The sequence below is a fragment of the Aptenodytes patagonicus genome, chromosome Z (genome assembly GCF_965638725.1).
Source record: "Aptenodytes patagonicus chromosome Z, bAptPat1.pri.cur, whole genome shotgun sequence".
In the NCBI taxonomy this organism is placed as follows: Eukaryota; Metazoa; Chordata; class Aves; order Sphenisciformes; family Spheniscidae; genus Aptenodytes; species Aptenodytes patagonicus.
The window spans coordinates 42,947,833-43,071,732 of record NC_134982.1 but is presented as its reverse complement, the minus strand read 5'-3'; the positions used below and the strand labels follow the sequence as shown (position 1 = coordinate 43,071,732).

The 123,900-nt window shown below is 36.5% G+C and overlaps 1 protein-coding gene and 1 long non-coding RNA gene across 3 annotated transcripts; one reads left to right on the top strand and one right to left on the bottom strand.

Annotated features, from left to right (window-relative positions):
* Positions 1 to 3,407: 3,407 nt before the first annotated feature.
* Positions 3,408 to 118,523, bottom strand: VPS13A (vacuolar protein sorting 13 homolog A). Of its 2 annotated transcripts, XM_076363272.1 has the most exons (72): positions 118,391 to 118,523; positions 110,517 to 110,560; positions 109,937 to 109,979; positions 108,844 to 108,939; positions 108,466 to 108,567; positions 107,672 to 107,781; positions 107,282 to 107,341; positions 106,051 to 106,110; positions 105,735 to 105,815; positions 105,239 to 105,296; positions 103,109 to 103,236; positions 102,790 to 102,896; positions 101,923 to 102,094; positions 101,443 to 101,505; positions 97,011 to 97,146; positions 96,226 to 96,320; positions 95,275 to 95,417; positions 93,775 to 93,976; positions 93,572 to 93,686; positions 90,665 to 90,801; positions 87,420 to 87,552; positions 86,494 to 86,611; positions 81,472 to 81,610; positions 77,374 to 77,458; positions 75,475 to 75,647; positions 73,193 to 73,349; positions 72,742 to 72,821; positions 72,428 to 72,487; positions 72,194 to 72,350; positions 65,863 to 65,979; positions 65,675 to 65,778; positions 65,058 to 65,225; positions 64,110 to 64,417; positions 63,227 to 63,374; positions 62,260 to 62,410; positions 61,248 to 61,372; positions 60,200 to 60,369; positions 59,366 to 59,586; positions 57,906 to 58,138; positions 55,343 to 55,435; positions 54,475 to 54,831; positions 53,614 to 53,715; positions 52,123 to 52,281; positions 51,743 to 52,004; positions 50,664 to 50,824; positions 49,421 to 49,524; positions 47,808 to 48,105; positions 46,479 to 46,874; positions 45,523 to 45,627; positions 45,279 to 45,425; positions 40,942 to 41,070; positions 40,103 to 40,236; positions 38,099 to 38,228; positions 37,503 to 37,738; positions 35,234 to 35,387; positions 34,843 to 34,989; positions 34,196 to 34,277; positions 32,787 to 32,856; positions 32,215 to 32,320; positions 28,963 to 29,076; positions 26,985 to 27,130; positions 26,796 to 26,877; positions 25,680 to 25,793; positions 25,131 to 25,206; positions 24,866 to 25,029; positions 24,474 to 24,519; positions 24,078 to 24,201; positions 22,481 to 22,595; positions 10,481 to 10,566; positions 9,658 to 9,781; positions 8,031 to 8,105; positions 3,408 to 6,371 (listed from the first exon to the last, which is right to left on the bottom strand). In XM_076363272.1, exons 1-72 carry the CDS (start codon positions 118,488 to 118,490, stop codon positions 6,321 to 6,323), a joined length of 9,588 nt encoding a protein of 3,195 aa, XP_076219387.1. In that variant the 5' UTR covers positions 118,491 to 118,523; the 3' UTR covers positions 3,408 to 6,320. The 2 variants fall into 2 exon arrangements, with proteins under 2 accessions (XP_076219387.1, XP_076219388.1); XM_076363273.1 differs by lacking the exons at positions 3,408 to 6,371; positions 8,031 to 8,105; positions 9,658 to 9,781; positions 10,481 to 10,566 and adding an exon at positions 19,709 to 20,291.
* On the top strand, positions 112,334 to 117,942 carry LOC143173161 (uncharacterized). Its single transcript, XR_012997480.1, has 2 exons — positions 112,334 to 112,569; positions 116,715 to 117,942. It is a non-coding gene; the product is annotated as an uncharacterized LOC143173161 (long non-coding RNA).
* Positions 118,524 to 123,900: the final 5,377 nt, after the last annotated feature.

The window sequence follows — 123,900 nt, the reverse complement described above, 5'->3', positions numbered from 1 at the left end:
GTTCTCAATCTGCTTGATGCAACAAGGATGAAAACCCACAAAGATAAAAAACTGGGAGACATCCAGCAAAGAGAGAGTTCAGTTTTTCTCCCTTTTTGCCTATTAGTGTCCTACCACATTACGCCTGTTCTGGCACATTTGTTTCAGCCTTTGATATATTGATCTGGAGATGATGAGTTAATAAAAATTAATGGCATGGACATTCTTTTACTCCTTGTAGGAGGAGACTTGAAAGCCAATTTACTCCTCCCTTGAAATATTACAAGAATATTTAGAATTCTTGTTCCAGATTTGCCCAAAACCAATCAAAACCTCTTTATAAAACCCCTGTGTCTGCTGTGAGTGGAATTTTAGATCCCTAGATCCCACTTGCAGTCACAAAAGCAAAAATTGTGACCAAGATCACGGTTGCATTTCTTAGGTCAAATAACAAAGCTCAAGCTCCTAGGTAATGCATATATGTACTTGCATATACTGGCCAGAAAATTCCAAATTAATCCACTGGTAAGAATAACAACAGGCAAATCTTGACTAATAGACTTACAAGCAGGAAAAAAGATGTCAGCTATCTGCTGATTATATCAGTTTTAGACAGAGAAGCATAAGACATTCACGAATTGCATAACCAAACTATGACAATTTGCATTTCAAGAGAAGATTATGATAAACACGGATGTTTTCTCTATGAAAATGTGAAATGCTTTGTAAAATTTTGATCTGCATAATGAAATAAGTATTGTGATACACACGAAAAACAGATCTGTCAGAAATGCTTTGCACCGTATCTGAGACAATTACATAGAATCATAGACTCATTAAGGTTGGAAAAGACCTCTAAGATCATTGAGTCCAACCGTTGACCCAACACCACCATGTCCACTAAACCATGTCCCTAAGCGCCTCATCTACACGTCTTTTAAATACCTCCAGGGATGGGGACTCCACCACTTCCCTGGGCAGCCTGTGCCAATGTTTCACCACTCTTTCAGTAAAGAAATTTTTCCTCACGTCCAACCTAAACCTCCCCTGGCGCAACTTGAGGCCATTTCCTCTTGTCCTATCACTAGTTACTTGGGAGAAGAGACCGGCCCCCACCTCGCTACAACCTCCTTTCAGGTAGTTGTAGAGAGCGATGAGGTCTCCCCTCAGCCTCCTTTTCTCCAGGCTAAACAGTCCCAGTTCCCTCAGCCGCTCCTCATAAAACTTGTTCTCCAGACCCCTCACCAGCCTCGTTGCCCTCTTCTCTGGACACGCTCCAGCACCTCGACGTCCTTCTTGTAGTGAGGGGCCCAAAACTGAACACCGTATTCGAGGTGGGGCCTCACCAGTGCCGAGTACAGGGGCACGATCACTTCCCTGCTCCTGCTGGCCACACTACTTCTGATACAGGCCAGGATGCCATTGGCCACCTTGGCCGCCTGGGCACACTGCCGGCTCATGTTCAGCCGGCTGTCGACCAGCACCCCCAGGTCCTTTTCCGACAGGCAGCTTTCCAGCCACTCTTCCCCAAGCCTGTAGCGCTGCATGGGGTTGTTGTGACCCAAGTGCAGGACCCGGCACTTGGCCTTGTTGAACCTCATACAGTTGGCCTGGGCCCATCGATCCAGCCTGTCCAGGTCCCTCTGCAGAGCCTTCCTACCCTCGAGCAGATCAACACTCCCGCCCAGCTTGGTGTCGTCTGCAAACTGCATGAGGGAGCACTCAATCCCCTCATCCAGATCATCAATAAAGATATTAAACAAGACCGGCCCCAGTACTGAGCCCTGGGGAACACCGCTCGTGACCGGCCGCCAACTGGATGTAACTCCATTCACCACAACTCTCTGGGCCTGGCCGTCCAGCCAGTTTTTGACCCAGCGCAGAGTACACGTGTCTAAGCCGTGAGCCGCCAGCTTCTCTAGGAGAATGCTGTGGGAGATGGTGTCAAAGGCTTTACTGAAGTCCAGGTAGACCACATCCACAGCCTTTCCCTCATCCACTAGGCGGGTCACCTGGTCATAGAAGGAGATCAGGTTGGTCAAGCAGGACCTGCCTCTCATGAATCCGTGCTGGCTGGGCCTGATCCAAATACAGATACACAATGCATATTAGCAGTATTTTTCACAAACAGCTCCCACATTTAATAACCCTGTTCTTTTGAAATACACTGTCTCAATTACTTAAAAAAAATTGGAAAACAAAACCCAAAGCCTTCCACAGTATTGAATCAATTTCCATAATAATCTGTACATAGTAGTGGGGACAGACAGCTCCTTCACCCAGTCTGGTTTTAGTAACACATTTAAGCATAGAACCTGAGCTGCCTCCTTGTCCGAAGTTACAGATAAATTGATCAACATCATAGGAAAGAAAAACCCAACTCAGTAATTAACTGTTAGGAACTTTAGCCACCTATATCCTTAGTTCCTGGGAGGTAAATGTTTCATTGGTATTGGTTGCTGCTTTAGTTTTTGCTGCATCTTCATTGAAGATTAGTCACTGCAGATGGAAAGGGATCAACTGGGAGAGTTTCATGCTGGAAGAGGGTACTGCGGCATTGTACGATTTGCTGAAGAAACTGCGCACTCTTGCCTTGTACAATACTTAGATGATTACAAGCAACGCAGCCTTTAGGTAGTTCTTTTCTGGAATTCAAACATGAAAGGCTCAAGAAGAGAAAAAAAAAAATCTTCTGAATAGTTTTGTGGAATATTGTCATTCTTTAAGCTAATACAGTATCAGGAAATATATACAAATCAAATATATACAAATCTATTTAAATGTCATATGGATATGGAGTTATTTACAAACAAGCCACAAGGCTTAGCAATCCTATTAAGATATGTGATATATTTATTGAAACTGTTTTACATCAGCAGAATAATTAGGAAACTTAGGGTTTGTAGTTCAAATTCAAGAATATGCTGTAAGTATTAAATTTTAATATTACTATGTAATGGTAGTTAATCTTTTATTGAGTAGTGTGTGGTATTTGTTATTTGCAGACAGATGGCTAAAAATAACTCAGAAGGAACAAAAGACCTTAGTGATTTTTTTGATATGCGAGTGTATTTTGTGAAGTGCTAAAGATAATAAATAGCTAATAGCATACGTACAGAATTTTTTTGGGGAAAAAAAAAAGAGGATTTCATAAGAATCTTGTTATCTGGCAACATCATCTATGTTTTTTCAATGCAGCAACAGAAAAAAAACAACTTTAAAGGGAGCTTATACATGTAAATCCAGTTATTAAAAACTTGTCTTATAATGAACCGAAGGTAAAGACTTAAGTCTGTATTCTGCTTTCACTGAGATGGCTGCAACAGAAGCTTGACCTTGCATTCTCAGAGACAGGATTTGATAATGGTATTACCTGTTAATTAAAGCCGCATATAAAGAAAACAAATAATAATGACATTCCAGTCAAATAAAATTCAGTTTCACTTTATTCAAGGTGAAGAAGAGGCCAGGGGCAGGGGGAGGAGTATGGAAACCAAGAAAGCCGTGCCATGCAAAGCCATGCAGCTGAACAAAAAGAGGTGCAAACAGTTAGACTTACAAATGTTTTAGCAACGTGTCTGGCATGTTTGATTCTGTGTTTGGTTTGTCATTGATTTCTTACAGGTAATTCTGACCCTTGACAAACTACTACTGAGAACCCAAACAACATTTCTCAAAGGTATTAAGTTTAGGTAACAGTCATCTAGAGGAGAAGCTGTTCTTCAGTACTTCAGTAAAGGCCATGGTATGCTTTTAAACACCACAGTGGCCAGACCTAAACGCCTACATTTTAATTTTTATTGAGATCCCCTTGTCTAATTGCATATACGTCTTTAATAAAAATTAATATATCTGTTCTGCCTTCTTGTTGGAAAAAATATGTATATTGCAATAAGGAATGAGGCACAGCAAAGTGGACACGTTGAACAACTTGCAGTAATCCAGAAAACTACACAACGGCATAAGTCTGAAAACCTTTCTCCTTGCCCCAGGCTGATTTATAGTTAAAACAGAGAGAACCGGTGTCTGCCAAGAAATGGCAAAATTCATTCATGACTGTATGGAGAAAGTGTAAGGAAGAACAAAGGAAAAAGATACAATTTACTGACTAGAAAAAGGTAACTACAGAAAATCAGTGTTGTCATTACAAGTGGAGACAAGGAGGGAGGTGGGGGAAGGTCCCATGTCGACTTTTGAACACTTCCAGTGTTTTAGTTGTTGTATTAAGGCTTTTAGTTAGCACAGAAGATCAAAATATTTTATACTTCATAGGAAAAATGCAATTTTGGGGGAATTGTTAAGTTTTCCAAAACAATTAGCTTAATCACGGAGACGCATATTTAAAATAAATCCTTCAACATTAATGGTCAAATTGCTCAAATATTACCAAAGAGCCAGCTGAGATTTGGGAATTGGGAGTTTGTTGGCAAAATAAATGTAAGAAAGTTAAGAACTGGAGATAATATTAATTGAAATAGAGGCTCTGTGAAGAGAAATTATTTAGAATGGGCTAAATTGAAAAGCTACACAAATGGGAATGTACAAAGTACTTGCAAGAGGTACTAGAAGTGAAAGTTGAAGCAGATACTCAGTAAATACTGGGGATGGAAAGAGAGAGGAGACAATTAACACAGTGATCAAGAATCAAGATCATGATGAGGCTAATAATTGAACTATCATGCCTAAGATGAAAAGTGATAGATGAAAAACAAATTACAGATATAGAATGGTACCCAGTGCACCTAATAACGCTACTTATCTAAGGCAAAGTATTCCATTAGTTTGGCATTATTATAACCTGAGTTAATACTCTTGGTACGTGCTTGGTGTACAAACAAGTGGAGTAACACAGTCATTGTCATAGTTTGTAATTCTCTCATAATCTTTTGATTCAATTTACAGTTTATGGGAAAAATTGCAATATTACATGTATTTTGTAACCCGCTAAATGGTTACTCAACACCAAAGACAAGACTTACAGTAAATTAAAGAACTGCAATTGTAGGTTAGCATGCTAGTCATTTTAGAATTTACAATAATGCGACAATTCGGATTATCTCAAGCACCACCAGCAATGTCAGAAGTAATTCCTGTAGCTATAAATGTTCCAAACAATTGTTTGGAAATAATATTTTGGCAGCAGGTACTTACTATATGTACCAGATATTTTGAAGACTTTGATATGGGAATTTATGGAAACCTTCATGTAACACTGTACTGTTTCCTGTACTTTTTATATCAACTGCAGTAAACAGCCATTCAACAATACTATGACTACTGCAACTAAGAAACAAGCAGAATTACACACATTCAAGCTCTCCCTATTAAAGTTCTGCTGTCTGGATATGAAACAAAAAAGTTTCATTGGGTAAGAAAAGTTGATAAAAGCAACTGTGGAATATTATATTTATTATTTAATATAAATTTGACTTTATTAGTCACTTGCTTAGCACACAACACTGTGTAATCCAAGGCATTTATTTTTGGTATGCAACAGTGCACTTATAACCCCATAAACTCCTTGAGTTGCAAGACTGTTAGTAACTTTTATTTAAAATAATAGGCTTTAATTAATATTTCTAGTGCAGAGGTGTATTAATTCTCCCCATTATACATTTTTGTAAACTTGTATTTTCTGTGAATATTGATAGAGGTGCTGCAACGTTTCCTTGAGTAGAATATAAAAAAAGTTAACACTAAAAGTGATACTATATTGTAAATTCATCATGACCTGGTCCATTCACTTACAAAAAGAAAATAATATTGTTAATTAAGCAGCCACTCCTGTGATCATCTAAATTAGACTTCCCTGGTCAGTAGCCTCCTTCTTAGAATTTGAGTTGTAAGACTAGTGATTATTAAGTAAACATTTCCTTTGACAAAGAAATTTGAATTTCAACACAGCCTCAAGTCATATGAAAACTAAGACAGAAACTAAGTCTTGATTTTCAGAATCAAATAAAAACTGAACGATTTGCTCTGAATAGTATCATAAGAATTATTCCAGTGTTCATTTTCAATATCAAATGTAATGGTAAAACAATTTCATTTTACACTGTATTTATAAAAAATGAAATCTGGAATTCTTACGCTAAAAAAAACAAACAAAACAAGCCTAAACTTGGCAGAATTTTTTTCATCACTAGATTTTTTTTTAAACTTAACGTCATCTATTTTTGTGATACAGCCATAGACTGTTGTGACCATAATAAACAATTTCATAAATCTTCCTTCCCTCCTGTTTTTCCTTTTGTTGCTGATAATCAAATAGTTCTGCTTGTTAAAGAGGAATTGTAAGGTAGCTGTTCAGTGTTCTTCGTATCTTGGTGCTTCTCCATTCATTACAATTTTGGCTGATTCTCTCTCACTTCTTCCAGTTTAGAAAGGATCCACTGTGTGAAGGAAAAGGAAAAAATAAAAATGTTTCCATGGTAAAAACCACACAAAATAGCTGAAAATTAGATTGGGTTGGCCAAGACACTTCACTACTTGCTCTCTTCCTAACCGAGTTTTAACGCAGTGCTCAAAATTCTACTGTGGAGTACAAACCCCTGATTTTCTCACATGAAAATGGAGGCACGTAAGTTCCAGTATCTGACATTCAATACAACATGTTCACAAAGCAGTGTCACTGAAATGACCTCACACCCTTTTTACTATAAAGGGTGCAAGTTTCATCTTCACTGTTCCTAAAACACTTCCCTCAGTGTCGTCTCTCTATATACACAAGTGTCACATTTGCAAAAGTGAGCCACCGGCTGAAAAGCCCAGAAGCGACTCTGGAAGACTGACGTTCTGTGGGATAGCCCCTAAGGCCCTGATGGCAATTTTTGAATGAATCTGTTCGGTGTTCCTTCTCCACGATAAAACCACATTCCTTACCAAGCCCGTGTGACAGTGACCCTTCCCCCCATATTCGCATTCCTGTTGGTTTTGTGTGGTTCACAGGCCTTTCTAGGAAAATACGCAAACACACATTTTTGTGAGAAGTGCACACCGCTTTTTCAGCTTTCTTTTCCTTGCTTAAGACTTACGGCACACATAATATGATGCACGAATTTGATTTTTGTTCCTGATTTAGCTGGGGCATAGATGGGATTCCCTTCCCACACAGACTACAGGACCTCAACACCGCCCCTGCCCCACCACAGCTTGGGGGGGGAAGAGGAGCTCGGTACCTCCAAAGAGTACAGACAAGTCAAATTCAGCATGGGGCCCTCAAATACCTTGACAGTATTTGTAATGCTTTTTGAGGTAAGAGTCAAAAGGTATCACTCAGCTGTGGTTAGAAACTACCCTCAAAAAGACATAAGCAACTTAAAATGATGAGAAGATGCAAAAGCAACTTAAACTGATGAGAGGATGCAACTTTCACAGACTGTTTCAAAGAGTAATCCCAGGGTACCATATTCCACTGATGTGAATATATACAAGACTAATTTATTGTTTGTGAAAATAATGAGCTATGCTAATAAAAACAAGGCAGAACTTTCACAATCCAGCCACCTGATAGTTCTGGTAGGAGACCTCTGTGCTGTAGTGAAAACTAGTGATGTCAAAACGAAGAGATCACATAGAATATGTGTATAATAGAGTAACAACATATATCAAATAAACTATTTGTGTTTCTATTAGGGATTTTCTTCATTCTTCAAGCAAAAATATATCTTATGGAACAGAGGAATGACATCCCCCCACCCCCCCCACCCCTGGAATAAAACTAGGAGTAATTTACGAATATTGTTTGTTCTATTAAATGTACTATTTTAATTCACGTTCTTGATTGTTTAGTTTTTGTTAGCAGTACTGTTAAATCAGCCATTTGACAGAGAGTTATAATTCCAAAGATTTGTGTAAGGAAAAGTTTGGTGTTGAATTGAGTATTTTTGAAATTCACTACTGAATAGATCATTGCTGTTTCCATCTGTGTAATGGCTGTGTAGAAATACTGACTTTTAAATATACATAGTAGTTTCAGGTTAAGAATATTTCTGTTTCACTTTTTAACCCAAATTTAGCACAGGATAATTGTAATAGTATTTTGACTTTACCTTAGCATCCTCTGGACTTTTAAAATTAATAATTTTTCCAAATTCTTTGGCATGGAACACAGACTTAACTCGTTCCTGAAAAAAAAAAATAGTAATTCAAAATCGAAGTTAGTTTCTTCAAACTTTATGACTAAGAAGTTATCTACCGTTAAGGCAGCTATATGGTTCAGACAGCAACATGTACCCACTGCACTAACCTGAGTAATTTCACATCGCATGCACACACCCTGAGAAACTTCATTTTCTGCACAAAAGCACAGTGGAGTGGAACACTCCAGCAGTAACAGACTTCCCTTTTTACCATGGAGTCCCTGGAGACTGGACCATAAAAGTGTGTAGGAATGGAAGGCAGATAATGGAGTATGTGGGGTAACAAAATCCAGTACTCCTTAAGGTTGTAATTTTTCATTCTCCTTCAAGTCATTACCTGGGTGGACATTCCACCAATACTGACTTGCAAGTAGTGGTCTTAGGTAGTGAAAATAGCAGCTTAGGCTTCAGAAATAAAACATAAGCAGTGCTTTGCAAAATACAGTTTTCAACCATAGATCTCAATAAAGAGCATACTGCAGACATGTGAATGGACTCTGAAATGACTGCTGTATAGGCGTAAAGATGGATATGCTATTCAACATTGTCTGAAATGGCAGAAACTCTAAGAATTATTTCATCCTGTAAAAGTGCACTTGCAGTCAGAAATCCAGTTTGGAGGATTCCAAACCAATATGGCTCTGCCTTTCATGCTCTCTGCAATAGAAACAAATAATCTGAGTGAAAAACTGAATGACTTTGTACACTGCCAAGACTGTCCTGACAACCAAGATGTGTAATTACACACATGAAGCTTATTAAAAACAGAAACTAAAACAAAACACTGACAGGTAAATTTATTGATTGAAATTAAATTCAGTTACCATCTCAACAAGAACTTTTTTTTTTTTTTTAAAGGAACTTTGCCTCTGTAAGTATACTCAGTCATCAGCGGTCATCTTTCTCCTTATGCCCGTTGCCAATTTACCAGAGAAAGAAAGTTTTGGGTTTTTTTTTAAAGGAAAAGCTGCAACTGAGAGCAACATTCTTCAACTTGCATTGAAAGGAATAAGCATATATCATTACAGTTTTTATGAGGATATTAATACCTTATTATACTTTTGAAGAATTCGATTACTAGCAAATGGAAAAACAATCCTTGAAGCATAGCATATGCAAATGTATTGCTCTGATACATTTGAATCTTTGGGATTGCAACAAGGTAGATTTCCACATATTGGCATATCTCCACAGCGCCAGAGTGCGTAATAAAAACATTCTGCAACCTTCTGAGAGAGTTTTGTTGTATCACCATTTTCCAGACTATGAATACACCATGAACTGGTGCATACTAGCAAAGAATTCCCAGGGCTCAAGGAATAATTTCATCTGCAAACGCCAAGTCACCATTCTGCTTAGAACAGTCAGAAGTTAGTTATCTGAGGAGTTTGCCCATGCCAAATTTCAACTCCCTTCTCTGAGTGCATCTCAACTAGAAGAGAGATCAAGAATTCACAGGAGAGAGATCAGGAATTCAAAGTTCAATTTTATAAACAGTAACACAAACAGAAAACAAAACATGATGAGGTTAACATACCTTGGCTTCAATGCGTAATCTTCTGCCATCAACGATGAATGGTTCTTTGGTAAATTCATCGTAAGTGTATTGCCATTCACATGTCAGCTGTCCAAATGTCCCTTTTGTCACAAATAACACACCGCTAGACACCAGAAAATAAAATTAATAATTTAAAAAATAATGTAAAAATACTTAAAAGTTATCAAGTTACTCTAGCGCTAGTGAAGTCATTCATTGATCCAAAGTAGTTCTCATCTAATGATATAACAACCATACAGCATACTTTCTAAGAGAGTGAATTTTGAACCTTCCTCTAACTTATTTAAAACTGTGTTTCATAGCAGAACCATAATGCTACTTCTAGATGTATTTCTACAAAAAGTTGTACAGACTTTTTGTTTGAGAAAGATGCCTGACGCTCCACTGTTAGACATTATTGACTCTGTTCCTGTATTAGTATTATCCTTTTTTCCTTCCTTATGCTAATTTATAAGCAAATCCCACAGTTCTGTTGACTTCAACCTAACCAGATTTATTAAAAAAAAAAAAAAAAAAAAAAAAAAAAAAAAATCTTTCTCAGCTAAAGAAATCTTAAAACCAACATTCCTTTTCTCTCCTTAAATAGAGAAATTACTATGGCACTCAAAATAACATACTCTTGTGCTGAACAATGCTGCTGTTGAACAACATTAACAGCACACCAAGCATGCCTTCCCCATTATTTGATCTACATACATAATGACAGACGTGTCAAAGCACAGTTACTGATCAATAATTATCAAGGCATGCACATTTTGATGATAGTTTTAAGTACTTATTATTCAGAGCCAAAACTGTTTACCTTTTTGTTACCATTAACAGGTCTGTACTGTTGACCATAGCATGTGCAATATATCTGAGTTTTGCAAATCTTCCGTTTTCAATTTTCTAAAAGAGATAAAAGTTTTATAGCTTTGAATATGCTAGTTTAAATTCATGTACTGATTTTGTGCTTAAAAAGGTATTTATCCCCCAAAAGTATAAATTATAACAAAGCACATAGCACATACTTTTAAATAAAAGGCTCCTTTCATAAAGTCAGAACATGACTAACAGATCTGTGACAGCTAATGTTCATAATTGTGTAGAATTATTCGGTTGCTGTTAATGCAGCTATGCAAATAGAAATCAATCCTAACCAAAACTGGCAAGGAACTATATAATTTCTCAAAACATTTCAAGACTCAGTTTTCTACATATTTTTAGTACACGCCGAACTTCTGCTGACTAATGCAATTCTGAGACAACAAAAAGAATAAAGATTCATTTCCTAATTTATGTCAAGTCACCTCCCAAACATTGGAGTAATTAACTCTGGGAATAAATCTATACTTAACTGTATACAAGAACCCACTATCATGTAGACAGTGGGACTTAATAATGCACTTGAAGTAATGCTTAGCATCTCTCCATATTCTTTTGTTTTCCTCTGAACTTACTTAACCTTTTCCTACAATTGCCGTGAATATTGTAGCAGAATATTCTTTAACAGGCAATAAATTTCAAATATTGATGACAGCAGATGAATCATTTTTAAAAACAGAGGCTCTGTAACTTTAACACGACTTGGCAACCATTGGATTTCTGAGTTTCTGAGCAATGAGTGATTAAATTAGTGATCCAATTAGGATTGCTGCATCTTAGTTGGGAATAGCAACATGACTGCTTGCATACTTCCCATCTGTTACGAATTGGAAGCAAAAATAGATTAGTATAAACCAGTATGATTCAATAAACCCTTAACTACAAACGTATTGCTTCAGATATGTATGCCAATATTTAAAAACACGTAGGTTAGTTCTCAATGCAGTTAAAACAGCAAAACCATTTAATGAGCATTCATCACCACTGTAAAATGATAAAGACATTTAATTAGGCATACCCTACAACTTCAAATTTGGCCGCATGGATAACTCCACTTGCCCAACCAGATTTTTTTAAATGATGCCTTCCCTCAAAGATGCTGATTCTTTAGCGACTAAAATGTAAGAACATTTGAGTAACAGGTTCCCAAAAGAGAGCTTTCCAGAAAGCTCTCAGATTACTTCTCCCTCCCCAACTCTGCTGGGCTACAAAATCACAGCTATTGATCATGCGCCTACCTACGTAAGTCACTGCTTGAATTTATTTCTGCAAGAGCTAGTGTCAGGGGCAGGATGAATACAGCAAGAAGAATGGCATAAGAAATGAGGAATTTGGGGCTTGGAAAACAGATTTTTTTATTATTATTATTATTTCTGGAAGCTCCTTATTCAGGCTTTGTCTAGGGGTTGCCATGCCTCTGATTTGAGTCTCTCCCTGCCTCTCATATGAAGTAGGAGCTTGGACCTGAGCAACTAAATAACAAAAAAATTCTCTGTCAAGGCAGCCTCTACAACGTTCCAGCACACGTTGGATGGTTAGAAGACAGGAGGCTGTATGGGCAGCCAGTATGGACAGCACACCTGACCCAGATACCAGCTGCTGGTCTAGTTCTATGACCTGATGGATTTTCAGTGTTAGTGGCCTAGCGAGAAAGATAAGGAAAGGGAGGAGAAGGATGACAAGAACTTACAGAAATAACGTGTGTGGAAAGAGCAAGGGTGGTTCTGTAGAGGTAACAAATACACATCGTTGCATTTAATCTGCAAGACTCTGTGACAATGCCAGCAATTTATCTTCCTGACCAAACACATTGTAAATACCGCAATGTATGACCACTATCTCTCTTCTATTAGAAGTAGTTACGGGGGAGAAGCATTTAGCAATTTAGCCTTATTAGGATGGAGAGGATCTCTAGTCTTTCTCCTGCATCAAAGAAGACAAATTTCTTATCCTTTGCATAGGACTGAGGTAAGGCTAGAGTGGGACTTTAGAGAGCAGCGTTACCTCTTTCTGTCTTTTCATTAGCTTGCTAGTTGATTTTCAACAAGTCATGTCACCCCACTGTAACTTACTCAGTTTACGGATAATGAATTGAGAATTATGAAAATTATTATGGAAGTACAATACTTAACTATCACACAGGTTGAAATCCTAAACAAAACCTATTTAAATGTCCACCAAATTCCACAAAAAGTATTTCATTCTACTAAGATTCACAAACAAGTGATTTGCTCAGTACAAAAATATTGTTAGCATGTGGTAAGTGCTGAGCTAACTACTCCTCATTGTTAGCTATGAGTCAAAGATCATAAACTCAAGTTACCTGCGTTCTACAGTTTTGCAGACAACAGATGTTAGTTGGGAAATAAAGCACAGGAAAATGCTGCACAGTCCATTTGCAAAGGTAACACTTGTATCTATGCCAACGCGGAGCGGTAACTGCTTCCAGATTTTCTGCCTTTAGATTTTTCTACCCCTCATTTACAATCTTTAACCCTTTTAGCATTATGCTTGCACCTATTCATTAGGAAATACATCATAGAGGGATACACCAATTTACTGCTGGTAACTCTTATAGCAAGATCCTTACTGCACTCTGCTACCAAAGTGGCTTATACAACTCAAACATAAAAGGAAATATAATTGATCCCTCAATATAGATGCATAAATATGTTTTTTAAACTTTACAGTATTTAGCTATTAATTGTTTGGAGAAAGAAAGCAACTTGGACCACTGTTTGGTGCTGCAAAACTATGAAAGTTAACATTATAGAAACATAGAATCATAGAATCATTAAGGTTGGAAAAGACCTCTAAGATCATCAAGTCCAACCGTTGACCCAACACCACCATGCCCACTAAACCATGTCCCTAAGTGCCGCATCTACACGTCTTTTAAATACTTCCAGGGATGGGGACTCAACCACTTCCCTGGGCAGCCTGTTCCAATGTTTCACCACTCTTTCGGTAAAGAAATTTTTCCTCACGTCCAATCTAAACCTCCCCTGGCGCAACTTGAGGCCATTTCCTCTTGTCCTATCGCTGGTTACTTGGGAGAAGAGACCGACACCCACCTCGCTACAACCTCCTTTCAGGTAGTTGTAGAGCACAATAAGGTCTCCCCTCAGCCTCCTCTTCTCCAGGCTGAACAACCCCAGTTCCCTCAGCCAATCCTCATAAGACTTGTTCTCCAGACCCTTCACCAGCCTCGTTGCCCTTCTCTGGACACGCTCTAACACCTCAACGTCCTTCTTGTAGTGAGGGGGCCAAAACTGAACACAGTATTCGAGGTGCGGCCTCACCAGTGCCGAGTACAGGGGCACGATCACTTCCCTACTCCTGCTGGCCACGCTATTTCTGATACAGGCCAGGATGCCATTGGCCTTCTTGGCCGCCTGGGCACACTGCCGGCTCATGTTCAGCCAGCTGTCGACCAGCACCCCCAGGTCCTTTTCCGACAGGCAGCTTTCCAGCCACTCTTCCCCAAGCCTGTAGCGCTGCATGGGGTTGTTGTAGCTGAAGTGCAGGACCCGGCACTTGGCCTTGTTGAACCTCATACAGTTGGCCTCGGCCCTTCGATCCAGCCTGTCCAGGTCCCTCTGCAGAGCCTTCCTACCCTCGAGCAGATCAACACTCCCGCCCAACTTGGTGTCGTCTGCAAACTGACTGAGGGAGCACTTGATCCCCTCATCCAGATCATTGATAAAGACATTGAACAAGACCAGCCCCAAAACTGAGCCCTGGGGAACACCGCTCGTGACCGGCCGCCAACTGGATTGAACTCCATTCACCACAACTCTCGGGGCCCGGCCGTCCAGCCAGTGTTTTACCCAGCGCAGAGTACACCTGTCTAAGCCGTGAGCCGCCAGCTTCTCTAGGAGAATGCTGTGGGAGACAGTGATCAACAGCATTGATCAGTCATTGTTTGTTCAATATTAGTTTCACCACTGTAAGAAAACAAATACTATTTTTTAAAACACAACTTCTGTATTTCAAATTAATAAAGGTTTAATAACCTCATTACTTTAGCATATGTTATGGTTCATTGACTAGACATGGAAATTGAACGAATCTATTGAAAAAAGACATTCCAGCAGCTGTAAAATATGAAGTAATCCAAGCAAAAATTCCCTCCTTTGCAAATTATTCTTAGCTGTAGTACAAATGCTTAGATGTCACTGCAATAATCTAACAGTAGATATGATCATTTGTGCAGAGATGGATCTGCAAATATGCTCAGTGCCTTAAAAGGGGCATCTCTGCATTTGGAAAGATTCCTAATCACACCACATGCTCCTAAATTTATTGAGGAGCAAGCACAAAGGCCTTTCACAAAGTTAGAAATGAAACACAGCAAAGCGTAGATAGCGGAGACAAGATTTAAAATCTATGATCCTTCTGGTTATAGTTCTAAAAAATACTAGTAGTAGATGTGATACAAAAGTCAGAGTGTTTAATATCCTTCTTGAACTCATCTCAACTGAAACACCATGTAAAAAAAAATACTGTGAAGACTGTTACTACCTAAAAAGTGGTTATAAATCTGTTACTCTTCTCTCTTGATGTTCAGATTAACTTGAAGTTTTCAGCTGGATTTTAGATTGCCAGTGTATTTCCATATGAACTGATTACTGTCCAGATACGTAACTTCTGAAGGCAATTCACTGTTGTTGCTAGAAACTCCAATATTGAATGTATCTTTCAGCTCAAATTATAAGGTGATTCCTTCAAAAGCTGTAGAATTGCTACTTTCAGCAGGCTAACCTGGTATAATTACACATCCAACCTTCCTCACAGAAACATTTAATAATTCTAAGCAGTACCCGGGTCACTTGTCAGATCTAGCTTGAATGTGTGTGAAAAAAGGGGAAAAATTGTTAAATAAAGAAAAAAATAACATGTAAAACATTCCTTTTTCTGCCATGCAAAATCCTCTCCTCATCCTTTATTAAAAAGAACTAATGTTAATCCTTTATTGCCTACTCCCTCATTCCAGTTATCCTAATGTGCAATGTCATTCTATACAAAGCAAAGCTTTTGTCCATGATGTGTTAGTGCCTGATTTCAAGATTCTGTTCACCCATGCTGAACAGCAGCTCTGAAATCAACGTGGTTTTGTTCAAATCAGCAAAAACTTGTGGTCAAGGCTAACATTTCAATCCAAGGCCACAGTATGCAGGACAGTAAAAATAAGGACAGCAGCTTTCTTTCAGAACACAAAGTTTCTACTTCACAACAGAAATATAATTTGCCTATGCTGACTGGCAGAATTATCTTGGTCAATTTTTGATCTGAATGCCAAGAGAATTCATTTGATGAGCTGGAGGGAGAAACCATACTGATCTACGCTTCCATTATGATGACCACATCTAGATGTTCTTTGTGTTTCCTGCCAATACAACCAAAGTTCTTTGATTTGTAGCATCTGAAGCGATTACTGTATCAGCGGGGAAATGGGAAAATATTTCAATTTTCTTTTCTGTATTCTCTGTCAGCAAACAAGCTGGTGTATGCTTTGCCTAGGACACTTCTAGTTTTTACTTGCTTTTGCACCATACACAAGCATTTATGCTTCAATCACAAACAAGCTAAAATGGAACTGAGTCACACAAGCTTCCATTTTCTTCTGAAACAATTGGTGTTAGCTAGTCTCAGCCAGCTTCCTGTAAATATATACAAGTCTTCTATTTGGGGATGGGCAATGGCTATGTAATAATATCCAAATGTTGCACACTTAAGTTGTAAGGATCCTGCTCTTTCCTTTAACCTAGGCACAACAGGTTTTCCAAAGGAGGATGGATAATGACAGCTGTGGACTCAGTTAAGGGCACAGCAAACTAGATGGCATGCATGAATGGATGCCTGGTAAGAGTCAGGACAACGTCGAACAAAAATGAAGTTACTTTGAACTTTGGAAAGAATTTCTCCCTATAATTTTGTGAAGCCAAACCTCAGTTTTAGAGTACTTCACGATATGGATGTTTATGTTTTGATCTGAATCCAAGCCCAAGGTGGGGGAGGGAAGGAGAGAAAGGAGGAGTATGACACACTTTTCCCACTCCTCCAATGTTCTTCCTGGCAGACTGGAGTTTGAATGCTAAGAAACAAGGGTCTGTTCAACCCATTCCAGCATTCTGCCACCTGATCCAAAGCTTACCTCATGACCAAAAAAGGATCACTGAACTGAAAGCTGAACACCTCCAATACACTTGGATACAGTATTGAAGCACGGCTTTGAAGGATTGTCTTCTCTACAAGCTTACCTACGCTGCAGCAAAGTTGGGCAGCAACCTTACACATCACTGTAAAAGAGCCCTCACAAACTCATACACTGTAAAGACAAATTAAAAATAAAAAAAGGGTTTGAATTTATTTTGTTTTTGTATAGGCACTGAGCTGTGACACAGAGAACTCCACTGACTTCATGACGCAAGTGTTAATGACTGATTTCCATATGCATGAGACTAGCCTATCTTTCAGCTTTATTCCCTGGCAGGGCAAAGACCAGTGATTTCTGGCAGGTCTATAGCTTCTGTAAACAACTAACAACTGCAATAAGGAGTCTATTAAATGATCCCAGAAACTCTCTATAGATCGCTCCACACTGACTTAAGTCTACAGAGCCTCTTGAGAAAACAAAAAGACAAAAGAACCCTGATCAAAAGGTGTATACTGGATAACATCAAAGACAAAGAGCACAGCCAGTTCTTCACCTCAGCAAGGAGGAAGCATATAAATTCAAGTTACCATTGTACAAGTCACTAAAAGAGTAAAACTAAACAGTTGGGATAAAGCTGAATCATCAACTTGTTCTGTAGCTGACAGCAGAAAACTTGGCAACCTGAGCTGAAAGGATGGCACTTAGTCCTGGAGTTTTCAGCAACAGTACTGGACTTCAAATTCAATTCACCAGTGAAAAAGTGGGGGAAAAAATTGCGTAGCCAAAAGTTAAACTATTAAAATACATTAAACTGAAGGGGGAGAAAAAAAAGCACATTTGAAAAGATGGTCTGTATTTTTTGATATGTTACTTTAAATCCCTAAAGAAAATAATCTCTAAATTGTTTTTTTTTTTCCATTTTTGGTGCCTTAAAGAGCATCAGTTTCGGCTAGTTAGCTATTATAGTTTTCACAGGTTTTGGTTCCATGACTTAGAGAGAAATTAAATCCTAATATCCCAGGTGATACATTTTTTTGTTATCCTAAATCCAAATTATTTCTTTTCCCAATGTATATTCAGAGGAAGCTAGACTCAAGACAGAAACAAATAAAATACTTGTACAAAATTACTACATTTTTTATTAATATAAGAACTTCAAAAATAGAACTATACTCCATGAAAGAGACAAAAATAATCAAAGGTATATAATCGTATTTGCCAACTACACTGGCAATTTTTTTTTTTTTTTTTTTTTTTTTTTTTTTTAGTTAGATTCTACAACCTTGCAATCTACTGAGTAAAGAAAGAACTCTTTTTAGTTAAATTGCAGTGGAACTTGAATTAGTGATACCTGACCCAGAAGTACTACCATTCCTGCTAAACTTCACTTCCACATCCTGTAATGATTTGTAGAATTATAAGTTAAAAACCCTAAAGTTAGGTCAATTTGATAGAAAAAATGTATTATTTCTAAAAATCAAATTCTTATTTTTGCAGTGATGCGTTTTCAGTCAAAAAATGATTGCACTTCTTTCTAAAGCTGTTTTAGAATGAGGAAAAAATATGTTTTGTTATAAAATTGACATGCATTGTCTTGTAAGACAGGTCATTACAGAAGAAAAACAGAATTTTATAGGATAAAAAAGAAATTGCACTAAAAAGCCGAAAAGGAAAAAGAAAATGTCAGGTAACGTACTCAAAGTTCCCAAAACCCAGGAAAGTTAATAAAATGCAGTAGTAACCTTTCCATAAAGTTGTACCTAACAATTTCCTCAACTTTTAGGCATGACGTGTCTTTTTTCAGGACTGAAGAACAAAACAATTTCCTACATTCTTCAAAGAAATACCTGAGATCCATTTGTATCTGAAATACTCGAAATCCTTCCCACATCGTTTCAGTCAATAACCCATTGCAATACAGTCTTTCCACTACTTCTGCAAGACATCCTTCTGAGATGACAGTATTACAAAATAAGTAGCAATACACGATCTGTAGCAATCTAAAGCATCAGTAGTTTCAGCTAAAACATGCTCTCGAGTTGAGTTTGTCCCCTCTTTTATCTGGGAGGTTAGAGGCATATATTCCTTGGCTCATTGCCCAAGACATCAGAGCGTACAGCAGCCTGTGAAGGCATAGAGCCAGACTAAGCAGTCTTACGGATTTTAAAAGGTTCTTCCCTCAGAATTTTGATAACTGGAAGACAGCAGACAATGAAGGACATGACATCACCTTTGGTAAACATGCAAACATTTCAGAAGCTCTTATTGCTTTAGAGGAATTCTAATTCTTCAGATGTTGGCAGAAGAGTTAATTCTTACTACCGTACCTACTGATACATAAGTATCTATTGCAAGGCATCTTTAAAATGCAACACAAAAATCTAAATTTAGCAACAAACCACAAAAAAGAATGAGAAAACTGTGCAAGCATTCCAGTGAATACAGAATAAAACAATTTTTAAAGAAACGAGTAACTTGTAAAGCTATATTGTAGAACTTACAATACAGAATTATAGTGGTTCACTGTTGTTTTGGTTCCCCCCCACCCCATGTCTACGTAAATAAAAACCTAAATACTTTTGCATGTTACATATGTTTTACTACACAGAGCCTTGTAAAAGTACTGGTATTTTCTCCACCTGCCCATGATTTTACATAGGGTTTAGTTCTGGGGTGGATTTTTTACCTTTTTTTGTTGCTATGAAAACAATAAAAATATTGATTTAAGAACCAAATGATTTATGGTCACAATAAAAAAAAAAACTTAAATAAACCATTATTTCACACATCTAAGGATTCCAAAGGATACACAAAATAAGTATTTAAAAATTATGGTAAAACAAATTATAAATGAAAAATTAAAGGTTTATGTTAAGTGTTCCTTTCAAAATACATGTATTTTATCTTTTAAATACTTTTATAGGCCATTTAGTGTTTTTACATAATCTATTTTGAGGAAACATGAGAAACAATGTTGGAACAGAACAGATGAATCCATTTTAGATATACTTTAGACGTGTTTATTGTTAAAAAGAAAAGCAGACAAAATACTTTTGAAATACGAAATTAAAAAAACAGTCAAACAGCATTTTAACACCAATAATGACTGTACAACTCAGTAAAGTTTTACTAAACATTCAAAAGCATTCAATCTAGCAAATTATAAATAAAACCTGTCAAACACTTATGTAAATGCAAAAACATTAAATACATTTGATAGAAACATATCTGGAAATAAACTCTACGTTATGGTATTACTATTTCTTCATATTATTCAATACTATTTTCACCTAATATCCAGTTTTATCTATAAGACTATTTTTATTACATTCTTTGCTCCTTTGCCTAGCACTCATCATCATACAGTTTATTTCTCCACATTTTTTTTTTTGCACAGTTTTAAAAATGAGAATTTAATATCAGACAACCCCAATTTCTCAGTGGGAATTATAGCAGCAACATTTAATACTTAAAGGTCAAAAGAACGTGACAAAGGCCATTTATATCTGTTACAGTCCGTATTATCCTAACTGTCATCATCATCACTACTATCGTGAGTCTTAGTCCATTCCCTGTAGGCCTGTCTTTTCTGAAAGCATGGTAAGGGAAGAAGAAAGCAGAAGTATTAGTTTAGAAGTATTAGTTTGTCTGGCAAATTTGTTAATTAAAGCAAAATAAAACCCCAGAAAACAAAGAAATTCTGAAGTGACATCCTAAGTTTAGGGCACAGTATGAGCACTCAAAATCACCTCTGTCCTATTTCCTTTAATCAGCATATACAATCTCTAAATCACTAAAAGAAGTTTTATTCCAATCTAATCCAGTAATCTGTTGAAAATGTTACCACACAGTGACTGCAGTGGGGCCAGTCACCAGACCTGTATGCACAGAAATAATACAAAAGGGAAGAATAATCTTCTTTTCCCCGTAAGAAAATACTATGCTATTCAAACTGCTTCAGATAGGGGACTTGCAATACATCGAGTCTCATGCAAAACAAAGAAATATCTCTAGAACCAGAAACATTAAGAACCAAAACCATTAGTAAACTTGAGCATAAAACAAGATTAAGACATCAAACATGCTATATCAGAAATTAATGTCTGAAAAAAAAAAATTTACACAGTTCATTATTTTCTGATTTGACTGTCTACAGGGAGAATTACAACCCTGCTTGGAGCTTTCAAAACATTTCTTCAGGAGTAGTTCTGCCTTAGAATGGCCAGTAGTGAAAACTAATATGAAACATACTATTTTTCAACTCAGCTACTTTCAAGTGGTGGCTGCCATCACAAACTATGACAGGCTTTACACAAGGCAATGCCTTCATGCTATTGTAAGTTGGATAATGGAAGGTGGTGGTACTGTACTCAGCCACACAGAGACAAATTAGAATTACATATTACATTGCAGAATTTTTTAAAGGTTTCTCAGAAAAAAAACTCAAAATGCAAACACATACAAATTTAAGAAGCAAAAGCGATGCAAAGTCATTAGAGAAGTCTGCACGTTAGAGCTGAGTCTGTTGGCTTGCTAGCATTTGTCTTAGTGGTACACTTTAGAACAGAAAAGGGATGTTTTGGAATACATTTTCTTACCAAAAAAAGGAGAAAGGTTAGAAAGTAAGTTTATGTTGTTCAGTAGTAGCTTCTAACTATGCTCTAGTTAAGGTAAAACTGCTTTGTAACACTAGCTTTAAATTGGAGAGCACAGGTTAAAGCTACCTCATTAGAAGAAAGGCAGATGCATACTATTTATTATCAAAGAACTTTCACAGTCTGCTAAACTAGATCACCAGTGAATGGTACAGTGAACATAGCTGAGATGCCCCAAATAGGACAATCCTCTTCTACCAGAAAACAAAAGACACACTAATGAAATGCAGAAGAAACAATCAGATTGGAACTCGATATGAAACAAACAGCTGTGGCAATTCTCAAAATAGTCTAAAAACTCTCTCCAAAGGCTACTTCATTCTTATCTACTTCTCCAAAAAGGTTATTTCTGTACGACTCCTCCAACATTTCCCTGGCACACTGTGAATCCTTCAATGTGTATTTCAAAAATTCTGTTTACATTCATGCAATCACTAATTACTACTTCATTTCTTATGTCTGAATATTTCTAAAATGCAGTTTTACTTCTAACAGAGAAAAAAATAGAAACTCTGTAAGCTGCCTAACAGTTGAAATTATTTCCACTTAGATATCTGAGTCAAATTTGCTTAAATAGCAGCTGAATTATTAAAGAATAACTGCTGCTCAGCATGTTCTTCATGCAAACAGTATTCCACTTCAGAACTGTTTACGTCCTTTCAATGGCTGTAGTATGACATAAATACAGCTATTTTAAGTGTGTTCAAAATGCTGGTTTACATAAAATTGAGATTAAAATGTCACTGTTTAAAATATGTATTATAAAATTACTGAAAAAAGTATCTTTGTGTTTATCATCACTTTTTATCAAAAATAAAAATTAAAGACATAAACCTTTTTAATTACACATATAAATCATCTTCTTCTTTCAAAATGTTCTGTGTCTTGCACAAACCTCTACAGATATCCTGGTATAAATTATGGTGTCTTTCTCAAAAGTTGTATCACAGAAACTGAATCACTGAAGTGGTCATAAGCCTAAGAAATTAAATGGAACTTCCTGACTACTGAGTTACTAGGGAAGGGGTGGTAGGGAGTTTAAGAAACGGGAAATTCTGTAAAATATTTATTTCAACGTATGATGAGTTAGAATTTACGTCAAATTATCTTTCATTTTCTTCACCTGTAACATTTGACTTCCAGTTCCATCTCTTAATCTGTAAGGTCTAATAACGCCATCTTCACCAAAGAAGCGAGGTGGGCGCAGGCTTATCACATCTTCTGATGAATCTGCAACTCTGACAATAAAGCAGCAAATTTAAGGTATGTGTCAATATCTCTACTCAGTTATAGTATTTAGCAAAGGCTCTAAATTATTTTAAATATAAATTAAATTCAAGTACTAGTAAAGCAACTGTTGTCTATATATGTATTTTTGCATATGAATAGAATCATAGAATCATTAAGGTTGGAAAAGACCTCTAAGATCATCAAGTCCAACCGTCAACCCAACACCACCATGCCCACTAAACCATGTCCCTAAGCGCCGCATCTACACGTCTTTTAAATACTGCCAGGGATGGGGACTCAACCACCTCCCTGGGCAGCCTGTGCCAATGTTTAATCACTCCTTCAGTAAAGAAATTTTTCCTCATGTCCAATCTAAACCTCCCCTGGCGCAACTTGAGGCCATTTCCTCTCGTCCTATCGCTAGTTACTTGGGAGAAGAGACCGACACCCACCTCGCCACAACCTCCTGTCAGGTAGTTGTAGAGAGCGATGAGGTCTCCCCTCAGCCTCCTTTTCTCCAGGCTAAACAACCCCAGTTCCCTCAGCTGCTCCTCATAAGACTTGTTCTCCAGACCCCTCACCAGCCTCGTTGCCCTTCTCTGGACACACTCCAGCACCTCAATGTCCTTCTTGTAGTGAGGGGCCCAAAACTGAACACAGTATTTGAGGTGCAGCCTCACCACTCAGTGTCAATAGACACTGAGTAGATATTTTATGAAACAGTAATAGATTTTACTCAGAAATCTATTTCAGAGAATGATTATTAGAAAATTAGATTGCATAGGGCAGTACACGCCTGCAATACTTAATTAGTGTCTAAGTATTGTACTTCAAAACTTCAAAATTAAAGACATCTGTGCCATACAGAACTTCTGCTCTGATATTTTTATGCATTTCTCTGCTGAAGAACTTAAAGTGGAAAAACAAAAGAGAGTGGCAATCTTATGGCAGCAAAAGTGGTCCAGCTCGCTAAGAAGAACAGGACCATTAAACAGCTGGGTTCAGACAAAGCCACTAAATGCCCCCTCAAAACACTTTCTGTGTTTGTCTGAACAACCAGGACAGATCCTGGCATGATGTGGTAGTCTTGGAACTCATCTCATAGAGTAGTAACAATATAAAAAGTAATTTTTGATGCAGCTGAGAAGTCTTTTGTTCCTGTATACTTAGGATAAAAGGAAAAAAATCAGCAATTGAAGGAAGTCTGATCACTGAGGTTTTTAAACTAGTTTCTTTGGTAATGCTAGAAATACCTGAGATTTGATGTTCTGTTTTTTAAATGCTATCAACTGTGTATTTTTTAAAGAGCCACCTATTTATTATATAAGTAACAATATGGATAAGATTTTTTTCTAGCTCATCTGAAGTAATGATGAAGTTGAGAGATCCAGAAACATTGATGCAGAAGTGATACAAAGACACAATGTACTACTGCTACTACTATTGTCTGTTTCATGCCATATGTCATTCTTCAAACTTATTTTACTTACTTTTTAATACCCTGAAATGTGCTGCTTGCCATGTCTATGATTCCTCCAGTAGGCCTAGCTACTGCTCCCACTAAGCCTTTTCCAACACCTTTGAAAAAACCAGCTGCTCCTTCTTTCTGAGCTCCTAAAAGGATTAAGTGCAGCAAATCATTATAAAACACTTTAAGTTTTTCTTACAGTCTTAGCAAACTTAATTACCATTTAATCACAAATCTTTTTTGATACGCAATTATGTAGTCTCCACACAAAGTTCATGTAAACAACATTTAACCTAAAATTCAGTAGGAATATAAAATCTTTATAAAAAGTTTTATAACTCAGATTTATAATATCTTATCAAATATCAAGAATTTACCATCATATGAACAGTTAATGTGTCAGAAGACCTAAACTTACCTCTTATTGGTTTTGTAACTATTCCTGTTATGCCACTGACAAAACCCTACGAAGAGAAACAAGAGACATTACAAATACACTTTCAGACTGTATTTTTCATTTTTTACATTTTTCTTACTACTTCATTAGTGAATAGCCTCAAAGTACGTGTTGCGTATTCGAAAATTCACTACAAGTTAACAGAACGAGAGGCACCTGCTTCACAGTTCCTACCTTCTCTTCTACCCTCATATATTTTTCTTTAAAATTATCACTCAATTGTGGCCATATATTTGCAAAACCAGAATTAAAATAAAGAGTAACAACTCTCTGGTGACTACGGCAGCCTCTATATTTGTTATTCTTGCCTGCATAAAATCCATTAATCTTTTTATAATTTTTTTTCTCCTTACAGAAACTAATCCTTTTCCGCCACGAGTGATACCCTCTCTCAGACCAGTGGGCTGTTTATTCATGGCTTCTCTCCTTTTCTGCTGGTAATCCTCATCCATAGTTATCGCAGCTACTCCTTTTGCCATAGCACCAGTGATTCTCGATGCAGCACCAGCTAATCCACCTATTGGAAAATAAAACAAAATAAAATGCCAATACAACTTACAAATACTCGCCTATGTTGCTTACTATTAAGTATACTACCATGATAACACTGAAACTTACCAACAGCTCCCCCTACTAGTGCTTTAAGTCCTAGTGCCATTCCTTCTATAAATTCTTCAGGACCCTGGATGGCTCCCTAAGAAAAGAAAGGATGTGTTTATGTTAAGCTTCAAATAGTATGCATTACATATTTTTACATCTTACATTTTTATTGGCATTTATCTATAACAAAGAGAACAAGAGCGTGAGACCAAGTGAGAAAGTGTGAAAGTGCCGACAAGAGCACCTGTGAGAGAAAGACAGACTATTTTAGAATACTAATTCATTCCCTGAAGTCTGCTTATTTTAAGGCAAATGGGAAAAAAGCAGATTTATTTTAAAATAAGAACCATAAGGAACAGTCTTTTGTGAATTAAGTTAAATGGACTACTCTCTCCTTTTTATCTCACTTGAGTTTTCCAGTAACTTTTCCTGGCACTTTCACTTTAAATTTTCAATTCTAAATCTAAATTTAAAACCAAAAAAGGAATTTATATATCCACATTTTCGATATCATTCATACCTATCTACTTGTGCTACATTTCAAAAGAAGGCAGCAGAGATTTTTACCTGGTAAGGTTCATAGAAGAATGCTTCTACTCCTTCAGACAAGCCTCTTATGAATCCAAATGGATTACCCAAGACATCAAGGCCAAGAATAAGAACATACATCTGTTTAATAGCCTAAAATAAAAATACTTATTAGTAAAAATATTCAGAAATTACACTAAAACAAAAGGCAAACAGTGTAGTAGACCCAGATTAAAAAAAAAGTGAAAGCAACATGAGTTTAATATAAAAAACCTCAAAATTATTTGGAAAAGTAGTAGTAGAAGTAGTTGTATTAAAAAGAATCTTATAGTGAGTAAGTCATATTAAGTCAGCCAAATAAACATTACTTATTACGAGCATTTCACAAATAACTGACATTAATGTTCTTGAGATTTTACAAAGCAAGCACATTACCTAGATTTCTCTCATACTACAGGACAAAATTTGGTCTGTGCATATGCTGAGAAAATTTTGTTGATTGTCACTGCAAAACATTGTAACTACATCTATATGAAGTGTAACTCAATTTTAAAAAAAGATTGAGCATCTGCTAGGAGATTTCAAATTTTCCCTCTGGGAAAAGGAAGGAGAACAACAGATAACTCGTTCCCCAATTAAAACCCTGTATAGGTTTTCTCTCCTTTAAAGATGGACAGAGCACTAAGTTAACATGTCCAAAGAATCCCTTATTATTAGTGATGGATTGACAGAAGAGGACTAATACTTTTATGCAAAAGCGTGTCTGCTGGGATTCTCTCCACTGGATGACAGGACTTGAACAGTACACAAAGGCCAAAAAGGGATCATAATTCATATACTACTAATGTCCAAGAAAAAGCATTAATATTTATATGCCAATTCTGCTCTATCAGAATTCTATCAGAATTCTATCAGAATTCTGCCGCACTGTGTTTGCTTCCACTGTCCATTCCAGCAAGTTGTTTTGTTATCCATGCCACTTTTCCTCTAGTCATAATTTGGAAACAGCACTTTGCCCCCGAAATAAAGGCAAAATAACCTTTGTACAAACCTACAAGGCTGACAGTAATCTTATTTATTTTCATAGAACCAAAGCACACAGTAGCGCTTTCAAAGTATAAATTTACTGAAATACTGAAATTTACTTATTCTAACCTGTTTTGAATAATGCCTTACAACTGCTGATTGGAGCTGTTGTGTAGTACAGAAGTGATAGCTGAGTTCAAAGAATGCCAACCTAAAAAAAAAAAGAAAAGAGAAAAAGTAAGAGCAAAATAAAATCTAACATATGTAATATCGGTTTAATCTTTGGAAGTAATCTTTACAATCATATTTTTAACCTACTTAAAGACAACATCTTGTACATCTGTGAGGGTGGCCCCTATACTCTTCAGCAGGAGATTCAGGGACTGAAGTGGTATCAGTTCATTCTTTCTTTCTTCTTTGTTACTATCTTCTCCACCCGTACTGAGTGAAAAGCTTAAGTGTAACTAAAGGATAAAAATGAGATTGGGAAATAACATGGTTGGTTATTAGAAGTATTATATTTCTATCATTATAATCTTTTACATGATTTAAAAATTGAGATAAGACATTTCTAATCTTGACTGAAATCAGACTGACTTCATAATGGAGAACATAAATACACCACATAGGGCAATAAAAAACCACTAACATTTAAAGTCAAACTGAATAACTGGAACTACCTTTAAGAAAACAAGAACTTGAAATTATTTACTCATGTTTTCAGATAAGGTCTCCAGAATCTTTTAGCTATAATTTAGGTTATTAGCTTGTTTCCAAAACATTTTGTTTCTATAACTAATGCCCAAAATCAAAGCAAACTGAAAATGATAACACAGCATGGTGTCCAAGCAAGAATGAGAAATGAAAGCCTGAAAACAAGTAATTATTAACACAAGTTTTACAGGTGCTAAATAAACACTGGAATATGTATACAAGAAAAACCCCACCTGTGCAGACCTGAATTAATCAAAGTATTTGTTTCCCAGAAATTAAGGTGACAGTCTCAAAACAGAAAAACATTCAGGAAAATTGCTCAAAGGGCTCTATAGTGCACAAGTGTATTCAGCAGTTTTCAAAATCAGATGAAAAGAAGTTACGCCTGTTTCTGATTCTCTGAAGACAACACCATGTGCCATTCATTAATTTACGGTGTAACAGAGCTTAACTATAGCTCATTTCAAAGATACATAGCTCGTCTTGCACAATCATTGTCACAATTCACAGCTCTAAATCAACTTTGTAACTGTTGAAGACTAATGTTTTATTAGAACCTGAAGCCCATTTATTCCATCCTATTTCCTCCATGTAATTTTTCTTGTCAAATATGACAGAATACATTAAAAAAAAAAAAAAAAAGCTTTTGTTTACTTTGTTACAAAGTGTTCACTTTGTTATCTTAACATGTAAAGGACATTTTACTTTTGTCAAGTCCTGAGCAGTTTTTGTAATAAAACAACTGGAGACATACCTATGAACATCTAAATGAAGACACACTGAAAGAGCTACTAAATATACTTGGAATGAGTTAGGCTAAGCTGTTTACATAAAGCTAGCCAAGCATTTCCTAGAATTACCTGTTCTAATAGCAAACCATTTCTAACATCTCATCAGATACTGTAAAGAGATGAAACTCAAACCGTTCTTTGATCTATTTCCCATGGGATGGAGGGGAGATTCTCTTATTAAGAGCTGTCATAGAGCCTACAAAGTACCATCATAGCTTTAACAACATCTGCTATGCAATAATCAAAAAACGAAGACCAGTAAGCTAAAAACGCACATGAGTTATATTTGGGCTGTTGTTTCCATATAAGTATGCACATACTATTCAACAGTTGTGCCTGAATGTTTATGGGAATGGGGAGACAGCCAAAAGTAGACTTTACTGGAGTCAAAAACCAGAACTGCTTTTCCAGTGAGTAACGATAAAGCAGAAAATGTCATTGCACAGTAATGCTGGCTGTATATGTTTTTTAGAAATGATCTCATTCCCCAATCCACAACACACTGTCAGCACACAAACTATAGCATTTTGCAAGGATCTTTTAAATAGTAGAAAGAAAAAGAATTACTGTATATGAAGAAAGTAATGGATAGGAGTGAAATAATGAACTTTTTATGTAAATATTTAATAAACGTTAATGTTAGTGGTAAGAATGAAAGCACTTTTCCAGGACATTTTTATTTTATTTTTGATCACCTCTATGTTTCTTCATTTCCAGTGCCTACTATCCTGCAGGAGACAAAATTCTTCAGTTACAGAGCAAACACAGGCTGTACTGTGAAAAAGGTATACCTTAATTGGAGAGATATGAAAGTATTCATACAAGCTGATTTGTGACGTATCCATTGATGACACACTCATCAGTTCTTCTTGAAGAGATTCAACATCCTTTTTGAAAAGTTCTAGCTGTGAATACATTTTCAAAAAAATATTACTTTAAAATTTAGAGTATATAAAACTACCATGCATTTGTCACTGAGATGCAATACATTGACTAATACTACTTATACTCTCCTGATCTTATTTTTTGACTTAAAAAGTTGACATTTTCAAGGACTTTTAACTAGAGTTGTTTGCTGACTTTTTTTTGTAGGAAGAGGAGGAAACATATGTATAAAAAGACAATCCAACATACATCTATTTAATAGTAAAAAAAAAAAAAAGAAAAAAGAAAAAAGAAAAAGAAAAATATCTATTTTTATGAAAGTTCAAATACCAAATATTTTCAAGTAAGGTTTGGACAGTTTTTACCTGAGTCAAACAACGGGCATACATATATACCCTTCTGAACACACAATACAGCGCATAGGTTTTTAAAAACAAAAAACTAGACTAAAGACTATTTTCTGTTATATAGAAACTAGACTTTTACATACTCTGAGGAGACCTCCATCTAGCTAGCCCTTTTTGCTTTTCTCCTTCAAAAGATGGAGTTCCTTTACAACAGTTTTTGAAGAATTGGCCAAGTACAAAAAACATTTTAAGATTTTTAAATAATAACAATTCTAAAGTTATAGTCAGAAAAGACTTAATCAGTCAAAGAAAATGAAGTTGTAACTGAAAATAAGGCGAGAGATCCTTTCAGAACTGTAAACCCAGATACCACCTTGCTACTTAAACAAGCAAAACAGTCAAGGCACTAAATATTAAGTAGGGATCATATCCTAAAATTATGCCTTGCAATTCCACTAAAAATGAAAGTGCAGAAGAGGGCCTCCTCTAATCTTTGGATTCAGTGATTCAGCTCACAATGCTGATCTCAAATCATTCCTCTTTCCACTGGGAGGGGAAAGAGAATAAAATACAACAATGTATTTTTTCCACTACACAACCATGCATTGAAAATTAACATAATTCTTCAAACTACCACAGTAATCTACAATTCACAGGTACACCTGGTATCAACAGATGAACAGACTGTATGCCCTAGCACACTGCTGGGAACCACCAGTTCAGACTACATATTCCCACATACGAAAATACAGGAACATTTCTGAAACAACCCTAAAGTGACGTTATTAATGTTCATTAAATGTCTGCTTTGTTTAAGGAACGCTTCAAATTTCCTCATATTTCATAAGTAACAATCAGACTGCTCATTCTTACTATTTATATTTTTAAAGATGTTTAAGCAAGCTTATGATGTTTAACAAAACTGGACTCATCCAGCCTTTAAAAAAATTACATTACTCAGTTTTGCTTCAAGAGTTTATAATATAATAAGAAAAGACTATATAGAAATACATGTTTAGGTCTTGATTTAGAGAAAGGTGCCTCTCACCAGAGAGGATCCCATTCTTTAAGTTAAAACTTTACTTAAAATTTACATTACCACCAATAGACAAGAGTTCCTAAGTCAATAAGCAACTAATATATTTTGTGAGTATTTCCAAAATTGTGGTACCACTACAGCTCTGCAAAGAACCCACAGACTCCGAGTTACAGCAACTGGAAAGACAGACAGAACTAGGAAGACTCAACTATATCTTCATGCCTGATAACCCCAAACTCAAGGTAACCACATAAGCATTCTGTGAACTGGACAGTACATTTAGTTTTCCTTTATCACAGGCCAGAAAACAAGCTACAAACAACGCACCAAGGTCAGAATCTTCTTTTTAAAATACAAAACAAAGAACTCCATATGCTTAAGAAACAAAAGGTAGGAAACTGAGGGTATATTTAATACATTATACCATGCAAGAGTAGCAAATTTATTTAGATGAAAATATCTACTGAACTACAACCCATAACAGACAATTCTTACATTAATTTATTCTGCTGTAAACTGACAAAATTCTAACATGACTCCTATCTTGCTTGAAATGTTATTCCAGAAATTAATTCTCTCGTTGTTCCACACTTCCTTCTAATTTTCAATTTGTATTTACATTGGAGCAACTTTTTAATCTTTTCACCTTATTTTAGTTTAATCCCTGAGCAGTAATACTTTTTTAATCTCTGATGTGTAGATATGGGGAAATAAAAGCAAAGTAAGTTGCTTTTCCAGCATACCTTTCACTTACCACAGTAAGACAATACCTTTTAAGGCCCCATCAAAAAGGACCTTTTTGCTCTACTCACCCAGGCAGATTTTTTATGCAAATATTTCTGGTGCGGTTTTCACTAGCAGCATTTTTGAGCTACAGACAAAAATAATACCCTTTCTGCTAAATAATTTATTATCAGTTCATCGTGTATTGACATTCAAATTTCAATACTCTTAACAAGACAGCATGCCCAATATACATCAGAACTGCATTGTATCTATACAGCTTATCACCTTTTTTGGTTTTCTTTGGCAAATCCAAGAAACTCTGGCTCCTCTGCTGCTTCATGGTTGTATCTGAGGTTTTCAATATTATTTCCCAAGCAGACTGCCTTGCACTTCATATTATTATTTTTTATTTTACTTCTACTGTTCCTATGTACAAACTCCTCTCACTCTCCCTGTACAGTAATTAAATTCCCTCCCACTGCCCTCTCCTCTCCGCTTAGAATCAACATGTCAACTACATCATCTTCCAATTTTATAATTTTGCATAAAATTACTGAAGACACTTTCACTTTCTAATCAACCTCTCTCTCCATTCCTTTTACATTCTTTTGCTCTCATGGGCAGATAAGTTTTAGTGATTTCCTGGCCAAGATTCTCCTAGAACTTTTTTTTTTTTTTTAATTTTTTAAAATAAGCTACATTAAGGAAAAGAGTATTATTTTCACTTCCTGTCTTGGGTTCTTAATTAACTGGTCTCTCAGGCATTAGTAAGACCAGAGTCTACAACAGCATTAGTTTCATTCTTTTCAGAAGGTTTTGAAGCCTTCTTTGCATAGCATGCAAGATGAAGATAAAGGAAAGAGTTTACTGTTTGCCTCAGGCAACGGTAACTCTTAAAAACCTCACAGCTTCATATTCGTCCCAGACACAGCAATTAAACAGCATTATGGACACAGAAGACCAAGTTGTTTTTTCTTTTTTAAAATAGAAGTTGAATAATTACAAACTTAAAATCTATTCATCTTTAAACAACAAAAGGTTTCTACCTCTTGGTCACTCAGCACATCAGCCTGTGTAAAGAATTCAACCAGTGCATACAGGAAGCCAAGATCTAATCTGAGATCCATCTCTTGAATCAGGACCTTAAAATACCTACACATGAAACAAAAAACAATTATTAAGGGTATTTAGGCCACTTATGTATTAACTTCAGATTTTTTTGTTTGTTTGTTTGTTTCAGGGATTCGCCATTACTGGTGAAAACAAGGCTTCCCATAGTGGTGTAAGATAAACACATTTCCTGTAATGAGAACTATTTTAATCAAGTAACAACATGTAACACTGTATATAGCACTGTTAAACATAGAGTTTTTTCTAAATTAAAAAGAAGACTAAAAATCTGCATTAAAAAGACACTTAAAAATTCTTGCTTTACTCTGCAATTATGTGGATAATAAAGGTGGCTGAGCTTTCATCTCTCTAAGCGCTCTGATCTTTCCGAGAATGAGTTGGTGTAAAATTGTATCTTGCATTATGTTTGCCCCATAATAATTTTGATTTTAAAGATTGATTAAGCATAATCAATAGCATAAGACATGGAACATGTCAAAATACTTACTTAATATGAGATATTTGTGAATGTCCTGCAGTCCTCATGACAATACTGACATCAGTAAATGGTTTTGGTGCTATGAAGTTATAAAATAAAAAGAGATGAGCACGGATTTTTATATGATATACATACCTTTATATTTTTAATATAAAAATGTCATATGTTCAGGATTTTCTCAGTCCTGTAAAGTAAGATTACATAATGGATATGACTGGCAAACAACTAATTCAGGGAAAAGAGCAGGAACAGAAAGGAGTAGGAAGACAAGGATGAAATGGAACATCAAAATTCTATTTCACTGATCTCTGAAAATGTACCATTTTCATTTAAAAGCAAATTAATATTGATATATAGACATATAATTTCCCTAGTCATGGAATAAGATTTTCCAATGGCCAATACAGTAATATAAACTAAACAAAAAAAGGAATTCCACAGATTTATGCACTCTAGGTTGAAATTGATCGAATTTAGAACGAACACCTGACATCTTATTCACTTCTGTACAAAATTACAAGCAGTATTCTTTGTCTCAATCTAGAATCCCTCCTGAGATTACTCTGGTCTTCCAAGTGACTTTGCCCTGAATGAGTTAATGGAAGACTGCAGTTCATCACATAGTACACTGACATTGAGCTCTATGCTCCAAGCAATGGAGAAGTCAGAAGGCTACATACAAAACAGGCAAAATATAATTTGCCACCTACAGAGCATATAAATGGTGCCTCACACAGCAGTTTTGAGTTTAGACTAGCAATGGCACACATTTCTTTTCTTATTAGTTAAGATTATTTCAGATAGGTCACTAGGTCATCTATTGCATGCAAGCAAAGAAAAAAAATAAACAACATGATTAAGATAAACTATTTATTTGGGGCAGTAGGGAAAAATCAGATGACTAAAGATGAAAAGTGAATCCTCATTGCCCCAGAACTCCAAATGCAAGTAATACAGAAACGGTGCAACAGATTCACTACCATCAAGATAAGCAACAATTCAATCTCTTCTTATTTTCAGCAGGCAGCTCTTCTCCTATATTAGTCAGCATTAAGTTTTAGTTGTGGTCTGAATGCAACTGCCAAAAGCCCATTTTAAGCTTGATCCAAATGTAACTTTCACATTACGCTCTCCAAGAGCACTGAATTAGCGTGTCAAAAAGATGTGCTTAAAAGGTATGATATCCGTTGATGGATGAAAGAAATTTTTTCTTCTGACTGTTAACTGTTTAAATAGTTTTTTGTATATTTTCTTTGTAGAGAAAACTGCTTCCCTATCTGTAACATTAGTATTGTATTATCTGTAGTCAGTAAGCTTATAAAGACTTCATCCGATAAAAGTGACATGGTTAACTTCAATAGAAACATGTTATCTTGTCATTTTAGAAGTAAGGATTATGTTAAACTAGAACAACAAACCTGAATCCAAGGTGATGGACTTTGGAGGTTTAATAGGATAGAACACAAAGGGAAATATGGCTCCAGGAATCTGGTTTTGTATCTAATAGGGGTAAGGACAGGACAAGGCACAGCACGTTAGCTTTTCAACAGTGAAATATTTTAAAATCAGGACAAACACAAGAATGATGAACGTTACCTGTAGCATTCCACCAATCCAAAAGCAGAAAAAAAAGCTGCTATTGGCGTTCAAAATATCTCTATTTTCAAAATGAAAACATCCAATCTAAATAGTCTAGAAAAGCTTCTCGAAGTTGGTGGCAATAAATGGTCCACAGAATTTTTGCAAAAGATTTGTTTTTAAGAACTTGAACATATGCAAGACAACAAATTGTACCTATTTTTCTGTTGGTTGTAAAGAAAAGCCACATGAAAAAGCATAGAAGATGAACAGTAAATGTTTTTCCTGAACAGTCATAGTTGTCTGGGGTTTTTTTCAGAAGCATTTAAGTAGTATTTCCAAAGATTGAGAAGCACTGATGTAAAAGCCAATGAGTACAATTAAATTCAAAACATGACAAATCCAAACAATTCTAAAAATAAATCCAAGTTTCCACAAAAGTTTCTTTTTCTTAATAAATAACTCACCATTTTTTGACAATACTCACCTGTATCCTGTAAATTTGAATTCTGAAAGACTTCTGATGTGCAGATGAACTGTATTCTACTTTTAAAGCTGGCAGATAATTCCTTCTGATAGGAATTTCATTTGGCTGTTGAATTTTCATGTTCATTCCGTTAGGAGTTAAACATACCTATTGTATTATTAAAGAAAATTCAGTATGCTATGTGTTTCAAAACACTGCTTTTTATAATATACTTTAAAATTTACACTGTTCATTAACATGGTAAAGATAGCTTTTAAAGTTTTAAAATGAATTAGGTAAATCAATCATCTCAATTTTCACTGGAAGTTTCTTCAAAGATAGCAAAAGTGATACATTATCTTCTTCCTGTGTGTACATGTAAACAATAGAATTAGAGAACTATCAGTATTACCAAAACATTAGATTCCAATGGAATAATCTTGTTCTCTGAAGGAGTTAGCTCACTGTAATCTTTGAATTCTTGTTCTAATTTATCAGTCTGCTTAACACTCATTGGTCTCCATCTTGACTTCTTCTTGGGTTTTGTCTCCCAAACCACATCAGAACTTTGAAAAGAAAACAAAGGACCAAGAGAGAAAGATTAGCTATTTCAAAACAAGTTTTACCTACTGTAGTATGGTTTTTAATAGGTTATAACTACGGAATGAGAAACCACATCATAAAGTACTACTGTATTAAATAAAAGTGACCCAAATCACCCACTGCCTTCTTGGTACTAAGGGGAAGCCAGTCTCTCCAATATAATGCAAAAAAGCAAACAGCAAGTCTGTATAACTCCCCACTTTGATGAAGATGGGTAAGTAAGGATACTTAATCAGGAAGCTCAGTTTCAACAGTACTGCCATCCATTATTCTACAAGCTCGATGTAGTTTTCTGCATATACTCCTGCATGTATTTTGGCATAGCTGAATTTACTAGAAATTGAAAACAACTTCAAGTCAAGACGAAATGCCTCCTGAACTGCCTCTTATTTTTGATAGCTAGTTTCTTCACTCTTTCTGTCTAAATCAATAGATGGTGATCTTGCTTTACGTTTCCTCTACCAATTTTATGGTGGGGGTTTTTGGTTTTGTTTTGGGTTTTTGGTGGTTTGTTTTTTTTTTAAATGGTATCCCAAAATCAGTTCTTTTATTTTGTCTCTTACTTTTATTATTAATAAACCAACAAAATAATTAATCATCCTTAAAGGGCACTGGATTCTTTTCTGCTTAATTCCACTGTTTCTGTGAGAAGCTCTTGTGTCTGATTTCACCTTACAGTCAAACCGAAGGCACAAACCAACACTATCAGACAGGTGGAGGGTGTTTCTTCTTTTCACAAGTTACTGTATAGCCCACAAACACATAGCTTTCCAGACACAGCCCCCTAATCCAATCCCTTTTAGCTACATCTGTGTCTGTGTTGAGATACGTCAATGGCAGAACCACCAAAAAAAAAAAAAAGGTGAGCTAAAGGGCAAAACAACAGCTACAAAATAAGAGTACTACCTTGAAATTGCTGGGAGCTTTCCCTTCCCCCCCTGCCTCCATGTGCTGTGATCCCAGAACTGGCATGGTGAAACTTGTTTCTGCATCAAGTTAGATACAAACTGCCTTTTTCGTTCTTTTTATAACAAGACATTCACAAAAGGGAACATTCTGAATAATAAGGTTTTCTTCACTGTACCCAAGGAATAATCTCTCATCCTCAGAAAGAGCTTCCAGGAGTGTGACGTTCACCCAGGGTTTAACAAAAAAACAATACCAACTGTAAGTACTTCTAGACTACTGACTATGGATGACTGCTTCCAGAAAAACACTGATTCGGTGAAATCTCAACACTACTTTGAATTTAGGCAATTAGCTGCCACTTTTAATGGAGTGTTTCCACTGTCTGGAGCTCAGTTTCTCAGGTGAGGGCAAGGATTGGGATTTTCTTTGTGAATGATAGATGTGAATACGTGGAGTATACATGTATGTGAAGTTTTTCCTTGTTTGTTTTGCAGTGCGGTACAAAGAATCAATCACGAGAAAAAACCCTCACTCTAGCAACCTCATGATACGAATATACAGAAGTGTGTGGATTATGGCAATGACATACAAGTGTCCCTTCAGCATTCTAAAAAGCCTCTGTTTGAATATATGATAGCACACATTTCTTAAGCATTACATAGCTTCTTTTCTACTTCCCTCTGAGATGTTATAGTAGAAAACCTAAACTATTAGAGCCTTGGAGTCACCATGATTTCTCATTCAAAACTAAAAAGAACTACAAGCTGCTACTGCATCAAAATTTTCAACACAATTCAGCAACTTGTTTCTGTAATGAAGATAGAAAAATCCACCGACAAATGACCCACAGACCTTACTCCTTAAAACTCTATTGTCACTCCCCAAACTACACAGACAGGAAATACTTCTGTTCAATGTATTGGGAAGTTTGCCACACAGACTTACAATTATGTTTTGCAAAAACACGTACATCCAAATACAGAAAGCATATGCATTAATACAAAACACAGTGCAAACATTTCTCTTTACAACAGAAAAACATAATGATTTAGTTCTAAATACACTTATCCGGACCTCTTTTTCCTCTTCCATCGCACCCCAAAATGAAATTCAGTGAGTGAAAATACCTGTAGTTAAATATTTCAGATTGTTGCACACAAATAAGTTACCTTGTAATTCCAATGTAGGACACCTCTTGCTTTGTATAATTATTAACCAACGAAATACCAACATCTTGCAAAGACAGAACAATTTCTTGTTCTGCTAGTTCTGCTTTTACACTTTCGTATGTCAATTTAAATACATTCTCATCTTCAGTGATCAGGACAATACGCTGCAAACCTTCAAAAAATGACACTAAATAGACTACTTTTCTACAATCCAGGCTGAGTATTTCCATTTTGTCCTACGAAAAAGAGAGGAAAAGCTTTTACAACTCTATTCATCATCCTACTCCAAAAGCAAATGCAGAAGTCTTAGCAACAGGAACAACAATAGAAGACATTTTTTAAAAGTACAGGAAAATAATAAAAAATTTAATTATAAATTTTACAGCACTCTCTCTCTCACACACACACACGCTTCTGAACTGAAGACAATGCTTATTGGCACAAGGTCCAGCAAACAGTGTTGTTACTGCTCTGTGTTTGAACCTCATATATGAGATTGCTGATCATACTCATTACATAGGGAATTTTATACATACACTGATGAACAGGATAATAAATTAGACAGCACTAAAAGGAGATTTAGATAATAAATGTACCTCTTTTGGGGTAATTTCCTCAGTTCTATTTCCACATTTCCATTTCAATTTTCTAGATCCTGCTGGGTCCGCCCAAGTATACAGTACTGCGTTATTTGGCTGAAGACAGTCTTCCAATTCACTGAGGGAGCTAGAACAAAGTAATATTAAATTAAAATGTCAATGAACGTTTTGTGTCAATGACTTTTGCATTCTAGCATTTCAACAAGAACACTTTAATTATTTTTTCAAATAATGAAATTGAAAACTTAAAATAACATTGTGCATGAAAAAACATGCACAAAATCATTCTCAGCAGAATAATAAAAATAGTATTCATACTTCAAAATACATATGTATACTTTAGAAATAAAGTATATACAGTAGATTTTAAATACTCATTTTCTTCCCCACTTGTGATTAACAGGGAAACATTAATTAGAGGAAAAAAAAACAGGCAGTGGAGCTTACGAGCTGAAAGGAAAATTCAGGATTTGTGCTGCCTAACACTGATATTCCAAGAGAAGAAAAGTACGTTCAAAATCTGTTGTTTAGGTAAGGTTTGCCCTATATGATTTGCTGAAGGGAAAAAAAGTGCAGTGTTTAGTATCCGGATATGGTGGATATTTTCAGACAAACAGATTTTAAACTGCATTCCCCCTCACATACAGTTAAAAACTGGCAGACTTGTCTTCTACAGCTCTCTCTGAAAGGAGCCTACCCCAGGAGGTGAAGTGGAGAGGGAGGTGCTGATCTCTTCTCCCAGGGATCCAGCAATAGGACATGTGGGAATGGTCCAAAGCTGCGCCAGGGGAGGTTTAGACTGGACATTAGGAAGCATTTCTTTACCCAGAGGGTGGTCAAACACTGGAACAGGCTTCCTAAAGAGGTGGTTGATGCCCCATGACTGTCAGTGTTTAAGAGACGTTTGGACAATGCCCTTAATAACATCCTTTAACTTTTGGTCAGCCCTGAATTGGTCAGGCAGTTGGACTAGATAATCGTTGTAGGTCCCTTCCAACTGAAATATTGTGTTCTGTTCTATCCTCCATAGTTCATTACAAGAGTTCCATATATACTTATTAAACTTACACTAGGGATGCCCAAAAGCCAGCTAAAAAGATAAAAATTACTAATCTTTACAGATAAAAAACAAACCAAAGAATTGACTGTATTCTTCAGACAAACAGGAACATACAGCTGCAAGCTTAATTTGACCAGCAGCTCTTCCACTTTCCAAGTAAAAATCTTTAAACAACACTGCCTTGATTGACTGAAAGTAAAAAATGGTAGAGGCTGTTCAGCTTTTAAAAAGAAACAGGTCAAGAATGCTGTAGCTATGCTTACACTTAGCACTGCACAGTATCTGCATACAGTAGCAAAGCATTACAAAGACATTCCAGCTGGAGAACAGAACCAGTATAGCTGCATGCAGGTGCAGAACCAAATTTTCACTGATTGCAGATAATTCATATTTGTTAAAATAATCTTAGTTTTGGTTTGGCTTGACAAAGTTTATGTAACTACCTACCCATTATTCAGTCCATTCCCTCATCTCTCCGTAACTTTTTAACCCATTCTTTCAGCTAAATCTCAACTAAATATGACAGAACAGTGAAAGTCTCAAATCTAATTACATTTACAGCTCATTTGTTACTTATTGTGCACAGTCAGCACCTGCACAGTTCCATAAAAGCCAAACACATCCTTTGCCCCCACCAGGAATGTAAAGGAATGTAGAGGGCAAAGCCACAAAATTCATATAAAAAGAAACCAGAGAGCTTCTTTAGCTCACAAAACAAGCTTCTTTACTTGTAGGAACAGGCAGCTACCACTACATAACACTGCTCTGTTAACAATTCATTCTCTTCTATTTATAAAATGAGATTTTTGGGTGCTCTGACAAAATTAGACAGCCACTCCTTGAAAAATAGGCTTCTTAAGAAATAGGCATGCTTACAATACATGAAATAACAGTTCACATGTCTCCATGCAGACATCCACACTAAAACTCTTCTTACATACCTTTGTCCATACTCAATAATTTCCTCTTTAGTATGGTTTATCAACAGAAATGGAGCTGCGCCATCATGGTAATTAGAAAAGGTAATCACTGTAGAATGTTCAGTCAGGTTAACATCCACTGTAATTCCTCCAAGCTACCAGATGTAAAAATTACAAAGTAAATAACAGTGGAATGAATTTCTAGTAAAGCAAATTAATTTAAATATTTTGGAAAACTTTTACTCTCATAAGATAAAACCACCAAATAGTCAAACAAACAACCTGTTTTAACATATCTTTAAAATATTTCCCTGATCTAACTACTAGGTAACAGGCATTGCACTTAGTAATCAAAACTATGGAGGAGTTCTGTACTGTCAAAATTTAGGCTGGTAGTAGAGGAATCTTCCTTGAACCATTCATATGCATTAATGCCCTCCAAAACATTCTACTATTAAAAACACTCATATATTTAAAAAACTACTGCTAGATGACACTATATGCAACACAGAAGTACATTTAGTGGAATCGAAGTTACTTTTCAAAGTAACTTAGTGTAACTTTAGAACTAATGTAAATACTTCTCAGCCTCAGCTAGAGAACACTAGCAAAACAATCTCTATTTCAGCTTCTGTAGATCTGCTTTGCAGAGAAGCGCTTAAAACGAAACACCTACTTATACCTGTGTGTGCACATACAGGAAAGAAAAAGCATGAGAATAATACACTTGCATATACATAATCTTTTCCCCAGCTAAGGTTTTGCAATACTTGATTGTATGGGAAGGCAGAAAGTTTTGAGAATGCAAATGAAACAGCTATTTATGTTGTTTTACCTAGTTTCCAAAGGCAACCATTTACCTTGTTGTCCAAATGCAGTAGCAGACAGTTTTCTTGCTTATCAAAATTTATCTTCTTTGGGGGGAGATCAGAATTTTCAACTCTAACAAGCAGTTTGTTGGCATCATTTTCAGGCCAAAAGGGAATGCACTAGGAAAAAAAAAAAAATCAGCTATTTTAAAGCAAGTGAGAAAACAAACTAGATGTTAAATGGCATTCGCTTTAGCCCAAAATTCATCTACTAAAACTCTACCCAAATGTGTAGTGAGTTGGATCACAAACTCTATTAAAAAACCTAAAAGTAATTACTTACCTGAACACAATAAACTGAAAGGAAGTCAGAAATAATTCAGACTACAGTGAAGAAATCAAGGAGTTAGGGAGCTAAAAGTGAAAACAGTAAGACTTCATATTCACATGAAGAAGTATGTTTAAAATGGATAATGTATACAAAATCCAGAATATAAAGCTGAGCATGGCTACAACACCGAAATGGCCAAGCATGTTACAAAACAAACAAACAAAAATAAACAAAGAAACCAAAACCAAAAACCAAACAAACAAAAATAAACAAAGAAACCAAAACCAAAAACCAAACAATTGACAAAACTGTTCTTCCATTAACACACCTCTTGCCAAATAAGTATAAATTACAAATCAATCTTATAGTGACAATCAATAACAAAAAGGGATATTAGCATAAATACACCCCATAGTAACTTGAGGATGCAGGACATCAGCATACTAGCTGTTCTTTCGAAATACTTTTTTTTTTTTTTAATATATATATGTAAAAAAAAAATATATATACACATACATACACACACACATATATATGTAGGCATAAGACATATATAAATAAAGTATGAGGCATTAGGCAGCTAAATCAGACAGCATGTTCTGCTATTCACATCCACAATTGAAAACACAGCCATCCTGGTTTAAAAATCCCACAATCTCTCTTCAATAGTTTACACACCAAATGGATAAGAGGAGGAGGCAGGGAAGACACAAGTTTTAATTGTAACTAATGAAAAGTTTCCAACTAATTAAAGAGTCCTGCCACGGGAACCAGCTATGATTACAATAACTCTCAACCAAGTCTGTTGAAAGGGCCAAAGTCTGTCTACATAGACCAGTTTTCCTGTATTTCAAACTGTTCACCTGCAACATCCAAAACTTCAGGAGCATCTTTCTCCAATACAGGTTAAGAAATGAGATGTTTATATTTAATTGCGTCTGAATCCTAGAATTAAATCTTCAATGGTGAAAGACTAGTTCACCAACTTACCATGCCACTAAGTTCCCTTTCCCATTGTTTCTCACACCACAGGAAGCAGGAAGACAAAGGAAAAAATATAGTTAAACAGCAAGATTGAAGGTGTTATTTACATCAACATGTATCCTACAGACAAAGGAAATTTAAATTGTGTTGTAAACTACCATAAACATAGCAAGTATGTCTCAACACAGAAATTAAGAGAGCTCAAAGGAAATTCAAGGGGAATCAGTCAACAGTAAATGAAAGTTTAAAATCAAAACCAAAATAAGTAAAAAGAATTGGCTAAAAAAGAAGTTACAGAATCAACCACAGAGAACTGAAAAATAAATTTTTGCAATAGTCTTTAGCCACAGAATGTGTCACAAAATTATGCTGTTTCGAAATGTTTTGCCACACACTTGCTAAGTGCTTCACTAGATATTATATTTATACAACAATCTCCATTCCATAATAGGATCTTTATATTTAGCAGTGGTCTCATGTACAGTCTTTGGCAATGTTTTCTTTTTTTCTTTCTCTAAGGATGTATGTTGGTCAACTGTCCCGCGCTATACCTAATTCGAAGGACTGTCCTTGGCAAGCCATTTCATACTAATCACTGTCCAACAACTTCTATTACAACCTTTGAAGAACAATGGATTTTTCTAAAAATAGTAATTAAAGTTTCTGAGAGATTGACTGCTTTCCAGACAGGGAACATGTCCAAGAGGAGATGGGTTCTACACAAGGATTGCTTTTTTCCCTGAGAAGACAGGCTATCTGTCACTAAGAAAGAAGAGTGGATAAAAAAGAAAAGCAGCAGAGAGGAGTCTGCTTAACCTAAAATGACAAAAATAGAATGGGGGGAGAAGGGAGCAAGCTGAGATATGAATTAACATTTCACCAAGCTTGTTGTTTTTTTGAAGATCAACCTAATGTAAAAAAGTGAGAAGTACTCAAAAAAATCACAGGCGTTAATTAAAAAAAAAAAATCTAGGTTAGCTGGATAGCAGAGTTCTGTATCTCAAGAACAGGATCAGATGGGAACTTGTTCCTGGAAATCTGTCCTGGATACCCAAAGACAGACCAATAATGGCTGGACTCTACCTAGATTTAGAAGAGATAAGAAACATATTGGATTGAGCAACTGGGTTACAAATGAACAACCCTGGCAGACTTAACTGTCACAACACAGATTTTTAGAGAATGCTTATCAAAAGGGAAAATATTGACACAATGTGGAAAAGCAAGCAATTTTGGGAGTGAAGTTTGGAATAATTTAGAAGGTGATACAGATTCCTCTGTTGACCTCTACTACTCCATTTGATAAACTGCCATACCTAATTTTTCAAAAGATATTAGGAGTGATCCTAAAACCTACAGAGTCCTCCTTTGATACTTGATAACTGAAAGGAGACTAAGATCAATTAATACAATTATGAAACACCTGAGAAACAATGATGCTTGCAGGACAAGCTAGAAAATTCTGTAAGCATATCAATAAAACAGCCAACACAGGAAAACCACAGATTATACGTGTAGCAATGTATTTGAACTTTCAAAACTATTACCTTTGAATAGTTTTTGCAGAAAATTTCAAAAGTTCCTGTAAAATAATTCAATTTATTCTAATAACAACTCTATATCAAATACAAACCACAAAGCACCAAGTAATAAAATCTGACTGTATGTTCTCAGAGCAAGAAGTTAGATATGAAGTGGCCCATGCCACTACACATGAACCTTTGTCATTTCAGAGCTTTATCAACAAACTAGATGAGGAATCATGCATGTAAAGAACCCAAAAACTATGTAGAGTCAAACAAAAGTTTGGTTCAGAGGAACATAAGAATATTAGGAAATAGAACAAATATGTAGGCTTATGCCAAACAGCCTATTCTTGAGTAAAAGCAAAGAAAATTTTTTGAAAGTATTGATAAACATCATGGGAAGCTGAACTGACAAACAGTTAAAGATCTAAACATCATTGTGTACACTTAACAAAAATCACAACAGAAAAATGACAACAAAAAGCAAGCAAAGTAGTACTGATTTAATAAATTGAAATAATGATATTTAAATGGTATTTCTCTTCCATAATCATTAAAGATAAAACGCATGCTTAAGGAGTATGTATTTAAGGTACCAAGAACGTAACAAAAAGATCTGGTTACGAATGTGATTTAAAATATTCTTTTAACTTTGGTATTTTAGTTTGCAAGCATTTTTGTTAACCCTTTGGAGTATCTACAATGTTAAAGGAAAGCGAGAGGTCCTCCAACCGCACTATTTGTTAGGCTAATCTCTGTCTCTGTTTTGGTTACGCTCTCTTCAAGACTTATTGGAAGGGAAGGAGGGACATTTCACTCTTTCCCGACGGCAGTATGGATCACTTTCAGCGTTCATAGACCTCCAACACTACCCCAAAGAGGCACTGCTTTTTCTACAGGTCCTGAAGGAAGGAATGATGGCCTCAAAACACAGGCAAAACGTAATTGTGGGATACTGCAGTGCAAACAGCCAAGCTGCACGCCCAGTCTGCAACAGTCTAGACCTCTGCAGCATAGACAAAAGCATTTCCACACCATTTGGCCTGGTGACCAGTGATCCCTCTCTAGAAATGATGCATTAAGCACTGAAAAACAGTAGTGAGACTAGTCCCAGAAGAAGAGTTAGGAGCTATCTCAACTGATCCACGTGAGGGATTTTCTTCCTATGTGAAAGTGGCATGACATGTACCAGGTCAGCCAAACTACTCTATCAGAGTGCAAAAACTGATGTTTCAGTGCCACTGCAGAGAGATATAATATAGTAAGAGTACAGGTCTTTTTCTCATACTATTTATAGAATCATAGAATAGTTTGGTGCAGGTAACAGAGAAAACATTCCAATTACAATGTAAACCAGCTTTACAGTATGTCCTAAAGCAACACTTAGAAAAGGTAACAGGACACAGATAATTTATTGAAAAAGCATGACATATTCAGACATTGTCACTGAACACTATGCATGGCTCATATTTTCCATCAGTGAGTGTTCAAACCAATTTTTTTTTCCTTAGAGAAACAATTCAGAATAGCTTCCTTTATAAGTTTACCTGTTGCAAAACAATAGGAATCCACTTTTCCTTGCCTTCTTCAGCTACTTCCAAAGTGTATTTGCTTCTATTTGAGATCATAAAAAATGGAGTGAAAGTTACAATTCTAGTAATATTAAAACTGCTGTTGTTTATGGTGACACCGACCTGTGAATAGAAAGACATTGTTAGAAGTACGCTGTTCTTTTCTTACCTCAATTATATCTCCTGAAAGTAAGGAATTTGAAAGATAAATTTAACTCACTTGATACTCCTTTTTATGACTCTTGCATTTCACAGAACCATGACTTCCAACAGTGTCCAGTGAAAACTGATCAGACAGTTCACTGTCAGTTACCATAAGTTGCACCTATGAAGAAGGACCCTGAATTAATTCTCAATTTACAGACACTGACATTTAAAATCATATATAAAGTATGATATATATATATATAAAGTAAAGCCTATATATATAAACATAAACATAAGTGCATACTGGACATACTGGTGTTTCTATTAAAAAGTCAAGACATAACAATTGCCAGCATCATCTCACAAAGGTATCTTCTACCACCCTTAGTTATAAGCTATGTGGAATAAGCATTGTAAGTGTAAGATACTCCAGAGGAAGTAACCACATAAGGATCCTTTCCAAAAGTTATCACAATTAAAATCTCAAAGGCAAATCACCACAGTCTTGTAATCTCTCTCGTATCATTCATCCATCAGTAATATTCAGCATTAAACAACTCACATAGCAGACTCAAATGGTAAACAGCATCTTAACCTTAGCTTAACTACCAACTCAGACCCAATCTACCAACCACCACTGCAAGCATTCATTTTTCAAGTAGCATTCATTTTCCAAGTCCCACAGCTTTACATTTCTTGCACAACTTCTACGTCTTATTTAGAATAAGGATCTTTATTGATGCAGTTTAGATGGAATAAAGGGAATTCTTTTATTTAGGAAACACTTCTTGGGGAATTTTATTCCTCTCAAAGATGAGATCTCTTTCTTAACAATACCTTTGATAATGTAGATTTCCCATCTCAAGCATATCTGACAACACACATATTCTGTCTTTAGACATGAGATATCGTAGATTTCATGCCCTTTACAGAGCACAGCATAGTGTAGATAACTTTCAAAGTGTAAAAATGCTTTCATACAACAACACAGGGGAGTACAGAGCTGTCAGGTTTTACAAAATATAATACCTTGTTATTTTGGAGGAAGTTTTTGGGCTGGAAAGAAAAAAGGAGCGGCTTTTTGTAATCCGGAGGATGCTTGCGGTGAATACCATCAGCTTTGTATTGCAACATTCGACCAGTTTTATTTACCATCCAGTACGGACTGTGAATTGCTATAACCATCTGCCCAGTTGTGTAGGTCACGTGGACAGCAATATCCAGTTCAGTCTTATCCAGCTCTGTGATGCAGCAAAACGTCGTGAAGCTGATATCCGGTAGATTGCTTTTTATATGGTACTCACTTTTCCAATTTTGATCAAGATAGTTAAGCAACTGCAAATCTAGTTTTGTTTGATCCAAGACTGCATTATGAATCTGGGCTGAACATCCTTCTTGTAAAGTGTCGTATTTGTTCCCATTTCCCTTTAAAAAAAACCCAAACAGTGTACATTTACATGAGTCATAGTCAAAATTCATATCAACTTTTATTTTCTAGCTAGCTTTGAAAATTAAGATACAAGTTATTTAGGCAAAATTTTAAAATTCTTATTATGCTATTTAACTATGTTGTGTTCTTAAACGTCTACCTTAATACAACATTTTACAGAAAAAACCTATGCATGGTCATCAATATTTAACACACACACACACAAAAAAATCTGTCACCAAATTCAAATACATAAACATGCCTAAATGACAGATTCCTCAACTCAGTATTTCTTTCACTAAATTTGTAAGAGACATACAGAAAAGATCCTGTTACTTCCATACATTTGGTAGAGGCCACGGTCTTTAGCTCTAGTAATTGTGCATTTGTGACAAAATTTTATGATTAAATATGTGAAAATAACATAAAGTCTGGCACTAGGCTGCAATTCAAGCCAAAACCTGGCAAAAAGGCAGGCCTGTAAGAATTTGTTAAAAGCATGCTACTGCTAAAAGTCAGTGACAGTGACAGCACATAAAATGCTACTGTGGGCTGACCCACTTATGTTGCTTGAGGCAGTCATAATTCACAGGAAAAACTACACTGTTTAATTAGGCTCAAGCTGCACTTGAGCAACAGAAAGTGACTCTCTCACAGGGCTGAAATTGTACAGTGTAAGTTTTACTTTGCATATGTATCTAAAGTATGACTTATTACTAATGATTAATACCACCACTTTTCACATTCTGGTACTGTTTCATTTCTGTAGATACAGACTTGCCCTTACAAGATCTGTAAACTTGCTCCACAAATACTCTAACAGAAGCCCTTTCTTTTAATATCCATTTATAAACATATTTCAACCAGCTGGTCAGCTTTCATATCATAGGTGGGAAACATCACAAAAAATTTAAACATTAAAGAATTACCTCTACAGAATAAGTTATCTGGTAAGGAAGAAGATTGCGGAGAAGAACAGAAGGCCATAAATGAACAACATATGGAAAATCCCATTGATCTTCTGCACATAATGAAGATGTCAATGTGTCTTTTACAGGAACGATATTGATGATAAGTGAGTGGTTAGTTGACCTCACAGACTGGCATTTCCTTTGTAATAAACTGTCAACATTTTTCATAATTTCATCAAATGTAATTCCTTCACACATATCATAATCTCCATCCACTCCATTTTCATTGGCTAGTGGTTGCAAACTCAGTATGGATCTGCAAATGAAAACATTTTTTAAACACTCCATATGAGATTGAATTTTTCAATTATGAAAAAGTACTATGCAACACTAACATTCTAGTATTATTTGGATTTTAGAAAATTTCTGACAGTAATTCATTGCCTGTCTTTACCTTGCTTAAAGGAGGAAGCAAAAGGTAGTTTGGATCCCAAAAGTTCATGGAATTGTACCACTTGGGGGTTTTTGTTCCATACCTACAAATAGTTCCCTTGCAAAGAAGGGAGTGTTGGACACTCTTATGAAGAGGCTACTGAATTCCCTTACAAGTGCTGTTATATTCCTGTTCCAAGCAAAAGGTCTTGATAAACAATTCACTCCTATGACAGATCTGCAGAAAGTGCCCTTCTTCCCAGTCACATAAAGCATCAAGTTTATGGATTATTTACACATATGGCTTTTGTAAGGCAACTGCTTTAATCCAATCAGATGCTCCTTGACTGAAAATTTTTCTTAGTAAACATTTCCTGACTCCCTAGTGGAACTCACCCATATATCTGTGCAATGAATCAGAATGTCACTAAACCTTATTTAATAAAATACAGATAGTTAGAAATATTAATGAACTTACATGATCTACAGTAAAGTGTAAGTTATTTAACAAAAAAGATACACGGCCATCATTTAAAAAAAAAAATGGGGAGAGTGTTTAGGGGAAAACAGAAGGAAAAAGTCTCCGTAATAATAAAACACAATCAAAGCAAACTTATCTGCCTAAAAGTTGGTGACAGTTCAGCTAAATCGTACATACAAACTCACTGCAGTTTTAAGTGGGTATTAGCTTAAGGTGCTAATAGCGTAGCTATGCTGGAAGCCAAGTCTCTCTAAGGTTGACAAGTCTTTTTCTACATCTGTGATAGAGTTTAAGTGTATTAGTTTCTGTTTTTTACTTCAGAATCACAAAAATCAAAAGAAGCCTTTAAAAAAAAAAAAAAAAAAAAGCTGTAATACATCACTAGATATCACTCCAGTAAGAAAAAAAAGTCTGTACTGTGTTGATAACAATCACTGTGTTCCAGAAGCACCTGGGCTCGGATTCTTAAAGTAACTTAGCAAATTTAAGTTGTTCAGTAAAATGGATTTGAAAAGACTTACAAATCAAGAATTAAATAGTATTCTGTTTAACTCAGACTAGATGCTCTGAGAAGATCCTACCCAACAATGATAGTACAGTATTAATTACCGTACTAGGTAGCAAAGGGAAAAAAATTTTTTTTAGTGTAATTGTATGGATACAATAATCAACAATATATAAACATTTTCTATAATAAAAGAACAATGCAGTAAAGTACCTGTAAGAGGACAATGGTATGCTGAATTCATTTTCTGGTGAAGCCGTCCCTAAACATCTTCCTTCCTCAAAAATATTTAACGGGATTGAAAAATGATTCCTTATCTATGTGAAATAAAAATCCAGCAACATACATTAGGAAAAACTGGAAAGATAAAGTGTTTTGAGCCTAATAGAGCACAGAATGAGAACTCTCTCATTGTTCATCTTACCTATTTACCATTCAAGGTCAGGTATTTCAAAAGAACTGTCTCTAATACCAGCAAATCTCCTTAAATGATCTGGTTGTGCAGTTTAATGCTATATTTTAATTATGAAATTAACACATTAGCTGTAAAATTCTTTTCAAGGAGAAACATAAAGCCCTGTAAAACCAAAGACCAGTAAATCTGAACTATGTAATAACTTTCCAAAGAACTTTCTCCTAACAATATAACAGATACAAGGGTGTGGGGGTCAAAATCCACATGGCAGAAAACACAAGGGAAGTGAAATATTTATTTAAGGTTAAAACCATCAACACCCATTATAATTTGCGGGGGTATATAGTTCTCTTGTTCTTTGCAAACATTATTTTTTATTAGCACTGGAAAAAAAACCCTAAAATTTAATTTAGGGAAGAATAAAACAGTAAATCTGGTTATTAACCAAGTCATAAACCACTCTGGGCAAAAGCAGCAAATGAAATGTAACAGGGACACGGTCACTACAGAACACTAACATAAGGACCATCGCTGTACTTCTAAACTATATAATGTCTATCAAAAATACTATTCAGTCAAAAAAGATATATGCTCAAAGGGCTCACCCTTCATCTGACTTGGTACTAAATTTGCAATTCATGTATCAATGGTACAGGATGAAGAAAAAGAATCCGATAGAAGGATAACCTTGCGGAACCAATGTAAGGTTAAGAGAGGTTTGATCACTTCACACAAAGCAAATACTACAACAAGACTGAAATTAGAGCTAGTAATAGAAATCATCACTGATGAATTATCCTGATCTAAAATCTGATCCATTTCCACCCCCACCCCCTGTGTTTGTCACTTTGAAAAAGCTTTTTATTCTTGAAAATATCTTCTAAACTACCTTATAATACACAACAGCAAAGTTAGATGAATTGTTCAGATAAGTTTTTAAAGTATATTTTTTAAAATGTTTATGTAAAGACTACAGGATCATTTTAATTCATTAAAAAATTAAAATAATAATGAAATTATAATGCATGGAAATACAATAACCTGAATAGGAGAACGTATAGTTATCATCTTGCTTCCTTCAACAGTATCAATTTGGCAGACAATAGACCTTTCAACACCTGATTCCTCGTGTCTCACTCGGTAAATACATCGACCCACTTTTGTCAATGGAATCTTTTCCACAGTGGAATGATTATGTGGACCTAGAATTTACAAGATGAGAAATGAAAGACTCAAAAGGAGCATAAGGATACATTTGAAAGACAGAAATACAGATTCAATAGAATTTTCGGTATCATTCAATCTTTTAAAAAAAATTTATAGCAGATAAAAAGTACAATCACTACTTTTAATATGCCAATCTTGCAGTGTTACTAAAGAAACAGCAAAGATTCTTTTTTCGCCACAGGAGAAAGAGTAAATGAGTCTATTACTCAAATATTTAAGTGGGTTTTGCTGCTACAAATAAAATTAGTGCCTGAAAAGAAATGTTTACAAGATGTAATGGCTTATCAACAAGGTACAGCTCTTCTATATTGTGAAAACAATTCAACTAATAAATCATATGGTCAAGACCAGTTTGAAAAATCAGTTTTGGAAAACTGTCAGTTACTACAATAATCAACTTAAATTGTTAACACATACACCATTAAAAATAGCTAAATTTTACTTCTAGCTTTAACTATGTTTTACATTAAATTATTTAAAACAATCTTTTCTTAAAAACATCCCCCTTAAGAATAACTTCTTCTATGAAGACACATATACAAGGCCTCAGAATTCTACCCAAAAAAATTTATTTTGGGTGGCTCAATTTTGCATTAATGTGTGAATACAAACAAAAATATCTGATTGCAGTAAAATTATGAAATAAAGATTAGTTATCTAAATAATTCATCATAGTAGAAAATTTATGCTACAAAAATTAACAAGCATGATACATGTAACTTTTAGCTGCGAAGACTAAAGCAGAATTTCAAATACGGCCACGCATCTAGAATCCAAAGAAACACTCCTTTCATGTTATTTAGTCCCCAATACTTATTGACTTGTACAAGATGCAGTATTATGCATCGTGCAGTATTTACAAAAACAGAAGATGTATGAACTTTGGAACTTACAGATCTGAATGTAAAACCTCTTGCTACTCAGAGTTGTCATTGCTGTGAACTGGTCACTCTCATTTTTAGTTCTGACAAATTCCATATTTAAATTCTCTCCATCTCTTAAATGAAATATTTTTGCTCCAAATTCAACATTAAGAACACTAAAGGAATCGCTAGGCGAGACAGTGATGGGAAGTCCTAAAGAATTTATTATTACAAATGGTGCTCGGTCTTTTTTGAAGATGTCTGAAGTTTGACTAGCTGCTTCAGCAAATGCCTAGAAAGCAAAGTATAGATACAAAACACAGTTATGCTGAGTAAGACTTCATCAAGACGATTTGTGCAAACATTCATTTAACAATTCTGACACTGCATAGTTAAGTAATCTTTCTTACCGTGCCCAAGTTACTCAACATTTGTAGACCACATTTGGACAGTGTAATGTTCAGCTGGTCTTTTGAGGAAACATTTATTACTGTTTTATATTCCGGAACTTTGTAGTTTTCCTCCTCTGCATCTGATTCAACCAACGCTTTTTTAGCCTTCTTCTTCATCTGCAAGGAGATTTTTAAAGATTCTTATCTGACCACTCCTGTAGAAGCAAGTTTCACCTCAAGACTTTTTCTATCCCTTTCCTGCTTCTATGTGCTGCCATAGTTTTCCATATTTTGTTCATGTTTTTATTCCCAAATAAAAACAAAAGAGGGAGAGAATAAAGAAGGCAAGAAGCAAAAGATGTATTTCAGAAGTCAATGAAATTCCAGTAACAGTAGCTAACTTTATGATTATTCAAAAATGAAGTACACTTACATAAATGCTATATAAATGTAAATGCTATATGAAAGCATTCATCTTAACATACCTAATACCACTGTGTAAAAAATATTATACATAATTATTTCCTGTTCTTAAAACAGTAACCCCAAATTTAGTCTTTATATGTTTCCATACCAAATACTTATTTTGTATGTTTTCATTTGTTTGAAGGAAAAAAAATAAAAGTCACATGGAATACATTTTCCTGGCCTTCAACATTTCTGGAAATTATCTATTTCCAAATGCTATATTTCAAATATGGGCAAGAAGATACGATGTTTGACTCACTATCTTCTACCTTCTCCTGCACTAGGTCTCACATCTTTCTGGAAGATTCTTAGGAATATTTTTAATAGCGATTTCTTAATTGCAGTAACTCAGTCCATAATCTTTACCCTCCTGAGGCCATTACTGTAGAAAGTTGTTTTGATAATGACAGTCCTAGGAAAAGGGCGTTTTTTCCATTCTGAGCAACCTTCCAGGCTAAAAATACTTGAAAAGTTTTGAAAAAATCAGAAACCAATGCAATAAAACAGTTAAGACAGAAGGAGACGGGGAAAAAAAAAAAGTAACTTCCTTCCTTAGATAAATTCTTATCTACTTTGAGACTAGAATCTGGACTATTTCCTTATGAAAGAGAGAACTGAAGTGATACAAGCACTATTCCCACAGTGCACTTTGTGCTAGTCAGTAACAGGTATCAGTTTTTCCAACACGTTTCTACTACAGATACTACTGTGGAATGAGATGAGGAGTCTTCTATCTTTCCAAAGTCACTGAATGCATAATGACCTAACTTTAGAGAAACTGATATAAAGCCATTATGATTATCTAGTGCAAATGGAATCAAATCTTCTTGCCACCTGAAAGTCAATATTATTTAAGAGACCTGTGAGTCGGGATCTTCACTTGTGCAAGAGCTGGTTTCATTCACTAATTGGGAAAAAAGTCTCAGTAACCAACAAGAAGAACAAAATTATTAGCTTAGTCTCAGCAATGAAAGGTGCAGACCATTCGTTTTTTCTAAGGTACTGAAATGCAAGATGTGAGTTCAGTTTTGGAAAATATACCTTGATTTCAAGAATCCATGGTTTGAATAAATCAGTCTTCTCAACTTCTAGTGGTTCAAGCAAAGGTTCCCACACCCCAAACATCTCGTTAAAATAGTGTACCTATCAAAATGCAGAAGTCAATTAGGAAATCACGTAAAACTGTTAAATCAATGAAAGCTCTACAGATTTTAAGAGACTTAAAATTCTGATTTACAAGTATATTAATTTATTTGGTAATATAAAAGATTTATAATCAGATTGCACTTTCAGCTCCCACCATAAGATGAAGCAAATGCATTAGAGAAATAAATGAAGCAGCTAAGTCTCTACTGCAAAGACCCACTTCCAAATAAGTGGTATAAGGTGTGTCACTTAAAATATAATTTTGGCTTAAACTGCAGGCACTGGAAGTCTAAAGCACTATAAATAAGGAAGAATCTACCTACAACCACCACTAAATTTTATGTCACTAATGTCCAAATACGAGGCAGTTTGGATGTTTTATGTACAATACTGGTACCACATAATATTTTATAGAAATGACACATGAATATATTCTACTGTAATCTTAAATTAAGATTGTCAAAGAGCTTTAGCTAGTTGCTACTCCAAAATTTAATACTGATGCAACAGGCCTTTAGGAACTTGTATAGAGTGTAAATGTGAGATTGTGTAACACCAATTACTGCCATTAATACATTACATCTAATGCATTAGATTTTCATTTCAACTATCTTAACACCTCATTCCTGTCCTGCTCCCACAACATGTATCTGCAGGAGTTTAGTCATCAAATATATGGATTATTTTTCTTTTATTGTGTAAATAACATAACAGGTTTAATATCGTAAGAAAACTTTCTCATGTAGGATTCCTCACCTCTAGCTCAAGACGAGAACGTAGGTTGATTAGAGTACTCCAGTTTTTGACTTCTCCAAGAAATGAGGCATTGGCTAAAAGCATTGGTACAGTTCGGTGCCCAACCCCAGCTTCAAGTGTTAGAAAAACAGATTCTATATTCATTTTCAAGGACTCTCCTGTGGGAACCAGTTCAGCAGTTGGATTTGTATCTTCATTTTCATTCGACTCTTCAAGAAACCACATTTTTAGATTTTTTATATCTTTCTTATTCCACAAGTCTGGAGGAATTTCACTAATCTCTTCTTCTGTTGTTTCTGCAGTTTGATAAAGGGCTGATGTAATAGTAATTACTGTGTTTATGATTATTGGTGAAACCTACAAATAAGAAGTTGGAATAATTGGAAATGAGAAGCTAGTACATGAAACAGTCAGCTACTTTCAGACACAAAATTATAAAGAATATGTTACACTAACAAAACACTTCTGTTCTCTACAGGCTCTTACATTTGAAAACTCATTCCTTTCCACAAGCTATAGTTCAACCTGTTCAGATTTTCAACCCCTGCCTTTCTTCCAGATGGGAGCTTTCTAAACTACATCATCCACTGCTCTATCTGAACACTTCAAAACTTATCTCTGCACATCAGGCCATTTTGTAAAACACAGATTCCAAAACCAAAGCGTTGTGACACGATTGTTTATTTTTAATTCTTTTTATTTTCACATGCTAAACAGGTAGGTGACCTGATGAAGAACAGAAACAATTCCCCACTTCAGTCATTCCTCATTTTTTTTTTTTTTTAAGAAACATATCCCACAAGCAACTTCAAAGCCTTCTGAGCAGGAAATAGTAGAGAACTAAAAGACACAATAAAAGTCTACCTACTTTTATTGTTAGAGATTTAATCGTTAGATCAGCAGTCTGTGGATTAGTACCTGACTGTTTCATTTCAAAGAAGAAGTCACAAGGCTGTAATACCTATACAAAAGAGTGAAAACACACGTTAAATAGAGAAAAAAAAACACTTTTAAAAATCATATACTTTTAAATACTACAATCAAAAGTATCAAAAAGTTACCATTATTCAGTTCTTCAAAATTAAGAGTAATCTGAGCACTAATAACATGCTCAAACGTAAAGAAAAAAGTATCAGAAACATCACCTCAGCCATTCTCAATCATTAAAGATTCAAATGTCAGCTAGAGAAAATGCATTACACTTCAGTAACTCCATTCTTTAGGTAAAGTCTGCATTTTAGGTAAATGTCTTCAAATACACCTCATCATCATGCCTGTGACTTTTGAGAACCAGACTTTTCGTTAAGGGCAACACAGCAACAATAGTTACAGTTTTCCTGAATAAAAATATCACTGTTTGAATCACAATCACTCAGTTCCAGCTTTATTTTACAATCAGTCCTTGCATACTCCCACTTGTCATGGTTTACCGAAACCAAATCTAAGGTACACTATAAACAAAATGATAGTGCCATGTGATTAATAAAGCACTCAGATGTAGTTAGACTCTACTGATACTATTTTCCTGTATTGACAGGAAAATTTGCTCTCCAGTCCCTACCTGAGAAGGTAAGTCTTTCAAAAATGGTAATTTCAAACCATGTTGATTTTACAATCTTTCCTGACATCTCTGTCCATATCTGAATCAGATGCTGGGTGCATAGAAACACCCTGAATCAGGTTTACAACACTTTTTCCAAATGAGTTTGATCTAACAGAATTTTTTGTCCATATCATTGTTTTATCCTCTGCTACTCAAATTATATTTTTTTTTTCCTCTTCTGTGTTACAGCCAGGAATGAAAAATAACATATTCTTCTTTAGACCAAGGTACATGTCTTTAGACCAAGGTACATGTCAGAAACGTACAGAAAGAATCTCATCACTTGTGCTACTCTAAATCCAGAGGCTAGTTTCCTGGGTAGCTGGGGAAACCTATTCATCAGGAGGATGAATTCATCCATCACTAGTGTCACCAAAGTAGAGGCAATATAAAATCTTCACATCAATATCAGCTTTCAGAAATCTTGTAATCTTCATATAACCTCATATCATACATTTTCTTTCTTGACTAAAGGCGGCCATGGAATGTCATCTGAATCTCTATTCCTCTGATTATTTTCCCAGACTGAAATAATATTTACAGAAAAACTGGGTTCAGAGGCTTCCTTACGTGCATGTTTTCAAAAGGGGCAGTTATGCTGCTACCTGCAGAGAACATCATCTTTTTTGATGTCTACTACTCTCTCAAGAGCTTTCTGAATCTTTCAAAGATACTGTTTCAAGCATCAAAACTAAGGTCCTCTTTATAGCACAAGCATCCCATCAGATACAGGTCTTTTTCTCTGTTTCTACAGTGTGAGATAAGAGATTCTGGCAGAAGATATTCCTGTAAGAGGAAAAGCTTGGTGTGAAGCCTTCTAATTGCTTTCTACAAAGCTATCCACATTTGTGCCACATTCGCCAGCTACGGAAATGGAAGTCAAGCAACTCTGCATTGTGTTGTGGCTACCAGTGCAAGTGCATCACTTTCTCAATGGCTAGATTGTTAACGGATTAAGGCAATCAAAGACTGTGTCTACCCAAGAAGTAAACTGAGCTGCTATGAAAGTATCTGATAAGGAGATGAAGTGGAAGTCCCAGTCCTTTGTGCTTATAGCTTTGGTCTTTCCTACGTAGCTCCATAAAGTAAGCAGGCATTAACGCAGAGCTGAAAAGACTCGTTCTTCAAAATTCATCTGTGGCCTGAGGACACAGATAACAGTTGGATATACTGTCAAATTGAACTTTTTCTCTGATACAACAATATCATTACAGAGTTAACTGAGGTATAGTCTGCTGTAGAGACAGAAAAGCTGTAAGAAATTCCAGGAGGCAATGCATTCCCACCTGGCCAGTAACTAACAAGTCTGATTCTGTTGCCAAAATATACATAGGCAGTTTTAATATAATGGATCTATGGACCTTAACACAAAGGAATTTATGAACGGCATAACGTAAGTAATCTACTTCATAATACATACTCCCCATTCTGTCTGTGACCCTTTGTTATTCACTTACATAGCTGTTTAATGCAAAGTTTCAGACTGAAAGTATTCCAAATTTACTACATTGCATTTGAAATAGTGTACACTCATAAAATTCTATTTATTTGGCTTACATGGGATATAAGAGTTTATTAACATTTTACTCCTCTGGGCTCTTAATTTTAGCTTGTCATACAAAGCAGATCTCAAAGCCACAGATCAAGATGACGCTTTTGGCATATCAGACAAAACAGAACAAAATCAACAAAATAAGTTAGCCACAAAATTTTACTCGTATGTCTGTAATACACATTCTAATGACGAAAGCTTCAGAAATAACTTGCATTCTAGTAGTGTAAGTTACACAGCACCTTTTAAATACAAACTGGATGTTTGCAAACTCACCGTAGTAATGTTTCCTTTCCTTTTTTCTGGAAGAAATGGGCATGCTTTCATTTGTATCTCTTTAACAGCAGCTGTCATGCTATACCTTTCAGGGCTATTTTTAATGAAGACCTCACACTGTGTTGTAACCACCAATGCAGGAGCATCACTTCTTGTTAAATCGGCCACAAACACAATCTCTGGATTTTTAACAACAATGTTCATTTCCATTGTAGATACAGGCTGCACAGGTGCTTCAAAAATATAAATTAAATTAGATGAATTGTTCAAAGATTAAATTGTCATTATTTATATCTCTCATAATTTATAGAGAAGTTTTAAAGATTTAGTCATAGAGAAGTTTTAAAGATTTAGTGATACAATCTAGCACAACTGGTGTCAGAAAACCTGTAGATCCCTGCAACTGACTTACTTCTAGGCTCTTCACTGGAGATACAAAACCATAAAAGCTCTAATTACCTTCAGATACAACAAAAGATTCCACAAAGCTTCTTTGTCAAAACAGAAAGGATAACAGTATCACCACTATTATTACCTCTGACATCAGCTTCACTAAATATCTACATCAGCCAGCTATGATAGGGTCTTGTGAAAATGCTGGACACATTTTCTGCTCTCTGAAGCAGCAAAACACACATTTTTCCATAGGACAATAATGCAGCATTTACTAGTGCTTGATGTAACCATCTGCAGTACCAATATACTTCTATGTAAGACTTCCTAACTCGTTTAGATTATGTTCATCTACTAAATAATCACAGCAGGCCTAGCTAAGGTGGACACAACTGAGATATTTAAGGTACAGGAAAACAAAAAACAGGGACTTGCTTTGCAGACCTGATGTGAACTACCTGTGGCCTGGAAGCATAAATAGCCCATTTCCTGCTCTGATGCTCTAATGGACCAATTTCTGATGTCAGACATAGAGTCCTGCACTAGAAAGACCAACCTGGGCGCTCAGGCTAAAAGCCTCTTTCCTGATGTAGGGAGAAACACACATCAGTGGACAAGTGAAATGACAACATTTCTAGGCAGCAATATCTGGCAGGCTGAATTCATATTTAAGCATAATATAATATGCTGCATCATTCTCAGGAAGGATGAAAATTATGATGGTGGTAATCATCATTATAAACTTTGTTGAAACTGCAAAGACAGCCAAAGAAGCCTAGAGAGTGCCAGCTGTAATTGTCCTCTCCCATTTTATTTTATTTTAGACATACATTTTTAGGTATTTCCTTTGTCTGGTAAGACAAAGCTTTATTTGGAAATAAAGACCAAGGGACATGAACCAATTTCATGATGCAAAGAAAGAAACATCAATGGTTAAAAGAAGCTGTTCTATACACACAAACACAGAAAATAGCATAAAAGGAGTATTATAATTTTTAAAATAGTATTATAATACCAAAATTAAATGCATATTCAAATACAATGTTTTAAATATTTCCAGTATATACCTTGCTCCTTTAAAGGTAATGACTGTTTGAGATTTCTCTGTGCAGCAGCACTTTCTGCATTAGCCTTTAGGAATATATCTGCAACAGTAAGTAGAAACTCCATGCTTGCACAAAGGTATATCTCTTGAACAATCACATCAAGAACAGTGCCATCTCTCCCCTGCTTATAGCTTATATCCACCATAACTTTCTTTTCAAATCCATGTTTCATTTCCACCATCCTGAAAGACCATTAAGGCGGCATTTAACGAAACAATAAAAAACCAGCCACAAATACTGAAAGACACACAAGATTCTCACTCCAGCTACAATACATTAACAAGAGTGAATTTAAAAAGTAACATCAAAAATTTTAAAACATGACCAATAAAAACATTAACGTAACTTCTATAAAACTTCAAAACTAACTGGACTCCCATACAGTGGCAACTAAAGCTGTTCATAATGTTAACACATCAAACCATCACAATTCCTTGTTTACATATCAAAAGTATTATACTTTACTGAAGTTTGTTACTCTTCGTGAAAAAATCTGTCTTACTTAGCCAGCAGTTTATTAAAGCTGAAAGTGAAATTTGTTTCTATATGCATTTATTAATTTCATATTTAAAGTTTGTTTTATTTTGTATTTAAAGTTTGTTTCTAGCATTTATATTGGTCTCTCATAAACAACATGTGGAACAAAAGGCAAGTAAAACACATATGTCTACAGTAACATGTACTTTAAGAACTACCTACACCAAAACAACTGCAGTTTTAACAGACTACTAAAATGGAAACATTTGGAACTCTCTGTCAAACTCCAATAAACAGTAATTTATGTCAAATACAGACCTTGGCGTAGCCTTCTGGATTGACTGTCTTTTATCATCTAATGTACAGTTTGCCAGCTTGACTGAAGCATTCATTGAACCATCTGATAACATTTTGACAGCAGCTGACATCAAAACTAACTTAAACTCTGCAAGCTTCAAAAGGTCATCTCTCTGATCCAAATTTGTAACCTGTTTAAATCAAACGAGAATGTGTTTGTAGATTTGCTTACAGGTAATGGAAGTAATACACAGGTGTGATATACAGCTTTATTCTAACTGGTAAGATTTCTAATAATAATTTATTAAATAAACCCTCTGGTAATTCAAAAGACAACAAAAATCAATAACATACAGAGAAAACTGAAAAAAGCAAAGCTTTACCCTTCTACCAGCTTGCTAAAGCAAGCTTGCATTAGTGAGAGGGAGACAAAGTTTAAAAGAAAGTAGAATTGTCATATGCAATTTTGGTTTGTTTGCTGTTTAAAAATAGATAGTATATGCAAAGATGCCAAATAAGAAATTAAATTTTGCCTCTTATGACTATGTAGTGTTTAGCCAGATACTGGAAAATTGTTCAAAATGTAAAATAACAGACTACAAGTTTACAATGAAATATTACCAAACTTTTAGTCAGAAATTCATTGACAAGTTTTGTAAATTTAAACCAAGAAGAATAAAAATGCATTCATACTGTAATCCAAATTTAAAATCTCTCTCCACAATTTTATTTATGTAAGTCCGTGTGTGTGTAACTGAAGAACAGGTTGCATGCCTCTGCATTTTTTTCTTCCCAAACTGTATTTTAAACTAAGGTAAGTTTTCAGCAAATTTTTAGTCAGATCACAGAAGATGCCACGTATTATGTGCTACCACTGGTTATTCTCTTTCCTGTAATATCTGCCACGTGATTTAGTTAAAATAGCTGTTTATCATTTCCATCATGTTTGTTACTATTGCTAGAAATCACTTTCTCTGCTCATAAATTAAACTACTCCTGTTCAGAATTTCCAGGACTCTAGGCAACCTTAAATCTGTTTCTTGCTCTTTGTAACCAAAATTATATTTACCTGTTTTGAATTTGGACTATACAACACTAAAGTCAGAGAGTCAAATCTGAAGTCCAGTTTTAGTGTTGTTCTTATTTTCACAGGTGAATGCAATTCCACCACAGCTGATGTCACAACAGTTACACCTTTCAGAAATTAGAAAAAACACTTAATATTAAAGAAAATTATCTGACTGCAAATGGGGGGGGGGGGACACACCACACACAAACCCAACATCCTTACTAATGACTATAAAGACAACAAATTCCCTTTTCCTCCACATGTAAATCCATCCACACTTAGGTTAAGTTTATCATGCTCTCTGTAATTACTTTTGGCAAAATCACACAATGTTTGAGAAAACAAAATACTCCGCTTATATATTCTACATGCAATTTTTACCTTAAGACATAAATGTACAACTTCCCTTAATGTTATATGGTACTGTGTGCAAGAATGTTACAAAGAATACAAGTTTACTTTCACCCTCATTTGTTCATCTTGCCACGTTTTTGCTGTTTTTCACATTTAATAGAAGAGTTAAACAAAAGATTCTTTTCTTAACCTTACTCGCTTTTTTTTAGTGTGTGCTGACAGTTTATGGGCAATGATGCCTACTGAATAGGAACAACTTTTAGAATTGCCATCATTATGACAAAACAGATCTAAAACTGAACAGCAACAGAACCAGCATACACAGGAAAAAGAGTAACATAGCAACTTTCCAAAGTTGGGATGTTACCAAATCCAGCTGAAAGACTTTTAGGTGCTCACTGCATTACTGCCAGTAGAACAAGACAGTCCTTACATTAAAACACATCATGCTACAAAACTCACTACACTGGCCCAGTTGCTCCTATTCATTATCGTTATTGTTGGATATAGCTCAAACCACAATGTCAAGATAACAGAGGCATACTGTTAAAAACAACTGAATCTGGCATCCTTTTATAAAGGCAATTCCAACAGAAATAATAAATTGACAGTAATACCTAAAAATGCTAGACCACACGTAATTTTAGAAAAACATTACCTGCAGAGTGCTGTGAAGTACTATGCATATCACTACAATGGCTAGTCGTATCTTTCGGTTCTGGCAAAGATGCTGATGCACCAGAGCTTCCACCTATATTTTCATTTAGTGTCCTCAATATTGTGGTAATATCTTCCTGACTGAGAATTAGCTTAAAAAAAGATTATTAAACTCAGAACAGTTTCTGAAACTTTTGGTAACTAAAAATCTATGTTTACAAATAAACAGATAAACCAAATTAATCTCATCTGAGTCTCTGTTTAGGAGACTGAAGAACCAAGTAAAATGTTTTTCTCAAATCCACACAACCCCTTACAGTAACTTCTAGAAATCAGAAGTTGTTCACACATTATTTTGTTTTTGTCCACAAACTTTCTTTGCAAAGCTAGAATTTAGAAATGGAATGTTAGAGGTCATACACATATAGCTTGACTTACAGTCACCCAAAATTGTTAATCACATTTAGTCACAAGGTACTTTACAGTAATGGTTACTAGTTCCATTTCAAAATTTGGCAAATTGGTTTTCCTCATACAACTGACAAGCTTTATATTTTTTGATTTTAAATTTAAATGAGCATGTGCACTAACTCATACTCAGGCTTGTCATGGGTATGAATTCAGCAGGTGATCGCGCTGCTAATGAACAGACCAATAAACCCCAACTTTTTCCAATCCTTCTTTGAAAGATACTGACAGGTAAAAGAAGGCTATAACAGCATACCCATTTCTAACTAGCAACAGTAATATACAGTACAAAGTCTGCCTGCAGTATCACAGATGAAATACAGAGCTTAGATTAGAACAGAAAGCTATTCACTTCTTTTTTTCCTATGGAACAACAAAACCCACTCTACCTATACGTCTTGAAATCAACCCTAACTAAGGAACTTGAATTTTTATGGACAGAAAAATGAATCCATTTTCCATGGATATTTTAACAGCTGCTTTCAGAAATGAGTGCTTACATTCATAGGCTTGAGTCGGCCAGATATTTCAATATCAGGAACTTCGTTATACCATGCGGCAGCTAAATTTCGTTCAACAGCTACTTCCAGGTTGAGGGGCTGCAGCAACTGTACTTCAGTTTGCAATGAACCCTGCTCATAGCATGATCTGTGAACAGAAACAAAATACTCCCAGCTTGACATGCTTACATATTCTAACAAAGACAAACACATTTCTGTCTTTTCCTCATCTTTTTGAACAGTACTGTAAAACAGTCTTCATACTATTCCTAGTTTCTCTAGTTAAAGCCTTACTCCACCAACTAGACATCTTTTCTTGGCAGGGAGGAGACACATCAGGCACATACCAGCCATGCAACATACTAACTTCTTGCCAGTTAGGACCTCTTACCTGCTCTCCACTGGAAAGCAATTCCTTCTTTCTTCAGTACTCTTCAACTGTGTTTGAAAATCCCCTTCCCTTCCCTCTCCCACTCCCAATCCCCTGCACCAAGGCCCATTTTCAAACACTTCTTTACAGCTGTCTGACTTGATATCTTTCCTTCTATGTATAGCTTGAAAAACCCATCAAAATAGCCATTTACAAATGGGTATAACCTGTCCCAAAGTAGTGAATGATACATAAGTCTATTATTCTACACAATATTCCCTAAACAAACATTTGCTTCTATTAAAAGATGTACAGATTGCTATTTCTCCTAAAATACATTTTAATTGCTTTTACAAAATTTTTATTAATTTGCTGTTATATTTCAAGATAATAGTGTATCCGTCAACCACCAACCATTAACTAATTATTTTGATAACAATTTCTCAAAGCTCTCCAACTGAAGTATCCCAAAAGGATTACATGAATTTAAAAAAAATCTTGACACTACATTACCTGTATAACTTTAGTTCACTCAATTTCACTGTCATAGAGTCAACAACAGGCGGGAGATTATACCGTGTTTTTGTTTTAGCAATAAAGAATTGGTTCTTCACAGTGATTAGACCAAGATCGGCCACCAGGACATTCGCAGACATTGCTGACTGTGGAACTATCACAACAGGTGCTTTAATATTGATATCTAGTGCCAAACGGGAACTACGCTCCGCTAGCTCTTTTACACCTGTAGCTGCTTTCTCTGCTGCTTGAACAGTTGCCTCAGTAAGAGCTTCCTTGGCGGCTTGAAAGTTATTTATAAAAGCCTAGGAAAAGAATACAGATCTTGGGAATTTTATTAAGAATTACACTACTTCAAAAACACTAAGAATCATAGTTTTTTTAAATAGCAAACCATCTTAAGGTACTATTTTTGCTACACACTTTTTCTGAATTCTTTAATAGGATAATCTTCCCTCAAAATATGATAAAATATGCAAATATATAAAAATAAATTTCCATACTATATATTTGGCAAATCAGACAGTAACAGCAATGACCTTGTAACATGACTTGTATGAATTACATTTTATTTACTCATATGGAGAGTAAAAGATAGATTTACTTAGCAGAATTTATGGAAAAGGCATTAATTTTCATGGTTTACTACTATATTTCAGTGTTATAAACAATGAACAGTGTGTATATCTAAAAGCTGCCACAAGACATTTAAAGAAAAAAATTACTAACAATAATAGCAAATATTGTCGCTTAGCCACCCACTCCACAATAACAAACACATGGAGAAGAAAAGTAAGTAGCCCAACCACCAATCCCAGCGAAGTTTTCAGTATGTAAGAGTTCTTACACAAATGGGCACCACCCCCTATGGGATGCTTTAGCCTTTCCTAGATCTGACAATGTTATCTGGATGCTAAGGAGCAGTACCTGGAAAATTTAACTTACCAAAATAGATGAAACAAATTTGTTGACAAAAACTACTTGAATACACCCAACGGTTAGGTAAATACGATTGTCAACAACATCCATATTTGTATATGCAATACCATCTGTAGCATTCACATATGATACCATTCTGAAGTTGAAGACTTCTTTTCCTGTGATGTAAAGAGCCTTAGGAAGAAAAAAAACAAAAAGTATCTCTACTGTAAAAACTTATGCTGGAGAAACTGAACTCCAAAATAAAACGTAGTACCTCACACTTCTAAGACATTTTTACTTCAAATATCTCAACAATAAAAGAAAAAAAAATAATCCTTGGAATAGCTGAAAATATTCAGTTGGAATATCAGCTTGAATAATTCTGTCCATTAAAGTCAACAAAACAAGGAGTGTAATGAGCAGCTGGGCATCACAGTTGCACAAAATGAATGTCAGCCTCACAATCATCGGTTGTGGGGGTGAAATCAGTCTGGCTATAGAGAATAATGCTCCCAGCAAATACATAAAACATTATTAAAAAAAAAAAAAAAAAATCACAGTTAAAGAGTAGAGTCCACAAAGTAAATTAAATTCAGCATCTATATTCCATTCAGAAATCAATGATACATGCAAATGCATACCTTTTTATACAATGCCGTCTCATCAGAATCCACAATAATGATGTTCTTTAATTTTGCAGTCACTTCTGTTGCTGCTTTCTTCATGATCACTTGGCTATCCAGACCTTAAAAAAAAAAAAAAGACAGACATACAAAATCTGGAGACTATTCTGGCTATGAAGCCTTTGTGATTAAAGTTTTGTTCCTACCTTCAATGTGAATTTCAGCGATTCTATGTTTTTTCTCTCTGATAAAGATACGTAAACAGGATAAATCTGCACAGATATTGAGGTCAATAACATCTTCATACTTCGATTTTTTTGATGCTGTGGGAAATACAAAATAATAAAGATTACAGTTCTTCAAGGAGGAGATGTAATATTTTAGTATCCCTTCCCCAAAGCCTAGTTTGTATAAAGCCTGCAGCACTGGCAAAACGCACTGCATTCATGCTAGCAAGTACAACACAAAGGAATTGTATATACAGGATTGTATATACAGGAGTCCTCATGTGCTTCATGAACTGTGCTAATCAACATCAGTATTTCATTAACTGCAAGAAATACATTTAATATACATCTATCTACACAGCACAAAATTAGAGAGAGATTATTCAGGACTAAACAGTTTACCTCAAAAAGTGGTAACACACTAGCTACGTTAATACACTACTCTATCTGGTCATCTGCAATCAATGGTCTTGTTTACATACAGCAGGTGACTTTTTATTAAATCTCCACAACCTATATTTTCTAAACTTAAGTTTTAAACATGAAAATACCATTAATATAACTAGACACTGAAGAGGAGGGACAGTGGGCATCCTTCAAAATGAGGATGGGCAACCTTAAGTCCTACAAAAGATACAAGCACAAATATAGTGCCTTTCAGAAGAGACGTGTCCAAATATTTAGCCCATTTTTGGTTTTCCCAAAACTGAGTAAGAGTAAAAATACTCTATTTCATGTTAACAGAAATAATCTCTGTTCATTTTGAGCAGACATGACTGATACCACACAACAGTATCTGCAGGTATAGAGCTAAATAGAAGTCAACAGATAAGGGACTCAACCAACTTAGTCAATTTTTTCTGAAAGTCAAATCTGACATAATGTTGTATGCTACTTCAAATGACAAAGGGAAATATCGTATCTTGTATTCGGGGACTTTTGAGTCCTAAGTGGTAAATTCTTATAGGTAATCTATATACAAAGCTAAAAGCAGCAAAATTAAAAGTAATAAACACTCACCTCATTTTTCCACAGCCTAGCTTTTCAGACGAGATATTACCTCTAAGTATTGTATGTGAGTATGTTAAGGCCTTCTCAACCCCCACAATCAAGCTATGGTTTCATAAATACATCAACTTCAGTCACATGATTTTATTGTGCGTTGCTAACAGAAGACAAGCCATGGTAAATTAACCAATAACTACCCTCAGTCAAAGTTTAGTTTGCACAGTTGTACAGGAATGGGGGAGAAGGAGGGAGGAGAATCATGGAATGGTTTGGGTTGGAAGGCACCTTAAAGATCATCTAGTTCCAACCCCCCTGCCACAGGCAGGGACACCTTCCACTAGACCAGGTTGCTCAAAGCCCCATCCAACCCGGCCTTGAACACTTCCAAGGATGGGGCATCCACAACTTCTCTGGACAACCTGTTCCAGTGTCTCACCATCCTCATAGTGAAGAAATGTCTTCCTTCTATCTAATCTAGATCTACCCTCTTTCAGTTTAAAGCCATTACTCCTTGTCCTATCACTACATGCCCTTGTAAAAAGTCCCTCTCCAGCTTTCTTGGAGGCCCCCTTCAGGTACTGGAAGGCTGCTGTAAGGTGTCCCTGGAGCTTTCTCTTCTCCACACTGAACAACCCCAACTCTCTCAGCCTGCCTTCGTAGGAGAGGTGCTCCAGCCCTCTGATCATCTTCATGGCCCTCCTCTGGACCTGCTCCAACAGGTCCATGTCCTTATGTTGGGGGCCCCAGAGCTGAACGCCGTACTGCAGGTGGGGTCTCACAAGAGCAGAGTAGAGGGGCAGAATCACCTCCCTCGACCTGCTGGCCACGCTTCTTTGGATGCAGCCCAGGATACGATTGGCCGCCTGGGCTGCGAGCGCACGTTGCTGGCTCATGGCCAGCTTTTCATCCACCAGTACCCACAAGTCCTTCTCGGCAGGGCTGCTCTCAATCCCTTCATCCCCCAGCCAGTATTTGTGCTTGGGATTGCCCTGACCCATGTGCAGGACCTTGCACTTGGCCTTGCTGAACTTCATGAGGTTTGCACAGGCCCACTTCTCAAGCTTGTCCAGGTCCCTCTGGATGGCATCCCATCCCTCAGGTGTGTTGACCGCACCACTCAGCTTGGTGTCATCTGCAAACTTGCTGAGGGTGCACTCCATCCCACTGTCTATGTCACTGATGAAGACATTAAAAAGTACCGGTCCCAATACGGACCCCTGCGGGACGCCACTCATCACCAATCTCCATCTGGACATTGAGCCGTTGACCACTACCCTCTGGATGCGACCATCTAACCAATTCCTCACCCACCGGACAGTCCACCCATCAAATCCATACCTCTCCAGTTTAGAGAGAAGGATGTTGTGGGGGACCGTGTCAAAGGCCTGACAGAGGTCCAGACAGACGACATCTGTAGCCCTTCCCATGACCGCTCCACCATAGAAGGCCACTAGGTTAGTCAGGCAGGACTTGTCCTTGGTGAAGCTATGCTGGCTGTCTCAAATCACCTCCCTGTCCTCCATGTGCCTTAGCATAGCTTCCAGGAGGATCTGTTCCATGATCTTCCCAGGCATAGAGGTGAGACTGACTGGCCTGTAGTTCCCTGGGCCTTCCTTTTTCCCCTTTTTAAAAATGGGGCTTATGTTTCCCCTTTTCCAGTCAGTGGGAACTTCACCGGACTGCCATGACTTCTCAAATACGATGGACAGTGGCTTAGCAACTTCATCCGCCAGTTCCTTCAGGACCCACGGATGGATCTCATTGGGTCCCATGGACTTGTGCACCTTCAGCTGCCTTAGATGGTCTCGAACCTGATCTTCTCCCACAGTGGGCAGCTCCTCATTCTCCCAGTCCCCACCTTTGCCTTCTGTGGCTTGGGCGGTAAGGCTCGAGCACTTGCCAGTGAAGACCGAGGTAAAAAAGTCATCGAGTACCTCCGCCTTCTCTGTGTAACCAGGTCTCCCATTTTATTCCGCAGAGGGTCCACATTTTCCCTTGTCTTCCTTTTATCCCCAATATACCTCTAGGATCTTTTCTTGTTGCCCTTGATGTCCCTGGCCAGATGCAATTCTATCAGGGCTTTAGCTTTCCTAACCTGATGCCTGCCTGCTTGGACAATTTCTCTGTAGTCAGTTGCTCTTCCCTTATCCACCAACGCTGTAACCCCATCATAGAAGGCCACCAAATTTGTCAGGCACGATTTGCCTTTAGTGAAGTCATGTTGGCTGTCACCAATCACCTCCTTATTTTCCATGTGCCTTAGCATAGTTTCCAGGAGGATCTGCTCCACGATCACCTACAAAAGCTTTTCAGCTGTGTAGAGTCTAAATTGTCATATATAAATACATAAGAAACTAATTTAATCCTTTGCCTCCAAGAATTGTACCAAACACTACAGTGTTTGCCTGCATAGCAAAATGGTTCAAAGCTACAAAAGTGCTGAATCTTCTGTCCACAGCTCTCAGTAAGCCACAGAACAGAACCCTTTAAGTTCCCAGACTATCATAGGTACACAAATGGTATTTCATCTAGTGTCCAAGCATGTCCCTGTATAACTGAAATCAAACAACCACAAATGAGAACACACAAGAAAAAAAAATTAAAAATACAGTTAAATGGAAGAATTTTTTTTTACAGAGCAATTATTCCACTTTTTACTTCTCAGTTCTATTATGCATTGACGACCTACAAAACACCTTCAAAGAACAAGCTGAGAAACTAAACTTTTTAACCATCTGATGGAATAATAAAAAGTCATCAGGTGAAAGACCACAGCTGTGCGACATATTAATACTCTTCCCACATCTCATCCCAACTGATCTCTCATCATTCCTAAGGCAAATATTCTCTTTCATCTTCCTCCATCTCCCCCCCAAAAACAGAGGCTACAAACCTTATTTTCTCTCATTTTGTTAATAACCTGTTTGGCTCCAGACATGATAATTACCTTTCCTTTCACAATACTTAAAAAATTAACATAACGGATTTCATGTAAGTAGATATGGGAAACAAATACTCAAATCCCAAGAAGAGCTGTGCACCCAAGAGCTTGAGGGTTTTTCTTCCTAATACAGGTACCGTTTCTGTCTGAAGTTGTTATTCAAAAAACACAATCAGGCTACTAGTTCACCAACCTCCCATAATAAAACCATCAACCCTCAGCAACACTGTGAATTAATCACTGAATATGAGCATACACTAGACTTACAAACATATTTCTGTTTTGCCAAACAGAAATAAGTTTGTAAAGGCAGCACAAATCAACATTCTCAAAAAAATCTCATGAAATGTTGCAAATGTGATACATGGGGTTTAAAGATACCAAACTAGTACTGAAGTTTAACTTGAAATGTTTTTAAGAACTAACATCACTGAATGCAGGCAGCCTCAGAAAAATTTCATCAGTGTACCAGTGGGTTGGCTAGGTCAGTTATATGAGGGAACTACTGAAATCAGTAATGCAGAACAAGTATTACAATCCTTCAACTAGAATCATCTTGAGAATTATCCTCTACCATAGTTTTTGTGTGTGTGTTTTCTTTTTTGTTTTAATAACTAGTTGGACCCTCAGTGTTTTACAATTAACAGCAAGCAATAATTGCAAAGATCTCAGAGAAGTCCTTCTCAGAGCAGAAATGAACATCATTGGCATGATGTTGAGCATTTAATAGAAGCATTCATTTCAAAGTAGCTCCCAGACACAAGATCAAAAAATGGAGGTGATCTGTTTATTTGCTCTTGCACAACATAATCAGCACATCAGACCTGCTGAATTCTTGGTCAGAGAATGATAAAATGGCATAGCAAGCAAGTTATTCACAAGAGATTGAGGTTCCTCACATAAAAGGTAATAAAATAACTGTAAGGCAATCAAAAGTCTCAATTCATCCCGGGGGGGGGGGGGGGGGGGGAGAAACAAAAAAAGACAGTTTGTGGGGGGTTTTTTGCATACACTTGAATACACAACAAAGGTATGTGATGACCAATATGTCAGAAAACCGCACATGGAAAGAGATGAGACTAACCTTATTAGAGCAGAATAACTCCTTCAGACTAATATTGTTGGATAACTGACTGGCCTGCACCCCTTTCAGGACACAAGAGTGCTAATGCTTCTGCAGGCCAAGAAAAGCTAGGAACCCTAAATTTATACATAGAAACCAGATACCTACAAAGTACCAGGTACCTTTGATAAACATGAGGAGGTTCACCAGATTTCTCTCAAATTGCAGGAATTCATATTCTATTTATGTGTCCCTAAAACCACAGTAACTGATATTAATGAATGCTATTACCAGCTTCTTGTAACAAAAGATTGAAAATGCTCAAGCCATCTTCCACCAAGCAAGGACTTCCTATTTATTACACTTCAAGGTAAATCCAAATCCATGTGCCAGTTCATAAACCCAAAACAGCAATTCCAACAAATTATTCCTACAAAATTGGTGCCAAACAGAATTTAGCCATTCAGCAAATCAGTAGATCACTAGTAACCAAAGCTGTCCTGGAGCTTATGAAACGCAGTAGTGTATATTTTGTACTGATGTCTGCAGCCAATGCCTACACATCAATAAACTGCTAAATGAGTACCTATCTGCAGGTTGCAAACCTAAACCAACAAAAATATTTTGATAATGGGAAGAAAGATAGTGTACAAAGTCATTTCACTGAGGAGTTAGAGAAAAATGGTAATTATGCTATTATTTGGAAAGCACAAAAGTGTCTAGAATATATTTAATACACATCACAGAAAGTTTTAACCTTCATGCTAAATTTTCTAACCCATAAAGTTATTTTATTTCCTTACTTTTTATAAACACCTTCTCCACATAAATGCTGTAATGCAAAAATACTTTTCTCATTATATGGGAGAAAACCATTAGGAACATAATCACTGCCAGTAAGCTACCATTCAACGCAGATTATCATAACTAAGTGAATTTGAACACATATCTTCAAAAAAAATGCTTAGTATTTCTACCTCAGGAAAAGTCAACAGCTGCAGCATCTACCTTGCCTCATTAATTACACAGTTATTCCTCACCTACACACTTCCAGCCAGGGAATAAGAGTATACCCTTGCTACTCCATAGTACTCTGATGGCTAACATTCTTATTACCACTGAAATTAAAAAAGGCTGTGAAGTGGATAAGTAAATATACCCTAAACAAAATTTCTCATTTCAAAAGTCATTGGCAGGCTTACAAAAATAGAAAATATGTCTGTTTTCTTCCTTGCTTAAGGAATTGAAGAGAGATGAATGAAAAGAGGAAAAAAAAAAGAAAGAATAAAGAAACTTACTTAATTTCTTAAGAACATCCTTCTTCTCCTCTATTTTTTCATGGACCAGTTCTTCTGCAACTTTAGTTTCTTGTTTGGGTAGAAGATTATTCAAATAGTTCATAGCATTCAGCAGAGCTTCAGTATGCAAATGAACATCTAGAGATGAAAAGTTCACCTAAAAGAACAAATTATGTTTATCCAATATCCCTCTCTTCCCACAATGACAAAATTATGTTAAAAAAGATATCATACCTTTATCTTCTGGAGAACATTCTGATAGGCAGTTTTCAGTTCTGGTCCATGAATATCAGCCTATTCCACCAGAAGTGCGTGTAAAACAAACAAACCAGGAGAAGTTCGCAGATTTCATTAGAGAGAATTTATTTCAAAAAACACTACAACTTAAGACATACAAGTTAATCTGTTTAGGGAGCAGAGACTTCGCATGTGACATTCAATATGTTAAGGAATGAGTAAATAACGAAAAACCTTCAACAGTTGCTCAATAATACTGTACTGTTTATGATTGGCTTACAATTCAAAAGCAAAGTCTGCTCTTTTCTCACCTTTATGTACTCCAGAGTGAGAAGATCATCTTCTACATTATCCAAAGTAGTAATTATGTAAACTGGCTTGTCATTATCATCTTAAAAAAACCCAAAAGAATAAAAAAGATTACTTTTTTATTCAAGAAAAAAATTGACAAGTTTTCTACAACTCTTTTAATCATCTATAGACTACAAACTAGGCTACTATCTGTCATTACTATTTAATCACAAAACCTCTTCTGCAGACCTAAAATAGTTAGATGTCTCTACTAAAATCATCAGCACTAGAACATATTTACCAAAGCATTACTAAGAGAATGAGCTCCTTAATTACTTTTCCCTTCCACCCCCTGCATTAAATTTAGGAAGCAAATCTTCCTCAGCTGACAAAAGAAAGCCCTACAAGCTTTTTGAAGACAATCACAGTGTTATTTGTGAATAATTTTTTGATCAGACTATAAATACTTACCCATATACTCTGGGCACATCAGACAAACTTCACGAAGGAAAGCATTTGCAGTCATGTCAAATGTTCTTAATTTAAGCTCAGTGCCTAACCCTACAATATCAAGCTGCAGCACAGGTGTCTCCATATTACCAGTAAGATGGCATAATTTAATTAAGACCTAAAAAAATCCCAAACAAACAAACAAAAAAACAGAGGAAAAAAAAAAAGGTAGGGGATTATCCTCTTAGTTTTTATATAGGATTATATATTTACATACATTTTATGGGTTAATGTGTATTGATCATTTAACTTTATACAGCAAATGCCCTGAAAAAAATAAACAGTTCAACAAGCAAAATTGCTAGGATACTGTTTGCTGCTATTTTAACAAAAACTTCAAACATCACACATGTAATACCAAAGTTACACTTACATGAATTAATTTATTTTTAAAAACAAGTCTGTAAAGCATTTAGTAATGTTCAACCTAGTCAAAACTAGTGTGCTGGTTTTGGCTGGGGTGGAGCTAATTTTCTTCATGGAAGCTAGTATGGGGCTATGTTTTGGATTTGTGCTGGAAACAGTGTGGATAATACAGGGATGTTTTCATTACTGCTGAGCAGTGCTGACACAGCGTCAAGGCCTTTTCTGCTTTTCACCCCACCCCTCCAGCGAGGAGGCTGGAGGTGCACAAGAAGCTGGGAGGGGGCACAGCCGGGACAGCTGACCCCAACTGACCACAGGGATGTTCCACACCATATGACGTCATGCTCAGCACGTAAAGCTGGGGGAAGAAGAAGGAAGGGGGGACGTTTGGAGTGATGGCGTTTGACTTCCCAAGCAATCATTACACATAATGGAGCCCTGCTTTCCTGGAGATGGCTGAACACCTGCCTGCCCATGGGAAGGAGTGAATGAATTCCTTGTTTTGCTTTGCTTGCGCACGTGGCTTTTGCTTTACCTATTAAACTGTCTTTATCTCAACCCACGAGTTTTCTCACTTTTAGCCTTCCGATTCTCTCTGCCATCCAACTGGGGGGTGCAGTGAGTGAGCGGCTGTGTGGGGCTTAGTTGCCAGCTGGGGTTAAACCATGACAACTAGATTGTCAGTCAGAATAAAGAGTTTACTGCATTCACTGGAATTTCTTCAAACTCTCCTGGTAAGAGTTAGATTCCCAAGCTGAATATCAGGTGAGAGAACTTCCTACTTTTTCACCCATGCATGACAAAGATGTTCTTAAATAAATACCTAGCTGAGCTGTTGTTATCTGTCTTTCACAACCAAAGCAAAACAAAGATATGTACTCTTCCTTTCCACATAATGCTCTCTACAAATAGGGAAAATCAAAACCAAGCCAAGTAAGTCATTTTAAACTATAAAGCCAACAAACAGAGAGAAAGTGATTCTTAATAGATTCTCAATTGTATTTTTTTCTTATAGATTGTAAGATAGTTTCCATTAGAGAATAATGTAAAATACAGCATCTATCTTTAGACTAGTTGTTCTTAAACAAGGTCTTGTCATAACACAAAAACCAGTACATTTAAATTTTATTTGTTTATGTATTTTCTGTAAGGTGTAATATATAATAAGATGTCTTGCAAGCTAGTTATGATGTGTTGAAGCCATTCTGTAAGCCTAAAACAGAAATGTAAAGTTAACTGAATTTGTACAGTTTATTTGTAAAGTTATACAATGAGTAGCAGCAATAACACTGTCATAGCCATGATGGTCTAATGATAAAGGTAACAATAGTGGTAAGAGGCCATCTCTTTTACTAGACCAACTGATGCAGTTAGAAACAGTGTCTTGCATTTGGGTAAAATACTCTTTTTTTCCTCCCAAGTCTGAAACAGCAAAAATAACACATAAAACACCTCATAGTGAGCATGTTACAGATTTAGGTGCGAGGCTAACAGAGTCTGGGAAAAACTGGAGCAGAAAAATAAGGTGCTTGTTACAAGATGAAACATTAATGAAGTTTTCCCAGTGACCACAGCAGTATCTTAATCCAAAACAAATACGTAATGTGATTTTTGAGTGATAGTTAGGTAAAGGACATTCAGTGATAAAATGAATTGGGAAATAAAGTGGATAAATCAGAGCATTTCAGTGACGACAAGGATGCAGAAGCACAACTGTGACTTGGAAAAAAACTCTACAGAATAGTTTCAGCAAGAATAGTTTCAGCAAGAAACGGGTAATCAATACTTCTGCAGACATGGATTCATGAACACAACAAACAGGGAACAATTACAGTTCAGATGTGCTCCAGAGAAATAAAAAAAAAAGTAAACTTTACCTCAGCTACTTCAAACCTTAGCTGGAATTCTGTCATATTTTTCAAAGATTCTTGTTTACGTAGTTTTTTTCGCCTTGTACTGCTAGCTCGCTTGAGGGAACCAGATGGGGCTTCAAAAAATGGCATGTCTTCCACAGGGCTGCTTAGAGCATCATAAAATTCTTCTTCTGATTCTAAGGATTAATTCACAACAACATTACATATACATTTTCAACACCCAATATTTTGCAGTACTATGACCTAGAATTTTTATGTCTACATCTATAAAAACTTAAATGTACAAGTATGGGAAGATTACCTAGCTGATAATTAGCAACCAAAGTCTGTTTCTGTAATTATCTCCGCTCCTGCCTCCACAATTTTTCACCACACCTACAGCTCCCTCTGTCACGTCATAATAAATCAGTTCTCATCAACTAACTCCTTCGTCAGCATTCTCTCACTATTGGCTGTGCAAAAGACAGCACAAACCATGGCTCATCTTGCCTTCATTGTGTACTAATAGCTAAATAACTCTTCTGCTGGTCTGACTGCTGCTGACCATACAGACTCTTTTGCCTCACTATCAGTGGGACTACTTTGGATCTCTCCCTGTTAAGGGTCTCCTATTTCAGGACAGACTCCTAAGGACTATCAAGCTTTTAATCCAGCTGACATTATTACAGAAGTATAACGAAGACAAATAGATTGCACCATCTTATAAGGCTCTTTTCCTTCACCTAAAAACCATAAACACTGAAGTTAAAGGTAACTGTGGAAGAAGCATCCTTCTGACAAAACTGAAGAAATGACATTAAGAGGTATTTTGTAAGGCTTAAAAGCACCGTTGAGTCTGGGGGTGAAGATAGAGAAATAACATGAATCACTTAAAATGATTGCACAGCTGTATGTACAGTATAAATTAAAACAGAGACTTGATTCAATCTAAATCTAGTTATTACCTTCTCATATTAACTGTGGCCAGCATTTGCTCTCATCTCACCCTAATTTTTAAGAATTGAAAGACACATTCTCCCTACCTTTGGGCACTTAAAGGAACGCATACAAAAAACAGATGAAGACACACAGATACATATTTCTATACATACTGTACACACACTGACTTTAAAGTGATAAAGTAGACATAAAAATTAGCTTTGCTGATAATTTTGCTGGTGTTTGCAAACCACATATATCATTAACTTGAGAAAGAAGAAAAAGTATTATTCTCTGTTTCTCCAGTTGAGTGTTTTGGCATGACAAAGGTGATTGACGCTGAAATAACATGGATATGTTTGATTATTTTTCAAATGTAACTACTAGATGGAACATTACAATCTAGCTAAGCTGTTTCAACAGCAAGGCAGTATTAAACACGACGAGGTTCTCCACAGCCAATCTTCTGTTTGATGCTGTAGAAGTTGAAATGATACTTATTTATAACAACACAGTAGTTTCCAACAGTCATCGTTCCAGTATTTTGTAATTTACATAAATCCAGCTAAGTAGGAGAGAAATCCTTCACCAGAAGAAAAAAATTAAAATCAGAGGACTAAGTACATACTGAAGCAAAAAAATGACATACATACTACTTCAGATGTTCCGAATAGAGATCTGTAGTAACGTATGCAAAGACAAAAATAAATAAACACATCCTACCAAACATTTTACTGCTTTGCCTTCAGAAAGGGAACGGCAAGAACAAACATACAGAATTTTACTGCTATGAGAAGACACACAAATATTTTGTACAGAGTGAATTATAATAAGCTGCACAGAATATAACACTACTCAACCTTCAAGAACTTGAAACAAAGCCACAAATGATTGCTTACTCCAAGAGAAACAAATTAATTCAATGAACTCAAAAACTTGACTTGACCTGTTTATTAAACCAGACTTTAAAATAGATCGTATTACCTGACTCAGCAAATGAATGAAGATCCAAAACAGGAAACACACCTTGTGACAAATGTGGTGCTGAGAGCACAGGGGATATTGCAGCCTGAAACAGGAGATACCATAAAATTTTTTGCTTGAATTCATTGGTCATGCTATTGCATGCATATATGTTGCATCGAAGTTTTACAACTTAAGGAAATTGGTCTTATTTTAAGTGCAAATCATTACAGTTAAACACTTACATTACTAAAATTAGAAGCATGGGGAGAAATGAGGCCTAAATCAGGTAGAAGTAGCAGGTACTGCACATTCATCTAGCTACAGAGAATAAATACATTAGGAAACATGGCAAAGAGGTTCAAACATTCAACTTCACAGACCAAAAGATGGACAGAAGCAGCACATCATATGAAAACTCGGGAAAGACAAAACCTAGTCCCTCACAGGACTACAGTATGGCAACTTCAGAGAACAATAAAAGATCACTGTGCTTTATAAAAATCACATGATACTAGTGGCAGGTGGGGAAAAAAGAAAGAAGAGCTAGAGAAAACATTAGAGCAGACAGAATTGTTTCTAAATTTCATAGAATCATAGAATCATTTAGGTTGGAAAAGACCTTTAAAAGATCATCAAGTCCAACTGTTAATCTAACACTGCCAAGTCCACCACTAAACCATGTCCCTAAGTGCCACATCTACACATCTTTTAAATACCCCCAGGGATGGTAACTCAACCACTTCCCTGGGCAGCCTGTGCCAATGCTTGACAACCCTTTTGGTGAAGAAAATTTTCTTAATATCCAACCTAAACCTCCCCTGGCACAACTTGAGGCCATCTCCTCTCATTCTGTCACTTGTTACTTGGGAGAAGAGACCAACACCCACCTCACTACAACCTCCTGTCAGGTAGTTGTAGAGAGCAATGAGGTCTCCCCTCAGCCTCCTCTTCTCCAGGCTAAACAACCCCAGTTCCCTCAGCCACTCCTCATAAGACTTGTGCTCTAGACCCTTCACCAGCTTCATTGCTCTTCTTTGGACACGCTCCAGCACCTCAATGTCTTGTAGTGAGGGGCCAGTGCCAAGTAGAGGGGCACGATCACTTCCCTACTCCTGCTGGCCACATGGTTTCTGATACAGCCAGGATGCTATTGACCTTCTTGGCCACCTGGGCACACTGTCGGCTTATATTCAGCCGGCTGTTGACCAACACCCCCAGATCCTTTCCCACTGGGCAGCTTTCCAGCCACTCTTCCCCAAGCCTGTAGCGTTGCATGGGGTTTTTATGACCCAAGTGCAGGACCCAGTATTTAGCCTTGTTGAATCTCATTTCTCCATGTATCTGTAAAAACAGATGCTAGTAAAGTCATAATTGTGAGATGCAGTTATGCACAACCCAGAGAAGTAACTGAAAACGTGTGAAATGTTACTGTTTTGCCACTAGAGTGGACAAAAGGACAAGAATCCTCACTCCATGTAGAATTATATATGACAGAATTAAATTCTCCTAGTGAAGGTAACCTAATGGTTTATTCACCAAAGCCAGATTTCCCATCAAGCCTCATAAAGTAGTCTTGGTGGTTTGAGTTTGTAAAGAATTCTCATCTGCATGTTCCACATGTATATTTAGTACACATGTGCCTTGTACAGAGTACTAAATTAAGGAGAAACCTGCACGTTGTTTGTGTGCCCATTCTTGAATGCCTTTGGCTCTGGACTGCGCAGACTGCAGTAGTTCTTTTTCTTTTTTTTCTTTTCCCCTGTTACTGCTACTTTCAAAGCCCAGTCTCAGACAATTATTCAATAACTCACAGTATTTTACAGAAATCTAAGTATTATGGCAACAAAGAAACATTCATCTTTGAACGTTGTTTCCAAGGCTCCATTTTTCATCTCACTCTTCACATTTTAACAGTCTCTCTTCTCAGTCTCCATCCTACATAACTTGACCTTACTGAATATATCCATGTCCATGAGTGATAGATACACCAAATCTCTAAGACTCTTGTAACTGTGAAAGTGTCTCATCTGTAACACTTTCATGTTCTAAGAAAACAAGGAGAAGAAACTGTGAGACTTGACTTCCCAGTACCATCATAAGAAATAAAGCCTTCCACACTGAAGTGGACAGCCGCCTTGTACTAAAGTACAAGAAAGGGCAGGGTGCAAAAACCTTGAAGGATCTGTTCTGAAGAGTCTTCTGCTTTTGCAGCCCAAGAACAACTCCTCCACTAACTCAAAATGTAAAGAACAAAGTTCACATGCGGAGCTCTGGAAAAGGATTTCATATCCTTTTTGGTTCAGAAGTGATGTGATGGCAACAAAGCTCAGAAGGATTTCAGCCTCAAGGATGAAAGCATGGGAGTGTATCTACCACCACCAGAGCAGCAAATCCACTCAAATTAACTGAATTTAATACCAGCAATTAGAGTCTGTCAAGCTCTGCAGTAGATGGAGGATTGAGCAGACAGGTTTAACCACAGGTTTTAATATGGATGCTGCATATAATGCACATACATTCACATTGGCTCAACAGTCTTTACTCACCTCATCTTGTATGTCACAAGTAATGTACAGGTAATACTAAGCACATCAAAGTCACTTAAAATATTTTAAATGTAATAGTTGAATTCTATAATTACATTCAAGTATTGGCAATGTTATAAAGTACAGGATAATCATCTTATATGTGCACATTTTATTTATGTAAAACCAAAACCCCATCACTTATCCTTGAAGAAAGTTTGTCTGTGACTAGTTGCACAAAACAACAGAGACTAGGGCAGCTTTTGGCTGGTGATACCATCAGTATATAAAGAGTGAAAGAGCAGGTCAGAACCAGCTAGAATTTTAACGGCGCCACTAAAGAGTTGGCAGGAACTACATGTTGAAGGGAAACAATCTTCACTCTATATATACTTTCAATAGGTATGCTTGTCTAGTCATGCGCATTTAGTTAGTGAATATTATACTAACATAACCCACAGAAAACAACACCAAAACTGCAGCAACAGCCATCAGGTAATTTGTATAAAGATGGAAAGATAATTATTAAGTAACCTTAAAAAAAAAAAGAAACCACAAAATGACCATTATTCTTTTAGAATCAAGTACTCAAAAGATTAAATAACAGATAATTAGAAGTATTTACAAATGACAGAAAAATGGATAGCGCAATTTTGTCTTTGACCTTGAGATTTCACATATGTTCAAATGATAGGACTGCTTTAAAGCTATATAAAACATAGCCAGACCACACAGACTAGAGTGATGTTAAAAATTAGCAATTTGGCATTCATTTCCTAGCTTTGTTAAAAACGGCTCATATCAAAAGGTAAAACATACTTTTCAGTAATAATAACAAGAAAGTGGCAATCCTCTGTCCCGAAGAAAGCATAGAACAGTGACCCAAACCATTTTCACTAAGGAAAGGGGGTGGGGAAGTAGGGAGGGAACTCACTCCACGCTCTTAAACCTTAGAAATGCAAGGCAGAACTGCCACCTACTCGGGTATGTTTTATAACTGAATAAAGAAAGGCTGGGAAGAGCAGTGAAATCAGCTGAAATGCAGCTGCCACTTTTGTCAGGCAGGCACTGTTTAGCCAACATTAGCCACAGATAGTGGCTATTTTTTGTTTGTTTTTGAAAGTTAAACTCCTGTCTGACCAAGATTCACATAACACTTCAACTTTAAAAATTCCAAGGTTTCAACCTTTTCTTTGCTAAACAAATTAGCTTGAACCCAAACTCTGCAGCACTCTACATGTGTGTAAATTTGAAGGTACAATTAAACTAATCCTCAACAAAAGGGAGTAAGTTTGTTAATGAAGATTAGTATGAACTACAAAGCAATTCCCAGAGTAGTAAAAGTTTGGAGGGTTTGTATTTTAAATTCAACCACTGGACAACTATTTCATAACTATTGGCTAAAGATCACAATAAACTACCTAAATAACAAGCAAAATTTCTATACCTTTAGAGAATGAGCTAAGTTTTTCAAGAGGTACTAAGTAAGTGCTCTTCTCCACTTCCTTGTGCTCCTGTCAAAACTGCAATGCTAATAGCAAGAAGGTATTTTTCTGATAATTATTAATGAAACATTTTTTAAAAACCTTACCTCAGTTATTTTTGGAGGAGAACTGGTAGCAGGAGCACTTTCTGGCTTAGGAATGCTATCAATTAGCTCCAAGATACTTGTCAGCTTCTGGTCTGATATTTGGATAGAAAGTAAAGGCAGCTGTCCAGACAGTTTGAACCTGTTTAGTAAACAATCAAAGTTATCTTAAAACTATTTCATTCAAAATTTACACTAATTTTCTTCTGAAAAACACAGAAGTCTTCCTGGTCAGAAAATCACTCATCTAACCATTGTGTGTAATATATATATACACACACACACATATATACATTTAACTTCTGTTGCACACAGAAGAGTTACTTAACAAGCAAATATCCAGTTATTAATGTAATTTATATTTCCATTTGATACAATGTCTTGTGCATCAGCACTGCAATTAATACTAATAACCACTTCTGATTTGGCTACATAAAGCATATTTTCCTCACAATCAGGAATTGTTCCCTCGTTTGTATATTTAATTTAATTACTTAAAATAAAGCACATCACTGAGCCTTTACACAGTATTTTACAGAAGATTTTTTTTTTTTTTGCATAAGATGTTTACAGCCCAAAACCTCAAGCAAGTATACAAATATTTCCTAGAAGTTATGTATATTTAAGCTGAGTCTAGCAGTAGTCTCATATGTCCTTTATAGGACATAAAAGAATAAAAAAAGTATTTAAAAATTAAAACAGTAAAACATATTTTAAGCCTGTTTGAATAGGCTTTGGCCAAAAAGAAGTAGAATCACTTCAAATGTAGACACTGACTTTTTAAAGACCTCAAACCCATCCCAGTTTCTCACAGAAGTAAGCAGAACAGAACTAATCAGAAAACTGGCTCCAAGAACATTATTATGCTTTTATTACGACATCCAGTTAGAACAGGTAAAGAGGTCTGTTCAATAAGACAACTGCCTCCAACAATAGGCACCAGCAGATGCTTAACACCTGGGGTGTAAGGAACAGGACCTGCTATTTCCTCCCAGTTTTCCTGTGCTTAACTCACAGCTCAAGCTTCAAAGGAACGTACAATATAATACACTGGAGAAGATGTAAGGACAAAAACCCCAAAGTTTTCAGTCACCCTCAACTAACTTTGAGACTACAAGAGTAACTGGGAAAACAGCTCTTCATACCTGTGCAAGCCAAGCACAAAGTTGTATGTGTTAAACTGTAACAGTAAGTACCTAGTTTTCTACAGTTTATTAATTTCTACACATCCTTAAATTCTTAAGGAATTAATTCTCAACTACTTTTGCCTTTTATTCTTAATTCCAGTTCTGTCAGAGAGAAATTTAGACCTTTTTTTTTTTCTTTTTTCTTCTTTTATTTTCATGGAGAGGGGCAAGGTAGCAGTGTATCTGCCAGGTCTGAAAGGACCTGTCCATCTACTGCTTGAATGCTCCAATAACCTAGGACACTTAGCAATTCTCACTTCTGTTGCACTTAAACCTCCCTACAAAAATTCATCTATACTATTAAGACATTTTTCATTAATGTTTGTACAATGGACAGCCCATGCAGTTACATGGAAGGCACTTAGCAGATACAAGGCAGATAACTGCAAATAATCCCAGACTCACTACACTGCTCTTTTAACAAAAGCTTTTAAGGTTCAGAAAACCTCTGGAAGTGGAATACAATTATTCCCCATTTGTAGAGACTGAGGGATGGAGGAGCTAAGTACTTCAATTGATGAGGAAATCTGTGCAGAAACTTCTTCCAAGTTCAGACTGTTATATTTAGAGATAAGGAAATGTTAAGGATGCCATTTTCAAAGCTGCAAATAAGTACATTCCTTCAAATTGTTTTGTTGTTTTTTTTTTTTTAAATGAATGCTATTATGTGGAAGGATGCTCTTAATACTGGTATTCTAATACTGGCTTCATACACCTTCAAAAACCAGATGACAGACTCACAGACACCTCCTTCAGAAAATGGGGCAACCATATCACAGGATAAAACAAACAATTAAAAAAACTTACACAGGCTAGAAAAATACAGAATCGTATTAGTGCTTCCAAGTGTGAAGTGACAGCAACTATAACGAGCAGTACATCCTATTCTCAGAAATGAAAGGAAGGCAGATATTCAGATCCAACCACAGAGTGAAAGCCCATTTTAAGGGTTAGGAAACATGAGCAGATGAAAATACAGGTTAACAGTGAAAGGCCCTTGATACAGTGGTCTTCAACAAATGAAAATTACATAAATTAGCATTCTCTTCAAGGCAGCCATATAGAACTGTGCCTTCCTAAACAAAGCCAGCACCAAGTCCTGGTGAATTCATTATTGCTTTTCAACAACAAAATCACAAGGAATTCAACTGGATTCGATGGTCAACCAAGGAAGTACAAACATCAAAGAATGAAAAAGATACAGACATCCAATTACCTGCTTTTAGATACCTTAAAGTAAAACAGGTGCCCTCCAAACTAAGGGACTCATTCATAAAATTCTACTACGGTAAGCAAAGCAATTTTGGTACTAGTTTTTGCTGTAGAACAAACATTTTTCCACTCACCTTTCTCAACAGAACTATGCTGTTCTACAGCACCATTCCAAACATTAATTAAAAAAAGCTCAGGAAAAATATAATGCTGTCTTTATATGCAAGCATACTTATAAAGAGTGGAATATAAAGGAATAGCTCATGTATACTAAAAATACATTCATATGTGTAACGTGAGCAATACTGATGCATAATACCCTATTCAACTATAATTACTAACATTTACAGTTTAGAGGACTTTTGCTGACACAAAAGTTATCAGTTAATTCTCATCATTTGTGCACGATGTCATTTAGAGATCACATGGGCCTAAATATTTGTACATAAACACTCATTAACTGACCATTCTTAAAAACAAAAAGAGATTATGCAGTGATAATGAGACATTTGGCATTTGAAGCTACATTGATACTGATAGTATTGATGAGTTTGAGCAGTCAAAGCTAGAGACCAACAGAAAATAGAACATTCGTAGTTTTAATTGGTTTGGGAGGTATATAACCAAATGTAAAAATTTATCATACGATCCTAACCAGATATATATTATACAGAAGTTCATGATTTTCAGACTTCAGAATTTTAAAGAGCTCAAAGCAAGAAGGAAGAGCAGCAAGCCCTTAAAGAAAAGGTCGCATCTCCACCATCAGGTAAAAAGCTGCTGTACCAGTCATTTCAAGACTGGTAGATGACTCTGGAGTACTATAATACCATCTGCAGAATACATCCTGGAAGCATTTGGAGACTGAACCAGGTACAAAATGAACAAGTTCAGCTGTTCTTGAGTCATAGTGTCAACATGCTAGATTTGAAATGGATACTTGCTCTTGTTGCAGGTTATAGTATTAGTTATGATTAGTAACTCACTGTGGTATATGCTTATCTAGTACCAAACTGCTGTCTGTGGCATTCCTAACAGTTGTAGACAGCGCAGGCACTCAGAAAGAAGCAGCAGCTGATCTTCAAGAAATGTTACTATCTCCATGGAAAAAAAATTTGCCAATTTATAGACACAGGTAGAAACTATTTACTGTCAAGTAAGTGATTGTATGAAAATTCAGAATACGGAAATAATATCCATTAGGGAAAAATTTCCCAGAATCAGTCTAGACACATAAACTGCCAAAAGGAAAAGCACACCTGGTGGCTAAGACAGGTAGACAGGTAGTACTACAATACTGCAACAGGTATTCTCATTAAGAGCTGACACTCCTTAATCCAGGTTATACTAGCATAACTTGGAGAGATGTCAGTTACAAACCTACATTAAAATGACATTGTTATATGATCACAGAAATGAAATCTCACTTTCCCTCCCTGGACTTCCTGACATAAAAAGACAGATTCCTGTGAGTTCTATTTCCCTTATCTCACCTTCTCCACCAAACAGAGAAAAAGTAAGGAGGGAAAGAATAAGATGTTTTGTAAAGTCAAGCATCAAAATTCAGAATCTGGCCTCCCAGTGTTCCAGAAGGTGGCACCATTATACCATGCAATCAATTGATCTGCGTTCACAATACACAGCACTGGTGAGGTACATTATTTTTAGGGGTTTTTTTCCCCGACTAAGCAAACCCTAGATTCTTCATAATTCTTTTATTTCATAAACTGCCTCTTGATTTTGCTGATTGTACTGAACAATTTTCTGCAATAGCCTAGGTCTATTTGTATGCCATTAATTTTCTGAAAAAATTAAAATCTGAATTTCCAACAGTGCTGAGAATGAAATAACCATATGCTAGCTTGTTGTAGCATAGGAATATGATTCTTATTAATGACTTAATAAACCAAATTACCTCATAATGCATTAATATGCAAGTACTTCAAAACTGATTGGATTTTTTTAGATAATAGTGTCCTTATCAGACATTAGTGAAGATGCGCTTTCCAAAATACATGCAAAGTTAATCTTTGCCACTTTGACTCAGTGACTTTAACATCAAAGTTTCATCATTAATAGTAACATACATTTTCTTCTGACTGAGTACAATTTCCATAACCAGTAGGTTTTTTGCTAAATAAGCCTAAGTGCAAACTCAATGCATTAAGAGCTGTTTCCCTGAGAAATGATCTCTAGTAGGTAAACAAGATGAATAACCTAAGTGAAAGAGAGGGAGTATGACAGCATGTTACTTTTCAGAATATTTTTGTGATGTTTATAAAAGAGACTTTGTAAGTTCAGATTTTTTGCTCCTCAGTATTTCCAATGAGAACTAAAATATAGCTATTAGAAAGACCTAATTAGAACAGGTATTAATATCTTTAACAAAAATCTTTAAATATATTATGCATACTTATTTTATTACAATGTAACCTTCTATCACCTCTTTAATATCTGGCAACTTCTTGGGTTTATTCTCTATTTTTCTCGATGAAGGTATTTTACTTCCAAGATTCACACATGGCTGATGTAAAATAGCACAAGTATAATTAGGTCCTTGATTTTTTCTTTTTTTCCCCTAAAAAGTCATTTACCATAAAATTTCAAAATAGGAGAAAACACATACTTGGGCATTCTTGCATCTGTAACAACCATAGCCCTGCTAAATTCCACTTTTACATCCAAGGGCTGCAAGATATGTTGAGATGAATATTTCAGCTTCCGAGCCTCTTGCCAGTTCTCATCTAGAAGAGCAAAGAAAACCTACGTTTTAAACACTGAAAGAGATTCCTTCTCATTACATGTATCACAGAATTAAAGTATCTGATGTTAGTTAGTATATATCGCTAAAAATTGAGGTGACACAATCTCTTTTACAGCTCTACCAATACATGTATATTATACAAGATCCAAACTTCAGACATACAAGACTACTTAATAATTTCTACCGTTCACATTTGAACAGCTACCCCATCTATGCTGCAAACTTCTAAGGGCCCAATTCTTAACATGCATGGTACTGTGAGTTTAGGCTCTGGATTCCCCTCTGGAATCAGAGGGTTAAGAATTAAATGCTTAAGATCTCTCTGGTTCTGTCTCCTTCTATATTGTTAGTTCCCAAACTACTAGTAAAAGTTTTCTTCAATAAGGGATTCTGATCCTTTCCTTACCCTCACAAAATAATCAAACCTACAACAATTTGTGGATTCTGCTTTAAATTTGGAGGGAAGCAAGGAAAAGGCACTGAAGGAAAATACCATCAATTAATTAATTACACTCCTATATTTATTATGCAGCAAATCAAATGAGACATCTTCAAAAATAAGGGATTTATTCTAAGTTTATTTATTTAGCAAAAGTTAAGGTTGGAATCTAAGGCCTAAAGATATGTTTTGGAAATTCATAACATGTTCATAGGACTGAGTTTAGACATGAGTTTAAAGAAGTATGTTCCAAAGATTCTCCACTGCTTCAGTTAAAAATATAAAAGGCACATCAACCATCAAAATATTTTTACTCATATAGAGAAAGATTGCTTTCATGAATACTTACCATGTTTGCTGTACAGTAACTGTATACTGCTGAGCTGGATATCAAAACTGTCATAAGCTCTTGACATTATATCTTCAATAGTGCTTTGTCCTACTTTGAGTTCTGATATACCAGAACGACTTTTGCTTTTCATCTTAAAAAGTCACAAAAAAGCATAAATCAATTCCAAAAATATTCAAAGCACTAATTCTACAAATACTTGATCCTATGACAACAAAAGATTAAATTTAAGTCCTCATTACAAGGGCACAGAGTCTTACAAATATCACAGCAGAGGAGATATCTAAAATTAGTAGCCTGTACCAAAACAAAAAATGGAGAATACTAAACTCCATTTCTTCTTCAAGGAAAGAAACAAAATAAAAAATGAACTAAAATCTATGAAGTTTTATACAATATATTTTGTATAAAATAATTTCCTTTAATAAGTGACTCATAACCCAAAGTCTCAAACCCTTTGTAATCAGTAGAATAACTCTTTGGTTTTTTAATATATAAAAATATTACTGCATTAATCACCTCAGAAACATGAAATCTGTTTTTGAATCCTGTTGAATTTAGTTGTGGCATTACCCTGTTACATATTAGTCAAACAGAGTAAAAGGGAAAAGGGGATTTGGACCGTTCATCATCAACGTTCAATGTCTTTTCTTTAATATCAGTCAATATCCCTTTGACTCAGCTTTGGGATGCCCATACTTCTTTGGTATTTCACATTTGTATGTGCCCTCTCTGCTATTCATCTCTGATGAACTGTGGCTGTCCTCATCCTTAAATGTCTAACAATTTTGGATCCATACCTGTTTTTGTCAAACCCAGATAATATTCAAGATAAGGTTCATAACCGTGAAACAGGTTTAAATACTAGTGTCTAAGACATAGCATTTCTTTTTCCAGTGTTACTGAACTATGACTATTTTTACATTAAAAATAACTTGCAGATTGAAAATTCAGAATTACCAAATTAATATTGCCTGTGCAACCTTAATTAAGTCCACTTATGTATCTGCATTGAGATACAGTTTTAATTTTATATGCCATTTTCCCCCTTGGGGCTTGACCTTATCCATTACATAACTGAGGGAAAAGAGACTATTTGTTTTGTCTTAAACATACTCATTCAATGAATGACCTACATCTCACTTAAGCATATGTCACCCAAAGCGAACACAGAATCATTAATCATATCCTGAGAGGCATCTAACTCTTCTCTTTTGGTATTGCCCAATTCCTTCCTCTTGCTTTCTAATTTCTATTAAAGGACAGGAACCAATCCAAGAGTCACATTCACTATGAAAATTATCCATTTCAGAAAAAAAAAATCTCACAGACCCATTTACTGGAGTCTGATTATGAAATGTATTCTTCTATGTATTATTCTGGGAGTAATTTCCTCTGGATGGAGTAGAGGAGGTGAGCTGTTCTATTCCCCTCCTCCATTAGATCTAGGAGGCTGTCTCAAGCACCCAAGCAATATACAGATTGATTACTGAACTCTACAAAGTGCCCACAAATGACCAGCATTCAGAAGAGGTGGTAAAATTATTAGTCACTGAAATAAGTGATCTGGTTGTAATCCAAATTATTTTTAGTATCTACACAGCAATGTTTTTCACTAATTCCACTTTCTGAAGCACCTGATATATTCTTTTTCAACAAGGCCAAGCGCAAGGTCCTGCACCCGGGTTGGGGCAGCCCTCGGTATCAACACAGGCTGGGGGATGAAAGGATTGAGAGCAGCCCTGCTGAGAAGGACCTGGGGGTACTGGTGGATGAAAAGCTGGCCATGAGCTGGCAACGTGCGCTTGCAGCCCAGAAAGCCAACTGCATCCTGGCCTCCATCAAAAGAAGCGTGGCCAGCAAGTCGAGGGAGGTGATTCTGCCCCTCTACTCTGCTCTGGTGAGACCCCACCTGGAGTACTGCGTCCAGCTCTGGAGCCCTCAGCACAGGAAAGACACGGACCTGTTGGAGCGGGTCCAGAAGAGGGCCACAAAAATGATCAGGGGGATGGAACACCTCTCTTATGAAGCCAGGCTGAGACAGTTGGGGTCGTTCAGCCTGGAGAAGAGAAAGCTCCGGGGAGACCTTACTGCAGCCTTTCAATATATAAAAGGGGCTTCCAAGAAAGATGGAAAGAGACTTTTTAGCAGGGCCTGTTGCAATAGGACAAGGGGTAATGGTTTTAAACTAAAAGAGGGTAGATTTAGACTAGATATGAGGAAGAAATTTTTTACGCTGAGGGTGGTGAAGCACTGGAACAGGTTGCCCAGGGAGGTGGTGGATGCCCCATCCCTGGAAACATTCCAGGTCAGGTTGGACGGGGCTCTGAGCAACCTGATCTAGTTGAAGATGTCCCTGCCCAGGGCAGGGGGGTTGGACTAGATGACCTTTAGAGGTCCCTTCCAACCCAAACTATTCTATGATTCTAACTGAAACCCACATGCTCAGAAAGTCAGTCTGTGACAGAGACATAGAAAACTTACTTCACTTTAGCAAGGTTTTAAGCTTTGAAACAAATTCTTATTAAAAAGCAGATAAGGCAATGTAAACAGATAGTAAGTAGCAGAATCATTCTTAGCCAGAGTACAAGTAAAAAAAAAAAATTAAATTGCCTGTATACATGTAAGACCATTTGTCCTGAAAGAACACAAGTTCACCAATGAGTAAGATTGCTAATAATATACAGAAACAGTCTCTTCTATGACTTTATAGTGCTAAATTATAATTTTAAATACATCATTAAACTACCTTTTTGACTTTTCCCTTGCATGAAGTATCTCAAACATATCTCTAATTTTATCCAAGTTATTTTATAAATTGCCAATATGTTTACTTTTCTCGTTTTAAAGTAAACTGAATGTCCAAAAAGTAATTGATAACACAAATAATACTAATATTAAAAATAAGAAGACCATTTAATCATGTAAGTGAAAAGTTTACTATTTTATATTCTAGGGTAAAAAAATCGTTAGACATTTTCCACGTAACAGTTCAAAGCATCAACAGTGGTTTTATTCCAAGGGAGGATTATTTTCTAACAATTCCTTTGGGTAGAAAGAATCTACTGAGAAGAGTTCAATAACTTCTGCCTTCACTGGAAAGCAATTTAAAATTAATACCTAATACATAAACTGCAAGAGGAAGTTACTTAACCAGTACCACAAAATACAAATTAAGAAACCGGACATTACATAAAAGCTGAACTATCATTTTCAGTAAGTTACTTCATTAGGTAAATACATACCTTAAGACTACCAAGATCCAGAAGTAGTAAATTGGACGTACAGTCATAGAAACCTTTTTGTGGAACAATGATGTATGAAGCCATGAGGTTAATTTTTAGGTCAAGAACCTTCTGGGTTTCAATAACATACAACAAACCTGAAAAATAATATAATTAGTAAATATAAACAAAGTAATCCATACAGAAGCTACGGAATTAAAAGAAGCTATAAAAAGAAATTCATGTCTAACTTTAAATGAGCTGTGAATGCTAGAAAACTAAGTTTAATTGGAAGTACAGATGCTCTTCAAATTTCTTCTGAACCAATAATTATAGGTAGTCTTTAAAGAAGCACCAAGTAGATGAAATGATGACAGCAAACAATGCTAATGGACAAGTAGAGACAGCAACACGACACATGCAAATCCAAAAAAGTTTCATACTGACCAGAGATGAAATGAGAAGCACTGGAATGTGTACTGCAACGTGACAATTGCTGAGTTAACCCACTGTGCTTTGCAGATTCAGAGATTCAGAAATTTAATTGTTCTAGAAGTTCGTATTGGGAGTATCCAACTGCACTAGCCAAACTGCTAGTGTTGTTACTACTGAGATACTGAAGTTTACACTGATTCTGCTGACAAGCATCTCCATCTTGAGATGCTGAAGACCAGCAAATACAAGGTCTTACAAAAATTCTGTCTATAAATCATGCAACTAGTTGGGAAATTCAGACTGTCAGAACATTTGAGATCAAATTCTGGTTTTTTGCTCATCTGAAGAGGAATGAATGGTCTTGCTTCAAGTTAGCACTGAAAACTGCCTTAGGATGCAGCCACAACCCATTAAATATTTACCAGGTGCAACAAGCTGATGATCACAGAAGCAGAGATAATAAATTATGAAGATGACAACATCACACTGCAGCACACCCACATTGGTAAGAAAGCAATTAAAACTTTTCCAGTATTATCAACAGTTGTCCTGCCACAGGAGAGCTACATTAGTCAATGGAGAACTGGATGGCAACCACATTTCAGGATTTGCAAGATAAAATAACTTGGATTAATAAAAAGATTAATATTTTTTCAGTTTTCAATGCTTAACCGTATTTGAGTGATATAGAAAGTTCAAGAAAAGACTTTCTTTTTTCCTTCATTTTGGAAGAGAATGTAGTTAAGTTCATAAATTGAACTCTGGGAAACTAAGCTTTTGTAATTTATTTTAGTGGTGCTGAAAATCATAACTATTTTGGTGTAGCAAGTTCCTTCACTTCTAGGGTTCACAGTTCCCCAGTATTTTCCAGCTATCTTCTACTGCTTGAAAGAAAACTGTTAAGAATTCTTTCCTGAGAAGGACTGCAAGTCTGAACATATTAATTACATTGATATGATTCAATTTTTTTAATTCTACCTCTGAGATTAACGTAGTTCCCTGTAACAGAATATTCTGCAGATCAAATCTTCTTCCCCTGGTAATTTTGTAAGTCTCAGCCAAGATTTTACAAGCAATGCACAGCATATTTTTAGAAATTTCCATCAGGCTTCTCATCTGTGAGTGGAACAAGCTTTTAGATTACTATGGGCTACTCAGCATTCTTGTGAAGGTTAAGAATCATTGGATATACCTTTAAAGTAATGCTATGCTTAAATTATAATAGACACATAGCATGATTTCATATTTCCACAAAAAAAAGAATCATGATCAGAACCAGAGTATTTGGTGGTAATGAGCAGAGAACCAAGCATATTGAATCTAAGCAAAGTTTTATCCAATTAATCTCAGGAATGACCTGTGGTATCAATATATTCAGTATTGCTGGAGAAGTTTCTGATAGAAAAGACAAGCAAGTTGATCCACCTAACTTTGACTGGTTAATCTGACATTAGTCCTTAATTAAACAGTTCAGTCAAAGAAGAACTAATGAATAGAAATATATTTGATGCCTGATTTCATTCCTGATACTAGCTTGATAAAAGCAACCGATTAAATATACATTATGCTTGAGTTTGCTGTAACTTCTTTCACTTATTATCACCAAGTATTCAGATTTTTTAAAGGTACAATTTAAATATTAATAGGTTACAAATTTAAATGAGGTTAAAAAAACCATTCATTGATTCTTTGTTTTCCTTTTAAAAAGAATTTATATATGAAATATCCCCTTAGCATCCTCTCCCATCCACAGTCAGAGACAGGACACTGCGCTGGACACACCTCTGATCTAGAAAGCCTTAGACATCCTTACTGGAACAAGTTAATTCCACAAATCTCAGTCTTAAAAGTATTCACCATTTTCATTCATATGTCAAAACATAAGATCTCTAGAGATAAAAGGCTAGGATGAAATGAAAATTACAGGAATAGCTTTAATGCTGAGTAACTGGAAGATAGATAAATATAGTTTATATGACTTGATCTGAGTCAATCCAGATCAAAATCAACATTCATGGAGGAATAAAGTGGAAAACAGTTTAGACAAAGGCAGATAGTGTCCTGAAAAGCAACAACTGTGGAAAGGATTTAGGGATTTCATTAGAGGACCAATATCTCAGCACCAGTTTTTAAAGAGTATGAAACAATTAAGGCCATTTAGATACTCAGATGAACAAAACAGAGAAGTTGGAAGTAACAAACTGTTTTTAATTCTGCATGGAGTACAACAGAATAAATACTAAAATACTACCTCACGGTGTGGAGCATATTTTACATAGAAAGTTGAAGTTGAAAAAGATACAGACATAAAATTATCCAATACCTAGAACAAATGCCTTGTAATGAGATTGAAGAATTCAACTTATTTAGGTGTTGTGTTAGAAAGCTATGACTTGGATCCATGCACCTCCATATGGAAAGATACAATATTTTCATAATCCTAGGATCTAAAATTTGTCTGAGTGTGCAATTCGAGGAGCATGCAGCACTTGCCTGTTGATGTTTTTTCACGGAACTCTTCAAGCTTCATCAGAGTTGCTGATGTCAACTGCTCTAAATGTACATCTTTCGGAGGCCTGAAGAAATCTACTAAGCTATTTATTGTCATCTGTTAAAATAAAGCAAAAATAATAATGGCAAGTTTACTATTAAGTAAGATTTTTCAAGAATTATATCTTATTCAAATATTTACTTACTGCATCATATACTATTTCCAGCGGCTGTGATTCTATTCTAAGCCTTTGATCTGCTTTCTCATCCAAAGGATTAGTCTCAAACATTATGCTTAAGAGTGAGGTACTCTTGTCTGAGTAGACTGTTCGAGAAGATAGGAGACAGGGTGTACACTTTTCTCGGGACATGCCTGTAACTTCAAGTGAGGTAATTTTTGTTTCAAATCTGTAAAGAAAGGTAAACAGCATGTTCAGATGTAATATCCATCTGGCTAGGTACAATTAGATGGTAAGAGTACAGGAATGAGCTGAAAGAAACAAAACCAAAAACAAAACAACAACAACAACAACATATCTCTACCCTACCTCAAATACAAATAGCTTAGTCTAAGGATATAACACATATATCCATGTGTTAACTGTTTTCCATTTCATTATCTTCTGTCTCTATTACCCACCCTTGAGTAAATAAGAAAGGGGGTCCAAGTTATTCACCTCATACACTTTTCATGAGGACAGGTGTCAGGGCAGGGAAGAGACATGCAAATGGGAATTCTGTAGTATAAGCTCAGGAATTAGACGCCACAGTTTACACTGGGGAACAGAGATACAGCAGAGAGGGAAGGGTTCCAGTGCAGAGAAGTAAAAGAAACACCACAAGAGAAGCACAAGATTAATAGCCTCGTTACTCTGAGGAAGTATTTTTTAGGTGTTGGATTTATTTTTTTTCAATACTCTGTCCACCTCTTTAACAGCTCTCAGTTGAAGATCTTTATCTCCCAACACTCAAAGTGTTTCACTGTAAAAATATAACATTTTCTTCCCTTTTTCTCAGTATGACAGCATTATTAGGGCCATTTAGATGCACAGGGAAACAAACAGAAAAGCTGCAAGCAAAACTTAAAAAAAATTATGCATAAAACTCAGTAAGATCAATAGTATCTTAGTATCATACATAGATTATACTAATATGCCCCAAACTAGAGGGGACAAGGTTTAAAAATTTTTAAGTCATTACATTTGAAATGAAAATAAAATATTTCATATCACTGCTTTTCGTCATCTACTGTTAGAGCACAGAATCAAGCCAAAATCACCAGTTACAGCTTTCTTCTGCAAATCTAAAAGCTCAACTGAAAAATCAAGAACTTTTCAGTCATGTTAAATGCCTACACGCAAGCGGTTACGAGATCGCCTTGCTCAGACTGTTTCAAAAAGAGTAACAGTCACTTTTCGAAGCAAGAAACAAGTTAGTAACTGGATTTCTTGTACACAACAATGATAAGCTGAAAAAAGGGAGAAAATCTGTATTGGCACAAAAAATTCTGAAGACGGAGAGAATTTAATCATGGAAACAGTATCCATTCACTTTGTCCATCAGTTGCAGGATGATTCTACTCCCAAACTGCACAAGAAATGACAGTGAAAAATGGAAGTTAAACATCATAACAGAGCCTTAAAATGCCTATTAGCCATCACCAACATTTCATGAGGAGCGAAAACAGTTTGATAGAGAAAGTTCACCTTATTGCTTGTGCACCTGGTCGTTGGGTAAATACTGTACTCAAGCCAGTTAATGCAAATTTTACCAGCTCAGGAGTTTGCTTGTTTTCTCTTATTGATATAGACATGCTTAATAACTTCACAGAGAACTTCATGGCTTCATACTAGATATGCAGGAAAAATAACAACAGTGGATTATAAAATATGTTAATATATATTTCAATAGAGTTTATGAAGAGATTAAAACCACAAATACCAGTTTGATACTATTTTTCTAGTGCTATAAATAGCTTGTATCATAGCTGGTGTAAAAGTAATTCCCAAATAGTTATTACGAAGAGGCAGGGTTAGAGTAAGAGTAGACTATGCTTACAAACATATGTCTTTGATGTCTCTACATCACATTGTGAGATAAAGGGCCTCTGACGTAGAGCTGGAAAGCAGTCCATTGTACCATGAACGGTATCTCACATAAAGATGACTTATCAGACTATTTCTGAATGGTTCAAAAATGTTGCTCTTCCCCACTACAGTCCTTCAATCACTTCTTTCTTATATACTCACCTACCTTACCTAATCTACTATCACTCATATTTAATACTCCAGTGAATCACTTAGTGCACTATCTTAAAAAGTTTCTGAATATTGTAAGAGGAACTATGAAGCATTTCATAACTTAAACGATACACTACTTATATGATTTTATTCTAGCTTGAGCAAGCAAAATTTCATCCTGAACTTTTTCAGAATATCCGAAGTAAGCTCTATAACCACTCTCCTGAAATTACATCTAAGGATGCTCTGTTCTGCACAAAGCCAGCATGCAGTAACTTCATTAAAAAGTATCAGAACAATATTCAAATGTAAAGACAGAGCTTCAAGTAATTTTAAAAGTGATTTCCTAGAATCTTTAGATTTTTACTGGTAGATAAAGCTACCAATTGTTTGGTATCATAGTCTGTTATGACTTACTGATTTTGGAAGGGTTGGATCCACAGCTGTTTCACTATATCCAATTGCAGCATAAAGTTTAGCCTTCTCTTCACGTGTCATCAGCTCTTCAAGACCTGTCACATTGCAAGAGGTTAGTTAAACTCAATATAGGTATCTGAAAAATGCAAATACTATTATACACTTTCCAGTGCTTGGTAGGTCTATAACATACAGTAGATACTGTCAACATTGTCCTGAATTAGCAAAAGCAAAAACCCTGAGGTTTAAGGCAAAGTCTTGAGTGTCCCAAAACATGCTTTAAAATGCAGTTATACTTTTATTCTGACCTACTCTATATCCTAGCTTGCTAACAATAGAAGCAACCTTTTTGATTTACTTTCCATGTTCCACAACCCTTACTAGGTGCCCTGTACTTAGGTGAATCAAACTCTAATACACTGCATGAAATAGCCAAATTATAAAATGAAGGGAAATAAAATTGTTTACATTCCATTAACTGTTACTGTCTTCTAGCACTTTCTTCAAATCCCCATACACAGTACACCATACAGACAAATGCGAAAACTGTGGCAGGAGAAAGCACAAATTGAAGACAGTTCAGAAGGAGCTATGGAAGGAATTGTAAGATACCTCTGTAACGTGCAATTAACAACTTCATCAGCAAAAAAAGGCCAAGAGAAAATGTAAACACCAATAATCCGATAGCCCCAATATTAAAAAAATCCAAAGTTCCATTGCTAGGGACCTATTATTCTAATAAGTAATTTTTAATAATAGAAAAAAATACCAATAAACAAACATACTTGAACCCTTTACTTCTTGTTTTTCTTCATTCTTTTTTTCACCTGACCAGCTCCATATCCAACTAAACCAGCCACCACCATTTTCATCATCTTGTTTTACTCCTGGTCTGAAGATTTTGAATCCAGCCTTAGTTGCCTGAAATTTAAAAAAATACTCAAACAAGTCATTTTCTTCATGCGTCTTTCTTCATTTTCTTAAGAGAAATATAGATCCAAGACATGCTCTAACACATCAAAACATCATTAGACAACCATTGAAAAGGCAATGTTATTTTTTATTTTTCTTCTAATAACTTTTTCAAGTACACAGTGCATCATCAGACCAATTCTCACTTGCATAAAATCAACCACCTTTATGAGCAAGCAAAAGGTAGGTGATTTTAAGTCAATACATGTTTAGCAGATTTTCTCTCTAGCTCTCACCACCAAAAAAAAAATTTCCACAACATTACATAGTGCTCTACAGTACAACAATACACTTATAAGGAATCATCAAAATTAAATAGCCAGCACAAGCCAAATTTTAAATGATCCCTATATTTTTCATTTCAAGATAGGTGTCCAAAGCAATAATAAAAAAAAAAATCATTGCTCTTGTAATAGAATATTTACTCTAAGGAATATAGCAAACTATTCCTGGATCCGATACATATAGCTATAACAGTAGGAAAACCCTCCCTTCTACCACATTCACTATTTCAACTACTAGGGGATGTCCTGGCTGATGCCAGTGATGATTCCAATACTGGGTCCTCACAGAAAGTGCAAACTACATCCAGACTTGACCACTGAAAGTTTGGCATAAGGGATAGCAAACAACCATCAAGCGATCTAAGAGACAGAGGAGTTCTCAAAACTGTAGTGGATCACACAAACTAATTATTTTTCTTCATCACTAATATGACCTGAAGAGATATAAACACTTGCAGGCAAGACCTGAATTTAGAGATGCCTTGGTGAATGGGATACCCAAAGTGACTGAGACAGGGATCCCTTCTCAGCATTCAAAAAACCCTAGATGTCCGCAACACAACTAGGGAAAACAGCCTGCTACAAATCAGAACTTTTTAGGGACTTGTCACATCTATTCACCTACAGGCCAATGGAAGGCAGGACTCACCACGAAAACATAAAGGCTTCTGAACTGACACTATTGATTTACCTCAGATGGATGATGCAGAATGTCAGCTAAACAACACAAGGCCTCAAAAAGTTTGAACAAAATCCTCCAAAGTCCTCTTTATAAAGGATAACAAGTCATCAAGCAGATGTTACAGAGCAAACGGTCCAAGAAAAGAATGGACAGAGCCTGAGAAAAAAGGACTGTTAAACCTCTGAAATTAGAGGTTTCTAGGACACCAAGGAGTTGGTGTTGAAGGACAAATGTCATGGAGAAAAAGAAGTGATGCTTAAAGCTATGACTGTCAACATGTCTGAGGCAGCAGCTGGCACCAGAGTCCAAGGTAAGAAAGGCTACAGACAGAAGAGAGGGGAACCGTACTTCTGCAAGGATGAAGAAAACATTTGTGCAGTATGGGAACTAAAGAAATTTCCTGAAGAAATCCTGTTGAGCTTTCCCCATCCTCCATTTACAATGGTTTAGTATTGAATACAGTCATAGTCTGTGGAAAGATTACTCTGCAAGGTAAACTGTTTTGACCAAAAGAAAGGGAGAACCAAGAGCGTCGTCCTGTATTCTGATTCAGGTGAAGCGTCTATATTCTCTAGATTGAAAGCACAAAACATCTCAAGCTATCTGATACAGAGACTTGATGCTTAGCTCACTGAAGCTGGTGTTTGGTGCTTAGGGCACTAGTGATGAAGATTAAAAAGTGGCCTAAGGTTTGCAATATAAGGTTTGGTTCTTGCTACAAAGCTCCCAGAAAATCAGATGGTACTGTGTTCACAAATGTGAGTTCCGGGGAGCAGAACTCTAGAGCAAAGCAAGCCCTTGAAATTCAACTCTAAGGTATGTTGTTTTTAAAAAAAAAGCTTACAAAACAGTAGGGTCCTTTATCTGGCTTTACTCAGCCCACAACTAAAGGGTGCTCCTTTAAATTCCTAGTAGACTTACGGCTAACTGTCAGGATACCAAGCTAGTAGTAGATCTGCCTCTTACAAGTCCTTTGAGACCTTTTTCAGATGTATGACCTGATAACAGTAAGCCAGATGGGTTCTGACAGATAGATGGAGGTTGAACATAATTTAGAATCACTGTGACCTGATTTTCAATACTTAGAAATAAATTCAGAGAGTCAGCTAGCAGATCTTCCAAGATGCTTTTCTAACACTTTTCAAATCCAAGGTTTAAAGCCCAAACAAATGAAAATTCATTTGCTTGCAACCTACTTCTAAGCACTACAGAAACCTATCTTAAAACTCAGTCCTGGAAAATGGTCAGGACATATGACATAACCTTTTGCTAGCAGCATGGTCACACTGAAGAAAAGAAGAATAAAACTAGACAGGAAATTCTTTAGGATCTCCCTCACCTTGTAAGAAATAGGAGGAAAAAGATAAAACCAAAAGAAACTATATGCTATACAAAACAAACACATGCCAAAATTAAATGAGAACTGAAACAAAACAAAAAAACCCTTCTTGTGAAAAGCACTCCAATTCAGCCAAACAACTGAAGGGGAGGGATATGAATGTGTGTTCTGGTTCTGTAAAAGTCTGAATAATGATCATACAAGCATCCAAATGTGGGTGTACATACAGACAACTAGAAGGAAAAAACCCCCCACATTTATGGATTCCTGTTTAGAGTTTTGGTTTAGAAGCACCACATCTATCACTGCAGCATTTGCGTTCATACCATACTTAATATACTCCACAAAAAAAAAAAAAAAATTTCTTTCAAGCACTGCCATAAGAAATGACTGACATTCATGAAGTTTAATTATCAATACATTATTTCAGATTCTAAACTTCATATTCTGCTTACTTTTAGTCACATTGATTATTAATGGAGAAAGACCACTTCACAGATTTCAGAAAACCTACACAGATTTCACTTCAGTCTCCTGGAATGATGCTCAGACACTACAGTGAAAACTAAGCAGTACACTAACCTAGGAAAAACAAGGTTAACAAATTAAGTGTAACTACTCAAGTCACATTCTGTTGCCTAACTGTGATTATCTACATAAATGTATTCTGCATTTGCTGTATTCTGAATAACATTTGCAAATAGTAACAAAACGTCAACTTACTACATATACAGGTGTTCAGCCTACATAATAGAGTATCAGGAAGGAAAGGAATAAACTAATAGTCTAGGCTGTTGGGGGACGGGGGGGTGCGGGGGAAAAAAGCCTGAAGCTTTGGGTATAATCGCTTCCAACTTGACTTATCCTGTCATCCTTTGACCATATTTTCCATAGTAGATCTTCCTCACCAAAAGTGGAAAGAAATTTATCCCAGATCGGTTATTCTGAAGAAGCAGTATATGGAGCTATTTAGTTTTTGCTTAATTACAAGCGGAAACTAACTATGCCTTATAATAACAAATGCAAAATAAAAGGAAAATAGAAAGACTGTATGATGCACAACTCAATCACTAGAACTAAAGTGCATCTGCGTAAGATCTCCATAACTTCATGTTGCAGTTACTCTTAGACTCGCTGTCGTGGTTTAACCTCAGTCGGCAACTGAGCAACACACAGCCGCTTGCTCACTCTCCCCCCCCGGTGGGATGGGGGAGAGAATCGGAAGGGTAAAAGTGAGAAAATTCATGGGTTGAGATAAAAACAGTTTAATAATTGAAACAGAATAGAGGAGGAAGAGGAGGAAGAGGAGGAAGAGGAGGAAGAGGAGGAAGAGGAGGAAGAGGAGGAAGAGGAGGAAGAGGAGGAAGAGGAGGAAGAGGAGGAAGAGGAGGAAGAGGAGGAAGAGGAGGAAGAGGAGGAAGAGGAGGAAGAGGAGGAAGAGGAGGAAGAGGAGGAAGAGGAGGAAGAGGAGGAAGAGGAGGAAGAGGAGGAAGAGGAGGAAGAGGAGGAAGATAATAATAACAACAACAGCAGCAACAACATACAAAGCAAGTGATGCACAATGCAATTGCTCACCACCCACCGACCGATGCCCAGCCAGTCCCTGAGCAGCGGCCCCCCCGGCCAGCTTCCCCCCCTTTATGTACTGAGCATGACATCACATGGTATGGAATATCCCTTTGGCCAGTTGGGGTCAGCTGTCCTGGCTGTGCCCCCTCCCAGCTTCTGGTGCACCTCCAGCCTTCTCAGTCAGTAGAGCATGGGAAGCTGAAAAGTCCTTGACTAGTGTAAGCACTGCTTAGCAACAACTAAAACATGGGTGTGTTATCAACATTATTCTCATGCTAAATCCAAAACACAGCACTGTACCAGCTACTAGGAAGAAAATTAACTCTACCCCAACTGAAACGAGGACACTCGCTTAAATGATGAAATTTTACCTCAACTTCTGCTTGTTGCCTTGCTAGAGTGATGTTAAAAATATCCAACGCCTTTTCAAATTCCTAGAAAGGAGGTGAGAAATTATTTTTTGACAATTTCATTTGGTTAGATTTCATGGCTCAGTTTTACAGGAAATGACAGTAAACAACTCTTTCAGTGCAACCCAAGTTAATTTGCTCAAGCTGAAAACTTAAAATAAACCTGTTGATTTTAGGAAATAGGTTTTCCTATTTTCTTAGGAAAATAGGAAAAGAAAAAGCACATCAGTTTAAGTTTTTCTTCACTGCAGTTACTAATTTAAAAAAATTATCTAATATGTTTGTTAATACTACTCACAGAGAAAGGTACTGATGAAGTTGCAAGTCTGGCCACCAAAAATTTTATTTTCACTTAGTACTGACTTAGGAACATATAAACATTTAATTTTAAGAAAATAGCAAGATGAACAATCTTTAAGCCTTTAATAGAAAATGGCTAACCTCCAACAATTTTAAGATTTCTTCATTAGGTTTTTTTGATGTTATCTTTGTTTTATACATCTCTTTATAGTTCTTCACTTGCTTCCTATGGTGCCGAATATGTTCCCATGACCACATTTGGAGCTTAGGTTGAACATTTACTTCAAGGATGCCATAAATAACATATTTCCACCTAAAAGCAAAGACAAATGAAGTATAGTTTACATTTCTGTTGGTATATTGAAAAGATACCTAGAGCTATGCAGACTCCCACTAAATACAACTTCAAGTTGTGAAAGAGTGAAATCCCTTGCCTAATACCACACTTCTGATCAGTTGAGGAACCTAAGGATTTTATTTTTTTTTCCACACAAAGTTGACAGGTTGCTATTTCCTAAAATTAAAAAGTAACGTTGTACAAAATGTGCCCACAAATATACATATATATATATGTGTGTGTGCGTGTGAATAATCAAAACATATTTGTAAGGAATCTTCTGAAAAGAAATCAAATCTCTGCCATCTGTGTTGAAAAGGTTTGCCTATTTTTAGATAATAGCTATGTTCTTGTAATAGTACCTCACATATAATGGGGTCTCCTTCATTAAAACAGAGTTAGGATATTAAAATATATCAGACTTAAGTTTCTGATAATGGTCTTTAAGACAGCAAATGCAGGCTTTCAAATATTGCGTCTTCACCTTTGGTTTGAGGTCCTTACCAATGTTTTTTTAATACTCCTAGCTTAAGAAAAACAAACAAAAACAAAAGAGAAGACTTTGTTTCAGAAGGAAATGAGTTCTAACCTTCTTAAATTAGAAACAATCCCTTGGTAATTATTTCAAAGGAATAACTAACAAATTATTTTCAAAGTCTGAGGTGGCCTACCATGTCTTGGCATTGCCGTGCAATGGAACATCAGGTCTGTACTTCCTATATGGCAGATTTCGAGTCATCATATCAATAGACTCAAGAAGCTCCACAACACTGAAGTACTAAAAAAAAAAATTCAAACTGTTATTGTCTTTCTGAGAACAATGTGAATCAAGCTCCTCTTTAAAAAGAAAATAATTTACAAAGAAAAACAAGACTAAGAAGTTAATCAATTCTGTATGTTTATTATAAAATTTCAGATCGCTTTTCTTATTATTCTTGCAAACTAACTTTTTTACCACATTACATATAACGTCAGAAAAATAGTTTGTACCTGCGGCTTATTGAATTCAACACTTATATCCTGTAAATTTACATCTAAATCCATTTTTGGTGATGAAAAGTCAACATCAGATCGAGGATTCATAAGGAGTTTGGCTCTAGCTGAAATTGGGCGGAATACTAAAAAACAGAAGTTGATATAAAAAGTGTAATTAAATTATTTAAGACTGCCACAAATGATACATAATATTTATCAGCTCAAGTTATGCCTAATTATTCATTTAAAAACACTAGACTTCAAAACATGAAGACTTCATCAACACAGCTTAAAATATAATACAATCTATACTTAATTTTCAGTTTCATTCTGGTAACATTTGTGGAACAAATATTTGTGGAACATTTTCACAAAATTACCTGTACACAGTATTACATGGCAGATGTTTCAATTAATAGTTTATATTTGCAACAAACCTAATTTTTTTGGCTATGATATAAGCTATTTATAGTACAAGATAGTTTCAAACATCACACTTATTTCCCTATAATAACTTTTATTCCAGAAGGAATTTTTTTTTTAATGTTACTGTTGTTTTACACTGTTTGATAAATTATACTCAAAACAGTGGATAAAACCAAACATTCCACATTTCTAAATCCAAGCCCAAGTAAGCGTGGAAAAAATCAATATGGATCCTATGTAAAGCGAAGCACATCACATGAAAAATATTCAGAGCAGAAATGTTTTATCTGTTCCACAATTTGGCAATATCAGGCATTCAATATAGCCTTCAAAAGCCATGTTTAGTTCAATTTTTCTATCCATTTCAGCAACTGATCCAGCAATAAGAATTTGTGTATTACTTGAATTTGTGTAAATTGTATTTTTATCACACAAAATTCCTTTGATTGCAACAGAAATACTGATAGACCACCTACCTACCAAATATTCTAAATTCACCGAAACAGACATTTTTGCAAGATGAAACAATGTTTACACTAATTTACTTTTGTTTCATTTCAAACTCTGTATTTCTTGTGAAGCTTATTTTACTTTTATCTACACATTTAATGTGGTAACATTTCTATTAATTTTCTCCCTGTATTTAGCTTCCTAAATTTCATTTTTCTTCCTTCCTATGTGTAAGTATTATGTTTGCATTTAGATCAAATGACAGAAGCAGACTTTGTGCATGCTACCTTTCTATCAATGTCTCAATCTAAAGAGTTGCTCTAAAAGAGCAACACTCTAAAGAGTGTAAATCCTGAATCCTGCAATTTTGCATACAATTATTTCGAACTTCTGTGTAAAGACTTAGACAACCGATGACATTTAAACATCTTCTTGTAAAAAGAGTCAAAGCTAGCAAATGAAAAAGATAGGTAAGAAATCAGAAAAAAATACTAAATAGTTCTCTGGCAGTGAAATAAAGAGACACAAAAGGCTTCCTCTTTCAGGCAAAGGCACCAAGAAAATCCCATAAAACTATGCCTTTTTTAACCCTGGCTATAGTGAACCGAGGACTTGCTTGCTAGAGAACAGCCACTTCAAAGGCCATTCTGCCTTGTAAACAGTTACTGATCTGATCACACAGATGCACATGAGAAATAAAAAACATGTATTTTCCATACAACGAAAAGTAAACAATCACCATGTTTGAGTGGAGCCAATGTAACTTTCGGACTAAGGTAAGCAACACTCAAAGCATTACAACTTGCAATATGACAACACTAAAAAAAAAAAAGTTCATGTTTCAGAGTTGTGTGATTACTGTTTCCACCTCTAATGAAAAAAGATACACTTCACATAAGGCAGGTGACCTCAAAAACATTAACTTATTACTCAAACCAATCTGAATCACAAAACTTACATGATGCTTATATTATTGCTAAACTTCTTAAAATAAGGAATTTGCAATGGATGTGAACAATGAGGATTTATGTACGACATTCCATTAAATGATACATGACTCAAGACTCGTATTTTAATCAAAGCCTCTTTAAGGCTACAGATATGGTACAGTATTCACTGTCAGAGGGACAGTTATTCCTACAAAAGAACTAAACTGCACTCCTTACTAAGATTTTTGAATAACAGCCAAAGTAGCAACTGCTGAGAGGCATTAAAAATTAGAAGTAAAGTATACACGCCTATTACAAATACAAATAAAATACCACTTACCAAAATCATAACCTTCTGGAATCACATTGTGGCTGGCAACTCCCTGTTTTAAGTTAACCTACATACACAATGGAGATAAGTTGCATTTTTATTTCATGATAAAGTTTTAAAATATAAAATGTTAGCATTTTAATACAGGTTTCAGATAATCCCTCTGATACACAATACAATTCAAAATATTAATCTATGTTTTAAACAGAATAAGACTTCTATTTTTAGCTAATAAAATCACTGAACAGTAAGATGACTGTATATTGTGTATAATTTTGTAACTGGCAAAGGACTTTTTTTTTTTTTTTTAAACTTCCTCAGATGGGTGTTGTACTTCTATCACATAAATACCTTAACATTTACTATTTTTCCTGAAAAAGCTATTAGTAACAAGACAGTTCTTCAGGACATTGACATAAATGGAAGCAGAACTGAATGTGAAGCATGCTCTATGCTTCACAGTATGAACTAGAATACTAGATACATTATCTCATGCTTTACTTACCAACGATTCATCACAACCACCGTGGTAGAACATCTCCGATTTCACATTCCAGTAAGCGAAAAGGTTATCCAGTCGTACAAGCTGAAAATACAACAGAACATATGTATTAATACCTACAAATTTTAGATTAATAATTTGGATTTCACAAAGTCTGGATGAATAAAAAAATTCAGAATGCTCCTTGCAGATTACGCATCCTTTTATTTTAGAGCCTATACAGTTAATGCGTTTTCTTGATCTCACTTTCTGTGGAAGGAACTCTAATTCAGCTTGTTTTATTAACAATTCTTTCTTTAGCATACAGTTTATACTGTACCTTGTAGAACAACTTGGCAGTTTCATCATGTAAACATGGATTCCAATTCTTATCCGAGGTCTGAAATTAGAATTAAAGAAAGCTATTCCAGTAGCTATAATACACCAATATTTTATCATCACTGAAATAAACCACGAAAAAAGAGAGGAACATCATCATAACTAAACCCCACTGAAAATAATGGGACACCATCTTCTGATTTAAGATGATTAAGCCATTATTTTAAGTGGAAACTTGATAAGGTTACTTCCCCCAAAAAAATACACACGTATACTTACAGTGACTGGCAGGGTGCACACAAGAACCAAAAGATACTTTAAAATTCTGTTTTCAGTATTGCAAACTGTTTTCCTTTACACCAATATTATTTTTAGGCAGGCTCTTTGGAAAGAGATAATCAAGGGACTAGAATTCTTTTATAATTCTGGAAGTAGCATTTTAGTTTGAGCCCAACAGAAACACTATATGCTATTATACTTTTTCAAGGCTAATACGCATTTCAAGAGTGAAGTGGTAAGAATACCAAAGTTTTTGTTCACTATGCAAAACTGTTTAGGGGAAGGGGCTGGCAAAAACCTTTCAATGAGCTAGGAACAAGTGTTCATAAGACAACTATTTCATTCAAGAAAGTAATATTTACTTAGACATTTTCTTTAAGATTATCAGTTACACTGCAAAAGCTACTGAATCAGAGCAACTCAGCAGAAACAGCATATTGCTGCTACTAGGTAGTCTTCCTGGAAAAAAAAAAATTTATACAGTCTGTGATGACTACTATTAGCACTTTAAAGTGGAGCTTGCAGATCAAAGAACTGAGCTCCAGTTTGAAACAAGATGCCATCCTCTTTTTTTCCTTTGTTTCCCTCCCCAATATCAAGTAGTAATTTCCTTTCTTGGGGCTCATGGCAGTTTCAGTAAAATATTCATAGATTCTGCATAGCCCAAATCCAGCAAAGTCTGGTACTTGGCAACCATGAAGTGCAGCAGGCAGAAGAATAAGAACTTCCTCCCAAAGGTCTGTTTTAATGCTAGCACTTTATTTTTAATGGCACCACCGCCACAATATTTATGCTGGATTTGATAAACCAAGTAGTAACCACTGTGCATTGGTCATGATTATAGGTATACTTTCAGTAGACAGTATGTTACCAGACAGCACAATAATACACAAAAACGTAACTTAACCTACCAGTATACATCAACATGCTTTTTAGATGAAAAATAAAATTACCTGCAAACTTAGATTCTGAAGTGAAATCCCAAATGACAAGGGGTTATTCCGATTTGTGATCTAATAGAGCAGGGGGAAAATACCAAAAAAGGATTATCTTATGCTCTAAATTTAGATTTGGAAGTAAATAGCCAACAATAAAAAAAAATATATATATAACAAAGATCTGACAACTGTATCTTCTTTGTACCCAACCACATGCTTATAAATATCTTTATTTTTTGGTACAAGCTTTTTATCAGTTATCTTTTCTTAAGACTATGAAATTTCTGAAACTTTACTAGAATTCTCTCAACGTAGAAAGCAACTAGGAGAAAAGAAATCAGACAGGTTCCTAATTTCATGTTACAGTGCACAACCCCTTATGCCGAGATATACAAAAGTACTTACATCATCTTCATAGCGAATATGGATGTTGGAAATTTTCACCTGAAGATTTTTGATGACCTGAGTGACTAGTTTTTCTACAAAAGTGTCTTGTTTCTCTTCTTTTACTTTATCTAAATTAAAGGAAAAGAATTTAATATTTTGTTTGCATTAAAGTATTTTTAAAACTACACTAGAGAAAACAGTAACATAATAAAGTTTGTATGATAGATATTTAAATTTTCTATTACATTATACTGTAGTTGTATAAAAACATGTCCTTTCAGTATAATCTATATCCTCAGACTAGATGGTTTCAGCTTTACTACCTGCTGCATGAAGAATCAGGTTGTTCAAAAGTATGATTTGTACCCACTGATAGTCAAGGTGGCCAATACGTATTTCTTGAAAGTACCAAAAGTTGAATTTAAGATGATAAGACTTAACATGTATCAAAGAACAAATTAAACAGAATCTTTAAAAAGGTGTAACCATAAAAATTCTTTGCTACTGGAAACAAAGTTAAATTGTTTCTTATGAAAGAAGAGGAAAGAAAATGTCAGGCAACATGACACAAGCAAGCAATATTTCAAAAACCTTATTTATATCAGATCACATCACTGCTTGAACCTTTTTATTTTCAGGATGCCTGTTCTGCAATATTGATGGCAGCTACACCTGAAAATCTGTCACTAATAGGTTTTTAGGTATCAAGAGGAAAACAGGAATCTACAACACTAAGTGACAAATCCAGCATCTTTCTGGATTAAAATAAAGAAAGAAATAGTGTCACTTTCATTAGCTTTTCCCACTCTTACCTTGGTCAGCTATTTTCTGCTTTGCTTCCTCTATCCTTTGCAATTCTCTTTGTCTCGCTTCCAAGAGCTGCCTGGCTTCTTTTTCAGCATCATATTTTATGCCTAAATACACAACATAAAAAGGTATGATACAAAAACCCTTACATATTTTTGGATGATGCTGTTTCAAAAGCAGTAATTTTCACATTTTGTTAATATAACAGAAAAAAATTAGGTGACTAAATAGAACCTACTGAAAGACACCCCATTCCCATTATCTAATTTTATTTGCTAGGAGCATCTACTAGGAATAAAGCTCATGAAAACAATATCAACCCATTCCAGATACTTCTGAAATCCCACCAATCTATATTCACTTTTTTCTCTACATTAACTTACTGGCTGTGGGCACAATAAGCAAATAAACTCCATCAAGAACTGCCTCAACGGGTTGAGTATAAAGGTTTTGCCATGGAATCTGTAGGTTAAGTTGACCTACAAACACAAAAGAAAATGTTGAGGTATACAGTTAAATAGTTGACCGGAAAAAAAAAAGATTAGAAAGATAATCGACATTAACCATAAAATCTCTGAACAATTATTATATTGGACAGAAAAAACAGTGCATCTGAGGCACATGTCCTTTGGGTTGTTTGTTTAACACAACACACAAATTAACATGAGGCAAGTTTTTCCATGAGCAGAACTATTAAGTCTACAGGTCCTCTCCTTACTCCCTTGAATTATATTCCTTCTTCCTAACAGCAACCTCTCCCTCCTTGCAAATCCACTCCAGCACCCTCATAAACAAGAAAAGCATGGGCAGCTCACGTATGATCAGTCAGCTAAATACTCCCAAAACCAGAATTTTTAAAATACAGATTTTTCTTTCTTTTTCTGTGGAAGAGAGTCTTGAAGTAGTATGTTTTGTGAACATGGGGACCCTGAGGTTACAGCATCTCTCATTCTTCACACAGTGCCAATTTTAATAAACTATGAAATCAGTCAGAGGTAAATCTACTTCCAGGGTAGATTTAAGGGAAACATAATGGCTTTAGATGCAGTTTGCTTTAAGAAACCACTAACTTTTACAAGACAATCAACTTGCAATGAGAAAACTTTTCACATTAGCAAAAACAGGGAAGGAGGATAGAAAGGGAAGTGGAAGGCAAAATCAGTTGTGGAGACTTGCTAAGACAAGGGATGAGATCCAGTCCTGCTCAGTTGCTCATCTTTGCTGTGTTGGGTTCTTTTCTCATTAATATTGAAGTGATTAGACAAGACTCCAGTATATTTTAACTTTACCATCTCAGCTCAAGAAAAGGAGCTTCTTCAAACAGTTTTTTTCAGAAGAGACAAACTTCAGAGTGTACAAAGCATGCAAATCAAGGAAACTAAGAAATTTACTTGCTTAGAATGCCTAGAGCCACTTGCAAGGAAAAGTAGTATGTTTAGTAACTCCTGCATGGGTGTATGATAAAATGTAACTTACCAATATGTCCTGCTTTAACTTTAAATGGCACATCCAGCTGACTCTGAAAGCAAGTGTTTTAGAACATTTAAGCTCATTTCAGCAATTTGTGCAACGCTCCCATACAGGAAAAAAAGATTATAACCTTAACAACAAATTTACCTTTCAACCACTGAAAATAACCCATTCAATATAATGGAACAAGCAAGCATTTGGTTACTGATTTAGACTGTTAAGCCATGCTAGGCTAAATACATTCCCAAGAGCAAGTTTCTAACTTCATGAGCTGTAGGAAAAAAAAAGATCTTTCAGTATTGCTTTTGACCTAAACACATTGTGTTAGCAATTGCTGAGAGTTTTATTTTTGGGGGAAGGGGGCAAAAAAAAAAAAAAAGCTAAATGAAGCCAGCATACACCTTCACCTTTAAATTTAGTCTCAAATTAATTACACAATCCACACAAGTGTAGAGAAAACAAAACAGTAAGTTTTCACTTAAAAGACAGTGTATCTTAAAATAAGAACCGAAAAAAGCACATACAACCCAGTAAGTTGTTCAAGAATCATTTTTGCAACAGTTTATTTTTATTTTCACTAACTTACCAGTGCATTTTCTTTTATTTCAAGATTCTTCAGTGCTACAGCTCCTAAAAGCAAAGAAGCCAGTAAGTAAAACTACAATAAGCACAGTAGTAGTGGTGCATGATAAAGACCCAAAGTCTGAGTCAGTGGTCCCTGACCGGTGGTTCTTCAACTCTTTGCTGTGGAAGAAATCCACAACCTACATCTCAAATATCCATGAAAGATGATTAAGAACACACTGTTCATTCATGCTACAAAATAACCTGGTATTTTCTCATGGAGCTTGCATGTCCATGGAAAAGAACCTAAGATTCCTCTGCCACATTTTGTAAGGACCCATTTTGAAATTAAGTTTGCTTCTTCTTCCTCGACCATCTGCTTCCTATGCTTGTGGAAATCTAGCAACATTAAATTTAGAGTGAATTTTCAGCCCTCAAAAGATCTTACATTTGCAAGTTATATTTATAGCTTATAAAAGTTCACAGGAAGCATTTCAGTAAATCTAATTTTTAAATGTCTTAAGACAACAATAAATTCAGTACCCTGTAAACACAGAAAATTTGAATTGCAAGATCTGTTTTTACAACATCCTTGACATCAGACACTTGCCATAACAAAGGAACATTGGAAGGGACCAGGAAACTCGTAACTTAAAAACATGCACATAGTCCGAAGCAAAGTCTTCTGCAAATTCTATAAGAAGGATGGAACACCTGCAATGGTTACCTTTGAATTAGTTGTATAGTGTTAACACATGCACATGGAACAGACACCTGATACAGCTAAGCAGGGACATAAATGAGATTCAGGAAACCAGAAGCAGATTACAGGCCTGGAAAGGAATACAACTTGAGATTGCCAATGAAGATTTGATTGACCCAATAATGCTTTCCTTTGGGGACGCAAGTTAGAAATGGCCAAACATATGGGGAGACAGCAGCTCCAACTGCAAGAAATATTCTTGCAGTTATATAGTGTTGATGGCATTAGACAACTGTTCAAAGTACCGCCAATTTTGGGAAACTGGACCCTAATCTCAAAAATGCATTCATTAGAACAGTTGGCTCAAGTTGTTGAACTGCTGTGGAAGAACTGATCCGGTAAACTAATCCATCCATCTCACAGTACTCGCAAAATACTATAAAGTTTTTAATGACTTAATTTATTCATTGCAACAATCTATTATCACTTTCCAGTAGAATTCTACATATCTGACATGTGTCACCTGTCCAGACAAATCCTACATGCAAAAGGATGTTTTCTGAGAGCTGGTGGTTCTGTTTGTAAGCCTTACAATACACACATATTGACAGGAACATTAGGAAAGGGGGGGGGATCAAAGAAAGCATTCCCAGCAGCAGTCTATAACTACTCTAGTAGCTATAACTAGTCTACGTAGTCTTTGTAGATAATAACAAGGTGACAGCTTTTATATACTATTGGGTTCAATTCTACTCTAAATTTATTCCCTGATAAAGCTGACCCTGCACAGACCATTTTAACGCTCATGTAATGATTCTCTAATGAGAGACACACAAAAAAAAAAAAAAAAAAAGCATTTATTTCTGCAAGAAGACATCACTAATTGTAATTGTACTCATGGCAAGTAATTCTAATGGTGTCCAGAGCAAAGGTTCAGGTTTGTAACCAAGCTACCATGCATGACATGCAATTTTTGCACATCAGTTGAGCCATGGTAAAAATGTTCACAGGCAAACTCTAAGACTACCTGACACATGAAGCAGTTCAACTGGGTTTAGTTTCTTCACTTTCCCTGTCAGCTAAGTAAACATTACCTCTCATTTATCAAGGTTTTGGCACATGCCACATTCCAGCTGAGGCACAGTAACTTAAGCTGCAATAAGTTGACAGCCCTGATGCTTCTAAAAACAAGGTACTGCAAAGTGAGCAAGGATTATTATCTCAAGCACTTAAAACAATATTTTGTGATGGAAAACTATAGCTCATTTTACCAGAGCACATCGTATTGGCAGAGAATGAAGATGGTATGGATACTTTTTCAAACAAGAAGGCTTTGACAATTCTACATGAAATGTTGGGATTGGGAAGTGGGGTAAGTAATTCTTCACCATTTTTCCTATACCTATGATTTTACAATTAATAAGTTTAAAGGTTTCAGTTAAAATCATTAGAAGAGACAGAAATTAGTAAAACTTAAATCATCTCAATTTTAGTATAAAATTACTGAAACACATTCACTAAAATATCAGAGTTTACTTACAAAAACCTTGATTGAGGGTCTGACCACAGTGAATGGACTATCAAAGCACAAAAAAGGCTACTACTGAAGCACTATGTTCTGTATATTTATGCAACCTTTCTTTTTCCTACACTTGAGAGTCAAGAAAGAGATTGACTAAACATTCCTGCAAGTAAACATGAACTATTTCCAAAGTTACCACACCTCAGCTGGCAACCAATTCTAACACTCACAATTCAAAAATGCAGTAACTGACCATGTCAGTATTCTCTTTCATTGCCAAAATTTAGTCTCTATCACACTCAGCTGTTTCACTTGAAACAAAACATAGCTCCAAGTGCAATTGCACTGAATTCTGACTGTTCTGCTGGGGGGGGCGGGGAGGGAAGCCCTTGCAAACAGAAGCAGGAAAATCAGGGAACAAAGGCCTGTTACAGGACATAACACAGCTACTGAATTTTACTGTCTTGGAGCACTGCCAATGGATTTTAACTGCAAGAATTTCAAAATACATCAAGATTTGATTGTTTGGTTTTGTGGGGGTTCTGGGGGAGGGGGTCCCCCTTGTTGGGGGCAACTGGATGTTTCTTTGATGACAGAAATACATCCAGATAAAACCCCATTTGATGGGTTAAAAATTGCCCAACTAAGCAACCTTGAAAACTGTATATACAAGTAGTTGGAGTTATATAAATATCTAGGGTTAAACATGCAGGCTAACAGCCAAAACAATAATAAAAGCCAGAATGTTTATAAATACCTATAGCACAGTCTAGGATTTACTTAGGCTATATTATAAAGAAAATTCTTAGCTTTACTGATCTCTGGACATTGTAAATAATTCAACAAAACCAAACATTTGTCAAAATTCTGGAATAAATAGGTTTATAGGTTTATAGTTTTAATTTTAGATACTCAAAATAACTTCATGGATTTGAGTGTATGAACCAACATCTACTACCAAGGACTTAGCTCACAAAAAGAGATCTAGAACATAAGATAACACTCAGTAAACCATTTCACCAAAGAGGCCTAACTGAAATTTTGTTATGGATGTCAACAGAAGTTAAAGAGGGGGAAGAAAATTAATCCACATAAAAATCCTGCAGATTTAACCTATGTATTAATCACATCTCTGCTGTCTTGTAAATAAGAACGGAGGGGAAGAAGGGGGGCAGCAAAGGCGGATGAGAGAAAGAGAGATGAAAGATGATAGGCATCAGAAACTGAAAATACCTCAGCTGGTATCTGACCAGTACCCAACACTCCCGCTCACATATTTTAACAGAATTTCTGTTTTTTAGCAACAGCATTGTCAGCTTGTGAACTCCTTTGATCACTTTACACAAACTACTGCCTTTGCCAGTCATTTCCCACTTTTGTTTGTACTGTTAATTTTTCCTGTTTAAGCATACCTTCTGGAGCCAAGCTGTAAGTCTTTGAGGATCAGACTGTCTGCCAAATACCTCCTCTATCGACATCTATTGTAAAACAGATCATGAAAGGCAGCAGAAACTACTAGATATTCTTCATCCCTCAGTCAAGTCAAGTTACTAATATGTAAGGTGGGGATTGCACCTGCTATACCCTTGCACCTGCTATACCTAGACAAGGCAAGGTATGCAAAAGTAGTCGTCTTTTATTATAATAATAGGTTTAGCCGGAAAAAATCATCCTAATAATGTAGCTGCCCCAATAAGAGACACCAGCTACTCAAATAACAAGTTGTGTTAAGTAAGATATGCTTGAGACATTACCTAATAAGTAGGTGTGCCAAGTCAACAGAGAATTAAGTCTTTTAAAGGGCAGTAGAGAAGGTCTGACCAAGACACTGAATGAAAAGTTATTTAGACCCAGTCAAAAGAAAATAGTGGCAACATGGACTTTGGTGAAACAACTGTTTGGACTCTCACAGTGTTTGGAAACCTCAATGACACTTCACTTCTTCTCAAAGATAACTGTCAACATCTCACATTGCTTCCATCATTTCTTCAGGTATTGAAGTATAACTTTATTAGGCCTAGAGCATTCAAGGATATCTAACCTGTTCATCTAAGCCAAGTACTTACACTTGTTAACGCAGCAGCTCATTGAAACTATCCTTTGAAGTGGAGACCAGAACAAGAAGAGGCTTAAAACGCTGTCCTTCCCAGCATCAGCCATCCAATAGCTTTCCTTGATGGCTGCCTAACACAGTAGTTTTTTATTCTGCTTCAGACTAATGGAGTTCTTAAGGAATATGATTTCCTTCCCCGTTACATTCTTTTCTGAGCCTTGGCCTTCCCAATATTGGCCTTACATGTTCAAATTACCTTTTTTACTTGTATAGGTTGTCCTACGTTCTCCTTTCTGCATTGCCTTTTATATTTCAGGTCATTCAGTTCTTGCAACTCTCAGCCATGAGTCTGTTTCCAGACATCACATCTTTCTTTAGTATTGAGACAGTCTGCATTTTTACCCTTCAATCTCAGGGGTTTTTTAATGAGACAAACAAAACCATTTTAAAACATTTTGGTAGTTATTACTGTGTTCATGTATGTTGTTTGGAGCAGTGTCACCACAGAACTTTACCACACAGATTGAATCTGGATAGCTTTAATATGGCATGCTGAATTCTCTCATTATGCAAAACCGAAATGAACGTTAAGCACGTTCGTTAAAAAGTCATTAATAAAGCTCCCAAATTTACAGAAGCTGAAACTCTATAAAGTTAGTTTTTATACATATATCCAGAGTCTACCAACAGGTTACCAGTCTTAATCTAAACAGGCTAGCTATAAAATATCACACGGACATAACTTGTTCCCTACAGCATCTAAGAAAACTCCCTTGGGTATTAATCCTTCAGAGGCAAAAAAAATATATGCCTTTTAAAATTTAAGGCACAGATGTATAGCACCTGTGCAGTGCTATAAGCATCCAGAAAGCACTGGCCATTTGTTACAGGGAGAAAAACTTTCCTTTTAATCACTACTAGAATACTGAATGGATTTAGGACAATTTAATTTCAAGACTACACGATTTATGTAAAATTTAGCAAGTTCATCATGACACATAAAGACAAACACTGTATGGAAACACATAGCTGTAATGGAAATGCTTTCAGAGCATGCAGACAAGCATGGAAAAAGTATTAAGTTTACACAAAATATGAAGACCAAAAAATAGTACTATTTTTCTAAAAAAAGAATTTAGTTCCACAATTTCAGTAATTGGGAAGCCAATAAAATTATCAGTAGACTTTAGATATACTGTGAGTGTAGGGATCTACTAATCAATGATGGCCTCTGTATAAAGACAGTAGTCTACTGTTACTACTACTAATAGTTACTGCCTTTTAGAGGAATGCAATTTCTAAGTCCTCCAAGATCTTTGGAATGAAAGCAATATTGCAGATGCATATGCCATTAAATGTAGTTTCAGTTGCAAATACAAGTGAAAGCGTCATGCAGTAGACCAGGAAAAAATAAACCTTTACAGGTGACACTTCAACAATGCTACACAGTAGTTCTGGGCATCTCAGAGCAAGACACAGCTTCATATATCAATTTTCATGCTAAGCAAGTAAACAGACTATGTAGAGAAAAACTAATTTTATTCTAGTACAAAGGCACTCTACTGAGGAAAAAGGAATTTAATTTAAAGAAAAAATATATTAAAGCCTCTAAAATACTAAAACTACTTGAAGAGGAAATAATAGAAAAATCCCAAAATCAAGTTCCACATACATAAAAAAAAAATAACAGCTGAATATCAAAACTCCAAAGTAAAAATCAGTGAGATCTATTTAGTTTTTTTTAAAAAGTGAGAGAGCTAATGTGCATCTAATCTGGTAAGAGTTGCCTCACAGAAGCATAAGCTGCCAAGAGTAACCACCAGCAATCTACAGAGCTGGAAAAATAAGCTTTTACCTTTTTGTAATGTATAAGCATTGCCCAAAGCATTTACAGAATGTTCCATATTTTACATTAAATATTTTGCTTGCCTTCCCTGAACAGAAAGAAGAAACTATAACTGAAGAACTTGTGAAGTACACAAATCAAACAATTAGTTTGACACACTTTTGCTGAAAGATGCAGTAACTCAATTCTTTGAAATAAGACGCGCATAATCTGTAATAAATACGCTATATTGGGCCTTACTGCTACAGATCAAGGACTACTACTTTCTCTCCAGCAGTTACATGTGCTGTTGCAGTGTTAAGACCCCATATAGAGGATGAACTTCGCAAATATCCTACAAATGCCTTGATTAATTGAAGGAAAATTACTGCAGAGATGAAACCAAGTAAGGACGCCATTTCGGAAAACAGAAGCATGAAACAAAAACGTCCAAAATGCAACAAAAACTCCAGGAGAAGCTTCCAAAATCTGATTCATATATGTGAGTACCTAAGAATGGAACTGTAGGTAGGGAATACCTCAAGGATGCTTCACACCTGCAGACATATGAACGCACATGTAAAAAAAACCTGCACCTCTGTGTTTGCTTTTGCTGATGCTGCAGACACCTGGAATGCACTTTCAAAACCCAGCCAGGAGTGGTCACTGCACACGCATCTGTTAGTTGTATGTGTCTTGCTCTTCTTATGCTACCTTACTTTGCCCAGACATACTGCAAAGAGACAACTTTGTTGCCATTTTGTTGTACGTACGTTACCAAAGGGACCTCAACAGAGCACGTTCAAACAGAAGTCCCTTCAGAACTGGCACGCTGTTGTATTTCTACAGACTACTGCCTACCTCGCCTAGCACAGCTGGTCACAGCCTCTGCAAACACCCAAGACGGTCTCTCTTCCTGACTCTTTAACGCTAAAAATGACAAATATTCTAGACCGTCTAGACAGATGACAGCGCCAGAAAGAAACGGCATGTCACCGCTGTTTGCGGAGAGGCGACTCACTTCCACCAGCCCACCACTGACACTGAAACGCTACCAAAACCCCAGGCGTTTATTTTCAGTTTCTTATCTTCCGGGCAGGCAAAAAGTCAGTCAGTCAGTTCAGTTTCGCATTCACCCAAAGCCGGGTCAGGCTCCCGGCTCCGAGCGGCGGCGGCTCCAGCTGCCCGCCCAGCCCTCCCCAAACTTTCCGCGAATGCCATAAACACCCCTTGGATCCCGACCCCCGCAAGCTCTCCAGCCAAGGTACGTCCCCAGCCAGGAGAAGACAGCAAGGGCAGCTCCATACGGAAAAATAAAACCCAAGCGGACATTCATACACCTCAAGCACTTCGGCCAGGTTTTTCTTCCCCTTGTTTTGCAGCTCCTCCCGGCCCCGCGGCCGCCTCCCGCCCCACCGCCCCCCGCTGCCGCAACCGGCTGCTCCACGCCCCCCGCGGACACCTCCTCCCCAGCCCGCCCGCCCGCCCGCCCCCACGACTATTTTTAAGCCGCCGGGCTGCCGGGCAGGTGGAGCGGCGGCAGAGCTGCCGGGCAGGCAGCCCAGCGCGGCGGCGGGCGCGGCACCGCCCGGCCCGGCCCGGCCCGGCCGGACGCCCGGGGGGCACCGCCCCGGCCTCCTCCCTTGCGCGAGCGGCAGGGCGGCCCCGAGCCCGGCCGGGCGGGAAGCGCGGCGGGGGTGCTGAGGGCGGCGGCGGACGGGCGGGCAGGCGGGCGGCTCACCAGCGCGGCCGGGCCGGGCGGCGCTTCCCCCCGCGGCGCGGCAGCCCCGTACCTCCCCAGATGCCCAGCTTCAGCTGGGAGCTGTCCAGGTTCACCACGTAGTCGCCGAGGAAACGGTTCAGGACGTCCACGACCAGCGACTCAAACACCATCCTGCCCCGGCGGCAGCAGCAACCCCGCCGCCGCCCCGGCCCCGGCCCCTGCCCCTGCCCGGCCGCGGCCCCGCCCCGCCCTCCGCCACACACACTGCGGCGCCCCGCCCCGCGGCCCGAGGGGGCGGGCCCCGTCCCGGCCCACCGCCTCCGCCCCGCCCACCTCCCGCCTGCCGTCAAAACTCGGCCCCCCCTCGCGCTGCGCGCACGCGTCTTGGGCGGCTTTTCCAGGCGCAGGCGCAGTAGATTGGTGCCGGCTGCGGGCGTGGGGAGGAAGGGGCGCGGTTTGCCTGAGGCTACGGGAGCCGGCGGGGGCCGCGCCGCGCCGCGTCGCGCCGCGGCAGGGTGAGGGGGCGGCTGGGGGGCGTGCCTCAGCCCTTTCCCAGGGTGGCTTCGTGCGATTTCCGAGGGAAATACGAGGGTTTCACACTGGCTAGCCACTTCTGTTTGTTTTTAAGATATCAAGTAACTTGTCTTAGGAGTTTAAATGTGGTAGCCATTACAATATGTTGAAGATTTTTTTTTTCCCCAGGCTAGGCAAACGTAGAAATTATTACATCTCTCAGCTGTTTGAAAGTGGCTGAACTGTTATTAGCATAATGACTAGACCAAGTTGAATTTAAGATACTTCTCGAAAGAGCTAGGCTGTCATGCCGTTTGCTGGCTTGGGGATCTGCTGAACCAAACTGAAAAATCTGGGTCATGTTTGCCCCAAGTGAGTAAGTGGCGAGGCCTCCTGCACACACAAGGTTCTTGTTCTGCCAAACAGCCACAATGTGTTTCTTTGATGATGGCAGGAAGAATATAATTAGCCTCCAGCTTGTTCCTGGAACTCCGAGAATTAGGTTTGAAATTAAGTTACAATGTTTTATTGATAAGCAAACCCTTGAGTTTTTGTAAGATGCGGTAGTAGGTTTGCATGGCAAGTTCGGGGGGACGGGGGGCTGCCTCTGTGAGAAGATACCAGAGGCTGCTCTGTGCTGGACACAGACAGTTCCAGACAGCGCCAGTAGACCCACTGCAGGGCACAGCTGGGCCCTCAGCAATGCTCGTGGTACCTCTGAGATAATGCATTTAGGAAAAAGTAAAAAACACTGCACAGCAGCTGTGAGAAAATTGTGGGAGAAACAGCCCTGCAGACACCAAGGCCAGTGAAGAAGGAGGGGAGGAGGTGCTGCGGCCACCGCTGCTCTCTACTTTGGAGCAGTGATTCCCCTGCAGCCCATGGTGAAGACCATGGTGGAGCAGGTCGTACCCCTGCAGCCCATGGATGACCACAGTGGAGCGGATACCCACCTGCAGCACATGGAGGACCCCACACCAGAGCAGGTGGACGTGCCCCGAGGGAAGCAGCAGCTCATGGAGGGCCCACGCAGGAGCAGGTTTTCTGGCAGGAGCTGTGGTCTGTGGGGGACCCACGCTGGAGCAGTGTGTATTCCTTTCTGTCAGTGTCAGTGAACCTTTGTATCTGATATACTAAATGAAACCATTTTAATTAGAATGTCTTACTGGGGGGATGGGGATGGGAAGACTGGCAGAGACAATACACTGTTTCATTCCTTTTTACAGTAATAAAAGAATGCTACCTACCGCTTCTCCTGACCTTTCCTTTCACTGTGGCATGTATTTGCCTACTTACCCACAGTCTGCCACATGAGCAATGCCTCACCTCCCCCCAACATACAGAATTTAATCATTTAAAAAGAAGTAGCTTGGTTTAAGGAAGCACACTTTTATCAGGGACATCATTGCTGTTCTTTGTTTATTAATGCAAGGAAGGGGAGAGAGATAGTGAGACTGAGGAAGGATAACAGGTAACGAAAAAACACACCATCTTATTGACACTTAGGTTCCTCTGAAGTTTATTGTGTATTGTTTGAAGAAATTATAATCTCTGCATTTCCAGTTCTTGGGTTTAGCACCTTTTTCTCTTGAGAGACAGCAGTAACATAAACACTACATTAGAAAGAGATCATTTAGACCAATAAAAACTAAAATGCTATCAGCAACTTGTGCGCATCAAATGTAATTGTGTCCATGCACTAATACACAGACATAAGAACATTTATGCAGCAGGCTTTCTGTAAATTTCTTACACAAAGCCAAACGTATTTCTTACAAGAAGTCTCTAGAGAAAAGTGTGAACACAGGGCTTTTCTTATTTTGTGACTAAGTCACCTATCTTCCTATTTAGTTGTGGAAAAGCTAGTTGTTAAATCCGTTTACATCAACTCCTGTCCACTCACTCTTCCGAAGTCAGGCTTTGGCAGCATGCATCCTCAGGATTCTCTTCTCCCAGTTAGTTTTCCAAATCAGCTTTCTTTTGTACGTCTGCAGCTCCTTAGGGTATAGGTAAAGCTTCTTTGTCTTACTCAAATATTCTGCAGAAGGCATTCTTAAGTCAGGGGAACAGAAGTGTCCTAGATTAAGTAGGATTTGTATTGATCAGAAGGATACAATTTTCATTTTGTTACTGCAAAAAAAATTTTTTGGTATGATGGATCTTTCCACTGCACAAAATATGTGTGAATCTTCCACAGCAGTCAGCTAGGCTTGAAGTTCTCCGCCTGAGAAAAACTGCTTGCTGTTGATGAACTGCTAGGCCTAGTGTAGGCGACCATGGATAAGCATGTGATTTCTACTAGCGACTCTTACATAGTTAGAAATCCATAACATTTGCAGATTTACCAAGGCAAGGGGGTTCAGTCCCTCTTTATCCCTCATCGCTCTTCACGTCCCACAGCTCACTAGCACCAGCAGGTGCAGTGTCATTTCAAGCCCAGTTGGAGCAGTAGCTGAGGAGTAAGGAACAGGGTACATCAAACACTGGAATATCTGTGGAGTATCTGTCCGGTCACATGAACCAAAATTCCTCCCTGGGATTTCCACAAAATTTGAGACTCTGTCTACATACATGACACAGTTACAGCCACCTGGACAGCGATTTTTCCACTTGAACTGGTGTTCTGTGTATTCCTGCAGTCCCCATAGAAATCCATTAATAGTCTCTGTGCTTTTCCCAATTTTATAATCAAAGGTGCTGATACCTTGATGGCACTTCGCACCCGTAACAAAACTGTTTAACATCTGGCTGAGTATTAGCAACCAGGTTTCTGGGCTCCCTGCTCATACTATTTCTTCAAGCTGAGCCTGGAGGCCGAAGTCTTCTCTGTGCCAAAGGGGGATCCCAGGTCAGCTTACTGCTGACCTCTGTGTGAACACTGCTCAGATTTCTACTGAAGTGATGACTCAACATGTCACAGGTCTGACAGGGTGGCAGGTCATCTTCAGGGTACGGTGCTGTCCTCTGCTACAGGACAGCCACTGGCAGCCCTCTCAGTCACGTATCAGAGTTCAGGCAAGTAAATTTGCTCATAGAAAAAAAAAAAAAGTAAAAGGCGTTTCTGGGTTTTTTTATTCTCCTCAGAAGCTTCTGATTTCCAGGGTCAAATAAAGTCACATAACTTTAGGCATACTGCCATGATTCCATGTATTTTCACGTTCATAAATATGAAAATTCTTATCCTTGCTTCTTCCATGTTGCAGAGAGTGCTTTCAAAATGGCTTTGGCTCAAAGAAGCATGAAGGGTGGTGAATAAAACAAGATGGACTATGAACCTCATTTAGTGTTTCCTCAAAACCAGAATTCTGTCAGTCTTACAGGGATGTCAAAATTCATGAACTATTTCAGAATGCACTCATAACTGCAGTAAAACCACACATCACAAGGATGCCATATTTCTAAATCTTTCAGAGCCACATGGTTTTGAATCTCCTTCAGAAACGGCTGAATCATGGTGCAACAACATTTCCTCTATTTACACAACCTTTTCCTCAGGACAAGGTGAAATATGTATAAGTCCTAAACTACTTCAGTTATACATGCAGCAATGTAGTAGCTGCTGAAAAGGGTAGTAATCTTACTTAGTAAGTGCATAGTACTGAGCCTAAACTGTTTAAACTCTTTGAAACTCAGAGACAAAATCACTCCTGAATTTTCCATCTGATCATGTATGCAATAAAACCTCCAAGGTCTGCTTATCAATAAACCATTTTAGCTTAATTTTAAAGCCAGTTCTTGCAGTTCTAGCAACAAACTAGAGAGTAATTTTATTCTTCCTGCCATCATCAAAGAAACGCATTCAGCGGTTTGGCAAAACAGAAACTTCAGAAGTCCATTAGGCTTCTGAACACATTCTCTGAGAAGACTCGGAGTCTTTTTCAGCAGATCCCTAGCGGTATAAACTGTGGCTTTTCCCCTGCTAGATGTGAACTGCTGTCTCTTGCTGATGTCTGCTGGCAGGAATTACCGGTTGCTCACATCAATACCATCCAGTATGTGTTTTTTGGTGCCTAAGTAACTACAAAAGTCTGGCCCTATGTGTGAATGGTTAACAGAAATAGACAACAAAGTAGAAGGTTCCTGCCTTAATTGAAGAGGTACCATGTGGCAAAAGCAGGGAAATTAATAGCTTCTTCTGTGATACCAAGGATGCTAATTAAGCCCAAGTATATTACATCCACAATTTGTCTCTCTTTTACTGTAAGCGCATACAAATAAGAGGGTACCTGTGCAGAGGATTTTAGGTGGAGAGTCATGGCAACTGGAAAAGTAAGAACAATATTTAATTGTTTGCAATGACAGTTCTCTTACACTTGAATTAGAAAGCAAGTACCTCATGCTTTCTGCTTCACCTACAGCCATTTTCTGTAAGATCAATAATGAATCTCATAGAGATTTGACAACATAACTTGGATGTATATTTTTATGTTGCATACAACATGAAAACATGTTTCTAAATCAGACTTACAACTACAATATTTGAACTAGTAATACATGGATGTAATTATTTCTATTTCAAATGTTATTTTTAAATATAACATCTGAAGTCCTTTAGTTCCTCACTCATCATTATTCTCTCTAACTGTCAGTATTACCCTATTAGGGCTAACTTGCAATCCTTGTCTTGTAATTTTGCTGTTACAAAAAAGCTGTAGTAGATGCATTAGTTAAAACACTGAAACTCAATTAATTCCAAGAAGGGCACAACTATTTTTGCCTAAGACTGTGTCAATTTTCATTGTAGTTCCTTTATTAAGAACTTTAATTTTAAATGACAAAACTTTAGATCTCTTTTCATCATCCCATGAGAAAAGAAATCCTCATTGAAACCAATAATTTTGCTGGTTTTAATAACTGCACTTCGCTGCTTTTGGAATTTCCCTGAGACCAGGGACATGACTACACTACAGTTAGCATTTCTTTGCTTTAAATGGCTTGTCATAAATGTCCTCAACTACAATGACATGCATCCTAAGATTTGTATTACCTGAATTATATTCAGTAGCTAGCCTCAGCAGGCCTCTTTTGTCAAGCTGCACTGTATTCTCTTTTTGCAGTACTGTATTA

Coding starts and splice junctions, on each gene's coding strand:
- VPS13A (XM_076363272.1), bottom strand. CDS start 118,490: ATGGTGTTTGAGTCGCTGGTCGTGGACGTCCTGAACCGTTTCCTCGGC. Junction 86,612..87,419: donor GTTACTGTACAGCAAACATG/GTAAGTATTCAT, acceptor TTGCTCTTCTAG/ATGAGAACTGGCAAGAGGCT. Junction 52,282..53,613: donor CATGGATTCTTGAAATCAAG/GTATATTTTCCA, acceptor ATCTCCTTGCAG/ATGAAGAAGAAGGCTAAAAA.